Source organism: Melanotaenia boesemani, chromosome 15 (genome assembly GCF_017639745.1).
Source record: "Melanotaenia boesemani isolate fMelBoe1 chromosome 15, fMelBoe1.pri, whole genome shotgun sequence".
NCBI lineage: Eukaryota > Metazoa > Chordata > Actinopteri > Atheriniformes > Melanotaeniidae > Melanotaenia > Melanotaenia boesemani.
In genome coordinates, this window is record NC_055696.1 from 3127000 (window position 1) to 3271178 (window position 144179).

Sequence of the window (144179 nt, forward strand, 5' to 3'; positions counted from 1 at the left end):
TTTAACATTTTGTTTAAAGCGAATGATGAGACCAGGCCATGAAGTTTCAAGTTGTTCTGCAGTTTGCTCCAGAAAGCTCCTTTTCCCATCACAGTCTCTAATGAAGACTGTAAGGTCCTCAGAGAAAAGCTGAGAGCTAGGAAGGAAGCAGGCTAAGAACAGCTTTGGAAATAAAAATAAACCAATGTCTTAGCCTTTATATTCAACAAAGCCTGGCAGTGCATAACAACAGCAAACATTTAAGATCTAAGGTATACAGACAGAGCTTGACAAAAAGCTCTGGGAACACATAAGGAGTCATTTGAGAGAAGAAGAAGACTTTACTTGCAGTCAACAAGCTGTTTTCAGTCTTGGCCAATCAATGAATCAGGTTTTCTTCTTCTTTCTTCTTGGCTAGTGGCTGTTTTGGGCAATATCGCTACCCCTCAAGCAGTTTGGTCTGCTCTAGTAGGAAAGTAAACTAAACCAAATGAGGGTGCAAATTTTTGGGAATTCACCACCCAATTGAACCGAGTCCCCTGTACTGTCCTGGGTAATTATCCACCCTCAGTTTCCCAGGGCATCCTAAAGCTTCAATAAAGACAACTGAACAGCTTTTTTGTTTGTTTTTTGTTTTTTGTTCTTGAAGACATTTCACCTGTCATCTGAAAGACCTCTTCATAATTTTTCTACAGTTCTTCAGAACTGAAGAAGCGTTTCATCAGGTCATATTAAGCTTGAGCTGTGGCTGGAGTCTCTGTGTGGAGTATTGCATGCTCTTCTCATACAGGATAACATGTATTTTTAAAATTTTTAATAAGAGAAAGTTTGAGCATTTAGTGTTTAAATAGATTAGTGTTTTGTTTCTCTGTGTTGGACTAGAGACTCACCCGGGATGTGTCCTGCCTCTTGCCAAGCAGCAGCTAGAATAAGCTCCAGTTCTTTTGCAGCCCTGCATTGAAATAATCAGGTATAACTGATGGGTAGCTGGATGGGTTCAACCAGTTCAGTCATATTTAAGATGATCCAGATTATTGAGATTATCTGGAAAATGTTTAAATTGTGATTTTTTTGGCTGCTTGTCTACTTGCTTTGGGTTCCAACTTATTTTTTAGGCTTTTGACAACATTTAATAGCCCAACCCAGCATTTTAGCAGGTGAGAGGCAGGCACACCCTGGACAGGTCACCAGTCCATCGCAGGGCCAACACAGAGACAAACCACCATTCAGACTCACTCCTAGGGAGAATTTAGAGTGACCGGTTAACCTAACATGCATGTCCTTGAACAGTGGACGGGGAGAACATGTAAACTCCACACAGAAAGGCCACCGCCCCCCCAGGTTTGAGGCTTTCTCTTCTCCCCAGCTGAGGCTCGAACCAGCGACTTTCTTGCTGTGAGTGCAGACCACCACACCACCGTGCAGCCTGTATTCAACAATGTAATCTTTAATTGATGTTTTTTTACTGAGTGAATGCGGAATTATGCCAGTGTTACTTAAAAAAAGACTAGAAGCTGAATTGTTTGAATTACCAAGACACCCCCAGAATATTGTATGTTACACTTAGTCTGTTTTGACTATAAAAAGTTAAGGATTGCTATAAATTAGCTAAGTTACAACAGCTAGTGCCTGATCATATGAATGTGCCAGTTTGCAATTTTCACAAACAATTTACCATTATACTATGTGTTATTACTTATTACTACAAAGCTAAAATATACTAGATAAATATACTAGATAAAGTATATCTATAATAAGCATTTCAAATGTGGTTAGTTAGATTAATTTCTTATGTTAGTCACATAAGCCTAGCTAGCATTAATGGCAGACATGTTCACATGGTAAAACTACTAGTCTACTAACATTAATATACTCAGTTCAATGGAAAGATCTTCAGAGAAAATGCCAATGAATTATCACTAAATGAAGCTTTTTAAAGGAATTCAATGAAGAAGAATGTCCCCTGAAACCAAGCATAGAAATAGCATAAAATCAGGATTTTGCTGTTAGTTTGTTAGAACAGCACTACTAAACCCAGTCAGTTAAAGCTGGTTCAATGTTGGCTCTTGTCTTATCTCTTACTTGTCTTAACTCTTGTATTTTCAAATGGGCGCTATTTTTATATGTCCAGTGCTGGTGTGTGACGTGGTGCCGTAAAGCAAAGCACAAGTTTCATGTGATGCCCCAGGCTGGAAAAAAAAGCATTAGCCTTGGGACACTGCAGGGCAATGACTCCAGAAAAATGCACACTGAATGTCACTGTGCCATCAACAGAGTCATAAGTACAGAGTTTCAAGGTGGGGAAACATATGTAGTATGCAGGGCTGCTGTTGTCCTGCAGGTTTTAGATGTTCCCTGCAGCTACACACCTGAAACAGATTAATGGCTCATTAACATGATTAACATGCAGAACTTGACAACAAGGCGTTGAGGAGATCCATTTAATTTGAATCAGGTGTACACCAGCTTTGGATTGCCTTCTGCTTTAATGAGAAGCCTCTTGAGATGAAGTACAAATGACACGGGAAAAAATGTCTTCAAATTTGTTCAGAACACTAACTGAATAAATGTCGGGCAAATTCACATTGACCCTGTTTGGTACGCTTTAAATGAACCTTGGTCCGCTTCCACAAGTAGTACAGTTAGTTTGGAGAAGTGTAAGCGCTCATTCGCACTCTGCTGACCAGACAGATAAACTTTGGTTTGCTTGAAAACCAAGGGTCTTGATGTACTTGCATGTGAGCCCTGGTGCGGTTCACTTGCAGTGTGAACACAAACTATTCAGTAAACCAAAGAGAGGAATTTATGTAGATGCATCTTAGTGCAGTATCTCGGACTTGCTGCCTGTCCTGCTGCTTATACTGGGTAGCATCCAAAGATTGAGTACATTTGCTGTTACTCCATTGTTTACTTGTGGCGAATGAGCCGGCAGAAGGGGAAAGATTTTTGTTTTTAATCCTGATCAGTTGATGAGCTGGATTTTCTTCCACCAGATTTTTTTTTACTCTTGGTCAATGGTCATTTTGGGCTATAGAGCAGTTGTTGTAACTGTGTGAAAAACCAAAGAAAATGATGGTAGGAAATTTTTCATCATTCTCTACCCCAATCAAACACAGTCCCCTGGACTACTTTGGTGTGAATGCACCTCCTAGCTCATTCGTATTTAGATAGACAGCTAGCGTTTTAGCATTAGCTAAAAATGCTGAACACAATCTCGTTTTGCCTGTGGAGTATTTTTCTCCTTTATGTACTTTCAAATGCCAATTCCACTGATGCGTACATGTGCCATGGAATAAAATACAAATTAACTAACTTAAACATCTCTGTTTTTACACCAAAAATATGTACCAAAAAATAAGATTTATTTTGTCACAAATAAATGATTATTAGTTACATTTATTTATGTGGGTGTTTACAGAACACAAGGATCACATAATATATTTCTTATATTCACAAGACACAACACTTTATTCATGGATGCCTGATTTCTTGTATTCTTAGGGTTTATTGTATACTGTATCATTTTCCCATTGGTTTCTGTTAGTTTTATCATACATATTTGTAGACTGTTGAGTCTCCGTTGACATATTTACTTTATCCACATAATTGATGGACTTCCTTCGGTATAATCTTTAATCATCAAAGTATAACAGGTACAGTAAATATTCAAACAAACCAAGAAGGTTAGACAATTCAAAGCTTAGCTTTTCTTTGTTTATAAAATAAAAATGTGTACATTGTATTTTATATATCTTTATAAAGTGCTTAATAGGCATAGATAGTTATAGTATGTATCATATATTGACAAATTAGTTATTTTGTTTGTTGTTGATGGAGGGGCATTCCTTCAGCAATGTGAAAACTGTTATTTACATGATGTATACAAGTCCTAGCTTAGTGCACCCACTTCCTAACCTGAGATGGAAATGGATGAATGGTACTTTTGGGATCACGACAGTGAGCAAGTAACACCAGCATCTTCAGAGTGGTCACAGTTGTGCACATTCCAGGGTATATGGGAGCACGCCTGCAGGGAGGCCTCTGCGCCGTTACATTTCAGATTGTCCAGCAGGATTGTTCCCGTGCCAGGTCCGAAGAAAGCTTTTGGCCACGCCGCCGTTGCCTCTCCACAGCCCACTAAACGACACACAACCCGGGCGTCAGGGAGGTCCCAGGCATCATCACACACGGTGCCCCATCCAGAATTTAAGTACATCTCCACTCGACCCTCACACTGGTGCTTGCCGTCCATCAGTCTCAACATTCCTGAAAAAGTAAAAACCAAAACAGTATTATAAATTTAAATTATTATAAATTCAGAGACATAACTGCTCTTGAGACCCAGTTTGGAGGAAAATTACATAGATTGATTGAGTTAGCTGAGATATATGTGACCCACCTTCAGAAGGGGTGGTGGTGGTGGTGGTGGGTGTTTTTTCTGTTACTCTGAAGTCACGTCCATTTGGGAAGAAGAAAAGCTGGGGGTCAAAAGCTGCAAGAATAAAAGAAAAGAAGAGAAAACAGTGATACTTATACGTTCTGGGCATATACAGGAAACATAAACGCTTTAACAAGGCGCTCTATGCTAATTACTCCACTGATCAATATAGGAAGCCCGTTTGCCTCTGGAGTTCTTTTAAGGATATAGTACAAAGTCTCACTTAGATTAAATAATTGCAATGAAAGAATTGGTTTTTGTAACGGTTTTGCAGCATATATTCATCAGGCATATGAAGGCAAAATTATTTGACAACTGATTAAATACTGTTAATCACATTTTGCAGTGATTTAAAACCAAGGATTTGCTGTAGCCCTGAAGAAGGGAAGTTTGGCCTACAGGCATGTAGTGAGGCTGATTTGCCTTGACTCATCCACTTTATTTTTTATGCTTTCTGGGTTGTCTCCTCCTCAGATAACTACAGTCATGCATTGCAACAGGACAGCTCAGCAGGGTAGACACAAATGACTGGAAACATGGGCAGTATGAGCTTTGAGTGGAATCTATTACTAAAGTTAGGTGTTAAAAAGAAAATAGAACCAGACATTCCCTATGTTCAATACAGTATATTTAGCATGTTATGAATGTGGGGCTAATTTAGTGCTAAATAATGCCAAGTCAAGTCTTACGTGCGCAGATAACGCCGGCATCCTCATGATGGCCGCAGTTGTGCTGACCCCAGCCCAGATGAAAGCACTGGGACAACTCCGTTTCATAGCCACTGCATTCCACGTTGTCCAGCAGGATGGGGCCTGAACCATAACCAAAGTAGGCCTGGGTCTTTGCTGCGATAGCCGGACCACATCCAAGTTGTCTACAGACCACATTAGCATTGGGCATGTCCCAGTCATCATCACACACAGTCCCCCAGACAGTTTTATAGAGGACCTCTACACGACCCTGGCAGCTGCTGTTACCGTTCATCACACGGAGTGTTGGCGTGCCTGTATGTGAATATACAGACAGGTACATGATTGCACTGTTTGCATAAAATGCCTTTTCTTACTAAGACAAATAGGCTACATGTGTTGTATGTATGTTAAGGAAACTGAAACCAGTTAAAAGTGAAACCTTCTTACCTTTTGTCTGGGTAGTTGTGGTAACAGTTGTTGTACTGGGTGACTCTGTGGCAGGAATATTTTCTGTTGCTGGAAGAAAGATTTTAAAAGATTACATAAAGGATTTTTTTTTTAAAGATAGAAAACAAGATTTTTTTTTCTGTCTTTTCTTGTTTTTGCTGAGAAAGATTCCCAAAGGAGAAAAGTGCTCCAGAAACAACCACTCATGCTCACACTCATTCCCAGAGAGAATTTAGAGTGACCAATTAACCTAAACATATATGTGTATATATATATATATATATATATATATATATATATATATATATATATATATATATATATATATAAATAATGTCTGTGATTTTATTATTATTATCAGTTTACCATGCCTTTGTGATTGAGTTTGTCCGTTGTCACCATGTTTTGTGAAACGGGTCTAATAAATTTAAAACCAAGGAGAGAAATGCCTCCCTCTTTTGGTCATTTGGCAGAAACACATGTGTAATTTCATCTGGGAGATTACAGCACAGCACATGGTACATGTGTTGCAAAGGAGCAAAAATCTGCTGGCGCTTGTTTTCGCACAGACAAATACAATCTGTAGCTCGTCGAATGTTTTCACCTTTGGTGTCCATTGTTCCCCAGAAACCTTTCTGGACTTCTGTTACCACAGGCTTTACTGTAGGGGATCCTAAAGAGGTAATAAATTGGAAATCAAATAGTTTAATATACAAAATCCTTACTCTAATACAATATATATATAAAAGTATAAAGCTTCCCAAACTACTGTTAAAAAGGAGCAACATTACTGACAATACTAGCAAATGTAACCAAAACTAACTGTCATGTTAATGTACAATGAAAGTGTGAGCAGCATACCGGTGCAGGTAACCCCAGCATCTTCGTGGTGGCCACAGTTGTGTTTGCCCCAGCCCAGGCTTTTACATTTACTCAGCTCCTGCTCAGTACCATGGCAGTTTACATTGTCCAGCAGAATCAGGCCAGTTCCGTAGCCAAAGTAGGAGTTAGTGTGTGCTGAGATGGCACTGCCACAGCCTAATTGTTGGCACACCACCATGGCATTGTTGAGGAACCAGTCATCATCACACACCGTTCCCCAGTTTCCCTTGTAATAGATCTCAACTCGACCCTGGCAAGAGTTCTTCCCATTCACCAAACGGATGGTTCCATCTCCTAAACCGGGGGGGAAGGGGGGATATGTAAGGACTGATGCTGAAGGCAGAAGAAATGAAGTAACGCTAACATAGAGATAGAAGAAAGGAGTAATATGATACACAGTGAAAGCTGGACAAGGTTGGGGCTCATATGTTAAATAAACATCTCTTATTGCACCAAGCACAGAAGTTGTCACCTTATGCACTTTCCCAGACAAAAACACAGACACAATCTCATGTGTCCCTTAGGTATAAGAGTCATGAATCTGCATGACCTCTACACAGGGTTTCATGATAATCACCAGAGGACTAGACTGATTCGTCATTTGGTCATTTGTTGTCCAAGTTTAGGTTCATCTCCAGTATCTCACGATCCTTTTGGGAATAAATGGAAAAAAGAACCAGGGCAACTACAACAAAGCAAACAGAAAGGATGGTCTGGAATCCCAGAGGCGTTTGGGGCATATTTACAGCTCCCATGAAGGCATCCAAAGATTCTCTTCACTGAACTAACCTCTTATTGATGATGTGAAAACATTTTAAAACTCAAATGTTAATTTATGGCTTTCATTTCAGAAATTCAATGATTTTATGTGGATTTGTGCTTTGTAGAAACCAGACATCCTTCGTTATTTAATAAAAACCTGCCTTTGCATTATGTGTTAACATCTGGCATCACATCATAGATCATAAAAAACCTGTAATATCAGACACACAAAGAACTGTCCTGGATTTCCACTCCAGCCGACATGCCACATATTTTCAGGGGTATGGTGCTTATTTGGCTAGATAAAGTACAACATCTGCCATCAATGCTTTATGGAAATCTAAATGGTGGAATAATCCTCTTTTTTAAAGTTTAAATTTCACCAGATGTGCTCACTGATGGTTATTATTGTAGTTGTCAACTAGGTGCTGGTGTGGTTTGTTTCTTAGACTCAGATCCACATGTTGTAGAAACAGACTGAACAAAACATTTTTTAAAACATTTTTCTGTCTAACTGATGAATGAAATAAAATATTGAGGTGGGAGAAGCCTCAGTATTAGGGCACTTACGTGTACCAGAGAGGACTTGTGATGGTGTGGTTTGTTCCTCGAAACCTCTCAGCCCCACCACATTAGGTTCTAAAGTCCAATTAATAGAAAAAACAGCTATTTCAATCACTTTGCTCTTATTTTCTCATCAGAATTATCCTTAAAAAGTGATTAAAAGCCTTACCTCTGCAAGTAACACCCACATCCTCATAGTGGTAACAGTTGTGGACACCCCAGCCCAGACTACGGCACTGGCTGAGGTCTGTTTCACTTCCCTTGCAGTCCACATTATCCAGCATGATGAGGCCCGTGCCCTGTCCGAACTGAGAGCTGCTGCCTACAGCCACAGCCACTCCGCATCCCAGCTGCCAACACACCACATTGGCATCCACCATGTCCCAGTCGTCGTCACACACCGTGCCCCACGAGTCGTTGTAGTGCACCTCCACTCTGCCCTCACACCTGTTACGACCATTCACCAGTCGAACTTGGGAGAGATAAGCAGTGCATATCTGTCAAGATTTTGTTGGCAGAGTTAAATTAACACTGTCCTGCTTTGACTCAAATGAGGACAAGTTGTTAGTTAAGATTTTGCTACCTAAAAAAAAATCTGACTCATAATTTCCTAATTTGCTGAAGCCATTTTGAGAAACAAGACAAAATGGCATAGGTCTAATGCAATGTGAGTTCATAAAAAGAAAATGATCTTTTTACAGTCAGTCTAATCTTACTCAGTTAAGAAATCCAATAAGCCACATGATTCCATGAGGTGGATGCAGGAAAGTGGGACGTTATGCAGGAAATAAGTAGGGATTAGGGAAATGGAGAACTGGGAAAGATATCTTGTTGTTGTTTTTTTTTTTTAAAAAAAGGTTTTTGTTCCTGTACTCTCTACCAGCCAGACACAGATTAATTTCCATGGTGTAATTTGAAAGGCAAATGTTGTCAACTGAGCTTGATTCTTTGAGACGGGTAAGATTGTGAATATGGAGGTAATTTCACACTTACCTTGGTACTGCGTCCTCATTGGGTTTTGCATATCATTGGCTGAGACAGCTTGAAGTTGGAAAAGAGAAGGCGAGAGAACGGTCAAATTATTTGCTGACAGGCAGTTCTTGGCCTTCCATGGTTACAGTACTCTATATCTACTATATCTATTTTCCTGTAACACTAGACAGACTAAACCCACAACAGGAGGTCTGTTCAGAACCAACTGCAACAGAAATATCTTAGCCCGATGCTTTAACTGGGATTTTTAGTTATGTTAGCAACATGAGAAAGCAACTACTATTGTTGGAAATAATTGGCTAAGAACATTTTCTAGTGGAACCATAAGTTTTTCATTTGTGATAAGATGTGTCAAAAGTTATCAACAGATTGCAATTAAATTTAGAACATGCCATAGTAACTGTAAATAAAATTAGCATGTGTGGCACTGGAATCTGAAAAGTGAAGCCAATGCTGAAGGACCTTAAAAGCTGCATTCTTTTTAATTGGCAGCAAGGGGCAGCACGAATTGTGTCAGTCACTAAATTATTTTACTATGGTCCCATTTTGTAGTGTATGCTCGAAGGCGCCACCATAGCCATTTGCATGGTTTCCACAGCTCTGAATATATGTTAAAAACTAAAAATAAAGATAAACAGAATGCCACTTTCAAGGCTTCAAAACATTTATCCCCAAAACAGTGGGTCATGTCCCAATGGCCAATTTTACATAGTTTATGATACACAAATTCATGTTTCTCAAACTCCTTCTAGAGAAATTATAATAAAGTCCTGTCCTGTAGTGCCTGTGCCAAATAGCAGCAAAACAGATGACATGCTCTACTTCTTCAGTTGTGCATTGTTTTGCGTTGTGAACCTTTTGGCATATACAAGCATGCTAACATTTTAACTGAGATAGTAAAGATTATAATCTTTATATCACTTTTGTACCAAAGTACACATTTACTGAGCAACTAGCATGACTTTAAGTCATATTATTTTTTAGGGTAAAAAAAATTTATTGAACCTGCACACATGGAACTGCGGCACTTTAACTTTGATGCTAGCTTGTTGAATCAGTGGAGAGATATTTTCATGCAAAACACAAAAGATCCATGTGCATTTCTGAGGTATGAACACTTGATGCAACGTGTTCCAGGGAGTCACATTGAAAGATGGAAAACATCCTGATGACTAAAGAGTAATATCTCACATTTCAACAACTTACAATGACACCACAGCGACCTTTTTTCTTAACCATTGCTCACAATGTAGGTCAATTCACAGGCTTCTCCTATTCATTTGTGACACTGAAGCATGAACAGTATAAATATGAAATGCTACAGGGGCTGTAAATACATCTGTTTTAATGTCACATGCAGATTATACTTTGTCCTATATGCTATATTTGGTGGGAAATGTAGTTTTCATAGGAAATTTAGAAAGCAAATTTTAATTAACTTGAAAGGTACTTACTAGATACATCTCGTTTGTTTATCTTCATGTCTCCTGTAATTGTAAAAAAAAAAAAAAAAAAAAAAGTCACATTCGGACATCTGTTGACTCTACCAAGAGACAAACCCAATAAGCTGCTGTCAGCACATTTAAATGAACTGCTCTCTATGCATGTGTTGATCGAGAGAGTGGAATTGATTCTGGCTCTCTTCAAAACAACTGCAGGGCTTTAAGCCAGATACAGCAGAGGAACACAGGACAGACAGTAAACATGGACACAAAAGCTCCCATCTACAGGGAGTTTGCTTGCAGGTACACCTGGTCCTAAAGCATTATTAACACCTCAAACATGTAATTCAGCACAGACATACAAGAAATCATCTCAGGTGTCGAATTCTGCTTCAGTTTCTGGCCCTTTATTTTTGGGGCCAAGTTTTTGAATATGCAGAATCTCAAAGTGACTACAGTCAGACAAAATGCTAAAGGCTGTTTTTTTAAAAGCCCAAATAGTTTTATATTTAAGAGTTTGAAGAGTCATTGGAGCTTATTTTATCTTCATGAATTAAATTGTATTAAATTTATAATCTGGGTAAAGCATAATAATTTTTTTCTACATATTTTCACAAATGTACAAAACATAACAGTATTGAAATTATATTCTTTGAAAAGCTGATTTATTTCCAGATAGTTGACAAAATATTAAATATTCAGTTTTTAAGGCCTATTTCATTTAGAACTGTTGTTTAAAAAAATGCAACAAGATGTCTGTACCCAGCAAATTCAATATATATAAAACTAAAAGCAGAGATTGAAACTGTATTTGACAGTGTGATATTTGCATTGTCGTTAGTGAGCTTGTCAGAATTTAGTTAAAAACAGATACCCTGTCTTCACATGCAGACATCTTTGCATATATTCACTTAGCTGTAGCGCAGTGACCGTGAGCTGCTGTCCTCCATAGACAAACTTAACAAGGTCCTTCTCCGCTGCCACACTCACCGAGCCGCAACAGCACGCTCACCACCACCAAGACGAGGGACCCCAGCAGGGACACCAGGAGCCAGACAGCCGGGTTCCAACACCTGCACTCGCTCTCCACCACACGCTGGCCTCGCATGGCTGCCTGACTGACCATCCGCCTGCAACACACACACATTCACACACTCTCAGTCACTCTTATAAGGCTTCCCACGTCCTCAACTGTGTAGTAGACACTTTTCTACTACTAAACAAGCAATCACTGTTTTTGTCCTGGGTCAGTGTAGCCTAATTATAGTATTGGATTGTTTTCTCTGACAGAGCCTGCAGCTGTTGTTATTGTGCTGTAGTGGGATATTGATGGTAGTCTGAGGTCAGGACGCGGTGGAAATGAGTAGCTCAAAGAGAAATCGTTTCTAAAGAGCAAATAATGCACATCAGTCTCTATTAGCTTGAAAGAGCTGTGAGGAGGTTCTTATGGCTGACAGTTTTCTAAATTTAAACCACTGTCTCCAACAATAAACTTGGCAATAAAATGCCAGGACCTGGGTGTCACTGATGGATGGAGTGATTGAGTTTGGTTTGTGAGCAACATCAGCAGCTGGAGATGGTTTGAGTTACAGGCAGAGGCTGGCACCTGTGTCACTGTTTTCAAGGGGGATTTTCCCTCAGACAGAATATTGGGATTCACCGACGATCACTCAGTAATCACAATTAGATAGTAACATGGCCAGACACTAAATACCCCACATTCTTTAGAACTTCAAGAAGATGCTCTAAGATAGGGTGCAGTCTGAGGATGCAATAGAGAAAGTAAAATTTTCACTGTCAAAAGACGTCAAAAGTGTCATTTCTTAAATTCTTGGGACTTTGTTAGCATTTATTTTAGTATAACTTATATAGCTTTATGTGCTACATTAGTTAGGTATTACAGCATTTACATTTTTAGTTTGCAGAGTTGATTCTTAATTTTAAAAAAAATCTGTAGATCTATCAAAATAAGACATGTTTGACAAATGTTGTTAGGCTCATGTTTGCATTTTAGAATTGGCAGTGTGCGGCTCAGACCTGGTTATTTGTCTTTTCGTTCATGCAGAATTTCCCCCTGACCTTACACAGGAATGTGTATTAGGGGATGATGAGGGGAGAATTTGATATTGGCCCCTCGAGATAGTGGACATTCCGGGCTCACGGGGCACAAAAAGACATTTCTGCTTTCTGTGGTCCCCATCGTCAGGCATAAACGCTGCTTCCTGCAATCTGTCACTAGAACCCTCCAAAACGCTTAGGTACCTGATGACACTGCAGGGGCGCCTCTCATCTCTTTGGAGAGCAGAAGGCAAAAGGAAGAAGGAGGGTGGTGGGGGGCATGTTAAGATTGTAAGCCTTGGTACTGTATACATACAACCATCTTCGGCTTGTGGGGGCAAACTGGATGCAACCTTTGTGAGCCAAGTGGTGACAACAAAACACTAAACAGCTGTTAAAAAAAACGCACTGAACAGTGACTTTCATTTAGCTCCAGTCTGTCTGTATCGTCTCAAATAGAGAGAAGCAGAAGGCTAGAGGCCCACAGAGAAGTCGTTGTATGTTCAATTGGGAGGTGGGGATTTTAACACCAGCACTGTGCTCAAGAACCACGGCTGCCTCATTTGCAGACTGTACCAACAAACCACTCGAAACTCTGGGACAAATGGCTCAGTTATGAGGGATGAAAAATAATCTAGTCCCCAATGTTATGTTTTTCAATACTCCATTCATAGTAGAATGTAGCGCAGATCCGCTGGGGAATAATGTTGCCTTTTGTGTCGGCTCTGCTTCCCCTCCCTTCTCACTTCCCTGTGCTGAGAATTAGCTGAAAGATCTCAGCCCCACAAAAATACCCTCTAATATCTGAGATAAACCAGAGAATAACATCAGCCTGTTAAACACAGTGTTGTTTAAACAGAGAATGAATGCATTTGTCAGCAAGGAATATTATCATGCTCTTAATATGCCCTAAAATCTTTTTTGTTTTAGTAACAAAAGTAAAAGAAGAAAGTTGTCTGGGAAATCTGATTCAGTAATAGAGAGAAATTTAGATCATTATACACACGATTTAAACGTGTTCAAAACAGTGAGATCTTAATTCTTACAACACTGTGGAACATGAATGTCTAAGGTACATGTGTCACCTTGGGCCAAAGATGATTACAATTCACATTGTAATTAAAAACAAATAAAAAAAAAAGTGCTAAGAACTCCATTAGTGACAAAAAGGGGGAGGGGGGCAAATGGGTAAACGTAAAGATATTAGCATCCACTGATTTAGCATGGAGTTATGTTTGTTCATGTTGAAAAGTATAATAACCAAATGATGTAATTAAATAAAGCAAGAGCTAAGTATTCACAGAAAATAAATACATACCTGTTGTAAAAGTATTTTTCTTGACCCACAATTTTAAAAATGAATAAAAATAAGACAGGTTTCCTCCCCCCAAAAAACCTAAAAGAATGTCATCAAAGCTCAAATAGGAAGCAGCTTAATTCCACAAGTCACACAGAAAATAAAGAAACTGTGCAGAAATGGAGCCAGAAAACTCCGAGTATCTAGCACAACGTGTATTAGGTCTTTCATCTCCTCAACCCTGCTTGACTATAAATACCTGGCCTCAGTGACAGACATTACGTAAAACAATAAATACCACAACATTGTATGTTAATATTCTGACGCTTATACTGTCTATGTTTAAAAGAAGCAGGAGGGGCATAAGAAAAAAGACAAAGACAATGAAAGCTAACCCTTTACTGGTACCCCTGCATCTCCAGTTTCAGGTGGCGCTCTCAGAAGGTGCGGTCCTGATCATCCCTGCACACACTCGCTGAGAGAGACGAGGCTGTGGCTTAAGTTCTGTGTGCTCGTGTGTGTGTTTGTGTATAGGACTCTCCCACAGAAAGGTGCTCTGAAGAAGAAGACTGTGATTATGAGGCGATGGGTTCCACAAAAATCTGATGACTGACATATAACTGGCTGAAATGTTTGTTTGCCAGAAAAATGGAGTATGCTTTATTTGTAAACTGCAACAGGGTTTATAAAAAGAATCTTTCAAGGCTGCAAAAACTACACCAGGTTTGCTCAGCTGCGCTGTCACGTCTGCTTAGTTATCATGTGTTTCCCATACCAATCCAATCCAGCTTTTTTTATAAAGCACTTTAAAACAACAAAGTTGTACACAGCTTTGGGCTTAGAAATTATTTAAATAAACAGCATAAAAACAATAAATGGACTAGCAGCAGTAACACACAATAAAACAATAATGAAGAATAAATGAGACAAAAAAAAAAATTTAAAAACATTTAAAAAGTCGACCACTCAAGCTGTGTTAAAAGCCAATGAAAAAAGGTACATCTTAAATAGGATTTAAAAGCAGATGCAGGGGCAGTGCATTCCAAAGTTTGGGGCCAACAACTGAAAAGGAGCGGTCCCCTCTGGATTTCAACTTAGATTTAGGGGCAACTAACAAGGAGTGATCTGCCAACCTGAGAGAACGTGCAGGAGTGTAGGGCTGGAGCAGGTCGGAGAGATACTGTGAGGCGAGGCCATGTTGACATTTAAAAACAAATAAAAGAATTTTATAATCAATATGAAATGAAACAGGTGACAAGTGCAAATCCTATAGAACCGGTGTAATATGACTGTTTTCTGGTGCCGGTTAGGGGGCCGGGCTGCAGGATTTTGGACGAGTTGCAGTCAGGCAAGAGTTGACTGACTGAGTCCGACATAAAGTACATAAATAAGTTAAAATCTTACTTATCATTCCAATATATTCCAGACATATGCCATATTCTACTCTTTTAGGAAAAGCCCATGGCCTCACTGAATCTGTCAAAAGAGTCATAAGTTTCCAAACACTAATCCATTCTGAGCTATGGATAAAAGTGCAGCCTTGTTAATAGCCATTGTCAGAATTTTTAAGGACGAATTCAGAATTATTTCTTGTGGTGTCACATAAATCAATGACATAGCCAAACTGTAGGGATTCTGTTACACTAAGTTCATTAAATGGACCTCTAGGACTACTGAGAAAACGTGTCACCACACTCTGTTAGAATTTTGCCCTGAAAACCTTTATTTTTTGTCTTCACACTTTTGTGCATTAGGGAAAAAACAGTAACTTTTAAACATAAGTAATATTGCAAGAAGGTGACTAACAAGTTAATTAGTAGTACACTGAGCTAATAGCATTAGCTAGGCATGTCATTTCAGTCATTTTCAAATAAAGTTTATAAACTGCTTTAAGCTCATTTTTTATTTTCTTAATGTTATCTATATACACTTTCAGTTTCATCATTTATTTCAAAAAGTTTTCCAGTGACATGATCAATATTCACTGACCATTTAGATACTGTCTCTACAAGGGAAACGTCAGTATGTTCCATTCAGCTATTTGTTGTTATGTTAGCATCTTGTGTTTTGCATAACTTGAAAATGTAGCTTATACATTAATAGCTTCAGCAGCTGAATAAAGGGTTTCACAAAATTTTCAGCAGTTTAGTGCAGATATTTATCCTTGCTTGCCTTTTATAGTGGCTTTACAGTGGCAATCTTGCAGATAGATGGTATATTGCCATAGATAAGTAGCTATTAGCTAGCTAGGTGAAGTAAGAAAATAAGTCACCTTGTAAAAAGATATGTTGGAGAACTTGTTTCTACATCTTTTCACAGTTTAACTAAGATTTTCAGACAGATAGACAGAGTAAAGATAATTAGTTGGAATTTCACTCCAGCATGTCAATGCATGATGGAGTAGCCCCTCTATGGTGGCCCTACAAACCAGGACAAATATATTTCTGGTATTTAAAGCAAAAAAAATAAAAAGACCAAATTATTATGAATGAAATACTTTTATGGTCAAATTTGAGTTATTAAAACAAAAAAACTTGACATTTCATTTACATGGAACTGGCATTTTAGGAGCCTAAAAAAATTGACTTTTAAACCAGGTCCCAAAGTTTTTACCATAAAATGATGCAATATGTCTAAACTGTATTAACTATAATACACATGGTGTTTCAGGGTTAAATCATATATCCTTAGTCAAAAATAAAAAAGATAATTAGTCAGCCATTGTGTCTCTAATCAGTTTTCATCCATGTACATCCTAGACACACCATATGCCATATTATTTGTTAAATGTCAAGAATGAAAGAACAGCCTTTAAGCCTTATTCATTTGAACAACAAAACAAAAGATTTGAGATGGTTTTACTACATTGTTTGAAAGTGTTAACTGTATTCAACAAGGAGGAACAACATTATATGCGTATCACTAGTTTTACTTACTACACTGAGATATTATCTCTTATTGTTAAAACCTTTGGGATGATATTGTTTTTTGCCAACAAAACCCACGTATGCAGCAAACAATAATTTCTTATCCACAGGTGAGATCCCTCCTCTAGCATGGGTTGATAGGTGCACATGTAACTGAATGGTTCTGAACTTACTTTCCCGGCTACATGATGATAGGAAGATGGTTTACAGTGAATAGCCACAGGTCAAGCCTCACCCTGTTAATATATGGCTGTGACTGGAAGTTAAAAAATTTCCTTTGCTCTTCAGTTACTGTGAAAAGTTTCTTTTCATCAGTTACGTAATTGTATTATTTCCTCAACAATGGTGTATCCTGATTATATTGTTGATAATGAGTCATAGTTTTTGTGGGTTTGACTTTTGTTAGCTTCACAAGCAGACACACCGAGACCTAAAATAAAGCAAAAAAAAAAAAAAAAAAAAACCATATCTAGTAGCTTTTATTGTAACTCAGTTTTCTCTTTGAAGTTGAGACATTTATGGCAGATTCAAAGAAAAGGCCTGATGGAGAAAAAGGCTCAAGGAAGACTGTTCTTATCTCAGCTGAATTTCTAAACAGAGACACACAATGTGAGCAAATGGAACATTCTCAATAGGGAATTATGAAGTTACTCACAGGAAGCTATGCTATGATGTCAGCGTTTTGGTGAGGTGTATTTGGTCTTGGTGTATGTTTTATTCAGGTAGACTGGTGTAGACTTATTCAAGAAATTGAACATTCAAAGATTACTGGTAGAGTTTTCACAAATTTTTGTGTTATCAAATTTTTTTTTTATCTGCATATGAATATACTGAATATGAAGTTGGCAAATTTAGGACAGCATGACACCATGACACCTTTGTCATGGACAGTTACTTGAACTGGGTCATAAAGACAGAAAGCGTGTTTTGTCCCACAGGTAGAAATTCTGCTAGACTCCAACAGGGTAATACATAAGTAAAGATGAAAAATAAATGCCATTAGTTCAGGTTTTTCCCTAATATCTTCACTTGAAAATGAATGAATGAAGTCTTCTTTATGACTTAGTGGGTCAATAACAAGCACGATCTAACGTATTTAAAAGATTCCAGAAAACAGTTAATAAAAGGTAACAAAGGGTAATCAAAATACTGTCGGTGCATTACATAACCCTCAGGGTTTTATATTCATTAAGAAAAGATGGCAGTGCCACCTTATTCTTTGAGACTGTACATCCCACACAGACCATGCAAAGTGGTGCCAGTTCCTGACAGGAAGGGTCACAATGAAAATAAAGAAAATACAGTATCCTGGAAATAAAAGAGTGTAAGGCAGCACTATACCGGCCTCTGGTCATTTGTCTGAGTGGAACTATTCACAGACGTTTACTTGATCTGTTCTTTCTGTTCAAATTACAGACACTAACATATCACATAAATTCACGGGTGGTGTGAAGAAAAGATAACTACACAAAGTATGAATCAGCTGGTAAAACTACATAAAAATGTTCTTATTGTGTAAAGATCTTAATGCTGCTCTTATGAAAAGTGCTTTATAAATAAAGTTTGATATGATGTGATTTGATATGATAATATAAATCATCTAATTGGGATGATGGTGAAATTTGTCTTAAATTTCCAGACTGTTGGTGGTTTTACAGAAACTAATAAAACATATAAAATATTTCATTGAATGACTTTAAATCCACACTGAGAGCACTTGAGAAAGCCTCTTTAACTTGTACCTGTTTTTCTTAATTTGTAATTAATTTTAACTGTTAATTGTTGTAATTGATACTTTTTTGCTGCCTTTTGTCCAGGACTCTCTTCCAAAAGAGGTTTTAATCTTAATGGGATTTTCCTGGCTAAATAAAGGTTAATAAATAAATAAGTAAAACTTCGCCACAACACATAAATAGGGGCTATTAGGATTAGATGGTACTGAAACGTATCTAAAAAATACAGATGTGTGGCGAAGTTTAAATTCATATAAAGATATAAACATGGAAATGTGAACATCTTTAGATCAGAGCAACAGAAACACGACTGATACAAGAAGTGTGTACAGAAGTGTGTGTGCAGAGGTGTTTTCAGGTGTAATACTCAGCCTGCAAAAGAATGTCCCAGCAGATGCAATGGCGGAATTATTGCAGTAGATTCTCTCTTGCTCTCTCTCTCTCTCTCTCTCTCTCTCTCTCTCTCTCTCTCTTGGTTTTGGTTTTTCCCAACAGTCTGCCACACGTGAGCAGATAGAGATGGGAATGAGAGAGAGAGCGGTCCGATGACACCCTGATAATTTTGACTGGTATGCCATGACACTCTCTTTGTGTCTATGCCTGCATCTTTCACCCTCACAACTAACACAAACCACTTAGGGATGCTCAGCTGCCGCACGTGCATCAGTGATCAAAGAAATACAGCAAAAATACAGAGTAGTATTCCGATGATACAAATGCCACCCAGTAGCTTATGGCCAGCTAATGATGGATTCTGGCAACATGATATTGAAAAGGTATGTACATACCTTTGAGGATTTATATATTTCAGTATCTTTTCTTTCAACAAATTATGAACTCAGGAAGCATTTCTTTTTTATTTTTTACCCTGTCCTGTCCAGCATCCTAACATACAGAACGGTGGTCTGTGTGCCATACTTTGCTTGACAGATTTGCTCTACCAAGGGAGACATGTTATATACATGGCTGCCCATGATATTTTTATTGTAATCTTATTTTCTTTAGTCTTTTTATGTCAGTGCCGGGGAGATAGAGGAAAGGGGGGGACAGGATTAAAATGTGTAAATAACAGTTGTCTAGGCTGCCTAAAACACACCACAAAAAAAAAATAAATAAATAAAATAAACTACACAGTACTACATGGTACATAAAGAAAATAGAATAATGATGATATGAAAAAGTACAGCAGTCATCAAACGTACCTGCAGGAAAAAGTACCTACACTCACACATCAGCAACATCTAGTCAGAAGCAGATGGAGAGAAGAGCACGTTTGTGAGCATGCACGTGGGAACGTGTGTGTGTGACCATGCAACAAGGAAGAAAAGTGTGCTTGCAAGGAAGCCGTGATCACGCCACACCCCGATCAGAGGGGGACTGGGGGAGCCCGAGGCCCCAAAGGCCCAGCAGGTCCACGGAGCACCAAGCCAAGACAGCCAAAGCAGACAGAGCAGCGGCCCACTCAGACAAGAGCAGAGGGGCCCCCAGACTGGAGCCCCCCAGCTCGACAGGGCAGGGGCACCGGGCAGTGCAGGCCGCACAGACCCCCCCCCCCCCCCCCCCCCCCCCCCCCTCCAAAGATAAAAGCATTTCAGGAAGCATTTCAAAGTCCTGTGGACATATTAACAGTGGATTCCTGTTGATTATATCTTTCTAACTGTTGGTTGGTGGCAATGGCAAAATAGTAATAATATTGTTATGCATGCATGATTTCTTTTAAGCCAAGCTTGCGTTGATTGAGGTGTTTTCTAATTCCTTATACTTTGCTTGCACTTGAGCTGTCGCACGTTGATGCTGTAACTAGCACTGTTGCAAACAGCAATTTACTAATTTGCACCAGCTAGGGCCTTTCTGTGTGGAATTAGTCTCTCACTTAGAAACAACTGGTAGATTCAATCCTACCACAGCTTTTTATAATAACCACAGATTGGTAGAACTAGCCCTTAGACACATATTCAGTTACCAAAAATCCTCTTCTTTCACTAATTTTAGTCGTTGAAAAAGTAATTTTAGTTGAAAAAGCAAAAAAGATATGTGTGAGAAGTTAAATAAAAATATTACAGAGAAAGGTATCAGTTGATACTGTAATTCACATGAAGTTCAGATTTTATAAGTTGGCTGTTTTCACATAAAAAATTGTAAATTCTCCCAATATAATAGCCTAAAAGTTTACTTTTATCAGCAGTTTTTGCTTTTGCCACAGATGATCAAGAATAAAAAAATGACAAAATGCTTTTTTTAAAAATATAGAAATTGAAAGACCCTGCTCAATTTCTTCCACATTGTGAAGTGTCCACTCATGTTCGAACATATCAGAATGTCCCGTCTTGCTATTCTTTTTGAATATTGACGTATCATTGCTGGCTATGCACTCGAAAACAGATATGTATTACTAAGGGTCATTCATTCTATGAGGATGTAAACAAACTATGCAGCATTTGCACCACGTAGCCACTAGTCGTCATCCATGTCCCATAAATTGGTTCGACTGTGGACCATGAATTGGAATCTATCATTGGATTGCATTCATGGACTGTCGGTGATTCTGGGTTTGTTACTGGAACTACAGCAGCCAAATAATTAATTAAATAAAGAAAGAAAAATCCTATTTAAAGTTAGTCAACTGCAGCGGCAATTATGACAAACTGTGATGCATAAAACAATCTCTTAAAGCTAAACACCCATAAACTGTCATGATTCTGGAACAGTCTCTGGTAAATGTACTCCGCTTCTGCCCCATGATGCGAACAAATGTATATGTATTTACACTGAAAATTAGTATAACATTTTTTATTTTAATTTAAGTGGTAACGATATTTATTAAAATCGACCAATAAAATTTTAAAGGTTACAGAAGTTTTTTAAATGATGCCAGAAGGGCGGAGCACACCTGAAGGCGGCACCGCTTGGGCCAGCAGGATAACGCTGGACAGGGACCGTGTGTGACACTGTGCCAGATAAACAAACCTCTTCTTGCATGACTCTGGACCTTTAACAACTAACGTTGCCAACTTCTGTGGTTTTACACAGCTTGTTTAATGCCAACTAAAAGTTCCGTGTCTGGAAGAAGATAGCCACAGTGATGAAAATTTAAAATATAATAGAGTCTGCTAAGAGGTGAGTTTTATATAAGTTGTAGCTCAAAAACTTAAAGGTAAGCTAACAGTAGCTAACAACACGAACTAGCTTCTTTCAGGGGTTTGTACCAGCCACAATATAACAGGAATTCCATGTCATTTCATATAGTAAAATTTCATTACCACCTATTTGACCATGTGAAAATATTTGGTAAAGCGGTGTTAAGCTAGTTAATTAGCTTGTATCAGCGAAGTCTCAATCCTCTCTGTAATATGAAACGTAACCCAGCGTCCATATGGACACCGCTAATTTCAGTTAGTCATGCGTAAAACCATTTAATGAAACCGAAGCTAAAGAGACTGTGTTGTAAAGTGGACGTTAACTTGTTGCATTCTCGTGTGGCTGGTAGACTCCTCCTAGAAATACGCTCATAAAGCGGATGTCATCAAAATTAATTACGTCATAGTTTAGGGTTTGATTGCAGTTTACTAGTTTACTACATTTTTTCTGTAGTGTTTGGGGGGTGTACATTTTGCATGCTTTTCTTCAGCTCTTTCTATAATATTTTGAACAGGAACATTGGATATGTGCTTGATCTGTGCTGTTTTGATATTTCTTTTCTTAACACTACATTAATCTGTACCATTTTCCCCGTTTCCCTCACATCCTACACTGTCTCATTTCATCTCTCCAGTGGTAATACTTGCATGCTGCATGCCTCCTAACCACCAAACCAAAATCCCCCCCTGCATTTCCTCTCTGTCATGATGCATGAGCCCTCTGTAGAAAAGAATACTTTGCATGTTGTGCTGTCAATGAGGCACCATGAGGGAAGACAGGGATAACCCTCTGGCACTGTCGTCTAAGAGATCATGCCAGGACCAGACGGAGTATGGACGAGAGCTAGGGAGGCTGCATGCTGTTCTGGAAGTGGAGAGGAACCGAACGCTGTGGGCCTGTGGGCAGCTCCGTGTGGAGCTTAGGCACCTACGAGAAGAAGCCGAGAAGGAACATAAGAGGGCTTTGAGGGAGGTGGCAGCCAGAAAATGGTGCCAAAAGGACAGAAACAGATGCAGACATCTTCTGGCAAAAACAGTGAATGTAAAAGACAGAGGGAAATGTGACAAGGTCGAGTCCACGGAGGAAAGGAGTTTTAGTCTTTACAGCAGACAAACAACTTTGGAGCAGTTGCTGCTGACGCTGTATGAGAAGATAAATGATGAGCATGCAGCTTATAAACTGCATCATAGGCAGGAATTTGAGTTAGAAAAGGCCATCTTCCTCTGCCACCTGCTAGAGACCCATGGAAGACTACTGCAAGGGAATCAGAGTGTAGGACCCAGCAGCCATGTAGCTAAAACCCTGCAAAGGAAACAGACTCAGGTAAACAGTAACCTCTGTCTGAGTGCACCTGTCCTAACTTTGCCCAAAAAGAAATCCAAACAAGATCACAGGGAGCATTCTTCAGGCAGTGACTTGTCATCTGCTGCTCTATGCATCACCGCTGCAGTAGGGGACACCTGTCAGAGCAAGACTCTGAAGATTTGTCAGCCTCACAACAGTCTTCATGTGGATCAGGAGAACCAGTGGTCCGCCTTGGCTGAGTCCACTGGGTCAGATGATTCATCGCCCTCCAAATGCATGCAAAGAAACATGGAGGTGAGCAGTTTCATATTTTATCATTCAGAAGGTGAGAATATAACATATCGCTGCTGTCGGGAGCAAACCTCCTATGTCCAAACCTGTTATTTTTCAAGAAATGAATAAAACTAGGGTTTTTGTATAATTGGACACAATGTCATCAAACTTGGTGTTGTGTTTTACATCATATGTTTGGTTAAATATTTGTGAAACTACAGACAGACATAAAGGATGACTAATAGTACTAATTTATGAAGAAAGAAAATCCTGAATTTTGGACATAGGAGGTTTTTGCCAACAGCAATGATATCTAGTATGTTGGAAGTCGCTTTGGTGTATCGCTCATCTGTAGTTTTCTTCCACACTCTTGGAAAACTGATTATTTTGGATCAGTACAATAATTTACATTTTCCATTTTCAAAACTACACTGAGCAAAGAAATCCAGACCAGATTAACACAGCTGTGTGGTATATCACACCACAGGGTTCATTTTGTCTTTTCAATTTAACTTAAAGGGTTTTATTCTTTACCATTGTATTTATTCAGCAATCAAAAAAAAAAAAACACATAATGAACACGTGGCCTAGGTGAGATCAACAGGTGACAGCCACTGACACACAGTCATGATCTTTTTATCATTCATTGTATAAGAAATGAACGAAACAAATGTTTTTATCAGAACACAACACTTGTTTCTTTTCATATCTGAAAAATGTGTCGGATGAATTTAGCTGTATTCTTTACTAGATTGCAGGCCTCTTGTCCTTCAAGCGGGTCTTGGCTGTTATTTCCTCTTGTGTGTTCTTGACATAGTATGAAACAGTTGAGAGGACTGTGTATCTTCCTACCACATAAGCCATGTTTGCATATTTTTCCTCATTCTTGTACATGGGTTTTTTGAGGTTGTCTTGAAGTATTTAGTCCTGGAACTTTAGTATTAGATCCTTTTGATTTTTGTGAATGGGGTTAGTTGCAGATGCTCCATCATTTCAGGAACTTTGGACTTATTGGGCTGGATCAGTGGGTTCTTTGTCTTGGTCCTTGAGCAGTTTTGCGGCATTTCCCCTCAGTGGAAGACCTCTGCTGTTGGGGAAATGTGCTTGCTATGGAGGGGTTATCATAAGGTAAGGTGTACTATGCATCAAACTTACATCCACATTAATGACATTATTTAAGGTTTCACAGCAGAATATTTTGTTGTATCCGATTTGGAGTATTCTCAAAGTACTCTATAATTTCATTTAGATATTTATACTAAACATAATGCTAAAATGTTTAAAAGTCCATTGTTTAAACTAAAGCAGTACACAAGCACCTTTTTAAAATTTGAATTCAACAGGGTGCAGTGCTGTGAAGAAAAAAAGGCATACAGCCAGCGATGTAGGGACTGCTGTTGGAGCGCAATTCAACCTTTGATTAATTATTCATTTTCCTCTTTTCAAACTTGATCCAAAATTTACAATCCACTGACCCACTTCTGCCACTCTAACAAGAAGCATAAAAACATCCACCAGGCCAATTTCTGCTTTCGATATTCTTGGTGGTGATTCTGATCTGACTCCCAGTAGGTAGAGTCAGGGGGGTTCCAGTAGAGATTTTCCGAGCCATCCCCCAAGTTTTCCAAAAACCTCTTTCTAAAAAAGGAAAAAGATCACTGGTTCTTCTTTTTGATGAGCTCCATGACTTTTCGATGATCCTCAAAGCTCACCATGCGTCCTTTCCATGAAAAGCATATCACAGCCGGATAGGCCAGAGCAAAGCGGACAACTGTCTCATGGAGCTTCTTCCTGACAACAAAAAAATTTTACCTCTTCTCCACCATCTCCTTGGTCACGTCAGGGAAGAACAAAATGTTTTTTCTTTGCCACCTTGTCTCCCTCTTGTCCCGGTATCGTTCCCTACCTTTCAACACTGCTCCAGATAGCTGTGGAAGCACATGATGATTAGACATCGGCCGTAGGGACCGGTCCGCTCGCTGGCGCTCGTTTTCAGACAGATATATCCCTAGTACCTCGCAGATGATCCGTCTCACATATTTCCTCGGCACCCTGCTCTCCAGTTTCTCCTTTAGGCAAACCAGGCAAAGGTTGAGACGCTTGTCTCTATGAGCAGCATCTTGCACGGTTCTCTGCAGCTTTTCACGTTTGGGTGACTCTCTTGCTTCTTTTGACAGTCGTATGTTCTCCACTTCCAAGTCCATGATCATTTCATAAAGAAATAAATTTATAAATAGCTACATCAATCTTCCTTTTTTTATTTTAGATGACTTAACTGATAAAACATTTGACTGCACTCTTTAAGAATGTCACTAACTTGAGCCATTTCTTGCATGGCTTTTTGGAAAGCTGCTTGTTAGCTGGGTTGCCATATTAGCGTAGCTAACACTGTGTTTAGCAGACTGTGGTTTAGAGCACGATGCTGTCTTCATGGCCTAATCATATGATTTAAAGTGGACCAAGTTTGAGTAAATAACTTTGTTGTTTATGTATTAATGTGTAAAAAAAAATAAATTAGAGTAACATGTCAGATCCACAGATTAATCTCTTTGCATCAATGTGATAATTTTGACAGCCCTTATTAAAACTTAAAGATTGAAGTGACTGAGGTGAACATGGATGCAGACGTTATATTTTGTCGGTTGTTGTACTGCCAGCAGCAGTATTGCCAATCAGGCTCTTAATTACAAACAATACAAAGAGCAGAAACAGAGTAGAAAGTGTGCACGTCAAGGCTGGTTTCAGGCTATGGGCTACTAAACCTATGTTCTTTTGAGCAAACCCTAATAAATAATTAAATAGTCTGCTGCTGTGAAAAGAAGTATTGCGGCAAAACAAATGCTTTAGTGTCAGACGGGGAGTATATAGTAAAAACAAAGCACAATCTCTTTGATTTTTAATGCTTCACATATCAATGCATAATAAAATCATCATCATGAAATCATAAGATCTTTTCCAGGTCTTAAAAATGAGGAAAATGTAGCTTCAGATAAACCAAACACAAATTATTTCACACATTATTAAAAAAAAAAATTAAGCCAAAATACAGAAAAAGAACAAAGATTGTTACCAGGAGACAAGGAGGGCCTCTTCCATTTAAAAGGAACATGGCAGCTCTGCATAAGTTTGCAAAGTTGCATCTAAACAAGCAACAATACTTCGGAAACAATGTTCTTTAAATATGTGAGACCACACTGAAGATGTTTGGCCAAAATGCAGAGTGCTATGTTTGGAAACCCAAACACAGTGTTTCAGCGCCAACACTTCATACCAGCTACCGAGCATGGTGGTGGAAGGGTGATGGGTTGGGCTTGTTTTGCAGCCACATGATCTGGCAACCTTGCACTCATTAAATGGATCATAAATCTCCTCTGTAAACCAAAGTCAAATGTGAGGCCAGTGTTAGATCATGCTACAGAACACTTGTCCCACAGCAGCAAATACATAACAGAATGGCTGAAAAAGAAAGAAATCAAAGTGTTGTAAGGGCCCACTCAAAAGCCTGAGTAAACCAGACATAAGTCTGTGTTATTATTGTGTCACATCACAGAAACATATATAGCATGTAGAGCGTGGTAAAAGCTTAGGTTTTTAGGATTAGAGGTGATTTCTCTATTAGCAGAGGTGGTACCACCCATGAAATGCCGTTATTACATAGCAAATTCAGTTTAAACCGCTTTAAAAAATCAGTTTTTCTTTATAAAACATTAACCCAAAAGATATATGGCTTGAAGTTTAATTTAACTTAGTTTGCTGCTCCTTATATACCAGATAAGAAACTGCCCTTGTAAATGGGGTCTCTAAACAGCTTCATTTAAGGATTTATTAAGCAGCTGTGCTCCTTCATTTTAATTTAGTGGAGTAACTAAAAGAGCATCTGATCTTTTTGCAATGGACTGAAGCATTAAACGTCATCCTAACTTCTATGGTGTGACTTTATCTTTTGTAGTAACAGACCTACTTCTTTACAAGCATTTCTTTTTATTATCCATTTTCTGAGGCTAAAATACTCAATATGAGCTCCATCACCCTGTCAGGCATTTGATTTGTTGCTCTAGTAAACGGCTGCAGTAAAATATTAGAGTTGCTCTGATGGGGCACACTTGTTCCTTTGCCTGCCGTCTGCAGCCTCCCTCTGTTGCAGTGTCTACTGCCTCTTGAACAATCAGTAGGCAGCCAACATCATTCCAGCGTCATCTCCATGGAAACGGGCTCCAGCAGCTCTAATGATTGGATCTCCTCTCAAAGCCTGCCTTTTTGTGATAGGATGAGGGGAGCAGTTTTCCCTGCCCCCCTCCTCACAGGGAAAGTCGCCGTCTTACACACATTTTTCCCTTCATCCTCGTTCTTCACCTTTATGGCGTTGCAAGTGAGATGGGATTATGCAGCCCTGCCGAGTCGAGTTGCATCTGGATGAAATGCTTTTTGACACGGCTGCAGTGATGAGAGACTCACAGCTGAGGAGTCATCATGCCTCCCACATCTCAGCCTCGTTGAGAGAATGGAGACTGGAGAGGAGACCTGTTAGTTAGACCCATCTCTATTATTTATTTATTTATTTTCCCCATCTTTTTTTGTTTCTGTTTTCATTTGGGCCTACAAGCTGTTTAAACGTTACGCAGGGTAAGAAGTCTGCCCGTGTGTCTCCCTTTTTTTTGGTTTATGACGAACCCTGTCGTTTGGCAGGGCGGCGAGGAAGAGACGGGCTGTGTTAGTGCAATGAGCAGGACTGAGCGTCACACTGTGTTAAATACTAATAACAATATGCGTAAGAATGCTATGGCGTGATGACATTCATTGAACTGCCTTCACAAGCTGAGGCTGAATTTCTGTTCTGTCCCTGTGGATCGGATTGTCCTCATTTTAGAGAAACGTCACTGCGCAGTGAGAGTGAAGGTACCTTACTGCTTCTTGTTCGTCTGTAATGGCTTTAATTCAAGCATCAACAGCCTGCACTATTAATGCTTTTTAAAAATGTTCAGCTACAATTTTTTGAGACTGTTTGGTAACTGATAACCATGGCAGTAACAGTACTTTTCTGTGCTTTAGACACTTTATTCTAGGTGTAGAAACAGCACTGGTGCTTATGAACTGTTGGAGAGAAAGAGGACCGCATCCTTCCTGTGTTTTTGTTATCCGGCAACAGCTGATCTGTGTCATTTTCCTCCACCAAATGGGAGCTTCTTATGTCTTGGTCTTGGCAGGGCTCCTCGTTTGGTCATATAGATCCACTTTGCTCTGTGTGACTTTGACAGAGAGTGATGTATGACCTGTGCACCCGGTCTGAGCAGCCCAAATCTGCACCGGCACACACAGAGATGGAGAGCCGTGACAAGGGGGAAGCTCTTGGGCAACAACAGCAGGAACTGAGGGGGTCGGGGGAGCCTGACAAAAAGCAACATGGGCTCTCGGACAAAGATGTCCCAGCTACTACCAAATTCACCACGTCATTGTTAGGAAAGAGGCACCACTCTCTTTACGCTAACCTAACTGGGTTTGAAGTCGAAGGGATCCGAAAGGTAAGTCTCGATTTTTTATTTTATTTTATTTATTTTATTTTTTTTTAAGTCTTTTAGCATCGTTGCTAATGGTTGAGGGCAGGAAGGTTTTTGGTCCTGCAGGCGGGACATCTTTAAATCCCACTAACATCAAACTGAAAATATTATAATGATGAAAGTTTGATGAAATTTAACTCATGACCAGGAAAGTTTTCGTATTTTTTAAAAATCTTAACATATAACACATAAACCGGTATGCTTTGAAGTAGATGGAGCAAAAGAACTAACTTACTAGATGGTGGATGTAATTGTGGAAAAATTGCTATTGGATGTTGCATAGAGTTATTTTAAGCCCTGTTTACACCATGGCACCGACACAGTAAAATTGTTGACAGTTGATTTTTGGCCGCTCGTTTACACGTGGACGAAACCGCTAAGGTTTGAGTCTGGGATCTAGAGTTAAATTTTCTTGAAAAGCAAGGCTAATCTTGTCTCTGTAAACGTGAAATGCAATTATTATTTTTTATATGTGTGAATTGAAAACACATGAAAAGAGACGAGAAAATCATCTGTTTGATTTTTATATTGAATATGATTTTTATTTTAAATATACTGAACAATATGTTGCTTGGAAAGAAAATCCAGTTAATGGTGATCAGCATTTGTGGGCTGCAAAGCTTTCCAAGAAACAGCCTTTCTGTTTCCTTTGATTGGTTCTTTGAATCTTTATCATCTATACAAGATCCTAATCCGAGTGCAATGTTGCCAGCTATGTTTACCACCTCACCACTTTAGTACCCAGTCAGCACAACCCCCTCCCCAATGAGCTTTCGACACACAACCTGGGAGATCTGTGGCCACAGTTGTTGAGAACAAGCATTAAATGATGCATTAGAAAGAATTATTTGCCCATTTAACAATTAAGTTGTGTTTGTCAGCAGGAGGCTGTCATTTTCAGATCACTTGTCTATTTTATTTTTTAATTAGCAGTTTTACACATAATTGATTGCAGATGTTTGTGTGTGCGTTTGCATGGTACTATACATTATTATAATTGAATTTCCCTTTGGGATTAATAAAGTATTTTTCATTCATTTCATTCATTCATAATACATAAGAACATGAGCAGATAATGCAACGTGGACACTGAGAAAGAGTGGGTGTTTCTCAAAGTGAAGGATGCTTCCTCAGAAGGGGAAGTCCTTTATAGGCACATCCTTCTCAGGCTTTTAAAGAGCCCTACCTTTTATTTGGACAACACATCATAGAGCAGCTTTAACAAGTGTTTAAACACCACAGCATCGCTCACACTATTAACTTCACCCACCACATAACAGCGGAAAAGTTGTCATGGCTTTATATGGATTTACATGGCTATTTGTATACGACTGTCTTTTGGTAGAAAACTGTGTCGCTAACAACTTTCTAACTAACTAACAAGCTTTCTGTCTGCAGCATCTAGGATGCACACAAAGGATTGTGGGTGTGTTGAGAACAGCAGTGATACACAGAACAAAGAAGTATGTTTGACATTGAAACAGTCCTCTGGTGAGGTTTTGGTGATGTGACAAGACGGCAGCTGTTAAGGATCTGTCCTTCACTTTTGACATATGGGCCCAGTCACATAATTATTTTAAAACTTAAAAACTGTCTTTCTGATTTCTTTCTTCCTGTGAAGGAATATCTTTAATTAAAGAAAGGAACCTATATGTACTGTAGTACCGTTATAAGTCCTTATTCAGGTTATTATTACATCTGATCATCTTTTTGCATTGAATATGTGTGGTGCCAGTTTGGAAAATACTTTTTCTTTGAAGACAAATTTATAAATCAGTTGTCAGTGTCAGTCCTTCCTCCTCACGAAATAAAATCACACGACTTCACTGAAGGCTAAAGTTTACTCGATACAGCCCTAATACTGTGATGATTATTTGCACTGTTATTGAATCATTTGACCTTTGCTAACTACATTTTGATTTCTGCTGCTGCCTAAATTGACATTGGGAACAAAAGGCTATCTAGGCTCCTCTTGGTTGGAATGTTGTTATTTTGACTGTGCGATAGAACAATAATGACATGTTTACGCTTTTCTTTGTTTATGTATGTTGTGGTAAAAAGTTTAAATATAGTTATTCTTGCAATGATAAATAACCCACATGCAGGCGTACATGTCACTCAGTTTATTGTCAGTTGGATTCAAAGCCAGTAAATATAGCTTTTACCTCGTCAACATGTCTTTTCTCTGCTGTGGGCAAAATGACATAACTGATGCTCAGCAAAAAATCGGGAGAGTGCTGCTACTGTTCCAGCAGTTCTTGAACTACTGCAGCTGTATTAAAGGCCTTTTTTTGTTTTTGTTTTTTTTTTGTAAGGCAAGGAAAGGCAAATTTATTTGTATAGCACATTTCACGTACAAGACAAACATAAAAAACATTACAGCAGGCTGCAGGAAGCAATAAAAACAAATAAAAATAGAAGAAATTAAATAAAAACAGTAGAAACATGCCAAAACAAAATGGATAAAATGCAAGAAAAAAAGTTCCATTGTAGGGAATTTAACAGTTTTGATGAGAGGCAGCAAATAGAAAAGTTTTTAACCCTGTTGTAAAACTGCTGAGTCAGCAGACCTGCAGTTTTCTGGGAGTTTGTTCCACATATGAGGAGCATAAAAGCTGAACGCTACCTCTCCACGTTTAGTTCTGACTCTGGGAACAGAAAGTAGACCTGACCCTGATGACCTGAGGGATCTGGTTGCTTTATAATGAACCAGAAGATCCTGAATGGATTTTGGTCCTAAACCATTCAGGTCTTTGTAAACTAACAACAGGATTTTGAAGTCAGTTCTTTGACAGACAGGAAGCCAGTATAAAGATCTGAGGACTGGAGTTCTAGGATCTACTTTCCTGGTCTTAGTGAGGACTGGAGTTCTAGGATCTACTTTCCTGGTCTTAGTGAGGACTGGAGTTCTAGGATCTACGTTCCTGGTCTTGGTGAGGACTGGAGTTCTAGGATCTACGTTCCTGGTCTTAGTGAGGACTGGAGTTCTAGGATCTACGTTCCTGGTCTTAGTGAGGACTGGAGTTCTAGGATGTACTTTACTGGTCTTGGTGAGGACTGGAGTTCTAGGATCTACGTTCCTGGTCTTAGTGAGGACTGGAGTTCTAGGATCTACGTTCCTGGTCTTAGTGAGGACTGGAGTTCTAGGATGTACTTTACTGGTCTTAGTGAAGACTGGAGCAGCAGCATTCTGGACTAACTGCAGGTGTCTGATTGACTTTTTAGGGAGACCTGTGAGGACAGCTTTACAGTAGTCCAGTCTAATAAAGATAAATGCATGAAACAGTTTTTCTAAATCCTGCTGAGTCATCAGTCCTTCAATTCTCGATATGTTCTTTAAGTGATAACAGGCCGACTTCAAAACTGTCTTATTATAACTGCTAGAATCCAGGACTGAGTCCAGGACTACTCCCAGATTTCTGGCTTCCTTGGCTCCAAAAACTATTATTTCAGTTTTGTCTTCATTTAACTGAAGGACTTTCTGGCACATCCAATCTTTAATTTGATCCATGCAGTTCATCAGAGTTTGGATCGGACTGTAGTCTCCTGGTGAGATGGTTATGTAGATTTGTGTGTCATCAGCATAACTGCGGTAACATGTTTTGTCGTTTTTAATAATCTGAGCGAGTGGCAGCATGTAGATGTTGAACAGCAGTGGCCCCAGGATGGAACCTTGGGGAACTCCACAGGTAATTTTGGTTCAGTCAGATTTATGGTTACCTATAGACACAAAGTATACCCCATCTTTTAAATAGGGCTCTAACCTATTATTTGCAGTGCCAGAAAGTCCAACCCAGTTTTTCAGCCGGTCTAGTGAGATGTTCTGGTTGACCTGTCAAATGCAGCACTGATATCTGAAATGTTTCCGCAATCTGTGCTCAGGCAGATGTCATTAAAGACCTTAACTAGAGCAGCAGGTAGGACTCTTATTACTAGGTAACCAATGTGTGTGTGGGTTTAATCTGTTGTGTCCATTTTGACTCAACATTGCAGGCCTATTTGTGTGTGAAGTGGTGTTCACGTCGGGTTTCAGGTTAACTAACTTTATTATGTATTGGAAATAAATTGCATCAGCGAGTGTTAAAGCCACTTTTCAGTAAGCTCTCTTTGGGTTGCACTGTTTTTTTTTTTGTTTGTTTTTTTTTCAGCTATGCTACATTAACAGGGCAAGTCCTGCACGTCACCACACACACAGTTTTACTAAAATCTTACAAGGTTCACTTTAGTCCATCAACTGAGCTGCATATGTGAATAGACAAGCATCTACTTGTTGAGTATGATGTTGATTGAAGGGATGAAAATGATTCTCTTTTTTCCATCAGTCAAAAACCCAGTAACGTTCATTAATATCCTGCTTTGAGTGAGTGACGTGTTTAATCAGCATTCAGTCCTGTGTCACATCACACTGCTTTAGCTGCAGGTTTTTTTGAGCTTCAGCCCCATTCAGCATTAACAGGAACACAACATCTAGGTGCACACTCATTTTCATTGGAACTGCTGCTAACAGGGACATTTCTCATTACAGAAAAACAGGTCTACAGACCATAATACCTCACAAGGAAGCTTTGACACTGACAGCAACAAAAAATAAGTAACTATAGGTAACTGAAATCATGTGAACCTGGATTCAGCACGTGAAGGAGCAATCAGCAATCTGATGCACATTTCAGAGCTTGGCCCTCTCCATGAACTGTTTGCTTAACAGAACTTTTATCAAATGGAAAGAGATTAAGACTATGTCCACATGGCACCGAAGCCAGTTCATGGGTGAAAACAGTGGCGGAAACTGGGAGAAGAGCTTCAACATCCTCACGACACCGCTGTAGTACATACTACAGGCTGTGGGGGGTGCTAAAGAGTAACACCACAAAGCTGTCCGCACAGTACCGCAGACGGTGGAGGACTCAAACCGATCCACCTTGGTACCTGGCTTTAGACATGGTCGGTTTCATGGAGGCTAATCCCTGGCTTCGTGGGGATGAAAGGATGGTTTGCTAAAATACTTTTGCAGTTTTGTTGCAGTCCGGCGTCGTGGGGATGGCCCCTAAGTAGAGAAGACAAATAACAGAGAGGACAAAACAGAGTATGGATGGGACACCAAAAGGACTTATTACACTTATCAAATAATCAACAAATTATGCAATTGTAGACAGATTTTTTTATACAAAGTCACAAAGACAGATGATATGTGAGCATTGAATAGAGCATGGGGACAGGATGAAAGAGTGCTGTCTAAGATCAGAGGAAGAGACAACAGATTAAAGGTGCATATTAATCTGTGGTATGAGACCTGTAGTTATGCTCCCTGTTAATATCCCTCCTAAAGTGAATAAATCACCCCTATGCAAAGCCACCCTGTTTAGGAAACACAGATATCAGGCCATGGTAAGAGACGGCTGCTAACTCCAAGTTCTCCGGTACAGGACTGATGCCCGCAGTCTAGTCCAAATGAAAAAAAACTATATTATATCTCAAAATGTTAGACTTACCAGGAACTGTAGCCCAACACAGCAAGTGGATTACGGTGGATTTTCACCCCTTCATATTGTTGAAGCTCCAGGCCTGCTAGTTTTGAATACATGGTACCCTCCAGAGTAATAGTTCTAATAACAGAATTTAATCAGCTTGCTTTACTGTGTTTACCCATATTTTTTTTTAAAAAAAAAGAAAAAGGTTTTTGGTGCTGTTGGTAGGGCTCATTTTATCTTTATTCATGTGGTTGTTGTGGTTATTTTAAGGTATTTTATTAGCCAGACTGAGATTAAAATGGATGCAGGATGTAGGTGGCACAGATTGTCATGCCTCAGGCAATTGTAGCTGTAGACCATAAATAAAGATTACATAATGTCAGATTAATGTGTGTGTTAAAACTTTTATATAATAGTTTTAAAGCAGAGATACTCACCTGATGTTGGACATGATGCAGGAAGAAAACATGTTGTTTCACTTAAGGACGGACTCAAAATTCCTTCATTCATGTGGCAAAATTTACATGCATCTATTCATACATGTAAGCGGGTTTTACTGGCCAGCCTTGTTATACCTTGTGAATAATTGATAGGGGAGTGCGAGACTAATCTCCTGAGTGCTAGTCCCTCGCTGTACACCAGCTGAAACATCGCTGTGTCTGGCCGCTGTCTGGCCGCAATGAGAAGGGAAAAAAAATGTTAAACAATGTTCTGCTGTCGCTTCACTTACGGTGTGGATCCCCTGGACTGGGTGTCACTTCCACAACATGCACTGTTAGTGGGATGTACCAAATATATGCTCGATTAAACCGTTAGACATTCACTCCAGTCACTGTTAAAGCACAGCAGTGGAACAAAGACCGGAAGGTTGAAAGAAAAAGGAAAACCACAACACCAATATTCATGCAGTTTTATATATTCTCTGTGGAAATGCAGCATCATCAAAGTAATGATGTTTACATTTACAAGCATATTTTGCACTTGGCTGGATCAAGAACACACATCCATCTTTAAACTGCAGTAAGCAACTGGAGACTTTTAAAGTGGTTATGTAATTATAACCGGACTTTCACAATATGTATTTAAATCATGGCGCAGAGAACAGGCTGCAGCTTGCAATTATCTGTAACCATGTTTAATTTTATGTAAATCCAAAAAGGTTGAAAATGTCAATGGAAAAAAAATGTTTTTTTTTTTTTTTTAATTAACCTTTATTTAAAAAAATTAATAAATAAAAGGTCACACTCATTAGTGGCAGACTTGTTATGAAAATGGAATTAAATTAAATGGAAAAAAATGTTATTTATCCCAGAGGGAAATTACAAATGTGTCGTTATAGCAATTAAAAGAAAAAGATGTCCTTGGAAAGCATAGGAACTTCCAATAGGACGCTGATCAGAGACCTGGGTCCCTTCTGGATTTGTTGAAAGAACCAGCAACCCGAGTGACGACGTAGAGTCCCTTTAAGTCTTGAGATCATTGGAAATGTTGGGGTATAAGAAGTTATTGTCCATCAGTCCTTTGTTCTTTGTTTATGGATATTACACCCCAAAAATGAAATTGGGGTTCCCATTAAACTTCTTATTAATCAAAAACTAAGTATGAAGAAATTTCTATACAACAAAAAAGGTGCTTGACTTTCTTTTTTTCTACATTTATTAACCTTTTTCCAAATTTGGTGTTGTGCAGCTGCTACTTCCTGTATGACATGCTAAGATTAAACTGACGATCACATTGTTCCCCTTCACAAGTGAAAATGTTATCGTCTGGAGGATAAAAGGGAAGCTGGTTTTGTTGGCCCACTGGATGTCAGGAAAGATCACACAGGAGTTCCTGTACCAGATATGCATTTTGTGGCTGTGACTTGTGTGGGTTTGTTATGGGGCATTGTGTTGGTGTTTGGATAAACCAGCATGGTTGTGTGTTTTGACCTTCTGATGTCCTGTCCTACAAGGTCTATGTGTCTGTGTTTAGTGACAGATCTTCTAGCTGGAAAGTTGATCTGTGGAAGTTTCCTTGGTGGATTAAACCCCACATTGCCCCAATATGCTTATTGGTCTCTGAAAGTGGAGAAAAAGAACCGCATACTGTATATAGTGTGTTTTTTTAAATATATTCTTTAATAAAGCAATGCTGTTGCTGTCACAGCAAAGCCTTTGAGATTTTGCTATTTGACCTCAGAGATTAGAGATGTTAAATTATCAATCTCAATGCCTTTTTATTTCAGTTCTTTTGATTGTTGCCTGTAAAAGAGCTGCTACTGTAGCAGATTTAATGTTCTGTTCAGCAATCTGTCAGGAGGTGGTGTGAAGGACAGTAAAATCAATAACTTAAACATTTCCAACAAAGATATAAAATGTCGAAGTTGTTTGCAGCTGACAACGATGGAGAAATGGGAATTTTTTCAGCTGGAAACCCCCAGGGGAATTTTTTATTTGAGCTCTTTATCAGTTAGCTCAGAGTGATGAGATGCTGGCTGTGGAAAGCTGCAGCGATGACAGTGATGGAGGAAGAAGAATTTAAATTTTTTTTGAGGGGGGACTTCAAGATTACCGCTGAGGTCCCTTTGGGGCTGATTGGAGGCTTTTTGCAATCACATCTATGCACTTCCATTTCTGGCTGAGTGCACTGCATCTTGTGGGGGTCAGGGCAATCTGGAGAATGAATCTAGCTGAATGATGTACCCATTTTTTGTTATTTGTTCCCTTTGACTGGTTGCATTAAATAGCCTGTTAACGAAGACAATTTAACATCAGTCACATCAAAGAAAGGAACTACACAGGTGTTGAATTTAGGACACTTCTCAGCTTGTCATTTAATGTAAAAATGGTAAATACACTATTAAGCCAAGAGCTGTTTATTTGCAGAATATGACCCATTCACACATTTATTTCCTTAATGTGATGACCAATGTGGTTTTAAATATTTAAGTAGACCCTGTAAAGCCACTCCTGCAAATCTCCACAAACTCAATTGGTGCTGGTGTGATAGCAGGGGGTCGACGGGCTCTTATGCATATGCAATTTTCCTTGACAAGATGAAGGGTTATTTCCTTTTGAAGCTCACTGTGTGCCTGTGGAGGGTCGGGGAGAAACAAATCATCTCCGCCACATTGTGTCCCCGCCTCTCTCCTATCTATTTTCTGCTGACACTGCACTTAATGAAATAATTTGGTGACCCTTCTGTTCATCCTTTCCCTGTTTAAAAGGCCAGACGTTCTCTGCATGTCTAACACTATTAAGCCCTTGCATGCTCAAGGGATTCTGACATTTTTATCTATAGACCGTGAGATGATGAGGCGGCCATGTCTGTGTGGATTTTGATTACTGTTGTGTTGTGTAGGTTTTGTAGGAAGAAGCCCAAGATAACCATAAGCCAGACCAAACCCAGGATATTAGATGCACTATAAACTACAGATGTTTGAGAGTTCATCATGACATTTGTCATAATTTGTCATAAATAAATGATAAAGTTCATACAGTGTAAATATTTACATCTGATATCATCCATATGTTTGATGTAAAAGAGGGAAATTTAATTTTTACACAACCTCCATCAGATGACTTTTGTTTGAGGGGTTTTAGTAGTCGATTGCTGAAGGCCTGGGGTGGGGGCAGTTATGGGGTGTCTTGTGTTGGTCCTTTGTTCTTGCCATATGAGAAACCCCCTAATCTGTCACCATCAGGTACCCCCGGGAGATGAGTTGTGATGAATATAGGACGGGATTGAAGAGGACACTTGAGAGCTTCCTCATGACTTATATATGAGCACAAGGAGGGAGCTGCTTTTATAAACAAGCCACAAACAAGTTTGTAATTCTTTTTTTTTCCCAGAAAGGATCTCAGGTTTGTTAAACTTTTTTTTTCCTTAGCATGACAAAGTTTTACAGGGATTGTCTTTTTGGGCTTTTTATTTTTACCTTTTGAACAGGCTGCAGCCTATTGTAGTATGACAGTAGGGCTTGGAAAGAGTGGTTTAGTAATATATAAATTTAGAATCAGCCATACTTAAAAACATTATGAACTTACTTTTTTGTGACATATTTGTATACAGACGAGCAGCGTTTTTATTTGCTATTGCAAATGAAAATGGTTATTAAGTTAAAAATGAGTGATGGGTGATGTTCAGGAAACCTTCAGAAACCACTGATGCTGCACGGGAGACTTAAGTCCTGTTTCCACTAATGAGTCCGGATTGGTACCAAGTGGCAACATGTGGCAGGTCCCCCCTCATCCACTAGGGGCTTGCTCCCAAACAGAGTCAGTCTCCATATACTCCTGTGTTAAAAAGTCCAACTTCACAGCAGAAATAAACATGTTTAAAGCCTGGTACAAAAAAAACATTTTAGGATTAACAGGTCCTTCATGACACAGCCCAAAACTGGGAAAGGTGCCAGATTAAATCCGACTTGTCTCCTCCTTTTTAGGACCCTTCCGTTAGGGTCCCAATCTTAAGTCCTATTTCCACCAACATGTCCAGCTCAGGATGGGACAGTTGGATGCAGTTTGGTTTAGTAAACCCTGATCTTTGTTGCGTTTCCACAGCCAACTGTACCTTTACCTGGCAACACATTCTTTATATCATTACAAAGAAAAACACAATACAGAAACAAAAGACAAGAATGGTGGGCATCCAGCAGTTTGTGTTCTTCCTTGTTGACATGTGGTTTTAAACAACAGAACACTCAGAATATAGTTAAACCTGCCACATTGTTCTTAGTGCTGAATCGCACAGGAAGAGATAAGTCTTTCAACCTGTTAACCAATTAGTGTGTCAAGCTCCACCGTTGTGGGTTGGATCGGAAAGTAGGACGAGTCAGATCAGACTTTCTTTCACTCCTCTTACTGCCTGTGGAAAAGCGAAAAAAAGAAATGCAGACTGAGCCATCATGTACCAACCAGGACCTGTTCATGGAAACAGGGCTTTACTTAGCTGACCCAAAAAGGTGGAGCATGATACACTGGAGTCCGTTGATTGGTCTAAAAAACCGTCCCTTCCTGTGCGACTCGGCACTAAGAACAAAGCAGCAGCAGAGCCAAGTTTAAACATGCAGAGTTTTTTTTCCCCCAAGAAGAACGAACACAAACTGGTGGAAGTCCTCTCTTCTCATCTTTTGTTTGTGTCGCGTTCTTCTTGTTTATAATTAGCTCCACTATGAGATCAGGCTATTTTTCAGCTAACGCATCTATCACTATCTGGCTTATACTCCACATCCCAGGCTAGGGTACGGTTCGATGTGGAAACACAACAGAGATCAAACCATCCCGTCCTGAGCCGGACACCTCAGTTGAAATGGGGTTTAAGATAAAGAATAACTTATTTCCTAACTTTACCACTTTACTGAAAATGTTTAGTCCGTTAGCATCGGGAGAAAAGACTGCCACCACCACCTTTTTAAGACAATTTTTACCCTCTTTGCTGTTAAATAAAACGGTGTTCAGTAAGTTATTGCTTCAGCTACTTGCTATTTTTTCAGTTTGCTGTGTAAAAATAGTTTTAATTATTGCTGGGAGCACAGAAAGCATCCTGGATAAATGAAGGAATTTCCAGATTTATCAGCCTGACTCTTTCATGCCACAGCATGAATCTCCGTAGCAGATAAATAGTTATAGAAGAAGCATAACCTGACTAACTGCAGCTTCTCCCACAGAAGTGTAGGGAACGTATGTAGGGAAGTTCTTTATTCTCAAGAAAGAAAATTTTTCTGTCTCCTAAAAAGCAAACTGCCGGAGTCATGGTTATAAAAATAACTACCACATTGCAGCAGTTCCCTTTAAGGTCTTGTTGCTCTGTTACTGCTCTTTTTATACATGCAGGCAGTAAATGTAGCCCTGCTGTATGTTATTATTTTGTCTTCTAAACTTCATCAGCTGTTTCTGTGGGAAAGTCAGGAGAGCTGATACAGTCGATGTAATATCAGAGCGGATTGCTTTACACTGGAAGCATGGCTAATGTACAAACTGTATGCATGTCTGTGATGTTACACAATTACAGCTTTTTCACTCCTGCTTCTGTTATCATGTCCAACAAAGAAACACATGGAGATGCATGAGTGTGTGTTTGCCTGTGTGTGTGTCTTTGTCTTGTTTTCAGTCTCCTCCGAGGCTTTCAGTGGGGGATTTCTATCTGTCAGCTTAAAAACGCTGATGTTGGCGTTTCTATGTAACCCAGACATTTCCATACGCCTTACAAAAGCTCGCCGTGGATCCCAGACAAAAGAACAATCTGCTCATGCGACCTTATGAATATGTAAACATAAATCTCTGAAATTTTAATTATCTCATCCAATTTTTGTTGCTCAGCTCTCCAAGTCTCCTCCTGAGCCCTTTCTTTGCTCAGATAGCCTTCTATATTTAGTCGTAACGTTTCCAGCATTTATTAAAATAGAAGAATGTAGAAATTTATTGAACGTAAAGGAGGACATGTTTTATCTTCAGGTAGTCTGAGAAACATGAGGACTATTGGATAATAAGCCCTGTGAGAGCAGTTTTTTGTTTTAGCTTGCTTACATCGACTTTAAGATTTAATCTCTTATTTCTCTCTATAAATCTGTCTGCTGTCCACATAATCTGAATTTATGTTTTCTGCCTAAACTTTTTATATTTTTTTACACAAGCTGTTGTATAAAATCTGGGAAAATTCCTGTATGTTTCTTGTACTTTAAAGCTTCAAAGGAATCACCAGGAAATAAAAAGCAAATGTTCCAGAAAATTTAGAAGGACTACTCAAAGAGTAGCTAACCCATATAATCAGAAGGCAATTTAGACTGTTTTTAAAATAAAGCCCCATCTTTATTTTCATTTTTTTTTATCAGTCATAAGAGCAAATGGAGAAATTCTAAAAAAAAAAAAAGTGAGGGGGGGGGGGGGGTATTATTATCATTATTATTATTATTACTAATATTAATTATTATTATTATTACTATTATTAGTATCACAGCTGATGTAACTGCATGACATGGTTGTGGTGGTTTGGCTTGTTAAAATTAAAGTGAAATGTCAAAGCAAAAGAGACCAAATGAAGGTGTAAAAATGTTCTAACACCCCACGGATTAACCTAGAGTGAATGCAGGACTCCCCTCAGTTAGTACTTGTATTCACAGTTATAGCAGACAGATGAAGGACATCGTCTGCCCAGACCATGTCTCAAGCCTTCCTGACAGACGTTTGTGGAGAGACCCCAGCCCGCCTGCTACTGAGTCGCATCTGCCTTGCTCGCCTGAGCCAGGTCAATGTGAAAACAGCACTGCTGTGATGGAGGAGAACTGGATGAATGCTAATATGTATACTGGCCTTGGGTAGACCTCACCACCTGCAGCCTTTTTCTCTGCCAAAGCAGGAAACAAGAGCTGGAAGAAGCCTGATTACCTCATGCCTCAGGAAAAGCCCCCAGTGTATTACAGTATTACTCCCAAGGAACAATTAATTGACATGGACTGACTCCAAGTTCATTAGAATGAGAATAGAGGCAGGGGAAGATGAGTTCACTCTGGCCTTCCTCTAAGGATGATTGATTGTGCTTTAGCTTCACCGTCCTGTGAGGAAGACTGGGGTGCATGGACTGTATGACTCCCCCGACTGATGGTAAAATAAGTCTCAAGGATTTACAGGTTGATCTCTGAGCTGACTAATCTTACCTTTTACAGCAAGTTAGCAGTGTGTGGTGCAGGGTGTTGGTAGCCTGACACAGATGGTTTCATGTTTTAATCAATGACATCTCCCCGGCTGACACGAGGGAAACTAATTGAGGTTGTAGCAGTTTCTGCTGAGATAACTGTCAGTGTTAATTCAGGGGCATTCGCTGGTTTTATACCTTAATGTTAGAGATGAGCTGCTGTGTGATCAACTTTAGAAGACAAAACATTTTAAACCGCTCTTTAGATTTAGCTTTTAAAGCAAGAAGTAATGGCTTCATTTAGAAAGCTGACCTGGATTAATAACGCTCCTTTAAGCTCAGCGATCTTCCGTTGATCTGGTGGATTTACAGTTTGATTCACTTTTATTTAAGAGATAAAATAAAAGTTTTGATGTTGTCAGCAGGGGCAGAAGCAGCCTCCACAGAGAGCAAGTAGATGAAGAAGTGCATGAAACACCTCTTTAAAAGTCCTTTGCTGCATTATCTCACCAGATTATGCTTTTTTTTATGCAAGCAGATGCCTCATTTTTAACAAACTGATCATAATGTGAATGTATTTTTCCTGAAATGTGACACACACTCTGTTCTTTTTTTTTTTTTTGTAATCTGAGTTATACCCCTAAATACCTTTTACATTTTGCATTTAGTTATGATGTAATCATTCAAAATTTAATACACAGAGTTTGGGAATTTGCATATCTTATCCTGAACATTACAGCGACTCAGCATGGTTATATAAGCATCGTGTCCTGAAAAATGCATCATCTGCACAGCAAATGCTTTGATAATAAAGTGCTGCTTTTAGGATTTTTTGAAAAGCTACTGTGTAGTTTCTCAATGTGCCCCTTTGCCTCATCAAACAAGAAGGTAAAAAGAGATTCTTACCCTGTGGCGCCACATATTTGTTAGATTTATTTTTGCTTTTAAAGATGCTCCTGATTAAATGGTTGAGTGTAGAGCCTGGACTGATTGCTTGTTTGTATTGTATGGCACTTCATCTCTGATGCATTAGTTTCTGCAGCATCAGGAGAAAACTATAAACTAGAGCAGGGCTACTCAGTTTGGTCCTACGAGGGCCGCAATCCAGCAGGTTTTCCTTGTATTCCTGCACCAACACACCTGAGTCAAATTAATGAGTCATTGTGTAGAACCTGATTGGCTGTTAGAGCCACCTAATTTGACTCAGGTGTGTTGGTGCAGGAATACATGGAAAACCTGCTGGATTGCGGCCCTCGTAGGACCGAATTGAGTAGCCCTGAACTAGAGTTTTGTTTTTATTTTATTCCAGATAGTTCTCTGTTACTGTGTTAACATTTTGTTTTAATAAGATTTTAAAATGGAAGGGTTTTTCGTTTTGTCTTGTTTGCTAGTACCTGCAGCAGAAGGATGATCCATTCATAAAGAAGCATAATACAACACAGACATGATGTGAGGCTGATGTCACCTGATTACCACGGCGCGTAGTTAAGGGAGCCCGTCAAATGACTGTTGCTGAAAAATCTTATCAAAATATGTGTTTTTAAAAAGAAAATTATACAAAAAGAGAAAACACAGGATATGACATTATTTATTTTTATTTATTTAAGGATATTTAGTTGAGCTACTTTTTATTTCCTCACATATTGCCATGGAAACGGGAAGCATGAGTATCCACATGTTGAAAACTACAGGCACAAGTGAAACAACACAGAATACTGAGGCAATAACAGGGTTGGCACAATTCTAACAAGTCTGAATGTCAGAATTTGGTTTGACCCTTTTGTTCTCCAACACGACCTGAACCGTCTTCGACAAACTTTCCTGTAATCTTTTTAAGTGGTCCTCAGAAATAGTTCACCCGGCTTTTTTAAGAATAATCCAAAGCTCTTCTTTAGATGTCGTTTCCCTTTGAATGTCAAGACGATCCCACTGCTTCAGTTATGTTGAGGTCTGTCTCTGGGGAGAATTCTTGACTCCATGAGACCTGCTGCCACCGATTTTCAGTCCAGTTTTGTGTTATTTGGCATCAGCCTTTGCTTCCTGTTTTTCTTTCCCTGGGAGAAACATTGTCTTTTATTATGTAAGCTGAGTCTGAAGAAAGGATCCCAATTTAAAGAGTTTACTTGCTGACTTTGTGTCTAAGTTGATTACGTATGTTGTCCATGAGGCATCGTTTTTTTGCCAGTGGTGACAAATGTTTATTAAATCATTGCTTTGACTGCAAGCTGTCACACTTACTTTAGATAGCACTGGAAATGTTCTCAAATATATATTCTCTTTTTAGCTACAGCAGGCAATCCGTCACAGTGTGATTTTGCATTTATAGCCTAATTTTTCCTTTGCTGTCAAAGTTCTTCAAAACATTTTAGGTTAATAATTAAGTTCTCACCAGATTTTATGTAAACAATTCAATTTTTTTTCAATGTCTTTTTTTTAAAAAGCCTTCTTCTAAATAGTATTTTATAGACTCTTTTTTCCAGTTTTCTGTAGCACTCTGAGATTCCCTGTAATATGAAGTGCAATACATTTAAAATGTATTATTATTATTATTATTATTATTATTATTATTATTATTATTATTATTATTATTATTATTATTATCAAAATATTGTCTGCATGGGTTCACTCTGAAAATATGTAGTCATTCTAACTGTGTGGGCTTTATCCGGCACTTCAGGCTCAGTTATGCCATTGGCAAGTGACTTGTGGGCCACATGTGGTGGTGATGTAGCTGAGTTTCAGCAGCGACACTCATCGGTGTCAACGCTGTAAGTCAAGGCAAAATATGGGCCAAGCCAAAACTTCAGAGGTGGGCCACATTTCAAAGAAAACATTTTTTGCTTTCTGGGAAGCTGTTCAGACAGGATGTCCAGTGCTGCTGTTTTAGTAAACCGTTCTCAGTGTTAAAGCACAGCAGCACTGAAGACACTACAGGGAGGCACCAGAGAGTCCATCATCTGCAGTTACCAGGACAACATTATCAAAATGACAGTAACATGACCTTCATGCTGCACAATGTCATGAGGATGTTTGATGTAGCTGTTAATGTGCTTCTGTAAAGGTGTCTGTTTTTTGTTTGTGTTGATACCTTAATATAGACTAGATGCACATCACATCAGGTCTCCTGCTGATTTATATGTGAATAAATCTTGTTTCTGCTTTATTTGTCTCCTGTCTCTGCGGCCATTGCATTCATGTATGGCTGGTGCTTCGTCAGCCTGATCCTCTGAGCCTCGGGGCCCGTTTAAGAACCCCTGACACCGAAGCAGAGTGGCCACCCTTCCATTTAAATGAACAGCCAACCAAGTGGCTACTAAACACCTCATTACAGTCTTCATTCCCATATTGATGATCTGCCACACTGACTGCTGCTCTGCTCAGCTGTCTCTTCCCTTAAGGCTCCCAAAATAACAAACTCATTGAACAGACATGTGGTTTCAAATGTCTTTGGGAATTAGTTGAATGCCTATTTCTCATTTTTCATTTCTAACTGTTTAATTTGTACTACAAGTTAGTTCCTGTGTGGCGCAGCTATCACTGGATAAACCTGAAAGCTGAAGAGAGATTCCCAGTTTCACTTAAAAACATGTTTTAGCCTCATGGTGATCATGAATGAGTTGTTTTTTATACAAACTGAACAAACCAAACATTATTGAAAATGACCTAAGGCTCTGTAGAGCTATAACAAATCAGAGATCACAGTAAACTGAGGCCATTGTTGAATACACAGAGCATCTAGGAGGAATAAAGACATTAGAGCTTTAGTCTATCTCGTAACACAGAGTGAGAAAAAGCTTTCCTTCCCATTATGCTGACGTGATGTATTGTTATAGGTGTTCAGTGGCATTTGTGGACTGAATAAGCGGGTCTAATGAAAAGCCTGTTCACTGGGCTGTCATCTGTCTGCCACCGTTAGGCAGCACAATGTAAACAATGAGAACATTTTCTGTTTCAGTCATTTAATAAGCACTTCTACTAAAATGGAAATCAATTCCTCTTACTAAAAACAGAAAGTGATACTCTTTTGTAATTGGTGTAAAGATAGAAACATCTTTCTTTGCTTGTTTTTACAGAATGGTACAGATTATGGTTTCCTGTTGCGTCAGAACTCAGAACTGTTGCGAGCCCTCGACGAGCTGGAGAAGACCTGCACCACACTGAGGGAGGAGAATGGCCTGCTGGTGAGACTAAAAATAACACTGTGTAGCCTTGATGGAAGCCTTTGTAGAAAGTAGGCCAGGTGCCGCAACAAAAAGATGTTACTGCTTGCTCAGTTTCTGGTTTCCCAGGCAGTTATTCACCTTAAAAGTTGCCAGATTGTTTTTGCCTTTACCGTACGTGTAGATGATTTCAGACAAGTTATCTACTGAATCCCTCTTCAGATTGTTAAAAATAACAATCCTGAATAACTTTTGTTTGGTATTTCTGTGTTAACGTTTGCCGCAGGCACTGTCTGATGATATTTGTTTTCCATGTGTTTAGCGGAAGAGCAGTGCTCCAGAGACTGAGGAGAAGGTCAGGAGATTGAGGAGAAAGAACACCGAGCTGGCTGTTCTCGCTAAGAGGCTGGAAGAGAGGGCTCGGAAACTACAGGAGGCCAACCTCAAAGTGGTATAATTCCCTTCCTCAACAGTGTGCTTGTCCCCACTCTGACAACAATGCTGCAAATGATTTCTTTTCATGCACCACTGCCCAAACCATCCCATCGTCACAATGGCTGATCACAAGTAGGGATGGGGCATCAAAACTTGCAGTGAATGGCATCCTTGTTAAAATATACCTACAGCTTTCAGAACTATTAAATATGTCACCATAAAACCATTATTTGTATTCCTGTAGATAATATAGCAACATTACGTTATTTAAATTTTCCTATTTTAAAAAAATTACATCACTCAAACTGTTTTAGGTGTTAGATTTAATTTATAAATCCATGCTCATTTTTTGGTTAAAAAAAAAAAATGATGTCACTTTCTGTCTGAAGCTCCGGTTTAGTTCCTGTGTTTTTACAAAAGCTCTGCGCTGATTGGTTGGTTGATCTGACTAAAACAAGACATTATTTATCATGGGTGAACCCATATCCGTAAACAAGAACAGGTCCCACTACAAACTCCTGTAAAAGCTGCTGTTATGCACAGTGAGGTATGTTGTCATGTTTTGGGATTACACATTGTGGAGTTGTTTGTCTCATAGTTATTTATTTTTCCCAAACTTACCACCAGTTAAAACATTAAAACCCATGAGCCGATAAAAGATCATAGTCAGTCGTTGTTATTGACTTTACCTGATCTCTAATTGTTCCTCAGCCAGTGATGGCATCATCTGTGTTAGCTGCTCAGTGTGCTGATACTTCAGGGGTTTCCTGTAGTTTTGGAGACTTTACATCCATCCATCCATCTTCTGCCGCTTATCCAGAGTTGGGTCGCCCAGGCAGGGAAACCCAGACTGCCCTCTCCCCGGCCACATTCACCAGCTCATCCGGGGGGATCCCGAGGCGTTCCCAGGCCAGCCGAGAGATGTAGTCCATCCAGGGTGTCCTAGGTCTTCCGCGGGGCCTCTTTCCGGTGGGACGTACCCGGAACGCCTCACCAGGAGGCATCCTGACCAGATGCCCGAGCCACCTCATCTGGCTCCTCTCGATGTGGAGGAGCAGCAGCTCTACTCTGAGCCCCTCTCGGATCTCCATCCTAATCTCTAAGGGAGAGCCCGGCCACCCTGCGGAGAAAACTCATTTCGGCCGCTTGTACTCACGATCTTGTTCTTTCGGTCACTACCCACAGCTCGTGACCATAGCTGAGGGTAGGAACGTAGATCGACCGGTAAATCGAGAGCTTTGCCTTTTGGCTCAGCTCCTTCTTCACCACGACAGACCGGTGCAGAGTCCGCATCACTGCAGACGCTGCACCGCCTGTTGATCTCCCACTCCATCCTTCCCTCACTCATCAACAAGACCCCGAGATACGTGAACTCCTCCACTTGGGGCAGGACCTCATTGCCGACCCGGAGAAGGCACTTCACCCTTTTCCGGCTGATGACCATGGTCTCGGATTTGGGGGAGCTGATTCTCATCCCAGCCGCTTCACACTCGGCTGCGAATCGCTCCAGTGAGAGCTGAAGATCCGATGAAGCGGCTGGAGACTTTACAGTTAAACAATAAAACCAGTCAACAGGACTGAAGTTTCTTATATAGAAGAGTAATTGCTGGGTCTTTTTTTTGTGGTACTTGGAGTTGTACAAAGTGGCTCTGTTGAGGAAATGATGGATAGTAAAGGCTTTTTACAACATGATCTAACAAAGCAACCAAAGACAAGCCCTCCACCCAAAGAGTTACAGGCTGTTCACTTTCTATGTTTTTGGGCTTTGTAACCATACACTCCTTTTACATATGGCCATAAAGCACACGGATTTAAAGGGAAAATCATAAAACAATCAGTTTATTTCAAGCCTGAGATGCTAGAAAAACAGATGGACTTATTTTACAGTAACACTTTCCAAATATGATCTTTAAAGCTTCATAGCAAACCAAGGGAAAAACACTTGCTTTGGGGAATTGATGTGTGCTGTAATTTGATGAAGAACTAAGAGAAAAAAATGCCGTGAAGACATAATGAAATGTGCTTTTTTTTTTATACCATGAGGGACATGGAAAGCTCTAAAATAAACACCTGCAGCCAAACACGTACACAGCAATAGATTTAGCTGAATATGCATTGTTCTTTGAGTTTTTAACTGATTCAGAATTTAGTTTTTTCCCTCAGAAGATCCTCGAACAACCATTTTTCACATTTCAACACAAAAATAATTTTTTAAACTAGACAATTAATTGTTATTTTTTGGGCTGATGTCTAGTCTATTTACAAATGATGTTCACGTCATAATAAAGACAAACTAAACAAAGAATGTTATGGCGTCTTTCAGAAGTGCATCATTTGTGATTCTGTCCACCAGGCTGAGGGAACCAAAGGAGAAACTTTACACTTTGTCTTCAGCTCTTGCTGCTCCTCATATAGTCATAATATACCTACAGCAACAAAAATCCTGGATGTAGGTAGCACATAGTAGTTATTCATGGCTGGCCTCCAAGCAGAACTACTGTCCTCACTCTGACAGCACTAGTAGAACAGTGAAGAGCGCCTACGCAATTCCTGGATACCACAATGTTTTGGATTGTTCTGTAGAAGTAAAGTAATTTGTCCTGCAGTAACCTCCTAAGTTTCCCTTCATGTATTCAAGACCTGAATTTCTTGCTGCTGATCAATCTGTTTTTCCTTCACCAGGTGAATTGCCCATCACTGATGAGACCTGGGTCAGTGGAACAGTATAAAAGAGCATTTGCCCGTCAGCGAGCTCGTGATCTAGCCCAGCATGCTGATACACTGCTGTCTAAGGACAAGGAGATTGCTGCCCTGCAGCAGGAGTGCAGAGAGCTGGAGGCACGGCTGGGCACCACTAAGGTAATTAAAACACAATCCTCAATAACCAAAGTGAGTTCATTCAGCCTAGACTGAACCAGAGTCAGGGCTGAAGTTTTTAACCCAGTGCTCCATGTTGACGCCACTCGTCATCTCTGCAGCAGGATCATTGTGCCACAAGCTCGCTCTCTGCTGGACAGCACGGGCACTGCTCATCCCAAACTCTTAAGCCCGTATTACAAAGGCTGCGTCACTGCTGATGTCGAGATAGATGACACTGCAGGAATAGGCTGTCTTTATCACCGCCTGTTTTTAATTACCAGTGACTCGAGAGCTGTTCTCCTGAATGTGAACATCTGTTGACTTTATTCATAAAGGGTTTACAGGGTTTAGCTGCACATTGATGTTAGAATCTCTCATGTACTTTGTAGTTTCTAACATCATGTATGATTTTACTTTAAGTTATTAAATGTTAAATTTGACATTTACATAGTTTAAATTCTTTGTTATTTATTAAGTACTATGTTTAAGTGTTTTGAAATCACCTTCAAATTCCTTCAAATCATCTTTAAATTCCTGACTTAAGCAGCTTTTGATCATAATGAACATTATTACACTTGTGTTCTTTGAATCTGTTTAGCATTTTGGTTAGAAACTGAAATGTTTGATGAAAGAGTTTGAATTAAATTTTTAAAAATAGCTGAAATGACTGTCATGTTTCTCTGCAGGGATCTCCTGGGCAGTCTGGCAGAGCGGAGTTTGAGAGCCTCCTCCGAGAGTCTCAGAAGGAGGTGCTGCGGCTCCAGAGGCAGCTGTCGGTCACTTCATCCACACAGCAGCGTGACCACAGCCTCGACCACGGTGGTTCAGAGAAATGTGGAGAAAACGCCAAAGAGAAGGGGCAAGAGAAGGTAAAGCCATTTAAGAACAAAATTAGACTCCTCGCTGACCTCTGTTGGTCTTACAGAGCTTTCATAGAGGTGGTGAGCTTCATATTTGCACACTAAATCAGTAATGAAAAACTCTTTTGGAGTTTAGTATGTTGAGTTAAAAAACATCTCGTTTATTTACATCATTTGTGGTGTTGGTGCTGCAACATGTTTGGGATTAAACATTTATTAGTGATGTTTAATGCAGCTCTGTGAGTTTTTTCAAACCTAGTTTATGTTTACGTTGGCATAGATGCCGTTTTAGTGTTATGTAATGGCTTGTCGTTGGACTCGATACTAATCTTCCACAAGCCGTAATGAGGCGATTCCCTGTCTTTAACTTGGGCCTGATCAAAGCTACCAAAGTCATACTCTCTGATCCGCTCTGCATTTAATGCTGATCTTCCCGGCATTCAGTGCTTTCATACTCAGCTTTCTTTTCTTTTACATGTCAGTCTCCTGAGAGTAGGAACAAAACACGTTTGCCAAATGTCTGAATTAGTTTGCATATTGCCATCTTTATGTAATATCTCATGTATCCAAAACAGTTTAAATCTGCTATAACAGCCTAATTTCTTGGCATCCTTTAGACAGATGCATCTAAAAGCACAGCTTCTGGACATAAAATTCAGTTCACACAGCATATCTCATGCATAGACACTGTTTTTTGATAAATTCTCCGCTGACAGTGAGAAAGAGTAAATTCTCTGCCTGTGAAGCTCAAATGAAAATGCCGATTGTGGTAATCTCTCATCTGCGGGACGCACACACGCACTCCCAGTGCCACGCGCACACCCAGAAAGGGGCCATGTTGTGTGAACTCTAATCCCCTCTAACAACAGAATGGTACAGTCCAGTAATCCGCTCTCTGTTGCTGTAGCAGCGGTGAGAGGGTTTTGGGTGGTAGGTAAGACTACAGCCACAGTAAAGACTTTCCTATCTCGCCCTGCTCTGGATAACTAGCAGGCCAAGGGGAAGCCTTGACGTTGCCACAGATCACACGAAAGGGGTAGGTCATCTTCTGAGTTTTGTTGTCTTTGGTTGTAAGTCTCAGTTTGTTGTCGCTGTCTTTGGGTAACTTCATCAGTGTGTGTGTTTGTTGTGAAATGGAAACCGTGCAGGGCTAAAAAATTGAAGAAATAATCAGTGTCATGATGAATCAGGAGTGTGAGAGAGGTGGCTCAAGGTGGAGGGTGCTGCATTTATGTTTGACATAAAAATCACCAGCTTAGTCTTGAAGATTATTAATATGTTACATGCACCATCATCTCAGCAGTACAGTATAACATGCAGCTAAAGGGAGTTTTCTTTTAAGTCACATAACCGTTGTTTTTAATACTAATTTGAGGGAATCCTGTTGTAAATCCCACACTTGTCTGTGTAAATTGCAAATTGTATTGGACAATTTAGAAAGACAGGACAAGCATGAGGCCTAGTCAAGGGCACCCTGTCAGAAACCCGGTTTTGTAACTGTCATATTTTGGAGCTTCCAGATGCAGAATTTAGGCAGACCGAATTAGTGACAACGTGGTGGAGCATTTGATTGGTGGGCATCGATATGTTCTGCATTAAAAAGAAAATCAACGGCCAGGCCAATCCATTAAGGTGCTTTTAAAAGAAGTGATCCAGTTACCCGTTTCAGTAGTCTGCAGGGATTACACCAATGTGCTTATGGCGTTCAGGGCCTGCTGAATGGGATCTGACACTGCTTTAGTACGCATAGGCCCAGGGTGTACTAGATCCTTTAGTGTACATGGACCACATCAGCGGGGAAATGAGCACAACTGCACTTCATTGTCTGAAGCCGTGAAGGTGAGCTGCTGGAGGGTTGACATTAGGATAGACTTCAGGCATGATAACAGTTTTCATCACATCTTTTCTAACTTCATTATTAGTATAACTTTCAATTTACTACTGTTATATTTATATTCACATCTGTGTGCATGCACTGTTAATTTCCAGTGCCGTGCACATAATGACATAACTTCTACTCTGACTGTGGAAGTGCATTACTGTTCATGATATATTGATCCAGTGGATTCTTTCCAGGGTTTTTAAACAGTGGTCAGCAATTTAACTCATTTTTAACTGAAATCATTTCAATCATAATGAAACTATTTCTGTATGTTCTGCATCTATCACTCAATTTATAATTTACTAACATTTCAGTTGAACCAAAGTAAAAAAATCTGGTTGAATTCTGTAGTTTTTTTTTATTTTTATTATTAATGACAAGCTCACAACCTGCAAGTACAACTAAAATATGATCAGGCAGAACTCAGTTTTATCCTTAAAGAAATAATTTACCAAAGGATGCTCAGTAAACATATTTAAGACCAATTTATATTCAGCTGCAGAGCATATCATGTGTTTATTGAATATTTATTCACATTGTGAAATGACAGAATCCTCTTAGATTGAATCCCAGATACTTTCCTTAAATCTCAGACTCTAGATGGAAATGTTTTTAAAAATGTTTATTTTTTAGAAAAAACGGTTTAAACTCAGAATTTTTTACTGGAAGAGACTGAACTCTGATATAATTAAGACGTGATCAGCTGCTCAGACGAGTCTGTTCCAGTTTTCAGAAGCAAACTGATTCTGCTGAGATGCAGCCGCAGGATGTTTTTAGTTTATGATTCATCCAACGGCCAGTTTTTATTTCTGCTCGTCATTATCTAACACGGACGTTACCTGTATCACCAGAAACTGTACATTTTCACTTACAGCAGAAGAAAAAGTTTTTTCTTTTCTTCTTAGTTTCACCTTCTTAGTTATTGTTATATTGGCAGATATTACAAGACTTTAAAACATTATGTTTTCTGAAGTAACACCAGTTCTGAAGTAATTGGTACAAACAGTTTCTTCTCGCGTTCATGTTTGAAGACGATCTCTGTCTGTGATGTAGCTGATCTTTGATGATTGGTGGGGAGAACCAGTGATGGGATGACTGCAGACCAGTACCGGTCTCAACAAAAAAGAAATAACTTTTTTCTGTATCCAGTTGTTGAATTTCTCCCCATTTATAGAGCTTTGTGTTTAGTCTTTGCCCTCGATTGATGCATCTTTCCTTGTTTGAGTGAATGTGATGCTTTGAAGGAGGATTCTTGTCATTCACCGCAAAAGAAGTGCTGTTTTTTTCTTTTGATCTTTTAAAATGAGATTCACTGATACTTAATTAAGAGAAGATATGTCAGAGAAGTGTCCAAATGTTCATAGGAAAACATTAAACCTAGACTGTGTCCAAGCAAAATCTCTTTAAACTGCACATATTGTTGGGTCTTAGTAGATTCTGTGAGGTTAGTGTGTTAGCACATAAAGCTCTGAAATGATTTATTATAGCTTAAGCTTGACTCCGATGCTCTCTTTGACAACCCCTTATTCCTCACAGCATTGTATAAATGAGACATTATGTAATATTCCTCTGAGTCCAATCGTATAAACCATGTCAGAATTATATCATATGCTGCCTGAACCCTGATTAGATCTGCTGTGAACTCATCATTTTCAGCTCTTACATTCTCTTTAGAAAACTTTTTGAGTGGTATAAAATATTGACATGAATGTTTCTATAAAGTGCAGCTCATTAAAATGTCTCCACTTCTTATACAGAATTTAACCCTGAAGTTCAGGTATTCTTTTTACTAAGAAGTTAAGGTTTTGAAAGTGTAGCAGGTGTTTCTCCCACTTCAGCTGCCAGAGTGTAGCAGTGAAATCCACACACTTAAGCCAGCCCACTCAATGTGTACAGTATGAAGCGCTTCAAGCTAATTACGAATCACTTTAGGGTTGACTGGTTTAACTGTGTCTGACCAAATACAAAGTTGGGAATTTTGCCAGGACAGGGCTATCACCTGGCATGCCTGCACCTGTGACGTGACGGGATCTGTAACGATCACCAAAAGGACAACACAGGGCAGAAAATCAGCAGCGAGCTGGGGGAAAAAAACACTTTAATTTCTGTGCAGTGTTCTTGTCAAGGAGCCAAAGGAATTACTGTAGTGCCTCCTGCTAGCCTTTCGTCACCACCTTTAATACCATCTGGTCGGGTGTCCAAAAGATAAACCAGGGATAGCCTCACTTAACTTTGCAAACATGTCAATGATTTGATGCCGAAGAGTCACAATAAGTTATCATCATGAAATGGTAAAACCCTCCTAACAGATGGAAGCTGATGCATGTCAGACATGCAATGTTAGCATTCAACATGCAGCGCCTGTCACCATTTTCACCGCAACTACGTTGATTGATATGCTGCTGTGTGAAGGGACAACTCTCATATTAGACAAACAAAGACCCCCTTCAGCAGATAGTTCATGCTGTTACAGAAAATTAATTTCCCCATGTGGTATTCTGACAATCCCCAGAGAAATCAGCCAGGAGAAGCTGCTCCTGATGCTTAAAGAGACCTGTCTGTATGAAACAAAGGAGAGTGTAAAGGATAGATCCCCTTGCTGCACATGGCAGAGCGCCTTTGATCTTATTATTAGGTCATGGCCTTGGCTGCACTAGCACAGTTTTACTCCAAGTATTAGTAGGTTTGCTCTAAAAGTAGACACTGATTCCTGATTCTTAACCTTTACCCAGTATCACTCTGCCCCCCTACCTGCATATCAGGTTGCAAGATCATGTAGTTTATGGAGATGGATTTGTGACAGTAATTGATTAAGACAGTTACTTACATCCAACCTAATTAGAGAAGACAAACTCCTTGTTAATGTTTCTTAGTCAGGTTGAGACTTGAGGGACCCCGCCCACCCAGGATTATTCTTTGGTTGCAGATGAACCAGTTGGTAGGAGGTATCCTGCAGGTTTTTGTTGCTTTTGGATCCTTTTGATTTAAATCAAGTGTGTTGGAGCAGGGAGAAAACAAAAACCTGCAGGATGGCAGCCCTTAACGAGTTTGACACCCCTGTCTTAATATATTCAATACTTTACAAATATCAGTAATACATACATAAACATCTTTGAACCTATAACTGATCCTCGAGGTACCCCACAGGTAATATTTCTGAGTCTAGACTTAAACTGATATATTTCTACAAATTTTAGCCTGTTATTAAACAGCTCATTAACTAGTCCAAAGCTATACCTGAGAAGTCATACTTCTCCATTCTTTCTAATCAATATGTAATCATTTTTCAGGTCCTTTTTGTTTCAATATTTTCAGTTATTTCTTATCCCGAATCAGTCAGGCTGTCGATCTTGTATTTGTACTGTAAATCCATATCGATGATCTGTCAGCAGCTGATGTTTCTTAACAAAACTGTCAAGTTCTTTTAGTACTTACAGTACTTTAGTACTGTTTAGTTTAAAGTGCTGATATTGTCCTATAATTAGTGAAGTCGGGTTTATGTCCTGATTTGTAAATGGGAACGTTTGCTAGTTTCATCAGGTTGAAAATGTACATTAGTTGCTTTACGATCAATCACACTCTTCACTGTTACTATGGCGATATCATCCCAGTCAGTACTGGTTTTGTTCTTAAAGCCACTGATAGTGTCATACATTTTTTTTTCTTCCACTGCTTATAAAAACAGAGCTGTTGTTTCTGCAGCATCTGTTCCTGCCCCGTCGGTCTTATGGCCTTGTCCAGATTTAGTCCATAAATGACAAAGAATTAATTGAATCCATCGACTGTTTCCTCCTGTACTGAAATTAAAAAACATGGGATCAGACGAGGAGGCTTTAATAACTTCTTGTGGAAAATTTCTCCATCTGAATTATTCTTCCTGCCCCTGTTAGGTTGTAGAAGAGACCCCGTGTGTGGTGTTAGATGAAGCTCCATCCAGGTGTAAGAAGACTCCCGCAGAGGAGGAGGAGTCGTGGCTGCGAGTGACGCCCCAACCGGGCCTTAGCCCGACCGCCTCCCGTCAGGAGGAGCACACAGAGGAGCAGCGCCTACAGTTTCTGGTGAGAACATCTGGTGTCAGATGCCGAAGTTTTTTCCACTGCACATTCATGGCAACAGGTTTTTTATTCTTCAGAAATGTAAATAACAGAAATGAAGCAAAAAAAAAAAGAAAGAAAAAAAGTTGCATGCGATCCGTCTTTTTGCATGATCTTACTGACAAACACCAGTGATAAGATGCTGCATCATTTTCTCAACATTATCAGAAATGGTCTCTGAATTGCTGGTTATTAATGGGGTAGCAACACAGTAAGTTTAATGATTTAAACCACTGTGGTTTTCAAATTGGTCCATTTCTCCAGGCAGTCATCTGCAGTCACCACTCAGCAGCAGCGGCTGCACATTGCGCCAACTCACAGGGATCAAGCTTTGCAATCCACTTTGCATTTAATGTAAAGCTTGAGTATGAGTTCAGTAACCGAGCTGAGCGCCACTGATGGAAAAACTACAGTCAGATTTGTTATGCAATGCTGGGATGATCTTGTTCCTTGGAAACAGACAAGCAGCTCATTGCTCTCACTTTAACTCATTGCAAGCTGTTGCAACTTATGCTGCTTTTACCCTTCAGTTCTGATGTGATGATTAAAAAATGAGAGTAAAGACAGCCATGTATAGAAAAGCTGATAGTTTAACTCCTTAAATGTAGAGTCTGAAAAGTTAAAAATTTTAGTGGACAGAAGAAAAAAAAAATCATTTTCAAGCAAAGTCTTCATGTAATATATCAACAGTTTAACTCACACAAACCAAAAAGAATTAACCGTATATAGAGTTGTGATTACAAGTTAAAGCAACGATGGCACAGTAGCAGTCAGGCAAGCCGCATGCTGCCTACAGTCTGTTTTTTAATGGCTGATTCTTATTCATCACTGTCATGTCTAACTGTCTGCAGCAGGCACATCAGTCTGGGTGTGCGGTTTTCTGGCAGCCTTTAAGAAGTGAATCACAGCTTTCAGTTTAACTCCAAGTTTGACTAAAAAACAAGGTGATGCTTTGATATGTGGGAAGGATTTTTAGTTTGTCTTTCATAAAACCTGATTTAGAAACAGCTCAGTAGATGATTTACATGTGTGTCTGAGGCAAGAAAAAGCTTATTTGTCCTCCTGAAACTGCTTAGAAAGTATAAAGATATTTTTTAATTTTGCTAGAAACACTGATTAGTTCACTTTGATCCAGACTCTAAAATTGTGAGATGGATAGTTGAAATATTTTAGCATCAGGTCCAGATTATTGTCATTTTATGGCCCTCGTTGCCTGATACCTGATGTCATAAGTGAATATTTGCTAAATTAACTACAGCAGCAGAGCCCTCGGGTTTGTATTTTGTGCTGTGCTTATTGGCAGGTAATAACTTGTTCATATATAAAGTTAATACGGTCAAAATTGAAGCAAAGTGAGTCTCAGTTCTGTTTTTATGACTGTGGGTGTTTTTCCTGAGAAACAGGAGAATAACTTGCAAGCTCATGGAGCCTGTTTGACCCATTTACCATTTGCATTCCTGCATTAATTAGGCTACAAAAGGCCGACTGGCTGACAAACAGGAGGCTAAGTACATGTATAAATAGAATTTAAAATGTTAGAAAAAAAATTGGCATCAACAGAGCAGGTTACAGAGATTTCATGTCCTTTCTACTTTTAACACACATGTAAAGAAACATCCTAAAATTTGCTCTTAACATCTTATTTACTTGAGTTTCTAGCTTCATCATGTGGATCTTTGTATTTGGGTAATTATCATTTGTGTCAGTGACAGCTTTAAGTTTTTTACGACTGAGTCCTGAGCTTGGCAAACTGGAAAATTCTTCCATTCTTCTTGGCAGATTTCTCATCAGGTGTGAGAGTGCTGGCAGTTCCAGGTTTTTTAGGTTCTGGTTTAACTCCAGAACTTTGACAGATTTTTGTCAAAGCTGCTGCTGAGCTTGTTCAGGTGATTTGTTGAAAGCCTATAAGGCTGTAGCTCAGGACGATTTTTGTCTGTTTTTCTGCGTTCATCTTTCCTCCTGTCCTGACTGGCCTCCCGGCCCATGTTAGACCATCTGTAAACATCTGTTACCCTTGTTTTTGTCATGCATTGTCAGCCTTGTCGGATCCTGTCAGTGGTCAGACTGTGACAGGGTCCTTGATGGGATTCAGCATGTTGAAAATTCAGTCTGTCAGTCAGAGACGTTATTCTGAGTGTTTATAATAAACTTATTACAGAGACTTAAATGTTTTTACTGCATTTAACAACTGATGAAAGCAGAATTGTACAAGACCATTCAAATGATTATTTAGTTTAGAATAAAATGCAAGTATTTGAGTCACATAAATGTATTAAAACATTCTTAAAAGAGTGAGGTAGTAATGAATGAAGTTTATGGATACATGAGTTTGTTTACATTTTTTACTGTACAAACTTTCTTCGTTGACCAATTCCTTCTTCACCCGAAGGTTATGTCTTCTTGCACAGGCGTAAATTGCACATCTTAGTTGCATGTGAATGTTGTCCTTGTGCTCTGACACTGGTGATGTTGTCACGGTGCAGTGGAGGTGAGGACCCAGAGGCAGGAGGCAATGATTTAATCCACACATCCAGAATGACAGGATCTCACTAAGGAAACTGAAAACCAAGGGGTGTAAATACACTGAGGGACTAATCAGGAACAGGTGAAGTGAATCATCTAAATCAAACCAGGTGAACTAATGACAGGAAGCAAAACAGAACCAGCAAGGGAAGGAACCACAAAAACAAACTAGGAACCCAGAATACACGATCATGACAGATGAAAGGTGACCCGAAGGGTGTCTTTTGTCACAGTTGGTTCTTAATTTTGTTTTGGTGTGTCACGACTCTTCAGAAAATGTTCACACGTCACCATGTTTGAACGTAAGATGGAAATGAGGGTTTATGTCGTCCATGCTGATGACAACTGAGACCGTGAACTCCGTCAGACATTGGTGGACTGGTGGAGCTGACTGATGGAGCATGGCACCACAAGTTATTCTACTTTAAAGTTCTCCACAAAGGAATCCATAATGACCATTGGGCTCTTGATTAGTTGTCTGTTGGTGGTTATCCCTCAAAACTATTACTTTTATCAATTAAAAACATTTAGAATAGCTCAAGTTTTCATGGTGGTAAAATTTAGGAGCTACAGTGTCATTAAAATGCAATAAGACAGAATAAAGCAATAAAGTAATAAAACATTCTAAACGTAGTTAAATAACATTCCAGTTAACACAAAATAAAACAAATGGGTTAAAGCAGGCATGTCAAACTGGTCCAGCAAAGGGCCGTGTGGCTGCAGGTTTTTGTTCCAGCCAGCCAAGAGCACACAGTTTGACCAATCAGCTGTCTGAAGACTGAGATCAGTTGATTGAATCAGTCAAATCTGGTGTGCTGCTGCTTGGTTGGAACAAAAACCTGCAGCCACACGGCCCTTTGCTGGACCAGTTTGACATATGTGGGTTAAATCAAGGTTTCAACCTTTATTTGTATTGAAAGCTAAAGAGAGTTTTTTAAGTTTCTAAGGTCTTAACATTTCTTATATGAATAGATAAGTTGTTCCATGATTAGGAGCAGCCACTGTGTCGGCACGATCGCCGCTATTTCTGTAACTGGATCTTAAAACTTCTGAAAGCATGCGATTAGTCGGCTTCAGTCTTCAAGCTGGAGTATCATGAGACAATAGACAACCATTTAGAGCCTTAAAATCTTTAAATAAAATCTTAAAATCAGTTCTGTAACACACAGGAGGTCAATGGATTCATGTCGGCTGGTGGTATATGTTCAAGCTTTTTTGCTTCTGGCTGCATTTTACACTGTCTGGCTTGCAGCACAGTATCAGTCTAATAGTCTAACTAATCATCTAATAGTATCAGTAGTGAGAATTGATGCAGATAAATGTCACATTTCTGATGATGTCCAGTGGTGAAGTTATGAAGGCATGTGGAAAAAAAACTGAAGAAGTTCTGAAACTTCTTGTATGCATTGTCTGTGCAGTCCTTTGGATTAAAGAGAACAGGTCAATCCAAAGCCAGAAAAAACTGCAAGCTGCAATGCCTGAGCGACTCTGGAAGAAATGCTTTTATAAAGTGATTAGAAGTTTAACTTTCCATTCAGGAAATGACGATACAGCAGGACATCCTCACATTATTCTGACCTTCAAAGCTCCAACTGATGCACAATCAACTAAATCAGACCACAGATTGCGGTTTAATTATCTTTATTGTCTTGCCATGTCATCACTGGTTACAGTAGACTATCTCTTCCAGTCAGCTGCTGGTGGTCAGCAATTAGCTTGTCTGCCCTGTATCTTCCCTCCACACAGTCACCGTGGTAATGCTTTATGCAGGTCCTGTGGTCGTGCTGAAATAAGCTGATTTCTCCTTTGCTGCTTCTGCATGTAAGCTGCATTTAGAATAATTAGAGGATGCTAAGCTTTGTAATACCTCAGCACTGCTGTGTCACAGGTCAGTATGGAAGCTATAGTCAATGTATTCTATGTTGCAAAGTGCAAATAGAAAATAATAATTGTCACTATATGCATAATGATTTTGACAGTATCCTCAAAAAGAAGGAGAGTCAAAATTAATATCCATCTCTGTTTATTCAGGAACGTGAGCTGAGCAAGAAGAGAAAAGAATGTGAAAACCTTGAGCATGAAGTAAAGAAGCGACAGAAGAGATGCCTGGATTTGGTAAGCGATCCGATTGCTCCACTATTTTGTGAAATTCTAGGATCTGAAGTGAATCCAGACATTGGCTCATGTGTTTGTAACAGGAGAGCCAGCTTGAGGATGAGCGAGGCAAAAATGAGCAACTAAAGGAGGAGGCAGATCTCCTCAGGAGGAAGGCACAGCTGCTCGACCAGGTTGGTGTCTCATTTTCATCCTTTTTTGCCATCATAGTGGTCAGTCTTGATCATAGCGAATGATGCAGTCATCTGTCTGCTGCTGTTTCTCAGACTCGGGCTGAGAATGAGGAGCTGAGGGAAGATCTCTCTGAAGTGACCGCTCAACACAATTCAGTTCTCGAGGAGAACCAGAGACTCCGTGCCAAACTGGAGAACCTAGAGCAGGTCCTAAAGGTACTGCTGGAGGCTTTGTTTTATTTAAATCCCTGCCATGCCGCTTTCTCTGACAGATTGTTCTCTTTCTGGACAGCATATGCGAGAGGTCGCCGAGCGAAGGCAGCAGCTGGAATTGGAACATGAGCAGGCACTGGCTATCCTTAAGTTCAAACAGGATGAAATCAAACGGTTACAGCGGGTAAGAAACACAGGTTAACATGTTTTACAGTTATTTTAGATCAATCTAGACCATGATGAAAGCCAATGGGGTGCTTCATCCAGCAGGAGGCAGCCTTAGAGCACCAATAAAGTTGTTCCTGCAGAGCTTACTGTGATCTCAATTACATTTTTATGAGCAAGCAATTAAAATTAAAATGATTTATTTTAATATCTTTTAAATCATTAGGCTCAGTTATTCGCCAAGAGGGAGCATGAAGGAGTGGTTCAGATGCTGGAGGTGAGTTTTTATAACCCCACTGTAACTCCACAGAGTAGAAAAGCAAGCAAACTGTTTTTATGTCACACTGCTTTTATTTTCAGCCTGCAAATCAGCGGCGTGCTCACAGGAATGTCTCAGAGAAATAAAAAGAAAGCTGATGGGTTTTTGTGCAGCCACACTAAAACGTGAAGCCAAAAACAGAGAAATGTGGGATAAAATAAACTGTGATCAATTATAGAAAATATGTTAATGCAAAAGCAGTATAAATATTATTCTGCCCTTGCTCTTACTGGGCGAAAGTAAACCATTGCTACTGCTTTTTCTTTTATTGCTCCATTTTGTACCAGCAGGCTCTTCGTTCTTACCTAAACACCTGGCAGAGAAGCTGTTGCTGAAAATGCTTGTATATCTGAGGCACTAGTAGGTCTGGAAAAACGTTTGAACAGATGGCTTCTGTGCTGCTTTCTGATGTTCCAGTCAGTGTGACTCTTAACACACTTTGAGCTCAAAATGAATCCACACAGCTGACAGTTGAAATCCCCATCTGTCTGATTGGCTACTGATTTGACCAACCAAAGAAATAAAAGATCAAAAACACTGAAAAGCCTGCAGCAAAAATGCAAAACTGTCTTTGTTCCCACATTACAATGTGTATATATATCTATAAGTATGCCTGTCAACAGTGTCATCAGTTATTTCCCACGAGTTTGTTCCCTAAAGAAGTGTGTATTTTATTTTAGGAGTTGACTCAACTTGTGTTGCGGAGGGAGCTGGTAGAGTATAGCTGCTCCTTTTTTAAAAACGGCTCATTTCCTTCCTCTTGGCTTCATTTCACTCACTTTCTGTCTCATTTTAAACCCAAAGCATCACAGGAGAAAGTCTCTTCCCCCCTGAGAGCCCGGGCTTTGTTGCCAGGTCTACACACAGCCTCAGTCTGTTAGCAACACATTTTAGAAATGTGTGTGCAAACATACATATATATATATATGTATATATGTATGTATATGAAAGGTGCATGTTGGCTGCTGAGGGCCAAGAGACATTCTAGTGATCCTGGTGACTCTGGATTCAGACTGCTGTTATTCTGCTTTGTTAATATTAATATATTTTGTTTTTCCTAAAGTCTTTATTTCACAAGCATGTTTTTGTTTGTCTTTTGTGTTTATCTTTTTGCTAACCAGAGTACACTGGACTGCATGCAGGTACTTCCTGACCTCGTACTTTAGCTTCAAGTCACCCAAACCACCTGTAGCTCATGTAAACCCAGCTGCTTAAACATGTATATACACTACTCACAAAAAGTTGGATATCTTGTATTTTTGGGTGTAATTTACAGAAAATGTAAAAAGTTGATATTATATCATTAATTTAGGATTTTTTAACAGAATCGTGTGATGGTAATTCCTTCAACTCAAATAATTTACTGAAACAAAACCTAACATTGGTGGGTATACCTCAACATAAAACGTCAGTTTATCATTAACTTGTCGTGTTTTAGGCTTCATCTTGGTTTGAACTGGATGATGAGGAGGACTATTTAGATACAAGCTGTCTCTGAACCAGAACATTTACTGGCATATTTATGGTTCCAACACTTCTCTTGTGTTTGTGGTTAATCACCTTGTTAGAGAACAGGATGTTATAAAATAAGGACTTCAACATACAAAAGTTCTAAGTGTGCATTTAGAAGTTTAGAGAGGGTCAAAGTAAGTTCACCTATGAAAATTACAATGGATTTTAGGTTCATTCTGACATAATGCAAAAAGTCAAATTAGCTGTCTGTGAGTAGTGTGTATTACACTGTGAAGCGACAGGCCCTGCAGTTTGTTAAAATAGTGTTAACGTTCGTGTTACCATGGTGTGTGTAAATCAGGTCATTCATCTGAAGCCAAAAAAACGGATCTGGCCCACAGTTATCACCCCCCCCACCCCCCCCACCCCCTTTTTTTTTTTAACAGCTATTATTAATTTTTTACATTAATTACATCCCAACAGAGCTCGTCTGCAGCACACAACATACAGCTGTCTGTCTACCTAGAGCTGCCATTTTAAATAGTTTTCATCTGAGGCTTATCAGTGAATTCTATCAGCGTTTTAAATAACGATTGACTGCATGAATTATGAAGGAGCGAGCTGACAGGAAATGTTGTTCAGACAGTTTCGTGCTGAGGCTTTTGTCAGACCAGCCTGCCAGGAAACTCCCACCGCAGCCGAAAGATAAATCAGCTACATATAGAAACTAGTAGAGCTGCTACAAACCTGTGCAGAGTTCGGGCAAATAACTCTGTTTTAGTGGTTTTGATAAAATGAGTGTAAGACATTAGCAAGACTCTCAGAAGGCTTTAAAAATAGCTGATAAACATATTAACACCCACCTACCCAACGCTCTGTTGACCTCTCCTTTTCTTTCTGATTCTGATTGCCTTTTCTTTACAGCTTATAACAAATGTTTGACTGATAGTTTATCAAGTCTGACTTACTGTCTGTCTTACTGAAACACTTTGTTAAGCATTGATTTGTGTTTGCTGTGTTGTCTGTTTTAATTTATATTAATCTACTAAAACTGTCACAGGTTTGTAAGAGGCAATGCCCAAGTTGACGCTATAAAATATAAAAGTTTTCTGCATGGCAGTTTTTCAATATTAGATCCCTGACTAATTAAAGAAAAAATCTGCCTTAAAAACACTGCATTCATATGTTTAACTAAAGCAAAACTAAAGAACCACATCACACAGCTACCATTCAAATTTCTTCTTTATGTCTAATTGTGTTTGAAAGGTGGATTTTTCCGCTCAGTCATTCTTCGGTTGTTTTTCTGAATGTTTGCTCTCCATGTTTGATTCGCCACGCTTGTAGTCAAAGGTACGAGAGCTGGAGGAGAAATGCCGCAGCCAGAGTGAACAGTTCGGCTTGCTGTCCCAAGAGTTGGAGAAGTTTCGAATGCAGGCCTCGAAAGTGGACCTGGCGAGCTCCAGCCTCCTCAACAATCCCAGCCTCTCTGTTCTGACCAACGGGGTGGGCCTGACTACAGAACGCGGTGAGCTGCTGGGAGTTTGTACAGATTCCTCACTGCAATCAGAAAAGTCTCTTTTTTTTCTTAAGAGATAATAACTTAAGTTATTTAATAAAGAATTGAAATCAATCTGTATTGGTTCAAGATAATCCCACCAAACCATCTTTTTAAACTCTTTATACACTGGTAAAACACCAGCTAGCATCAGGATTATGGGTGCAACGTGACAGTGTTCGTTTAGCTTTCACAGAGTTTTCCTCAGCTTCAGTTTAAATCAGCATTGATGGGAACACAACAACCGGTTCATACGCAAAATCTTTTACTGAGTATGTTGTATTCAAGGCACCAGTTGCTCATATTTTCTTGGACAGAAAATCAGATTTAAAAAGCATAATGTTTCACATCGAGGCTCTGACACACACAGCAACAACTCTTGACTAAAACAGATGTGGTTGATAGATTTTTAAACCGACTATAAGAACACTGGCAGCTCACACTCAGTCCTGCTGTGAGGGGCTCATGTCTGTGGTCCATTAAAAAACAAAAATCTAATCTACTTATCTCAGAAATTCATGATTGTGGTCCAACGCATCCTTTAGCCATTCCTTCATGCTGTGGTAGTTAAAGGGTTGCTCTCTGGGAGGTAGTGGCATTGGGAAAAAAGAAGAAAAAATATGTTTAAACAAGTGTTTTAAAGAAGTTACTTTTGTGTACAACAGCATAATTAAGCCCTGATAGAGCACAAAATGAGCACTCCAACATATAAATGCCTCTAAAAACAAGAGATTTAATTTTTTTAAATCCAGATGCTTCCTTCAAAATCTTAGTCATTTTCATGATTGACTCTTTGTATGTCCTTTTAGGAATAAAGAGACATAAGATTACGCTGAACATTATATTGATAACGGTTTATCTCTTTTGCATATCAATAATGTGACCTCACCATAATCTCCTTTTCATCTGTTTGCTGTGTGTTTATAAAAGGTTATATTTATAGAATTTCCGTTAATCCAAGCTGCTTTTAATGTAACAACAATGCAGATCTACTCCACATCTTTCAGCTCGGTCTGTCCCTCAGATAAACACCCAACCTGTTTCTCCTACATGTGTTTTAGACTGCACTGGTGGCACATTGGATATGGTGTCTCTGGGGGAAATAGCCTTCTGGAGTCTTGAGGGAGGTGACACTCTCTCCTGTCCGGAGGGTAATGACCCGCTCGGTACGCTCTCTCCGTCTCTGTTAGTCATGATATGTGTCACCAAAAGCACGGCATGTTCTGACCCTCATCTCACCTGCACCGTCATTGTAACAGTCCAACGCTGTAACAGAGCTTGTCTGTAATTCTCACCATCAAACTTCATCCTGCTCGTGAGATGAAGTGTGAAATGCGTGTGAAGCGTGGAACCAGTTAAGCCCCTTAACATTGCTGGTATGATGGTGTGACACACGTTGACACGAGGTAGAGTGACCTTTGACCTCAGACAGATGGACTCAGGATTTTTTCCCCCTCCACTGTTTTAATCAGCCATGTTCAACCTTGAGCCACCTGCATGTCGACCAGTGATTTCATCCACCCAGCAGGTCACAGACAACCAGGTCAACAGGCAAGAGGACTCGGATGTTCACCAAGGGCATAGATTATCCTCTTCTTTTCTCTCCTCATAGATGTGGCCACTGCACTGCGCATGGGGGCTACGCCCCATGCTGCAGCACTGTCCAGAGTGGAGCGCTCGCCTGTCACCAAGCATCGAGAGCTGCCCACCATCAGCGTCAGCAAGTCGGCCTCCTCATCTATCAAGTCAGAGACCACACACCTCACCCCCAAGTCAGACACCCACCTCAGTCCGCACAAATCCAGCCCAACACATGAGGTAACTTTTAAACATACTGGAGGGAGCTTTTGATATTCAGTGATGTGGATTTCAATTCCTCTGAAGATTATTTGCAATTTATAATCAGGATTATAAATGATCTGTCATGATCTTAAAAAAAAAAAAACTTTACATTTGCCAAAGTGTTGGCTGTCTTTCCATTTTTCCATCAAAGTGGGTTCAGGCTTTTAGACGGGGGTTGGCAACACACAGCTGTAAAGAACAGAGGTGTGACTGGGACTTTTGCTAGCTTCACACCAGCTGCACGGTGTGTGTGTGTGTGTGAGATGTGCATGCATTGCTGAACTTGTTTCTGTCGTGGTGCTGCAACATTAAAGCCTTTTGTAATAAATACACACTTTAGTCTGCCTATGGTTGTATCAGGAATATTGAGCTCTGGTCCTGCAGGTTTTAGATGTTTCCCTGTTAAAACACAACTAACTCAAAAAACCAGGCCATTGTGAAGAACTTGACAACCAGGTGTTGGATCTACTACATTTAAAGTAGGTGTGTATAAAGCAGGGAATCATATAGTCACCCTTTAGGGCCGGGGTTTGGCCTCCCTGGCTTATATGATTTAAAAAGTGAAGACTGGGAAGTTCAGCAGCTCTTAGCAGATAGAAGTCATTATTCTTGTTCAAAGAGGGAGCGAAGCAGTGAAAACCCAACAATAAAATTATATCCCACATTGTTTTCTAGTGTAACAGACCCACTCAAAAAGCTAATTTTAATATTGTGCAATTGTTAAAATGAAAAGAAAATAATGATCATAATAAGTAAAATTGTTTTTCACTGTCTGTTTCATAGTCTCCACACTGAAACTACTGTGAATGTATTGTTTCTATGTGGTCAGTATGATTACCAATTATTTTTTAGCTAAGTGTTTTGGCTGAGACCTTCAGTTTTCTTGAGGATGTATGATAAATTGGCACCTCACACACTCTGCACCTGAGGTGCTGTTAACAAGAAAACTGAAATTAAAATCAAGACATGCAACACATAAACCTTGTAACAGGTGCGTAGAAGGTGAAATAGATTGCATTACAGTCATTACTTTATCTCAAATATTAATGGAAGCTTTCTAGACCAGTGGTGGGAAAACATGGCCGTTGTCTGAAAGTTTTCCATGGTCTCCCTGCTCCAACACACCTGATTCAAATGAATGAGTCACCAGACAGAACTTGATTGTCTGTTGGATCCATTTAATTTGAATCAGGTGTGTTAGAGCAGGGACACATGGAAAATATGCAGGAATGTGGTCCTTGAGAACCAAGGTTCCCAACTACTGTTCTAGACTGTAATAATATCAGGTTCAAGATCCTTTCCTGCAGATCTTTTTCCTCACTATTCCTACACAGAAACACAGATCACTTCAAGATTACCAAGTAAGCCATGCACTGTTGCATTGTTTGTAAGGATTTAGTGGATTTAAAAAGCCCTCTTTAACCTTCCTGTCATCTCATGGAAGAACAGACTGCTGCTAATTCTTCCTGCACTTTCTCTGCATGCACACTTAAGATAAATATTTAAGATTGGCTGCTTTCATCCTTATATTTTTCAAAGACTATGTGTCTGGTCTTGCATGACAGAAAGGTTGGTGGTCTTTTCATCCAGTCAGTCGTCTACCCCACAGTTTGACAAAGCTCATATTTAGTGAGTTAATCCACTAGGCAGCGTGGATTATGAAGGTTCTACAATAGTAGTTGTAGGTGATTATCTTTAAAAAAGGTTTTCCCAGGGAACTATAAATACACCACCTCTCTTATTCTGCTGTGTGCAGCTGTTAAAAGCTCCACATCAGGTATCAACTCAAGGTTATTAGAGACTCATTCATTGTGCTCACAATGTAATATGAACCTCTGTATTTGTGAACAGTGATTTATGATGAGTACTGACGTGTTTTGTATTTTTACCATTCAAAAAAATAAAAGTCCACAAAATAAAGAGAAATAACATCCACCATGTCTGTAGCAGTTTCAGCATAAACTAGGGGGGATTTATATGTACTTAGTGTCCTTCTTTTCAGTCCTGTGATACGATGAAATTGACTTTCTTTTGGTTAATTAATTCTGCTTTACTTACATTAATATTTTTAATGTTTTAATGTTCACTGTGTCCCTGCTGCCCTCAGGTGGACACTGCCAGTGAGGTGGAGGAGTTGGACATCGATGTGGCCCCAGCACCATACACAACCAGCAGGGGAGCAGCCAAGCTTCAGGTTTTCATTGCGAGATACAGGTCAGCTTTTAATGCCAAAGTTGACTTAACATCAGTTTAACTGGGGAAAAAAATGATTTATTTCATGTTTAATTGAAACAGCTATAATCCTTATGATGGCCCCAATGACAACCCTGAAGTGGAGCTACCGCTCACTGCTGGAGAATACATCTATGTATACGGGGACATGGATGACGATGGCTTTTATGAAGGTAAATCTGGTCTATTTTTTAACTTTCTGTTGAAAGTTTTCTGTTTTGTATGATGTTCTGTTCTTTGTTTTGGCTCCTGTCAGGTGAGCTTATGGATGGACGAAGAGGGCTGGTCCCTTCCAACTTTGTGGAACGTGTATCGGACGACGATGTAATGAACACGCATCATCCAGAGACTGGGGACATGTCACATAACTCCCTGCTTGACAGCAGCCTGCACAGTGCCAGCCACCAGCATCACCTCCACGTGGGCGTTAGCGCCTCAGAAAGGACAGAGGCTTCTGCTGCCTCTGGCCCTGCCTCAGTCCTCTCAGATTCAGCGTCGGCCTTGTCTGTCCCAGCCCCCCTCACCAACGGCCTGGACTTGGATTTGGAGGAGGTGGGAGTGGACGTTGTGCCTTACCCACGTAAACTCACCCTCATCAAACAGCTTGCCAAGAGTATCATCATTGGCTGGGACCCTCCGTTGGTGCCGGCTGGGTGGGGCAATGTGTGGAGCTATAATGTGTATGTGGACCAGGAGCTGCGGCTGAACGTCCCCTTCGGTGCCCAGACCAAAGCGGTGCTGGAGCGGCTAGACATAAACCTCAAAGCCTACCGTGTGTCGGTGCAAAGCCTGACAGAGAAGGGCCTCTCAGACCAGCTACGCTGCAGCATGCTGGTCGGTCTGGATGTTTGCGTGGCGCCCACACAGCTGCGTGTGGAGAGGGTTACCGCCACCTCTGCCAACCTGACCTGGCTGCCCAGCAACAGTAACTATGTGCACATTGTGTCCTTGAACGATGAGGAGTGTGAGCTGGTGAAGGCTGGCTGCTACTCGCTGTGCCTAAATAACCTCTTGCCCAGCCTGCAGTACACAGTGAAAGTGGAGGCACGGCCTCACCGCACGCCGTGGGAGCTACCTGTGGAGCGGCGTGAACACAGAAGCGCTACGATCACCTTCACCACGCTGATGGCAGGTCAGGATTTAGATTTTTATCCACATGTTTTCTTAGTGTTGGTCTCCATTCAACTTTAATCCTGTCAGACATTTATATTGAGTAGGTTCAGAACATGTAAGCCTCAGTCTGGCTCAAATGTTTGATCCAGATTAAGTGTTTTCACAGCCTTTTGAGCCTCTTTTATTTATCTGTTTATTTATTTTCATTCAAAATAATAATTCCAGTCTGAACCAATAAGTCAAATGCAGACACGAGTGAGGACAACTAGATCTCTGGGTGACTTTTGCTCTTACTATAGCATAGAGCTTTCATCATTAATTAAAGTGATAAAAGAACAAATTCAGATGCTAACCAAGACTTTGTGTGGATATGATTGCAAGCAGTTCCATGAAAGTTTTAACTTTTATCATATATGCACATTTGGCTGTGGTGTTGGCGCTGATAGCTCTGCACACAGCGGGGATTATTGAGGTGGTTCCAGGGCCTGTTTTTACATTTTACTGCTATTTTTGTCCTCTATCTTGAAATTAAACACAGTTAACGAACCAGAGTTAGAGCATCTTCTGCTCTCCTGCTGATTTTATCTTTCATGAGGGATGCTTTTATGAGTCTCTATGAATTATATTTCTTTTTATTAAAAAGCCAAAGCATGATGGCCCATAAAGGAATGTATTGTTGTTAAAGAAAGGAACGTTTACAGATGCCAGTCTCTACCACATAATATTCCTGCTGATGACTTGATATAGACTGGTGATGTTTAAGTACATTTTTGTGTGTTTTAATACCCATAAGATTTGAAGTATAAAAGTGTGTAGAAGAAGTTCAAGATTGTGTTTTTGCTGAATCACTGATGCTCATCTTTGTTGATTTTAATTTGTTGTCACATGTGGAACCACATTTGCATTCTGCTCCTTTCAGCTTTACAGTATTTGTATTGATTTGAGGTAAATTTCTCTAAATAATCACTCAAACATTCAAATTTGCTTAAGTTCCATGCCCACTGTCTGGAAATTCAGGTATATGGTTTCTAAGTTTCTAATCTTCTTATAGACCAGTAGTAGAGTTTGTAGAACTATGTGTCTAGTTTGTTGATTGTTTATTATGTCAACACTTGATTTTCAGTTTGAGTTAGTTTAGCAATATGTTTTTCTGTATTTTGTCTGTGGTGTCATGCCTTCAATTGTTGCAGGCCCCCCTGATGCTCCTCTGGACGTCCAGCTGGAGCAGGGTCCCTCTCCAGGAATTGCTCTCATCAGCTGGCTGCCAGTCACCATAGATGCTGCTGGGACCTCAAACGGAGTCCGTGTCACTGGATATACGATATATGTTGACAAGAAAAAGGCAAGGAGTCTTTTAAGGAGGACAGATTCACATGTTTATGGACTTAATTGAAATTTGTGTTTAGTTTGATGTTTTTGACATGTGGATTTTGTCTGCTATCCAAGGTGCTGGAGGTCTCTTCCCCAACAGCAGGCAGCGCCCTGCTGGGTCCCTCTCAAATCCAGTCCCTCCAGGCAGCTCAAGAGCTCACTGTCCGCACCATGTCTGCTCACGGGGAGTCCTGTGACTCTCTGCCTGTAAATGTGCCCTCCAAGCTGGCTGCCATCTTGGCAGGCCCAGTTATCATCCCCCCAGTTGTGCCACCCCTGCCCTGCAGCCCAGTAGCTCCTAACTCGCCATCGTCCTATGGAAACTCTGCTGCCAAAATCTCTTTGCCATCAGACACCCACATCCCTGGCTGCACATTAGAGGTTGCTGCCAGTTCACCTCATGCTTTTCACTCAGAAGATCTTCTGTCGTCTTCTTCGTTTGTGAATGCCTGGGCCAACCCCTCCTCTGCTGCTGCCTTAGCTATATGTGAGGCCACATTACCAGTAGCCTCCACCATTACTCCAGCGGTAATCATCATTCTATTTTTGTGTTAGACACTACATCTCATTTATTCTTGGAGATCAAATGATTTTAAAGTATGAGATGTCCCTCTGCAGGGGAACATGCATGAGAGGAAAAGAATTAAGACTGATGCATAGTCTTTTTTTTGCACACTTTACAGAGGCAACTGTGATATTTCAGACCAGTGCACTTGATCCCTGCAGTTTGTATCAGCTCTTAGTCTCAGAGTCAAAACTCAGTCAAATCTGTGAACACAGATCTGACACACAGATTTTTTTATTCACTCAGTGCTTTAATAAGAACAGTGCAAAAATAAACTGCTAACTGGTAATCATCCATGACTTTAACAGGGTGGGATAAAATAAAAAGACTTAAGTTGTTACATATCGCTGGCTAACTAATATTATTGACGAATTTTAAAAAAATGCTCCAGAGCAAGAAGCACAATGAACTTATTTTTAGTGACTGCCTTTTTCATCATCAGGTTATTGAGGCCTACTCCAACAACACAGCACCTCAGTCACCTCCAATAGCAGCACCAGCACCTGCAGAAGCACCAATCACAGCACCTGCACCAGTGTTGGAGCAGCGCAGAGACACCGACAGCCCTGGAACAATACGTCCTTTCCCATCCATCACAGAGTTCATCGAGGATCCTGGTGCCGAGCTTGGGACCCCTGAGCGCATCGCTACCCCACCCAAAGCTCCAATTGCAGACCTCCTAAACCCTCAGAGTATTAATGTCCACCGACCTCCCTGCACCTCACCCCTGGAGTCAGAGGTGGAGGAGGAGCAGGAGAATACCCGCTTGGTGTCCATTGAGGAGTTCTTGAGACAGGACCAAGAACCGGCTTACAGCAGGAAGCAGCAGGTCAGCCCTCATTGACTCACACATCAATGATTTCTTAATGTTAAAAATAAATAGTGTTGTACTCCACATGCTCCCATGACCAACAGGTGACTTACAGTGTGTGCTGTTGCTAACTGGGTAGGCGCACCAATTTACATAAAACATGTGGGCAGGTGTGTCAAAATAAATCTGAGGGTAAAAAAATATGTTTATATTTATGATTAGGAATATTTGTGAGGTTGAGGAATGTCAGCTGTTTAGGGAAAAAAATAATCTTATTATGTCAAGTCATCTGTGATTTCTGGTGAAATTAAACAAATTGGAACAAAAACTTTATGTTGGCATAGATGGAAGTCAGTAAGTCTTAGAAAACTAATCGCTCATCAGATTTTCTGCCAGCTCGCGATACACATTGTATTTTATTGCTCATGAACTTGCTAACTTCACCAGTGTGATTGCTCTTATTCATCATCAACAAACTATAGCACACATTAAGTTTTCTATGCTCATGGTTCCCTGACGTCCATTAAAACTGTCTCCTTTGATTGACCCAGCGTTTCCTGATCTCTGATGCACAGGTGCAGAAATCACTCTTGCTTCAGATTTTACATCATTATGTGCAGCTGTTGTTAGTGGTTGTTGTTTTTATGATTTTTGGTATGACAAAAATCTTACAGGTGTGCAGCAATTTACATTTACAAATCATTCTGATTTGCACATGTGCAGATTTTCTTGATGACTTCACATTATGTAATATGTATGTAGCTGTTTTTCTCCACATTTAATGCAGTAACTGCCATAAAAATGTGAGTGTTCCATTGTCACATTTTTACCCATTTTGCTCCATTTATACATCAGTAGTCCTCAGTCCTTAAATCTTGCAGAGGTGGAGAAAAAGGTGCAAATCTTTTAGAAATTCCCATTAAATTATGCTTCTTTTTAAAACAAAATTCTGTACAATTAAAGCTGTTCAAAACATGTTAACATAATAAAAAGCATTTTATAATACAGGCCTCCAATGACACTTTTACTCTAAGGTTAGTTTTATGGTGCTGACGGCACAAGAAGGAACAATAACATTTGTATTTGTAATATTTTAAATGTTTATTTTGAGCTGGCACGTTTCTTGTACTGAACAGATTTATAAGAATTTTATCTTGATAAATTCACAATAAATGTGTTGATGTATCATTTCACAGAGTTATGGCAAAGGCCTTGTGGAGCCTCCTAGTGACTACCATGCAGACAACAGCCGCTCAGACCTGTCTGACATCCTGGAGGAAGAGGAGGAAGACCTTTACTCTGACCACCTTGGAGAAGTACAGGGCAGGGGATACACAGCTGGAGCTACCAGGGTAAAGAAATTTGTATGCAGCCCCAGTACATGACTATTTATAGCACTGCAGCTTCTGCTTTTTTGAAAAGGATATGCACCTTTTAGTTTGTCTTAACTTCTCATTTTCTTTTTTTATTCTTTATTGTGTTTGTGATTCTTTTTTTCTGCTTTTTCCTCCTTTTTCTCTTTGCATGTCCGGATCTTATCTTATCACCTGTGTTTTCCTGCACGTCCTTTGTTTACTCTGAACAATATGATAATTCATCCCACCTTCATCGATGCACTCTTGTTTGCTTTGAAATGTGGACTTGCAGTCAAGCAGGTTGGAGACACCAGATAGTGATGAGGAAGTCCTGGAGAGAATCCTAAAGTTGCCTCCTCAGGTCCACCAAAGCAAACAGCTGTTCAGCATCGCAGAGGTGACAGAAGAGGAAGACAGCAGTCAAGAAGAGCATTTAGCCCACCGCAGCAAGCCTCGTCCAGCGCCCAGCCACCTTCACTCCAGAGACTCTGAGCGCCCCCTTCACGCCCCCCAGCATCACCCACACCCACACATTCCCCCTCACCATCACCACTTTAACAGGGATCCTAGATCCCTAACCAAAGAGCCTTTACTTAGACATGAGCCCTTACAGGTCAAACCGAAGACACAGCACAGGGTGCACTACGCCGACACCGTGGACACCATTAGTTATCCTGAAGATGAAAATGCAGGTTTATTTGAGGGTCCTACCAGTCGGCGGGTCGCAGCCCGTTCTCAACACAAGCTGAGCCCCAATAGCAAAGTGCTGCTCCGAGGTCTAGGAGACCGCCTTAGGAGGGAGGCCATGCTCAGGAGTCAGATGGCTGTTGCAGCACTGGCCACCCCAAATCATGGCCTACCCAGACCAGTGCCAAGAACCTACCCAGTTAGCAAAACAGTACATTCTGTAAAGTCACCTGTTGGTCATGGGATGGAGATTGATGTGGAGTACGGGACTGACAACGAGGAGCATGTGGAGTACAACCCCGGGGAGGTGGTGGTGGAGCAAATGAACTCTGAGTGGTGGGTGGAAGGGGCCCAAATGGAGCACAGCAGACCTCCTCACCGTCGAGGGCAGAAAGCTGAACCAATGGTAAAAATTATTGCAGGTCTTCTGCCATGGATGTGTTGTCCCAACCCCCCTCCTCTCCCTTGTAGTTGTGCGGATTTACCCCTCTGAGTTATTTGGTGAATAGCACACAACTCCAGCTCTGAGTAGACTGAAACTTCTATTTCCATCATCCTCACTGCACGGGACAGAGGGAGGTCAGGCTGCACACTTTGCAGGATCTTTGGCTGCTATGAAAGTGAGCAAGGCTGAATCTCCCTGCTCCCCCTCTGACTGCACCAATTCCTGATGCTTTCAAATTCTCCTGCTCATCACAAAGCACCCAGCTTTTGTCCTAAACTAGTCCGCAATGTCTTGTCCTAGTTGATGCGCTTTAATGTTTCTAATACTGCAGTATCACAGGGAAAACCCTGAAGTATGTAGAATTTTGATATTTTGATCTCTACTGCACCTAGAACAGATTTAAACATCAAACATAGATTGTTTTTTTTTTTGTTTGTTTTTTTTTTTAAAGGAAGCATTATATTCACTATATTTATCATTTTTATGATTATATGTTTCTGTTTTTTGAACAGGAACCCTGCCAAATCCCTCCAGCTGTGGCGGGTCCATCATGGACAGGCCAGGCAGAACTTTCTGGTATACCAGGGAGCTCACAAGCCAGACAACCTAAAGGTCAGAGGCTTCCTCCTCCTTCTTCTTCGTTTCCATTTCTCGTCATTCTCCCTCTCAAAACTAAAGCTGCAGGGGAAATGTGTGCGATCAGATGCTGACATACTTGTGGTTTCTGTTGAAAAGCCTCCCCCTCCCCTCTCACTTGAAGGTAGTCAGATTAGCACCCTATGCATTAAGGGAGGGGTGGGGGTGGCGGTCAGGGCGAAGGAGGTGCTGTAGCTGCAGTGGAGAAGTGGGAGAGAGCCTGCTAAGCTGAGAACCGGCTTAACTCAAAGTGGCTTGTCATGACCGGAGGAAGTGACAGACATTAAAATAGTAACCTTAGTTAGCTAGCAAAGAAACAGCCTGCATTACAGTACAACCCCTTTTCTTCCTCTTCCCTTATTTCCTTAGCTGTCTTCTTTTTTGATGCCACAAACTTTTCTGTTTTATCTCTGGATTTACAGTTGACAACACAGATAAATATATAAGAGCATGTGTGCAAATAGAGGAAGGGAGCAGGGAGAAGTTTGTCCTATCCATTAGAGAATCAGTGAGGATGTGAAAGTGTGCGAGTTGTCTGCCCGTGACTCTTGTCACAGATGGGCTGATTCTCCCTAATGAGATAGAGAATACATCTCTTGACTTGAGCTTAAAGCCTCACTACAGCTCTTCAAATGTATCTCACTGTCATGTTCGTGGCCCCACTAATGTCAAACTTCATCTATGCATGGTGCTGGACTCTCTGCTTTTCATCATCTGTAAACTGAAGTTTATTAAAAGCACTTCTTAAAATGTTCTTTTTTTAAGTTGTTTAGTGGCCATGATGTGAAGAAGCGTTCCCAGATTTAGTTTTGAGTGTAGGTCAAATGCTGTTTCCTCTGTTGCACGGCTGCAGATCATGAACGTGTGCACGTTTGTCAAACAGCTCATGCGGCTTAGGATCAGTGGTTTAGCTTGATTACCTCTTTTAAGGACAGGTGCTGGGTGAACAGTGCTCATAGCAGCGCTGCAGGTGGTGGGCGGTGGGGGAGGTGCAAGCAGGCAACCCTGCAGAATTCATTACATGCTGAGCATGGCTTCTCTGCAAACTCTGTTGTGCAAGAATAATGATAGTTGTAATTCTAGTAAAAGTTAATTGTGTTAAATGATATAAACTGTTGCTGAATTGTATATCGGCAACAGTTAAAATAGAATTTAAATTGAGTTAGTTTGTGATAATCTCTGTAATCTTGGTCACTTAAAGCATTTATTATAACAGTTATTAGTGTCCATGGTTTGGAGATGAGGGGTGAAACATGTTGTTGTGACTGTGTGTATGTTTGCAGGTGAATCACCAAAGATAAAAGGAGAAAGTGACATTCGCATTTTTGTGGCCCTCTTTCCGTATGATCCGGCCAGCATGTCACCCAATCCTGACGCTGCTGAGGAGGAGCTGCCCTTCAGTGAAGGACAGATCATCAAAGTGAGTGTTGAGCCTAACGTCAGGGTTCCTACACAGTTTTAGTTAGGAATTTGTGTGTTCAGGGTCTGGATTTGAAAGGAAGAGGTGCATGGAAAATATGTAGATATTCAGACTGTTGCATTCATTCTGTTCATAGAGAATTTGCTCACGTGGGTGCCGTTTGTTCTTCCTACCTTTTTTTTTTCTTTTTTTATGGTCCCTGAGCTAAATGAGCCAGAAAAGCTAGATGAGCGTTGAATGTATTTTTACCACTGCAGCCTGCACCAACGCTCAAGTCTCCCCCAGAAGTTCGGCAGTGGTTAAGAGGCCAGCAGGACACCCAAGTTGTCCAAAAAATCTGTGGGGGAAAAATAGCTTACTGTGGACAAAAGTACTGATACGAGAGACTGCTGTGTTTAGAAAAAATACAAAAAAACTAGATGTTTACGGCTGGTTGAACAGCCAGCTGAAATACAGAGGTTACAGCTCCTCGTTGTAGCTGTCCCAGATTCAAATCCCAGCCCAGGACCCCGTGCTGCATGTCAGCCTGCTTGTTTTTTGATCTCCTTTCTTGTTAAATAAAGGCCTCTAGACCTTGCTTCCTTGTTTGTTTGAAGACTGCAATTTTTGAGTTGACCAAGCGCAAACAGACACTACGCGTGATTTAGGTAATAGAACAAGTTGCTCATTAATTTTACGATTTGCACCTCAGTGCTTTAATCAACGCAGGCCATTGGCTATGCATTAGCAACTTGTCAGTCACGAGCTAGCCCAGTCCTAGAACATACCTAAATGTGATCGGGTTGTACAAAATTATCATCTTGTTGCATCTAAAATCACTGACCATTAGTTCATTAGGAAAATGAATAACAACTCAAAAGAGGAGTCTTTTTGTCATGGACCACAGAAAGGGAGAAGTCTAAACTAAAGGCATTTTTGTATTGGCCTGATTTTTCAGACCTGGAGGCATTATCAATCTTCTGTCTTCTTTAGTTTTGGGGTGGGCTCATACCAAAGTGCTGATTTTCTGTTCTTATTTACAGAAAAGCCTAACCGAAATATATAATATTAGTTAACAATTAAGTTTTAAACTTATTAATTAAAGATGCACTTGTACTTGAATTTAAAAATGTAAAATGAAATCTAGAAAAATATGAAACAGAACTATTACGTGTTACACAGGGTTCACTCTGCCTCTCCCCAGGTTTACGGAGATAAAGATCCAGATGGTTTCTATCGAGGGGAGTCGGGGGGTCGTCTTGGCTACGTACCGTGCAACATGGTGTCTGAGATCCAGGTGGAAGATGAGGAGACCCGGCAACAGCTGCTGCAGCAGGGCTTTTTGTCCACAGCGGCGTCCATGGAGAAGATCGGTAAGTGTCAAAGGTTTTGTTTGTGTATGATGCTGTCAAAGTATTGTGTAAACTGTATGCTTTATCCATAAAGTCATTGCTTTTCATGTTTAAGTGGTAAGTGAAAATAGCAGCACAAGTGCTTCAGAATACAAAGTAAACGGAAAACTGTCTTTTATTTTTCAGTATTTGCTGGTCAAACGAGCACATTGCTGCCTCTATTGGAGGATTAACAGAAAAAAGGCTCATCTGTTGATGAGAATTGTAGAAATACAAGCTCCCTCTTTTCTGATTGTTTGCTCTTTAGTCAAGCGTTTAATACAACAAAAGATGGCATTATTTTAAATGTTTATAGTTTTTTATATGTTGTTTCTATAAAGGAAATCATAACCATGACTGTGCTTTTCATGCAGGTGTTTGAAAAGTTTAATTTGTACAAGTGTTGGTCTGTGGTGAATGGTTGCAGGCCAACCAGCAGACTAAAGCTAACACTGCTTCTGTTTCCTGCTTTCTACGCAGAGCGGTACTTTCATGTAGTTTAACCCTTTCACTTCCACTTGTTGTCACTGCTGTGTCTGCTGCTCACTGATTGTCATCTTTTTGAAATTGCTTCTGGCTGGCTTTTCATTGTCGAGTTTGTCTGGTCTGCTTCTCTCAAGAATTACATCTGTTTTTGTTTGTTTTGTTTTTCTTTTTGGTTTCATTTCTTTTATTTTTTGGTCTCTAAAACTTCATTAAGGCACTCGCACACATGCACAGCTTCCACGTCGCCCTGTTCCACCGCCGAAACCGAGACGATCCAAGAAAGGTGTGTCTCGCTGCAGATTGCGGCTTCCCACCTCTCCTTTCTTCTCATCTCTGGTTTGCTTCTCTTTCTGTCTCTTACACATTAGATTCAGCTCTTTGAGTTTCTGCTTCTCTCCCAGTAGCTGCTGGGGGGATTTTTAAAGCCCAACAAGTAATGAAATCACAGCATTAAATGCAAATATTACAACAAGTATGTTTGACGTTTTTTTTATATACCTAAAACCTTGTGATTGTTAGAACTTTCCACAGGTTAACTTTTTCAGATTTCTAATTCATGCCAGTGACACGACACCTGTGCAACAGCTTCATATTGTACAAGCCACATACAAACATCCTGACTCAGTCCTGTCATCGCATATTCATGTAATACATTGCAGATAAAGCGGCAGGATGTGGCAACACGCTGCTGATCAGTTGATGAACTCAGTCTTACTTTGACACTATCCTGCTCCTCTGTCACAAATGAATTACATGACCATCAAAAGCTCACTTGTTGAAACATCCGTCCTCTCTGATCTCCACCTGTGACTTTATGTACCTCCAGTGTCATGACTCTTAACTTGGATTATTCTTACAGTACGTTTACATGCACCATTAAATTGAGAAATTTCTCTCCTTTGTCCCGGAATAGAATAGATTTATTAGCTGGTTTTTTTTTATATTTAATACTTTGTTAAAAGACTTTGCAAGAAAATGTTCAAGACATTCTGCTGCTTTTAACTTTATAGTCATCATACATGTAAATATAATCAAAGTAATTGCACAGAGATTGTCTTAAGGTTACCTGAGCAGGATTTTTATTAGAGCAAAGTAACATTCACAAAACTCACTAAGTGACCTTAAGTCAACATGTAGAATGGATGGCTTATGCAGTTATTCTTTATTGGTACCTGCTGCGGCTTCTTTGTACTGGATAGAAATTAGGAGCCTGTGCAGATCTCGTAAGCTGGTTGGGAGCCTAGTTAAATGTATGCATGCACAAAGTATTTCATCCTGGGTTATCTGGGTCTGTTAGTCTGGGTTCTTTTTAGTGCAATTTTAGTAACATTAACTTGTTTACATGTATTTTAAAAGTGCGGTTTTGATCGGAGTGACATGTAGACGTACTGTCAGAGAAGTCCTCATATGGTACTGTGGTGTTGGTTGCTTATGCTCTCCCCCCTCACCTCATCTCTTCCAGTGGAGTCTGCATCACTCTGGGAGGAGAGCGTAGACTCCTCCAGTCAAGGTTTGTCGTTAGCCTTTTGATGCTCTCTTTGTTGCATCTGCATGATGACCGTTTTAGTTTGCATGAGAAGACCGCATGCATTCACCTGCAGTTTTATTTGTTCTATTTTGTTTACACCTCTTTTTTTTGTAGACATGAGTATTCTGTTTGATGAAAAGTTCATGCATCCTCATCTAAAAGTAAGCATGCTTAAAAAGAAAAGGCTGGAAATGATTACGAAAAGAGAAAACAAGCTACTGGTTAACTCTCAGTTCTAAATGCCAACCAGACCTTCTTCCTAACTCCTTTTCATTTTGCAGAATTAGCATCATTAAATCATCTAATAATTTCTATTTGTCCCCATTTTTGCTTGCAGTGTGGCAGAGTTTGCTCCTCTCTTTATCCCCAGCAAATGTTTGCTCTGACTTTTGCAGCAGCACCATGGCTCAGGCTGCTGTGACCTCGTTCATGGAAATAAAAATGCTAACGCCGACTACTAATCTCCTGTTGTCTCATTTAGATTTTTGATGTGTGACTGCAGTGATGTGACTTTCCCTCAGCTTAGCATGATGCTGAGTGAGTCTGACATGCAGACACACAGAGCTGCATGTTCATAGACTGGCAGAACCTATGCAACTCGAACTTTGAGGAGAGACCTGAGTAAACTGTTTGCACATCTCCGTTTGACCCACAGATCCCAGTGAGACCGTTGGCCCTGCAGCTGTGGGCAAACCAGCCTCAGGAGCTTGCAAGATGGTTGCCATTTTTGATTATGATCCAAGAGAGAGCTCCCCCAACACGGATATAGAGGTCAGACTTACATGCAAGTTTTTCTTTCCCACAATATGTTTAGTAATGGTTCTTTAAACGTTAGAATTATTTGTTCTGACACAGGCTGAGCTGACTTTCAGTGCGGGAGACGTCATACATGTGTTTGGTGACATGGACGAAGACGGTTTCTTCTACGTAAGTGTCAAAAGGATTGTTTTACACTCGGATTTTGCTTCCTGTAAACTCTTGGACTTTGTATAAAAAACTATTAAATCAAGTTTATTTTTTTTAAAAAAAGCCTAAAAGTCAGAAACAGTTTGTGAAACACCCTCATGAAGTTAACGTCATGATTCTGCAGCTTGGAGAACCACATTCAGCAGCAGAAGCCATAACTTTTTTTTTCTTTACGATTACAATTTTTTTCTCTTTTATGTCGTGTTAAAGAAATTTTTTGCCTCCATTTTTTCCCACATTGCAACAGTTCATTAAGGTTTGCAGACATTTATTAATGCATCAGATGCACCTGCCAGGCAGCACCTGGCTGCTACTTAACCTGCTAAGTAGTTTTTCACATGCTGCTTTCTGCATTTTGGCTTTGTTTTAGTTAATTAATGACATAATCTAATGTGTTGTGGTGTTGTCCCTATAAGGGTGTATTTAATTATAAGACCAGGTGAGAACCAGATGATTTTTTTATGTGTCCTGATACGTAAAACTTTCTAACTGAATGAAGGTTTGCTTTCTTTTTTACATGACAGTAAACACAAACTATTATATATTGCACATACGAGAAACTGAATGTATTAGAGTAGAAATTCACTTATGATAGCTTTGCAGTAGTATGAGTGACCTGTCGAGGATATTTGAGATCAACATTTGCTAACTGATACTTATAGCAAATATATAAATCTGGTGATTGGAGAGCATGTCTTTCGTCAAATGACACCCTTGTTGCGTCTTCTCAGGGAGACTTGAATGGACACAGAGGGTTGGTGCCCTCCAACTTCCTCCAGGCTTTTCCAGATAATCCTCCAGCAGAACCAGTCTGTCCCCAGCCTGCACCAGAACCCAAGAAAGAATCACTGGTGACTTAGCTTGTCTGTCTGTGTAGCATGCACATCTGTATATGGCCTACTTTTTGTTCCACTACCTGTCATTTTTATTTCTTTGAGTGCAGAAAAGTTCTGACTTTATGTTTTATCCTTTTATAAATGCATGGTTGTTGTGTTTAATCGTGTTCTGTCACATTTCTTCTGTCCCACTGTTTCCTGCATGGCCTTTTACAGAAGCAAAAACGATCTGTTCACTTTGAGACTTGATCGTAAGTGTTTTTGGAGGATCACCACTGTTAATTAACCCAGTCCACCCTCATTTAGCTGCACTCTAGTTCAATACAGCTCCTTTTCATAGGATCCTGCACCGACCCATAGTTTAACTTAGTTTAACTAAAAATTAAGTGGAAATCGCAGCTGTTATGGTGTTATCTCTTATGAATATTAGTCTTTCCCAGTGACAAGAAGATAGACATCACTTTTAAAGCTTCAGATATCATGATGTGTGCTGTATCTGAGTCAAACCAGACCTAAAGCCTGTATTTTCCTCCCCTAGGACACTTGGACATCTTCTACAGAGCCACAATATTCTGGCCCCTCAACACAAGAAGACCCTTTGCACCCCCAGACTGAACCTCCTCACGCTGACAGGACGGAGCACACAGACCTGCAACCACAACCTGAATCCACTACAAGCTCTACAACAGACCCAGACCCTCCTCCAGGTCCAGCTGCAGTGGCAATCTGCAGCCCTCCTCCAGCCCCCCTCCCTTCAGACAGCCCAGCACGGACAGACTGCTTAATTCAAACAAAGAAGAAAAAAGGCTTTTTCTCCAAAGGCAAGAAACTGTTAAAAAAACTGGGATCCAGCAAGAAAGAATGAGTCAGTACATTTTGACTTGTGTCAGGTTGAAAGCACTTTTTCTGTCTGTACTGTTAGTTTCATTTGGTAGTCGATGCTGTTAGCAGCTATCAGATCCAACAACTGATGCTTTATCCATCAGTAATTATACATTTGCCTTAGACTACTGCTGCACCAGTTGCTAAATAGTGAGTACTTTGAAACATCAAGGTTCAGCTTACAGAATCACAAGAGCACGTAGAAACGCATGCCTAAGTGAGCTAATGCACACACTCACACACACACACACACACACACACACATATATAAATATATGTGTGTGTGTGTATATAAATACTAAGTACTTCCTAATCAACTCATTAGGCTTAAAGCGCGCAATAATAATCTCCTAAAACATTCCATTAATTTAGATGCAGTTAAACAAGTCATCTCAACACAGTTAATATTAGCTTTAATGGTCATGTAATTGTGCCACCTTACTTAAAGCAAGTAAAAGCAGCAGTTTATCGCTTCCTCTGCGTGACTATTAAGAATTCACTATCCATCCTCAGTGGATGTATTATGAATATGTTTGCTTCCCTCGTGTGTTTCATGTCTTTAAGAGTATTTTTACAACACTTTATACAGAATATCTTCATTTATTTATAGTACCAGTCAAAACTTTGGCCACACTTTTCCATTACATTCAATGGGAAAGTATGTCCAAACTTTTGACTGGTACTGTATCTTATACTTTTGCTCTATTCGATAAACACACTGCATGAAGTGATGATGGGGCATAAGGTTAGTTAATTGTTAATTAAGTCAACAATTGAGTTGACTGTTAATTGAGGTTAACAGTCCTGTTTATTACAGTCAAATGAATGTTAATTTGTGTGTACGCGTGTGTGTGTGTCTGGGTGAATTTCCAAATTTGTGGGGTCCAAAGACCAGAAGCCAACTGTACTTCTTGGGTCTAGCAGTTTTGTGGGGACCCAACATGTTTAAATTCCTCTCTTCCTCTTTTTTGTTGTTGCTGTTGTTGGTTTGGTTTAAATGTTTGGGTTAAAATTATGTTTAAATTGGGATGTGGGACCTAGGTAACTGCATTTGTTAAGAGTTTGTTAAGAGTTTGTGTGTCTGAGTGTGTGTATATAAATATTTATATATATATATATATATAAATATGTATATGTATATATATATATATGTATATATATATTTATATATGTATGTATGTATATATATATGTGTGTATGTATATGTATATATATGTATGTATATATATATATGTATGTATGTATATATACATACATATATATACATATACATACATACATATATATATATATATATATATATATATATATGTGTGTGTGTGTGTGTGTGTGTGTGTGTGTGTGTGTGTGTGTGTGTGTGTGTGTGTGTATAGAGGATTTCCATAGCTGAAACTGATAACGAATTCCTTTCTTAGACAGCACATGAAATCATGATGGCTTAAATGTTTTCTTTGGCATGTGTGTGTATGAAAGGGGCCTGCAGCGTGCACATAAATGAGTTGTATTTGGGGCTGAACAGGCTGCTATGTCAGCCTAAAAGGCTGTATTTAATTAGTCTGATCTGAAATACTAAAACAAGAATTCACTGATAAGGTTATCAGTGAATTCTTATTGTTATACCAAAACCTGTTAAATATTTGAGGTTTTGGTTAAATGTTTTGGTTCAACAGTCATTTAACAAACTTTCTCTTGGTTTAGTGAGCTTCAAGTCAGATACAGTGCAGAAACTTGTGTCCCCATGTAACCTCCTTCAGTTCTATAAATGATGGAAGTAGGATGGTGTCAGTGTTCCTGGTACACAACAATCATACTTGGAAAAAACATGGAAAAAATTGAGAGAAATTTAAAAAAAAAAATGTCCATTTAAGTGTTTGCATTTCCATTTTAAAAAAGTGGCAGCATTAAAAATGTACAGTACTATTTCCTATCAGTACTTCCTGCCTGTGTTGTACTCATGAATCTGTTATCAAGACATCTATGACAGGAAACTTAAAGACCTACTAATTGATCTTTAAATGACTCAAATGGTTTGCAAGTAAAATGTCTTGAAAGTTTTGGTCATGATAAATCTAAAAATCATTACTGACTTTGATATTTTTGGATCAGTGACACTCAGCTCTCCCTTTCTTCATGCCATGTGTTTGTATCATCAAAGTTTAAATTTAAGATTAATTGCTTTAAAAAATCTGACTTTGACTAAATATTCAGATGAGATTGAAGCTATTTGATGCTAACACCCAGTCTGTCAGCATTAGGACTTCTTATGGTTTGAATGGTTATGTTGGTGTTTTTTTTGTTCTTCATTTTTTGTAATCGAAGACAGCTAACATGAGCGCCGCTTCCAGGAACTGAGTTTATACTGAGCAGTTTTCAGTCATTGCACTGGTGGTTTGTGTACTATGACAGACTCTGCAATAACTTAGTAACCTTATCTGTTATTTTGCCTCCATATCAGGAGTATAATGAAGATTAAATTGCAGTGTTACGACACGTTTTTATAAGCGCATGCAGTGTAGTGATTAGATTTTCTGTACACACATTTGCACCAAAACACTGTAAAGTGTTGGTTAATAGAAGGAATAATAGAAGAAATAAACCCATTTTGGATCATTTGTGGTAACTGACCAGATGATGTAGTAAAATTATTGGATGCAAATGTGTGGAGCAGACCTTAGTATTCAGTTTTAGTCATTTGTGACAGATGCAGTGATTGTTCACTCGTTCTGACTGGATTTTGTGGGTTTTTTTCTTAAATCTGTGCGACGCAGGGCTGTTGGGTAACTTCTCAGGTTTTCACTCATAGTTTCTTTTCTGCACTCAGCCACCTGTCGACTCTGGCTGTCAAAAAGCAGCAGAACATGCCAAAACGTTAGGTGCTTTGCTTGTTTCTATGGCTATGAGAGGCCGAGTTTTCCCCGCAGCGTGGTAGACTTTCAGTGGAAAAGTTGACAGGGTTTCTTTTTTTTTTTTTAAATTTATGTTATGAATGTTTAAATTTGTCAATGATGCATAAAGGGAGAACGGTGATGCCAAGCATAAAAGGGAAGGTGGATTTTCAGACACTTTAGATGTGACATAGCCGGGATAGAGGCAAGTCAGAGGCAGTACTGTATGTTTTTGTTTTATTTTACTTTTTTAAACAAGGAGTGGACACTCAAAAGTTGCCGAAATGTACAGCAAGTATTTGTAATGATCTTGTATTTGACGGCCTTTAATGCACAAGTAGTCCTCTACCTGTTGTGTAGCAACTTCGGAGGTTCCTCTATTGACTGAATAGGACCTAGGCCCATGTAGATAACTTTTAGCTCAGCTTATATTTAGCCTTACACAAAGACCTTCTTTAGTCTTAATATGTTGTTTACAGGATGTTTATGGATGCATGCATACCAATGTTATACCCATGTTCTGCCTTATTTATGTTGCTTTCATATTTAAGTTTTTCTAGGCAGACTGGTCTACAGTATTTGAGTTGTGGTTTGTTACTGCAGTGGAAGAGAAGCTGTAGGAGCTGAGTGTAAATACTGTAATGAACAGTGTTGAGACTTGTGGATTCATTTCATACAGTGCAGAAAACTTTTTTTTGTCTTTCCTTATCTGCATTCATTGTTTGAAACCAGTGTTAAGATGAACCTTTTTATATATTAATGTTTTTATTACCCCTTTTTTGGAAGCTCGTCTGTATATATTTTTGTTAATATTGTTTTACAGATTTTATTGTTTTTTTTTTCTTTGTTTGTTTTGCATGCCGATGGAGGCTTAGTATCTAAAAATGTAGTACGCAGGGGACTCCATGGTTTAAATTGTGATGGTTTCTTTCAATATGGATCTTTTTACAAGAATAAAGTATGTATATTTTCACAAAAAAATAGTGTCATGTATTTATTTGCTTCTGATAAAAAACAAAACAAAACAAGGAAGTAAGTCTTTTTTTTTATTTTATTGAATGTCATACAGATTATACATCATATACTGTTTACATTTTCCTCTTTCAGGACATATAAACAGGTGAATTTTAAAATGGTGAAAGAGTTAGCGAGCTCTGCTCAGTGCCACAATCTTCCCATGTGAACCAACTGCTGCAACACTCTGGGTAAACGTGTGGCTTAAAGAGACAAAGCAGCTTCCTCTTTTCTGACTTCCTGCGTGGGCGCCATGCCGAGGCCTCTCTTCTCTCCCTGAAGCCAACAGTACACTCATCCATAAAGTAGGAAACACTACACTGTGGCGAGGAGTTTAGTAGTGCTTTCTACTTTATGGATGACTGCACTGTACATCCATCGTTCCTCTTCGATCTTCTCCCACTTCTTGTTCCTGCAGCTGCACACGAGTCTGCAGCTGCACACATGCACCGTCCTCCACCCTCTTATGTTCACCACCCTCAAACCTCCCTGCTCAAACGTTCAAATGTAAAGCCAGAAAATGTGCACTTCCTGATTCATCTTGAAACATTTGTGCCACCAGACATTTAATTTGATCAAATGTAAATGAGGCCTGGTAATATTTTAACTTTGACAACAATGAGGGAAAAACACAAATACAAAAATCAACCAAAACACTTCACCCGTCTTTCTGCTTTAGTGCTGTTTTCGAGTCAAATATCAGAAGCACTCTACCAGAGGAAGCGCTATCTTGAGGAAGCCATTTTGTCAGAGATGAGTAAGCTTTTCTGTCTGAGTTACTTGGTGCATGAAAAAGTCTGTTAAAATAACTAAGAATTACTGCAAGCATCCATTATTGAGACAGAAATAGATCCAAAAGATTCATGAAATTTAAATGACGATATTACAGAGGCAGAACTTAAGATTTCTTTTTCAATTGTGTTTTTTCTTTTATCAAAAATACAAATAAAAAAATTAAGACCACTTAACAAAAATAAAAGAAAATGTAAGTAAAGCAAGTAAAATCTGTAATTATATATATATATATATATATAAAAAGAATTAAAAAGTAAAAAGTTAAAGTAATTTCTGAAAAACGTAATAGGCTTTTACCATCTTGCCACAAATAAGTCCAGTAAAAAATTCGCTATATTCTTCACCATACTTTACCTCAACCCTCTTTCCTTTTTGTCTGTCTCCTGAGCGATGATTGTCTCACAGGTGTCTTCTGTCTGTCCAAGAAGTGGATGAAGAAGAAGAAGTTGTCTCCTTTTGAACCCTACAGGACCACGTGATGCAACCACAGGAAGAGGTTTAACAGTCACAGCCGCTCTCTTTTCTGCTTCCGCCCTCTCGCTGCCTTCTGCAGACTCCTTTTTTAAAAAGCCAACAACAGCTCGAAAGATCTGATGATGACACAAAACTAGACGCTAGAACATCCCGCTTTTTTTTTTTTTTTTTTTTTAATTGGCTTCACACAAAAATATTGAAGGCCTCAGCTAAATTTTTCCATCCGTGTTCAGGCTTGTTGCTCTGCTGCAGACACGTAATGTGTAAAATTGTAATAAATGTTTGTAATAAACACAGCGAAGAAGGCATTGCTGTAAAGTGAAGCTCACATGTATTAGATTAGTGGTATAGGACATTTAAAGTGCCCTCAGTTCAGAATTCAGCAAAAAGCTAAGAACAGAGAGGTGCAGTTAGGTTTGGTGGAGCACTTCCTGTGAGAAGATGGTAACACTGATAATCTAACTCTCCTTTACTTGAAAAAGCTGCCTTCGCTAGAGTAGATTATCATCTCAATTACTATTAGATTAGTTAAGTACCAAACTATCATTATAAAACAGATTTAACTGCAGGTCTGATGCCCTCGTGTACCTAGAATTTATTTGTAAGAAGTAAAAGAAAAAGTCCACAGTTGTCACTAAATATATATATAATTTTAAAACAAGGGTATGGTATGGGGTGTTGATTTTTTTTTTTTTTTTTTTTTTTTTGGGGTGGGGGGGACTCATTTGCATGTTTGTCACCATGAGTACCATTACCTTTCTGTTGGTTTTCAAAAGTAAAAGGCAAAAGGTTTCAATTCCCCCATAAGTGTAAATGTCAAACTGTAACTGTGGTTTAAAGTCATGCAGACCCCCTGTTAGGAGTCTGTTTTGTTCCCCAGCTGGTCAACAGAAGTCTCACCAGGGGTGCCCTGAAATATGAACACACACTTATTTGCTCAACTATTTAGTAGTATTCAGCTTTCTAAGACAGCTCCTCAGTGCTTCTGCTTCACTACATTTTACAGAGATTATTGTGTCTGTCACTTAACCAAACAGAGGACTGTTTTCTTTTTCTCCTTCTTCTTTCTCAAAGCAACGACTTTTCTTTTTCTTCTTATTCTTTACTTTCTTATTCTCCTCTGGTAGTTTAAAAACTAATTTACGTTACCTCACAACACAGAGAGATTTGGCCATTTTCAGGTTAACAATGAACTGCATGTATTTTCTTTAATCTCACAAACAGCTGAAATTGATTGCTTATGTAATGAAATATATGTTATGAATTTACTGAAGATATTTCAGTGTAGCATTTTTAAATACGCTTTATATGACCTTATGACAGTTTGCAGGAAAAGGTGCTCATTGATGCATCATTTTTCTTCTAAATAGTATACAAAATATGTTTGGGGCAATTTTTTCCTTCCTTTTGCAGCATTTTTGGTTCTCTTGTTACACCTTTCCTTAACTGATAGGTATAAACATTATGGTTGTGTGGCTCCTAATTCATGACAGAAATATCTCAAGGCACTTGTATGAAGTCACAGTTGACAAAATTAAGTAGAACGCAAATGTTCCTTTTGTTCCTCTGACATTTACTCTAGTTGGGAGAAATTGAGCAACATCAACACTTTTAGGCCAGTGTGAGAAACAACCTCCCACACTAACTAAACGCTAAAGATATTAGAGAAAAGATTACGTAAAAGCCATCAAATGGGGACCACACTGAAATTTAATTGAGCTCAATTCTAAAAGAACTTTTCCCTTTATTTAAAAAACTATATCAGTGTTAAATTATTACCAGAATTTTATTTGCAGTTTAAATGATTAAATAAAAGGGCCACAGAATTAGAGAGAAAATTCAGAGAAAAACTGACTAAAACTGTCAGAGGATCCAGATACTGTTTTACAGTTTCCCTCTGGGTTTAATAAAGTATTTGTCATTCATTTAATTTTCATTTGATTTTATTTCATAGCAGTTAGCCAACTGAATTCAAGCTAGTTCAGTCTAGCTGCTGGCTTAACTTAAAGCTAATAGGTTTCTTCCTTAAATGTACAAACTCATTTTTATGCTCTAGCAACTTAAGAAATAAATTATTTTTTGCCCATTTGTAAGTTAATGAAAAATATACAACCAAGATATCCTGTTACAAGCTAACCAGCCTAGCATAGCAGTGTTTATCCAGCCTTTTACTCCAGTGAAATTCAAACTGTCAAATGATAGCCTAACCTGTTAATAGCAGAAGTTTAAAAGGTTTTATTTTAGGGTTAAAGGCTTTTTTTATTATTCTATAAAGGCTGTTTATTTTTTATTTTAAAATTTACAACGTATTATAAACTTTGTTGAAGTTCTTCAAACTGCAAAACCTTTGCATGTGCGTATGTGCTCTGCTGTTTGAGTTACTAACACACAGAGATTCTGGATGTGTACATACATGGGTCACTGAAGAAGCCTCAGACTCCAGTAAAACACACTGGTTACCACAAAGACAAGAAATACACACCATATGATCATTTTAACAGTCACACATTTAAGGCTTTAACCCTCCTGTCTTCTTGCTTCTTGTGAACCCTGCCCTCTTCAACTCACTGAGGCATCAAGATGACAAAATTTAGAAGCTTTCATGACCACTATCCTTTACTCATCTGCATATGAGCTAATTGGGAAGTGATCCCAACTCCTTGTGAGGAGTAACACAAATGCCATCCCAAGCCCATTCTGGCTCTCCTGATAGACCTTATCTGGACCGTCAGCCATTTCCCCTCCCTACACCCCTGCAAGACTACGGCCGGGTGTCGACACCACCACGGACCTGTTAGGCTCACACACAGCTCTGCACCAAAATAATTGACTTCTGCAGAGCATCAGAGGAAATGAGCTAAGAAAAAGCCATCTCATACCTTTGCTCATATCTCAGAGGAACACGTAGTACTTTAGCTTATTTGTAACTGTAGCATCTAAACTACAGCCTTTAATGTTAAACTGTTAATTCAAACTGAATGCAACTAAAATGCCTCCGAAGGTCTCTCATGGTGTTTGTTAACTCTCTAGAGTCTAGGTAAAGTTTTCTATTTTTGTTTGCTTATTTTTATCTTTTTACACACGTTATCTTTTTTTTTTCAAAAACTCACAAAACTTTAAATTTGCCTCAGCATTCATCATGTTAAAAATGTTACCGTTGTCTATGGGTAAATATTACTGCACTGGAGCAGATTTAACACAAAAAGGCGAACTGCTTGGTCCATTCAGCAAGGCTGCCGTCATTTGTAAACGGATTTGAAAGCTTTGAACATGATGAGCTGCTCTCGGTTCTGTAGCTGCTTTCTGGTCTCCCAAAGAGAGGAAGTTTTGTCAGACTTATGAAACACAAGCTCACCCCACACAAACTGTAGTTTGAGTGTGTGTCTAAGACTGCGTGGATAATGTCCATCCCCATGTAAAACACATCCCTTTACTTCCCTTTCTCCACTTTATTTTTGTTAAAGCACATTTCAAGAGTGAGCTTAAGAAATTTCCACCACCTTTATCTGGCAGAAGTTACTGAGGATAAACCTTTATACGATGCCTAGTTTTATGATCTACACATTCCCTTTAGCTCAGTGCTTTGAAATAGCCAAATAAGGGCAAAACACATGATGGCAAGAACCAAAGAGGCTCTGTGTGTGCGTGTATGTGCGTGTATGTGTGTATGTGTGTGTGTATGTGTGTGTGTGTGTAGTTTCTACAGCACCTAATGTGTGGAAGACGACACACTGGGCGGAGCTGAAAGCCTTCCTGGCAACGCCTGTGGTTGTCTAAGCTGAGTTTTCGGTTTTGTTTTTAGCTTGCAGCTCTCATGAAATGACTTCACCTACAAATACTTTGTGGAGGTGAGGACTTCAACTCACGCTGGAATCTTTTTACTGGTTTTGAAGTGGAAAAAAATGCATTTTTGGTGTTGAACATCAGAAAAGAGGTTAAAAGTCTACAAATGAATTAAGCTGAAGTCAAATTCTCATGCTCTCAGGGAGCGTAAAGGCCAACAAGGAGGTGTATAAACTGAAGCTTGTGGGGTTTTTTTTTTTCTTTTCATTTGGTTATCTGCCATCTACAATCAATAAGGACAGAGTGTCAGATTAAAAAGTATATCCTGCTTGTAATAGAAAGAAATACTGAATAAGATTCATATTTGACACACATCTTTTCCAGTTAATATACAGTAGATATGATGAAAGTTTGTCTAAACTTGTGTTAAAATCAATGATGAAATGGCAAGTTTAATTCAAAATGTTTCTAATGTGGATATTAGGCTTAGTCTTTCCAAGCAAGGATTACACATGGCTCACCACTTTGTGTCAAACTTGGTCAGAGAATCACGAAAAAGGTCCAATACATCTGAAAAGTATTGGCGTACCCAGAACCTGGAAACCCTCAGTAATAAGGCCCATGCCAAAGAAAAAGTAAAGGAAATAAAAAAAGCCAGGCACAGGCAAGCCTGAAGACTTCTGGCCAGTTGCTTAAACCAATTATCTTCTGATCCTGACTGTGGCCACGACATCGGATGCTTTGCGATTTGCTTATGAGAGCAGTGGAGGTCCAGATGACACCACGTTGACTCTGTTAGACTCAGTCTCAAAGCAAAAAGCACATCCCAAGGGATATGCTAGGGTTTTATTTGTTGATTTTAAAGCAGCTTTTAATTAGATGGATGTACATATTTTATAGAAAATGCTGGCAGATCATAATGCTGATACCAGCCTGATTCTTTGGATCATAGACTTAGACCGCCTTCAGAGGGTTTATGTTAATGACACTATGTCAAGAGAGCTTCCCACTGGCAGTCCACAAGGTAGCTCTTTCACTTTTCTCTCCTTTTACAAATGAATTTGCTCTTGATGAAAGTCATTTAAAACTAACTAAATATGCAGATGACATGGACTTAGTCGGCCTGTTGCAGAAAACGGGCTCCTCTGATGAAACTTCCCGTCTTACCCACATGAAGCATGGTGTCCAGCCAGCTGTAGATCACCGTGTCTAAAACAAAGGAGCTGCTAATCTGCACTAAACCAGATATGACAGTAGAATCAGTTTCACTTGGAGGCCAACTTCTTGAAATCAGGGAAACTTTTGGGACAATTTTTGACCACCAGCTGAGATTTTCTGAAGAGCATGTTTTCAAGAAATGTTCACAGACTCGGTTTTCTCAGATGTTCGTCTCAGTGTCAGTCCTCAGAGTTTAGAACTTGTGTATGTCTCACATATCCAGAGCGTTTTAACTTTCATCTCCCTGCTTGGTTTTGTCACTTAAGCTGAAAGTGCAAAACAAACTAAACAGGATTGTGGTGGTTACAGGCAAAGTTTTGGGAAAAAAGAGGAAAGCAAAGAGCGTCCTGGGAGATAGTCATCACCCTCAGAGATTTAGAGTTCCCCGCTTAAAGGTCCCTTCAGAATGTCCTTTATACCAAACGCCATCTTAACTCAACAAAGTCACCAAACCAGAGGCTGACTTGATCTGCTGCACTTTTTCTTTTTATTTTTCTTTTTATTTTTTTTTATCTTTTTAGTGTTTTAGATTTTTTTTCTGTTGTCTTTGTTTTTTTTTTGTTTTTCTTATATTGCACCTACGCAGCATCTGAGAGGTGCGTGTAGGTTGTGATGGTGAGCCGAAGAAAATTTTCCATTTTGGTGGACAATAAAGATCTATTCTATTCTATTCTATTCTATTCTATTCTATTCTATTCTAATCACAGGACCAGGGCCAGAAATTGCTTTGAGTTTGTATAATGTTCAACCCCTCAAGTGGTACTGCGTGAGAAACCATCATACCACCGTTATCTATACGGTCACATGTGCTGAGATGTACTTTGGAAAAACATTCTCAGCATTATGAGCTGCAGCCTGACACTCTATTACAAAAAGAGTAAGCCATATATATCAACTCTGCAGAAACAAAACTGAGTTGTCTGAGCACAAGTTAATCTAATGTGGACAGAAAGAGCTGACGGTCGGATTCATGTTTTAGCTGCTTCTCGGAAAAAATTCATCTTTCTTGTTCTTTGTTTCTTAGATGATAAAGACCATCCAGACTGCTATCAGAGAACAGTTCAAAAGGCAGCGTCAGTAATAGTGCAGGGGATACATCCGTGTCCATGGCATGGATGACTTCATATGTCGGACAATACTGTTGATGGAGAGAGCTAAGTTGGAATTTCAATGACACATATCCTGCCATCAGTGCAGTATCTTTACCTGCTAAGTCTGTGGCTAGTTCAGGTGTTTGTGTGCTAGACTGGCCTCCCTGTAGTCCAGATCAATGTCCCAATGAACTGACTATAATCAGACAACAAAAATAAACTATCAAGTATTTGAAATCCTAATTAGCAAGAATGGGTGCACATTCCTCCAAAAAACCCAATTAGTACCAAATGTTTAAAAAATGTAATTAGGAAGAAGAGTGATTTAACACAAACGTCAACATGCCTCTTTCCCAACGTTATCTGGGTGTGTTGCTAAAATTAAACTTTATATTTTCTAAATACTACAAAGTTTACTTTGTTTAATAAAAGTTCAAATTACAGATTTAAGTTTTTGTTGAAATTTTAGAAAACTTTTCAACTTTTCTGGAAAATTGGTTTTATAATTAATAAATGACCAAAAATCACAAAAGTAGAAACATTTTTACCCAGTAAAACTGGGAACACAAAAGTCGCTTCTTACAGAAAGAAAGTGAAGTCATGCTTCTTTAACATAGCACATGGCTCACATCTTCATCCCATATTTACTTCCCATGAGCCTTTGGGCTTCTCCAGAACAGAAAACTGAGAATTGTTCTCAGATTACAGAAACTGGGACACCTTCCTGGATATAATTCTATTCTTCAGTTTTGCACATTGTATTATTTCACTGAACTTTAAATCCCTGCTGTTATTGTTAGTGTTAAATCCAGTTTCTGCTGTGGCCTGGAGCGTATGACGTGTGCCTTTGAAACATGAGGCCAGGAGCAGCTACAGTCAAGTCAGACTTCAAATCAAGTTCTGCACAGTTAAAACTTGCAGGACTGCGGCCCTGAGGACCAGAGTTCTCCACCGCTGAACCAGAGTCTCCACTGATGACAGTTTGGTCCATGGCTCCCCCTACTGGCAGTGTTTGCTGCTGCAGGGGATTAGAGAGTAAAGGAATGAGTCTTTAGTCATGCTGAGAGGCTGCTGGGGTGCTTTGAGTTAATATGTTCACTTGGTTTATTGTGCAGGCACGCTGCAGAAAAACGTCTTCACAAACACAACGAAGGATGTTGTAGAAAAATTACCAAGAGTCTGAATGAGTAAAAGTAATTAGAAGTTTTATTACAGGAGAAGTATAAAATACAGGCAATACTTGCAATTGAGAGCTATCATCTTGACTCTGGAAGCCAAGCAGAGGACTCTGCTTTATTCAACCTGGTTCTAGCTGAAGGCCTCTAAACTGATAAAAAGGAGAAGAGAGACTAGAAGGCCCCGCTCTCCTACTGTCTCACCCAAACAGGCTGTTATTTCTAAACAACAGTTTCTATCTAGCAGGTGCCCACCAGTCTCAACTTTTCCCACATCACGGGTCTGGAAGGAAAGTGGTCAGCCTGACCTCACACAAGCCTGCATCATAACCCAACAGGAGAATAATAACTTCGATCTTCTATATAAGGAAAATACACATTATGAAATGTAATTGAGGGTAATAAATGAATAAATGTGTTATATGAATAAAAGAATGATTACACTTGTGATTATTATGAGTAAATATGATTGATTACCATATGCTTTAAAATTACTTCCACAATCCCCTCTTCTGATTAAAAGAAAGCCACGTATTTCTGTTAATCACAAACTAGCATCTAATGAAAAAGGCATGAAAATCACAACAAAAGGAATCAAGATGGGCCTGCCGTTAGTTTTATAATAGCAGACCTAGTTAAGTCAACTTTATTTATAAGCACATTCAAAAACAACATATGTTGACCAAAGTGCTGTACAACTAAGAGTGATAAAATAGAAATAAGAATTAAAAATAAAAAGGGGGACTAAACAATAAAACCGATATGAAAGTATAAGACTATAAAAAGACAAGCATGGAACAAATAATCAGCAAAAGAAATAAAAATAAAAAGGATTTCTGTTTGCAGTCCAGAAACATTAAACTTAAACTTAAACTTAAACTTACTAATAATCCCACAAAATAAACAGAAAAGGACAAAAAACAAACAAAAAAAAAGTAATATTTTTTTTATTTGAGCTTCATTATCATGACAGCATGTTTCCTTATGGTTTGTATTAAGAAAAAAAACTTGCAGATTCCCAACATGTGGTTAGAGAATTACAAATCTCAAATTTTGTTGTGTGAAAATGTTTTCGTACCATCATGTGTGCAGTCAAAGTGGTAAAAGCAGCCCTGCATGTTGTCTTCCTGCCACTTCGCTGTGTCAACTAGCTGCTTCACGTTCTTCATAAGAAGTGACTTTTGAGATTGAGTGAATAATAAAATGGAAATCATGGATGTATGTAACACTTGTCAGTGTGTGTATCAAACGACAACTTAGCCATGCTCGCTAACTCGTTTTTAACTCGTGACTAAGCTGAACCAAAGAGCTGACTTGCAGTTTTCAAGAAAACTTCTCACCTTCACAAAATTTCATCTTAAATAGGAAATAAATACCTTAATTAACTCAAATAGCTTACATTAAATCTAGTCTCATGACTCATAAGATGTAGTTGGTGATTACCAAAATCAGTATTACCACAAAAATCCAAGTTACCACTGACTGATACCGAATCCCTACAGATGCATCATTCACATATATAACCAAAAATTAGGGAAAGAGCGTTATTTTCCATAACATCAGCATTTTCTGGAAGTCTTTACTGAGCTTTGTCAGTTGTGGGCCGTCAGTGATTGTAAATGCTGCGTCATACTGTGGGCTGACATTGCTGAAGCAGGCAGGGAAAGGAGCTATTAATGATAACATTTATGATGTAAATGTAAAATCACAGGAACAGAATCAACAGTCTATAAATTAAGAATCTGCTTAGAGTAAGATGGAGAATAATAGTCTTTTATGGTGCTTGAACTTTTCTCTGACCTCTCTGAATTTGCACCACGAAGATGCATTTAAAACCTCAAACAAACTTTTTCCACAGTGACTCATTTCTTATAAAAATGACCTTTATTGTTTTCCTCAATTATCCAAAGAAATAAGTTTTTTTATGTTTTGTAATTTGCGTTAATGGTATGAAGCATGACAAAAAGAACAAACATTTAACAGTTTGATAAGACATCACAGACACGGGGCTCTGACAAGGCATGAACGAGAAACAGCCAAGGTTACGACTTCACTGCTGTGTCTCTGGATTTGTAGATCACTCCTCTGCTTTTCAACTCCCTCACCACACCTTCAAAAAAAAGATAATCAAATAACCATCAGGAAACAGCAAAACAGTGACATTCTCAGTGTGTGAGTCTTGCTATATTTGGGGGTACCTGGAGGTAGTCTCCCTGTTACCGATACTGCGTATACACCTGGCTTGAAGGTGCCTGCAGAATAAAGCATAGACTAAATATATTTTCATACATATTTTCTGACTGATTTGAACACTCAAAAGAAGAGGAAACGTTGATGAACAATAGTAAATGTTTACTTAAGGATCGGTATATAATAAGGCAACTTTATTTTTACAGCACAATTCAGCAACAGGGTGATTCAAAGTGCTTTACAGACACTGAAACACCAGAAAATAAGAATCACAATTTAACATTTAAAACAAAAGAAAAAAGAAAAAGAACATGAGATATAACGTTTTCAAAATAATAAGCAGAGCCAACACATTATTTACATAACTAATCGGATGAAGCAGGCAAAGAGATCAAGCAAATACGTTTTTTTTTCTTTACTAGGACTGTTAGTAAAATGACTTGGAACTATTTATGCAGCAGCCAGAAGTGGTAGGTGAGATGTGTAGATGCTAAGACAAAGAACTTAAATGCATCTCCTTTATCACAGGAAACATCATACCATCATCTATAAAATGACATTATCCTCTATATAGGACATTATTCCATCCCACAATTCCTCCCAGCTCCAAAATTTAAAGAAGTGCTTGAGTGCTTTGTAGTACCAGTGAGTCATGTAAACAAACATGAAGGCGGAAGGTAAGTCTGGGCAGCACAGGTAAGCAGTGTGTAATGATTTCTGTTACTTTTCACTAACTTACTCTAATTACTCCGTCCGCCTACTATTTGTCTTTAACCACATTAAGTTTTCCAACGAGGAAAAGCGTTAAGGAAAAAACCTACAAGAAGTCATTTGAAATGGATAATATACAGTACAAATCCTTACCTATTCGCTGCCATTTAGCCACCCAGCTGTCTTCAGGACTCATCATGGCTATAACGCTGCGTGTATACAGACAATATTTATGTGACTTAAAACAAAAGAGGAGAGATACATATTCAACGTTGAGTTAAAACTCACCCATCAAACGAGGAGCTTGTGCATTCATAAACCATCTCTCTGTTGCCCTTAAACTGGAGGTACGACTCACAGTTATCACAGCCGTCATATTCAAACTGGTCAATGGTCTTGAGAAAACAAGAAAAGAAAGTAATCACAATCAAGTTATTTAAAATTTCTAATTTATAAATGAGACACGACGGCAGAAAAATACAGCGCAGCGATTGGCTACATGTTAGCAAAGAAGCTAACTTGGTTATTATTATTATTTTTGTTATTATTATTATAAACCGCAGTTTACCTTAACTAACGAACAAAGAAGACAAGCTCGCAGGTGGCGCAGGTCTTTTGGGACCGTTTCCAATGCCATTATGTTCAACTCCCAAACACAAAATTGCACTTTAATAGAATTCGTTCACCGTTTCTGATACTATCGTGTCGCAGCGGAATGACGTAGTTACAAGCAGGATCTTGCATAGGACCGAAACGAAGGCCGTCCTATGGTGCGCCTGAATAAAAATCTATCACTGTAATAAATTGATTAGTAAATCATGATTGCATAATTATTTCACTTGGTATAGAAATGTGTCATTACTATCCTCCTTTTTTGGGGTGCGGGGAGTTATGCATGCATGAATATCAGTAAAGTATTACTAAAGTAAAATAAATATTTCAATAAGCAAGTCAGGACAGTTTGGATAGTGAATGATAGAAGAGGTGAATGTATCATGAATGAAATCCTTATGACTATCATTTTAATCCCGAATTTAGTATTTTTAAGGTTTAGGCTGCATTCCTGCTAACAAGTTGACATTTTGAAAGTTTGGCTTCATTAAGGGTTGCTATTGATATTGTTAGTGATAATTCTTAAGTACTTTTCATTCTATCAAGCTTTCATTTGTGGTTGTGTAAAATTAAGTGGTATGTTTGTTGTATTTCCTTATTGTTATCTGATTATTACAATAAATATATGGATTGGGCAAAACAATTCAGGGATTTTATTCTCAGAAGTTTATTTGCCAGATTCCCCATGCATTATTTTTAAAATTCAAAAATAGATTACTACATTTAGTCAGTCACACATCTATATATATATATATATATATATATATATATATATATATATATATATATATATATATATATATATATATGTGTGTGTGTGTGTGTATGTATATATATATATATATATATATATATATATATATATAAAACAGCCATATTTCGCTGACAAACTTATTAATTTTATTAATTTATTTGTTTATTTGATGAGGACAATGCACATTAATGAACACTTTGTACATTTTCAGGACATTGTGTAAATATGCTAAATTTAGCTAGAAGCTACTTTCCATTTGTAGTCCTCAAACATTTAAAAACAACAACATGACAAACAATAATGAATAGCATTTACAATACATACACAATAATAGATGTACAACACATTATATATGTTAAACCTCACCTTTGTTGACACATTTGGTTGGTTTTGAGCCGTTTTTTAGCTCTTTTCTAAAAGCAATATAAGTGGAACTCTCTTGTACAGTTATTGGAAGATTATTCCACTTTATGCAACTCGTAACGGAAATAGTGTTTTGTTCTGTAGCCGGTCATCTAAGTGGCACCTCACAGCCCCCTCAAGAAGCAGATCTGATCCTGAGGTTATTATCCTTACGTCTTATACATTCCTCCAGGGGAGAAGGGGCTAGGCCATGAAGAGATTTATAGATGAGGCAAGCATATTTAAAACTTTTAAAATGGTCAAAACTTAAAAGATGGTATTTCTCTAAATTTTTGCAATGGTGAGTTGAATTTGGCTTTTTTTCAAACACCTTGATGGCTTTTTTATACAATTGCTCTAAAGGTTTTAGTATAGTGGTGCCTGCAAATTACCATATTATAAAACAATATTCAATATGAGACAGAATCATGCAATGAAGGTTTGATTTTGCAGCATCATTTGAGATAAGAGGTCTGATTTGTTTTGAAGGTTAAATTTTACAGTGATGACAAGATTTGAGTCCAAAATGGTTCCAAGGCACTTGTATTGTGATACCATTTTAAGCGTCTCTCCACCTATAGACACATTAAGGCTGTTCTGCTTTACTGGTCTTTTTATAAAAAAAACATTAAAATGTTTTATTTGTATTAAGCATAAGGCAGTTGTCATAAAGCCAATCTTGCACTTTCTTTAAACCATTGGTCAATTTGGATGAGATGATATCACTTGTAGAACCATGAGTGTAAATTACTGCATCATCTGCACACATTTGAATGTTAAGAGCCTGACATACATCAGGGAGGTCATTTATGTACAATGAAAATAATAACAGCCCAAAGATCAACCCATGTGGGACGCATACAGGACTACTGCGAAATGAAGATTTAACCCCGTCAACAGTTACACATTGTTTTCTATTTGAAAGGTAAGGCTGAAACCATTGAACAGCACCATCAGAAAAATTAAAGTTTGTCAATTTATTGAGTAGGACTTGGTGGTTGATGGTGTCAGATTCCCTCCTTAAGTGAAGATGCTTATACAACAAACACTTAACCTTTTTAGTAAACATACAGTTCGCTGATTAAGTTGAGTGGTGTGCACGAAATCCAAACTGCATTTGATGTAATGGTGTGAACCCTTTATCAAGGTATTTGACCAAATGATTTCCAACCCATTTTTCAACTACTTTGGAAATAACTGGGAGGATGCTAATTGGTCTATAATTGGCCTCTTGAGTTTTACAGCCAGATTTAAAAATGGGAGTCACTGAAGCAACTTTCCAAGGAATGTTTTATGATGAATTCATAAATTAACCAATAGGTGATGGGTCATATTAATACATTTGCATGTGATTTAACAAAATTTGTATAAATATTAAATACATCTTTGGCTTTGGAGCATTTAAGGCTCAGGTAACACCTCACATTAAGGGTCCCTTAATTAACATTAGTTAGTGCATTATTAAGCATTAATTAAATGTTAAATAATATGTTATTAACTAATATGAACATATTATTTCGCGTTAGTTTGCATATTACTTAATGCATTAATAAGCAGATAATTAACGTTTGCTACTCAACCTTACTTAATGCATTATTATGTGTTACAAAAGCTGAATTATGTAATTACTTGTCATTATGTATGCATTACTCAGCATTACTTATGATGTCAGTTAACATGTTAGTAAGCCCTTAAAAATTTCTCAAGTAATTGTTTACCAATGGGGTAGATTTTTAGTGAATAAGTATTAAGTAACAGCTAACTAATGACTCTACTAATCCTTCCCTATATGGTGCACATTACCTGGATCAGCACTAATAAACCATTATTAATGTCTTAAGTAATCATTTACTAATGTTGTGCTGTGTATGTCATCAGGTTGCCCTTACCTGATCCTCTCTGCCATTAAAGACTTAAAACTTAATAACTGCGGCACCCAGCGCCCGCTGGGCCTGCTCACCATCACCCTGGGCTGCCCCGTGCCCCTACCCTGTCCGGTCTGGGGGCCCCTCTGCTCTGGTCTGAGTGGGCCGCTGCTCTGTCTGCTTTGGCTGTCCTGGGCGTGGTGCTCTGTGGACCTGCTGGGCCTTTGGGGCCTCGGGCTCCCCCCGTCCCCCGCTGATGCTTCGGTGTGCATCGTGATCACGGCTTCCTTGCAAGCATACATTTCCTCCTTGTTACATGGCCACACACGCACATTCACACGTGCATGCTCACAAACGTGCATGCTCACGAAAGTGCTCGTCTCTCCATCCGCTTCTGACTAGATGTTGCTGATGCTTGTGTGTTGGTACGTTTCTCTGCAGGTATGTTTGATGACTACTGTACTTTTTTATATCATCATTATCCTATTTTTCTTTATGTATCATGTAGTACTGTGGTAGTTTATATAGTTTTTTGTGGTGTGTTTAGGCAGCCTAGACAACTGTTATTTCCACATTTTAATCCTGTCCTTTTCTCCCGCTTTTTCCCTCCGCCTCTATCTCCCTGTCAGGTTCGGCACTGACATATAAAGACTAAAGAAAATAAGATTACAATAAAAATAATAAAAAATATCAAGGGCAGCCATGTATATAACATGTCTCCCTTGGTAGAGCAAATCTGTCAAGCAAAATATGGCACACAGACCACCGTTCTGTATGTTAGGATGCTGGACAGGACAGGGTTAAAAAAAAAAAAAAACCTTAATAAATCTTCAGGAGTTGACGGATTAACTTCTAAGTTCTACATTTCCAGAAGAGTTAACCCCCTTCCCTCATTGTATGTTTAGGGAAAGCACTGATAATCATGCTCTTCCTCCCTCTCTCTGTCAAGGACTTATAACCTTAATACCAAAGCCCAAAAAAACCCTCTTCTTCTTGGTAACTGGCAACCTATTTGCCTCCTAAACAATGACTAAAAGAATGAAAACAGTCTTGGAACACGTTATTGATGAAAAATGGTTTTATAACTAACAGACATATATCTAATAATGTCAGACTCGTTCTTTACCTTACTGATTATGCTGATCTCTGTGTTGATAGTAGTCTTATTTTGTTCTTGGATTTTTGTAAAGCTTTTGATACCATCGAAGACAACTTCATGTTTTGAGCCTTAGAAAAATTTGGTTTCGGCCCTTATTTCTGTGCAACAGTTAAGACTATGTATGAAAATGCCAATTGCTCAAGTAAACTGTCCTCAGGCACCTCCCCTAGATATGATGTAAAATGCGGCGTCAGACAGGGCTGCCCAGTCTCCCCATACTTGTTCCTGCTATGCACTCAGTTACTCTCAGATTATATTAAAATAAACCACTTGAAAGGCATCATCATAGCTGATAAAGAAATGATAATTAGTCAGCTTGCTGACGATACAATTTTTTTTACAGGATGCCTCACAAGTCCCCGCAGCCGTCTCTATTATTAAATCATTTTCCAGAGCCTCTGGTCTCCACTTAAATGTCGACAAATGTGAGCTATTAGCTCTTAAAACTGTAGTGCTCCTTCCATCTGTAGCATCCCTGTGAAGGAATCTGTCACTTATTTCGGTATAAATATTAACAAAAATCAAGACATAAGATGCTCCTTGAACTTTGACCCTATCATTGAAAAAGTACAGAAGAGGTTTAATTCATGGATTCAAAGGGATCTATCAATCAGGGGCAGAGTAATATTAGCTAAAGCAGAAGGCATTTCTCGCTTGACCTGTGCAGCCTTGTCTTTCGAGGTAAACAATTCATAAAATGCTTCATAAATTTGTATGGAAAAATAAGATACACTACATTAGAAAGTCAATTTTGATTAACTCGTATGAACCCGGTGACCTAAACTTCCTTGATTTCTCAACCTTAAATGATATTTTTAAAATAAGTTGGATCAAACAATTCCTCAGAAACCCTTCCTCAATCTGGAACTTCATTCCTAACTACAGATTCTCTAAAGTTGGAGGCCTTAAATTCTTTTTACTTTGTAATTACAATATTAATAAAATGCCCCTTAAGATATCAAATTTTCATAAACAGATGCTTCTTTCTTGGTCCTTTATTTATAAACATAACTTCTCCCATCATCGTTATTTCATTTGGAACAATAAAGACATCTTATATAAACATAAATCCTTATTTATGGAAAATTGGTTTAAGCATAGAATCCTGTTAGTTAAACAGTTACTCAGTATAAAAAAAAGATATTGAATGGATTTTAATCAAACTAGAAAATCTGAGCTGAGCAACTACAATAAGAAGAAAACTCATTCATTGATGTTTTCTCTGAGTCTGCCTCAGAGTAAAAACAGGACGCATCACTGTCCTCTGATGAAAGCTCGTCACTGTCGTCACTATCCCGACTTCGCTCAGTGGCTTCCTCGATGGTGTAGTTTGTCTTTGAAGTTTGTATTGTTGTGATTTTTCACATCAGAAAACAAAGAAAGAAACAGTAGAACCACAGGTTAGGCATCTATTACACACTCCAAGCTAACAGTTACAAGCTACTACACAGGCTGGACATTTTGGGAAGAAAATCTGCACATCAACAGTCATGTTGTGGTTTTCAGAATTTCACTGGCTATTCAATATGCAAGTCACCAGGAAGATCTGCATGAAATCCAACCTTCAAACTCAAAAACATGACAGGTATTTTTTTTGTGCTTCAGCCTTTTGTTGGCTATTGGACCATAGCAGCAGGGTAAATGGTATCTTCTGAAGCTGTTGATAAAAGGTTTTATAGGCTACCTGCATTTATGATCAAGGTTATGTGGAAAACATGCATATCTGACAGAAACTTGGAAAGTTTTCAGCAGTGGACAAGGTGTCTGCATGGATGCAAGACTTGCTGTGGAACAACTATATTACCGGGCTACATTAACTAGACCCTTGCTCACATATCAGAGCTGTTGGAGTTTCATCTGCTCTTGGACCACAGTGAGGCTGAGTAAAATGGTAAATGGTCTGTATTTATATAGCCCTTTTCTGTACCTGGAATGATACTCAAAGCATTTTACATCATACATCACATTCACCCATTCACACACACATTCACACACTGATGGCGGGAGCTGCCATGCAAGGTGCTAACCACGTCCCATCAAGGGCAATTTGGGGTTCGGTGTCTTGCTCAGGGACACCTCGACATGAGCTCGACAGGCTGGGGATCGAATCGGCAACCCTCAGGCTACAAGATGACCGCTCTACCCACTGAGCCACATCGCCCCATAAGTGAATGACATAGATGTTAGTGTTTGCAGCTGGTCTGACAGACAGTCTACAGTTATGATTGTATCCTGAAACGTCGTGCTTTATTCAAATCTCTTGAACCTCAGCTTTCAAACAGTGTTTAAACCTTTAAAAACTTCAACAGAAATGGCGACTTTGACTCCTGCGACCGAGCTCACAAGTTTAATAATCACAGTTACAACCTCTCACTGGCGGAAAGATCTCCACATCAGGCTGATGTTGCGGTGTGCTAGGATGCTGCTCTGCTTCTGTTTGTAAGACTAAAAACAGAAGCCTGGCTAAAAAAAACAAAACAAACAAAAGTCAAAATGATATCAGAAAAATATGACAATAATATTATGCAATAATAATACACAGATTCACAAGCCAATGGTTGGCTTACAAGAGCCAAGAAGATCAATAACATTTGTCTATAGCAGCTCTGGCTTGCACAGAAAGTTTACACACACACACACACACACACACACACCATCAACACTGTGCATTATATGAGGCTACAACAAACAATTTGGTTGTTGTAAAAAAAAAAAAAAAGATTAAACATTAGTTATTTAATCCATAAAATCATACTTACATATCCTGACAGGGATCAATGCCTTCACAAAAAAGTCTTTATCCTCAGTGTTGATGGTCCAGAATAAAGATCTCCTTCCAAATCTACTTTGTCTGCTAACAACTGCTCCCTCACCTGCCCCACCTAGTATTTCCTCTGCACCATTAATTCCAGATGTGTAAAAAACAAAAGGAACTATTCTAAGACTCATCCAATCGAAGTTAAACTAAGATAAAAACTACTAATGTGCTAAAACAAATAAACTATGCTATACTTGCTGAATAACTGTAATAAAAACTACTGAAAGCCAATGGTAAAAATAAAATACTCTAGAAAATTGTCAAAGAGATTGAGAGGTGGAGAGAGAGAATACTTGGGTCTGTACTCTAGTCTGTACTCTGCCAAAAATCCCTACTCTCCCACGACTTCTTGGAGCCACCGTGTGTTTATATCACTACTGGTCACAGCATGTAGCGTAACTGGATGATACGATGATCATGAAGGGGTCTTGGCTTTAGACAAGCTCTAGCTATTGTAGTTTTTATTTTAAGGCAGTTAAACAGGATTATGCTGTAAAAGAACAACCAGGTGAACACCTGACTAGAGTTCAGTACCAACTTATTTATGACGAAACAAACATATTTCATTTGAAGCTCCCACATCATTGCTTTGATTTCCAACCTGTTATATTCATCCATTAAAACCAATTTAATTGTGACTCAAATGTTGTGAAGAAATTAACTTCAAAAAGGATTTTTTTAAAAACTATTATTACTATTTATTTTAATTGGGACACCACAGCCATTTTGTCTTTGCTACAGTGATGTTCTGGAACAATGATTCCTGGTATACCGTATTCACTTATTTAGCTCCTTTCATACTAATACAATGAGGAGCAAACTGGCCATACTGGCTAAGAAAGGATGAGTTTGTAGAACATGTACTGAAAACACATTAAGGTCAGAATGTTTTTCTTACATTGATCCGGTCATAATGGAAGAATGATGAATCGTGGGGCACCCCGTCCACTTCGGCCGTCTCCATGTTTGTGTTTGGTTGTTTATGATAATTCACCAGCCTCCCCAGTGAGCCATCCTCACTGGAAGCGTCGATGCTGCAGGAATCACAAACAGCTCGTTGGAAATGTTCACAAAAATGATGCTTCAGAAAAACAAGACATAACATCTGAACATGTGATAAAAATGTAGATACTGACCAATAATCAGCTTCTTTGTGAGTGAAAATATACATGTGCTCATTCATTTTTGTTCCAAAGTTCCCAGAGGCTCCCTATTTAAATAACTTTCCTCTGTATTCCAGAATGAATGAGCCTTTTGAAATGGAACCTTTAGCAAACACTCCTCGGCCTTAAAAAGAAAAAATGCTGTTTAAATATTTTAAACAAGAACAAGACTAATTTCCTACCATATGTCAAGCAGTGTTATCTTCATAAATCAAACTAGCCAACTGAGCCTCTCCTGTCACAACACATAAAATCTGTCTCATCTTTCAACATCATGCAGAAAATGCAGCAATTAAACCTGCAGATCTGCAGGACTACAAACAACCTGCATGAGATCAGACGGCAAATAGAGGAAGACTTTCAGAAACAGTTCAAGGGGCGTATAGCAGGAAGTAAGGAGTATGTCAGGCCAGTGTCTCCATGACAACCTGGACCTGAACATCTCTAAAACCAAGGTGTTTGTTCTGCTCTGCTGCTGCACGTGTTGCACTGTGCTTCTGATTTGCAGATGCATTACGAATATGGTTACAGCTTAGATGTTGGCAAACGTGCCGACTCCCACAGTGGTTCCTTCGGCACCTCTTTAACAACTCTGTGTACGTTTTTTATGACATAGCTCGTCTCTTTGATTCAGATTTGGATGATTTGGATTTCTTGGATATGTCCACATGATTCCAGCCGTAAGCACGTTGGTGCTGTTAGTGGTACATGATATACAGGTTACGCCTGCTGGACTGAGATATATCTGCAGGCATTCGGTCTTTTCTCTGAGAATCACCAGTACGTTCAGTAGATTTCCCTTTTCCTTCCTTTTTTCTTGCAGCTGTATTAATACAGAATATGGTACAGTATACAGCGATGACACCTAGCTAGACATCTAGACTTCTGTCTTCTGTTGTGTTGATAGTGTGTCATATAAAAAGCAACATGCCATTTGACCTTGAGGAACACTGCTGCCTTCTACTGACTGGTGCCATTCTGATCAGAATTCAAGATTTATCTTTGAAACTTATACCTCGGTTCTTATCCTGTCTTTGTAAACAAAAGTTTCCACAACAGTCCCCAGGACACAGCGATTACTTTAAATCTTCTGATGATAGTATATAGGCAAGCCAAGTTTATTTGTATAGCACATTTAATGTACAAGACAATTCAAAGTGCTTTAAATGAAACATTAAAAGCATTACAGCAGGGTGCAGGAAGCAATAACACGTGCAATAAAAACAAACTTTCTAACAAATAACATGAATTAAATAAACAATAGAAAGAAAAATAGATAAAATGAAACAAAGTTCCAGTGCGAGGAACTAACAGTTGTTTTTATAATAGGCAGCAAATAGTATATTTTTTAACCCTGATTTAAAACTGCTGAGTTTCAGAAGACCTGCACTTTTCTGGGAGTTTGTTCCACGTTTGAGGAGCATAAAAGTCAGTTTCAACATAAAAAAAAATCTGGCTCAATAAAAGGCATCATCGATTATCTCTCATGGGGAATAATAAGACGGAATTCTGTCAGTTGTACTGTGAGGAAAACGTCGGGCCTTTAACGGTGCGACAGTAACGGTGCGCCGCAGTTAACGGTTCCAACTGCGGCGATCCAGGTACGTTCAAGGTGGTCATTTGGTGCTTACCGTCAGATGTACAGAGTAAGAACAAAACAATTATATGCACCCTTCAATAAGATTAAAGCACGATTTTTAATTGATCTTGTTTTAATATTAATTCCCGAGCATTTGATTGTGGATCAGTTGTATATGCTAATGTTGAAGATAGCTAAGCTAGCTCGTTAACTGTAGAAGAAATCTGTATGTTCTGCGATTAGTATTCATAGTGATTGTTCAATGTCAGCATTTTATTTGACAATTTTAATATTCATAGTTGAATTTTTAAGAAAAATGTGGGCTACATCTACTTATTAGTTATATTTATGGACTTTGTCGAGCACTTTTTCCTCAAGTGTGAAACCAGGTTAGAGAGCGACTCTGTAGAGGAAGCGTTATTACAGCTAAGTTAGCATGATGCTACCAAAGTATGTGAAGCTGCACCTAAAACAGGACCTTTCTCTTAACAGCTGCAGAGACAAGCATGGATGGTTCTGAGAAATCACTCCCTGACACCATTAACCCCAATAATTTCCCTGCCAAACTGTGGCTGCTGGTAAACAACCCGACCATCAAAGCCATCGACTGGGACAGCCGCGGCGAGGCCATCGTCATCGATCAGAAGCTGTTTGAGAAACAGATCCTGTCCCCCAACAGCGTAAACTCAAACGAAACTTTCTTCAAAACCACTAATTTCTCAAGTTTCGTACGTCAGCTTAATCTGTACGGCTTTAGGAAAGGCGAGCTAGCTATGAGCGATGAAACAGCAGTATACAGTGGGACGTTTCATTATTTTTACAACCCAAACTTTCAGCGAGACCACCCAGAACTTGTCTCGAGCCTTAGGAGGCTCACTGTGGACAATAAAGCTAAGATTAAAGCTGGTCTGGAGGTCAACTGTCGGCTTCAGAATCATTACCAGAAATTACATGGAGGAGGTGATACCAAGGATCTAAAAAGAAGTACGTCAGCTTTCTCTATTTCATATGAATAAATATTTCAGTCAGAGCATCCTGCAGAAGTCACACAGAAGTGCTTTCTAACAGGTGATGTTATGCTGTGTTTGTTGCAGGAAGCACATCTCCTCTCAACCCCACACATCAGGATTCACCTCATCCATGTCATCCTAATAAATTCCACGTCACCAAAGTACACAGTGGAACCCCAGTCCCACCTCAACACCTGAGTAGGGGTCATGGTGCAGCCCTCTCTCCTAACATCTTTCCTGCAGCCAAAGGAATACCAGCGTCTTTAAGCCAGTACTACACTGTAGCAGCCACAACCTCCAATGTCATGCACATTCAGCAGGGTTTGCCTACCCATTCAAGCAATGGAAATCCAAATTTCACCAGTTTTAATTCTCCGACTACCCCGCATCAGCCTGGCTACTACCCCTCAGGTAAGAATGAGTTGTGGGTGGATTAGGTTAGAAACCAGCCTCGTAAGCAGAGCTGGAGTGGGACCAATTTTCTGCCTAGAAGTTTCATATCCAAGCCTAATCCGGTTCTTTTTGATTCAGAATGAAGTGAACAAGTTAAAAAGGCTTAACATCCTGAAACTTTTTAAGTGTTGTTTTACATCACTTTTTATCATTATCATTATCTTTTCTTTTTTTGCACCTTGAACAGCGCTTTCTGTGCATTTTCCCCATTTCAGAACATTTGTGTCACTACAACAGCAATTCCAAGCTGGAGTCCAACGGTATGGTGTCTACCACCTTTTAAAACTTGTGAAGCCTCTGTCCTCTATTGGAATCCAGTGTCACAAATGTATAGACTGAAATGTGTATATGTCAGGCAGATTGGTTGTCAAAGCAGCATTTCTTTTTAACTATAACACCAGCAGTAAAAGCTGCCTGTCTGGGTTGCTGCTTGGCCTCTCTGGCTCTGCTTCTGTACTGAAATGTCTTTACAGGAATCTGCTGTATGTCTTCATTTAATATTATTTGAGTGTTAAATGCAAATATGCAGGAAAAATGCTTAATTTGATGATTTAAAATTTATTCTGATTTATTTTGTTACTCTTGAAGTTTGCCGTTGCTGCCATCCAAACCTTGTGTCGCCACATATAGTAGGTCTTCAAAAAGGGTGGTTTTCTCCCCAAAGTTTTTACCAGGTTGGTACATAGCAGTGCTTTTGCTGTATTTATTTAATTTTTTTATATACAAGTGACTGGTCACTACAAATCATTTATATTAAGAATAAATGTATATTAAACATGTTCTATCTCTAAATAATTATTTTTGTCTATTTTAGGGAGGGTACCCTGTGAAGTTGTTTGAAGACAACCAGGAATTACAACGGGAGGAAAACCAGGAGGGGAAAAAACGTGACATTAACTTGGATGCAATTTTTCAGATTGCAGATGAGGTGATGCAAACGTCCTCTAATACCTGTCTGGTTAAAGTTGAGACCCCTGAGAAAAAGGTCCCAGTGTTTGGGATTGCCTCCAACTCTAGTAATGCAGCAGTGTTTGAAAACAGTGGAAGAAACACCAAACCTGTCCAAGTGTTGAGCAGTTGTCCTGTAACCACACAGTCACAGGAAGTGGAGTCAGTGACTTCAGAGCTATATGAGGTAAGCATCTACATCCAACACATCCTGAAGGGACTGAACATCTTTTTTTATTAAGGAGAGAAAGATTAAAAATCAAACCATATGTTAAAAAAATTTGGAAAGAATGGCTTATTGAGGTGTAGCATCTCATGTTGTGGGGTTTAATGAAAACGTGAGGTCTGGCAAACAGCATCATTTCTGCAGAACGCGTATTTCTATGTTTGAAAGTGTGCAACAGAACATTACATTATTTCCTGTGATCTTTCTCTGTGTCGTGGCAAGGTTACCACTGATCAAGTAAATGATGAAATCATAAGTGTTGAGATCAGTTACAACGGCAGTGACACCAGTCAGGATTAAACAGCACAGGAAGTACACCAGGTCAGTAGGAAAGAGATGACTGAACCTTTTACGGAGGATATTCAGAGTCAAGCTAGTGGAGGGAAAGTGTTTCCATGTTTTTTTTTTTGGCAAGCTCTCACCAATGACTTTATCTACCATCAGCCACATCTTTAATTTAAATCTGAGTCTGTGGATTTGTTGGCATGTTCTCACCATCTGATGTTAAGTTCTCACAGTAATTGATGCTGGAAAATTGATCGATTTGTTCTAATACAAATTTAATTTATTTTATTTTATTTTTTGCCAAAGTAGTAGAATATTGTACTTTTTCAATTGTACAGTTGTGTTTGTCTTTATATGCAAAGAGTTTAGATATTTAATAATTTAAAGTATTTTTTTTCTCTTGTACACTGAATTGTTTGTACATCTGTACATTTTAAAAAACATATAGTAGGCTTTATGTATTCTTTTTAAACAGTATTCTTTCATGTCTTTTGGTATTTAGTTTATTTTAACTCAAGCTTCTCCATTTTAATATGCATTTTTAAAATATGTAAAACAGAACAGTGCTGTGCATTGTAACAAGCTTGTGTAAAGTACATTTCTAAATATAAGCTTTTAAAATTGTGTTTAAAAAACAATTACCCAAATGTAGTTTTGCTTTGTTTCCTTTGAGGTGCTGTGCAGGTGATGGTGGTTTTTAACCCACCTTTTTATTTTTCACTGCATCTCCTCATGGTGTAACTCTTTTTAAAAACTTGTAAAAACCTGTATCTGTCATTTTGCTTAGAGAACTTGGACAAAGCACCGATATTATTAAAATGAACTAGAATTAGCAACTGATGGTTTATTTCTGTGTAATTCATGACAAACGTCCCGGGTGTTCTGTGGACACTAGGTGGCGCCATTCTCATATTTCTGATGAGTAGCTCCGCCCTCGACGTCTTCGCAACGCTGCCTTCAGGTACCACTCGGAAATTGCTTATTCACCAACAGATTAATTTTATAAACATTAAAAAAAATCTCCTTATACTTTTTATTGGCATTGGCACATAGACCATTTTTAATAATTATTTTTAGATTAGATGCAACTTTTTTTTAAATTGTAACTTTATTGTAACCGAGCGGATAATATAACAGTAACAACATGTAATAGTTGTATCATAAACTATTTACATAGTTTAACTTTATTTAATTTACTATATTTAATTTTTTAAATTATTTTTTTGTCAGTGAAGTATTGATAAAATCGTTATCTCCGTTGGCACCTGAAGGCAGCACGACAGCGAGCAGGTAGAGTGACAATGAGATCCCAGGGGAGCGACAGAGAGTCCGGGAAATAAACTTTTGGGACGATGTCATAACTGTACACTCTGTCTCTCCACACTATCAACTTTAAATGAAGACTGTGGACTCTGGACCACTGTTATTTCGCACTTTCTTGCAGCGTTTTTCCCCCTGTACTCGCTTATAATTTTGATAAACAATTCATCTCGGGATCTCAGGAGGATCGTCTCTAATTTTCCCACTGTGCAGCGGAGGCTCTGAAATCTGGAAAAAGCCAGTCTCTTTGGGTTTGGAATAAGTTTTAAATGAGGACCGACTGAAAAAACTGCATTGATACTAGTTTACAGAAGCCGCTAGTGTTTGGGACCTGGTTTAATTACAGAGTTATAAGTGAAGTGAGACGACGGTCCGTTTGCTTTGGTTAATAATTATATAGAATTTAAGAGTTTCTTCTAGGATATTTTTCGCAATTCCACGGTTGTTAAAAAAGGAAGAAAGAGAAAGAAAAATCTTGCACAACTTTTCGGCACCGCATTGATCCCGCAGCATGCCTGATATCTGCGGCGGCAACCTGTAGCCCAGGCTTTGAAGTTCAAGTCGTCGTTCCGCAGAGTTTTTGGTGGATTTATCCAGAACATGTGGCGCCCATGGGACGGACTCTGTTCTAACACTTTATAAGCTTGATTTTGGTCTCAAAAACGTGTTTAAAAGATACAGCGAGTGGCGTGCACTGTCATTAAACACATACACTGAGCAAGACCTGTCCAGGAAAGGAAGGATACAGCAGTTCAGGCTGAACGCAAACACACTGAAAATGGGGACATCAGTTGTCTGTCGGATGGAGAACAGACTTCTGGAAATCAGTGCACACTTTAGGTTCTAAGAACACGGATCGTCTTCATGGTGCATCGATGCAGGCAGAGCTCCACCACCCACACTAATGACACTGGATACAAGTTCATTAGAGCTCGTTGTATCATGGAAGATATCCGCTTTCTGGCTCCACATGCATTCCTACAACCTGCAGTTTGATTATTAACTGGTGCTGAATGGAAGTTTTAGGACGCTCAAGTCGGAGTTGCGATGGCAAGCGTCCAGATTTAAAAGTTTGGAATTTATCTGTTCAGCTGTAGTAATCGAAGCCAGAAAAAAGAGGTGAAACTTACACAAAGAACTTTAAATATTTTGAACGCTTTGTTTATCCGCGGTGCCTGCCTGCTTTGAAGTCCAACCATGTGCGGCCGAGCACCGCCGCTACAGCCGAGGCCATGACCGTCCCTCAGCGGAGCCTGTCCGGGCTCTGGGTGCTCATGGCGGCCCTGCAGCTGGTGCTGGGCCAGCAGGTCCTGGAGCACGAGCGGCCGGCCCTCCGAGCGGTCATCAAGGTGACACTGGTAAAGCACGAGCCGACGGGAAAGCCATTCATTTTGGAAGGAGAGTTCGTGGGAGGAAGTGCCGGCAAAGCGGAGGGAAAACTAATGCAGGTAAGGTGTCATTAAAAACTACATGGTGAGACCTGATCATGCTTCCCACTTATCCCCAAAAACAGTCCACCTTGGCACCTAAAGCAGATCAATTTAAGAGTTTCTGCTGGCGACCACATGAGTGGCACATTGTAAAGTGGGAATGACAGCTTTATCATGAACACACTTATCCTGATCGGATGAAAAATCCTGTAAATGGTTTCATGTCTTGGGGACCCTTCAAAAGTCAAAACTCATTGGTTAAGTGAGGTCCATGTAAAAGAAAGAAAGAAAAAAGACACGAGTTCGACTTAAAACACTCACCACTCCGTTACTGTGGAGTAATTTTTAGGCCCACTGCACCTGCATTCACCTCTGGTAATGATATCAGCACCTGTGTTAGTATCTAAGTGACTGTGTTGAGTTAATGTGAGCAGATCACCAAGTCACACTTTCCACTGAGTACACGATGACAGAAATTCTTAGTCCGTTTAACAATAGTAATAACTGTGTTGATAAGCTTGGTTTGTTTTGATTATATTTTGAGGTACTTCTGGAAAAACATGCTGACTGAAGTTTGCCAACATTTATAGGTGTATCTTGTTTAACATGACAACTTTGATTTGCCGTAACTATTTTTGGAATCTAAAACTCATGCTGTGCAGTTAATATCAAGGTGTGGTCAAAGACTTTTTAAGTACCAGTTGATCATGTTGAGACCCATGTAAGCTGCCCCCCCCCCCCCCCCCCCCCCCCTCCAACAAACACACACACACACACACAATTAAAAAAAAATGGCATTAGCCATTTAAATGTGAAATATGTGGTCCATTCAGTGCGCATATTTAGGATTCATGAGTGGATTAAGGCCTTAAAGCTCAGCTGTGTCAAGTTATTTACTGTCTCCTAAGAAACTGGACGACAGATATGAGGTACTGCAAGATCTTGTCTCTCCTCACTCACCAGGTGTCTGGAGAGTGTGTGAATAGTGAGCCCAGATGCCTCAGTTTGCCATAATTGATAAGGCTTTACATGGCTTGGTCATGGAGAAAGCCCGCATTAGACATGGTGAAAAGCTTCTGCTGTTTTCCTTCTGCTTTAAGCTGATCTGACTTTACTGTTTCTGTGTGGGATGTTGACAACATGTTACGGATGCATATCTCCACACGCTGCTGAGATCAAAGCCACTTCCAGTTCTCTGGGATTTCCAACTTTCTTTAAGTCTCTCCAATACAAAAAAACCTTGCGGTCTTTGAGTGATGGGGTTTGATAGAGGATAAATACAAGTTATGATCTAATATTTCCCAAAAGGTGTGAAAGAAGGTGTCACATTTAAGTTGATAATTCTTATTCAGCTGTCAGAATGATGGTTGCCTGATTCCCTCTTTTTTGCTTCAAAGTCACTCCCTCAGTACCCCTACTGTTTTGTTATGTTTTCTTGTTTGCATAAATCAGATCATTGACTGTGGTTCTGTCCAAGACAAGGAGGTTATGTAGTATTTGTGGCAGACCCTCTATTCCAAAGCTGTTCTCACAGTGCATAGAGGTGGTGTCATCCTGCAGGATGCTCTATGCTCTTTGTTGCAGTGTAGGCCTGTTCAAACAGGTCTCTTTTTTTTGCCTCTGCAGGCAGCTTTATGGTTCCACTTTATGCTGTTGTCTTCCACTGGATGAAGAGGATGAAGGCCAGGAAGTTCCATGGATAGATTGTGCAGTCTCTGTCCTAGTTTCTGCTCTCTTCCCTGTTTTAGCACATAAACAAAAGAGAAATTGATCAATACATGTTCATATAAATGTTAATTCCTGCAGAAATTCTTGGCTGGCATGCTCGAGAAGTTTTAACAGCTCTGAGCTACACCGATACCCATCAACAAACTTTAGATTATCTCCTGGTTGTAGTCAGTTTTCACTTGTAAAGTGAGGCAGTGTCCTCTTTTAATTGTCACATCCTGTGCTGATCATGCTGGCTAACATGAGTGGGACAAATTCCGACTGCTTGGGATAAAAGGAGTTCACAGTTTTCTTCAGTGTATCCAAATCATGAGACTTTACTTTGGTACGTATCTCCCTCTGATCTATTAAACTGTGATTTCCCTGGAAGTGTGCCCTGTCCTCTGAATGAACAAGTTCATTGGAACACTAGCTGGGGTCTGGCCAGCAGTATTTGGACAAATACAAGTACTGAGGAATTTTGACTCTCTCTCCCTTCCAAAATGAAGCTTAGTGATCAGTGGAGAAGTCTGAAGGCTTCTCAGATAATGCCAAACCTTGGGAGGATTGTTGCTGAACCTTCCTCAGGTCTCCATTGAGAAAAAGAGATGGAGTTTATAAATCCTCTTAACGTCCACAGAGCCCAATTATAGAACATCATTAAAGCTCCACCTATTTCCACTTAAAGCCATCTTGACTTTCTTTTCTTCCTTTTCAGCATTGTGTTTTTTGGGTCTTTGTTCTTTGAGTTGTTGTATTGACCTGCTAGAGCTCCCTAAGATACATCAGCTATAATTAAGGCCGGCCGTTGACCGAACACCAGTTAACTCTGCACCACTTCACATTCTTTTGTTTCCCCTCTCTGTGTCCCAAAAGGTACTGAAAGCCTCCTAGTCTCTCTCTTTTGCTCTCTCTCTCTGTCCACCACCCCGGAGCCCTCACCCATTCGAGGCTGCTATCTGAGCACACCCCTTTCCCTCAACCCTCAGCACAAGTCGTTTGGGAACAAGGGATGGGAGGGCGGAGGGGGTGCTGAGGGAAAACATCAAAGTGTGTCCAGTTCCGAACGTGAGCTGAGATGATTAAAAGCTGAGATTGTTTACACTGCACTTCCCATATGGGCCCTCTCCTCCCCCTCCCTGTAGATTTCCTGTCCATACTTCCTATCTCCCTGGATGAGATAACAGCAGGTCCAGGGCTCCTCAGAGCCCGTTGCTGCTCTACATTTGCAGGGGGTGTAGCCTTACATAGTTTAACTCCTGATGGTGGCATCACATGCATGCAGATCAAAATTATATAAATTCTTCCAGGGTTAAAAAATTTGTTTTAAAATGAAGTCTCTGTCATAATATTAGGGTCAAGTTGTTTACTTTTAATCTGGGACAAAGGACTTCACACTTTTACTTTGATTTCCACCAATTGTTTGCTTGTATCTGGATAAAACTTGAGGTGTTGACCCCCTACATTTAGCAAACAGATTCATCCTCGTGCATCTTGTTCTCATACGGTGACAGTAAAGAGGCTCGCTCTGATTTTTTTTTTTTTTTTTTTTTTTTGCAGGAGTTGATATTGACACCATATGAGACTTCAACCTAAACAGTAGAATCAGGTCCCCTGAATTCATCCCATCTGCCTCTTGGTAACACCAGCAGTTACAAGAAGTTATGAATAAATTCGCCAAAAGCTCCCAATTTCCCCCGCTTTGCCACTGTGCATGTTGAAAAGATTCTTTTCTTTTTTCTGTGATTAGCTGCTGTTTATGTGGAAAGGGTGCAGCCTCTAACATGAGAAACACACTCAATATTATACAGGGATTATTTATAGCCCATTATTTTATCTACTTAGAAAGATCTTCTGTCAAGATGTAATTGTCCTGCTTTTTCTTCCATATACTCATCAGTTCTGCTGGCCCGCCATCGCTTTGCTACCACCTCCTTCCTCCAGTGAGACTGCAGCTCTTATGTTGCCTCTGGCTCCTGCCTTGAATAGACCCCTACGTGTGTCCAGGCAATCAGACAAACTGTGGACTAATGGTTTCTCCTGAGCAGGGATCTGACAAAGCTAAGGGCCTGCAACACAGGAAACAGGGGCTACTGCAGTCCTGTCCACCCTCTTCCACACTAGATGGTTGTTTAGATGGATTCTAGGGCACGGGAAAGGGGGGAGAGGCAGGTAGGGGAAACATGGCAGATCTCTTCATCCTGCAGGCTCCCTTCTTTTTTAGTCATTAGACCAGGTCTGGAATTTTTGAATGTTATACAACACATTCTTCTCTCCCTTTCATAGCTCTCCTCATGCAAATAACCAGGAAAGGTCTCTGTTTCTTTGGTGAACACCATCACACACTTCTAAAAAAAAAAAAAAAAAAATCTAAATTTTTCCTTCAATTACATAATTTTTTTATTCATTTTTTATACACCAATGTAAAGTGTGCAGACACAGACTGTGTGACTACAGATCAGCTAATTACTTCACTACAGGATAAAGAAGAAACAAACTTTTACCAAGGCTCCACATCAGTTGCAGTGGAGAAAGATAAGTCACCGCCGTTCATTCTCCTTCGACGGCAGTGTACCTGACAGGGCCAGGCGGGCCAAGGGTGCTTTCAGGGTCAGCAGCATTCAATTATGTACCATGTCCAGGGTTAAACAGCGGAGAATACCTCAGAATTTTTGCGTTCTCAGTGAGAAACGTAACGTGAACGACCTTTCTGAATGTGTCCTGACAGCTCAGGTCAGCTGCAGCACCTGTCTCTTTCCAGTTGAAACCGATCCACTGGGAGTACAGAGGCCTGCTGATCCATAGCGGGTGTGGAGGCCAAGCTGTCCCCTCCCCCGAGGATCAAGGCCAGATTTACAGAAATTTACAAAGAACCATGTTGCAACAGATGACAATTGTACCACACAGCAGAGGAATTCAATTCAAATAGCACATTTAAAAACAACTTGAGTTGACTACCGTGCTTCACAATAACAACTGCAATCACAGATACAAATGATTACAAACAAGAAAAACAAGCCAACATCTACTCCATTTAGCTAGTCTTGAAGGCCGGAGAGAAAAGGTGTGTTTTCAGTCCAGACTTAAGCTCTTGTAAAGACTGAGAAGACCTGACAGAGGGAGGCTGTTCCACAGTCTGGGCCCTGCCACAGACTGGCTTTAGGGACAGCCAACAGGAGCCGGTCAGCTGACCTCAGGGCTCAGTGCTCTTGAAAACAATCAACAATACTTTAAATTTCACATGAAAGCAGACAGGGAGCCAGTCTAAGGTGCTCAAAAAGTTGATGTGCTCAAGCCTCTTTGTTTGAATCAGTGGGCGGGCTGCAGCATTTTGTAAACTGTGTAGGCGCTGCAGAGAGTTCTGGTCCAACCCAACAAAGCATTACAAAAATCCAAGCACAAGGTTACAAATGCATGGACTGCTCTTTCAACATCAGCCTGAGGAAGATAGGATTTAATTTTGGCTAGAATCCTCAGCTAAAGGAAGCTGGCCTTGGTGATAGTGCTGATGTGTTTGTCAAATTTAAACAAAGGACCAACCGCCACCCCCAAGTTCTTCACAAGAGGACGGCAACAGGAGGACAGAGGACCAATCACATTGTCATGTGCACGCAGGGGGGTCCGACAAATAAATCTAAGTTTTATTTTATATTTTTATTTATTTATGTGCTACTGGTGGGAAAAGTTTGGCAGTGTCAGTTTTATTTCCTCCCCTAAGTGAAAAGTTGTCAGTGCTGTGATGGGCTGATTGCTAGTCAGACACATTTAATTAGTTCATCATTCCAAAGTGTGAGCACTTCAGGAAGGAATCTAGGAAGGGATATAAGAGTCATCATATTCACCCTATGGTTAGGCTATATAAAACTAAGAGAAATTGCATGAAAAACAAAAATATCTCTGCAGGCTTCAGCATGTTAAATGCTAAAGTTCATAATAGTACAATTAGAAGTGTTGCAATAGAAAGCCTCCTCTTTATAAAAATTATGGTGTCATGGTTCAGGTTCACAAAGCTGCATCTGAGTTCTGGAACAATGTCCTTTGGACAAAACAAAACCAACACAGAGATGTTTGGTAATCATGCACGGCACTACATTTGTGAGATACCTTGAAGTCAGCATTGCAGAGTTGACTGTGACCTCCTCCTTCTCTGTATTCTAGAGTTAAATTTGAGGCCATCTGACAGCTAAAGCTTGGCACAAGCTTGGACCCAAACTGGGTCATGTAACAGGACAATGATCCCAACCACACCAGCAAATCTAAAAAAAAAAGAATAAAAGGTGTTGCAATGGTCCAGTCAAAGTCCAGACCTGATTAAAATGCTGCAGCGGGACTTGAAGAGAGAAACAGATGCTTCAAAGCTCAGTGATCTAAAGCTACGTTGTAGAGAAGAGTGGACCTAAGTTCGGTTTAGTTTTGTTTAGAACTGAAAGAGGGCTTATTTTCTATTGTCACATGAATGTATCTGCCCGAGGGTTGCATCATTATTACAATTATGGGCTTTTTAATTTTTTTTTATTTTTTATTATTGTGTCCAAAAAGCCATGCCAGGGCTGCATAAGCCTGCAGGATAAAACAAGTTCATACAGGCTTGATAAGCTTATGCAGCCTCATAAAAAGCAATGAAGGTGAGAAATAAAGAGAAATTTAATAATATTTTTTAACCATCACTTTCTATTAATTACTGTCAGAAAATGTACAGTGTAAGCAGATAATAAACACTAGCAGCCCAGTCAAGATGTCCACATTTATATACAAAGCAAGATGATAATTGTTTACAAATACATCATGTTTTGCTTTTTTTTTTTTTTTTTTTTGGAGCAGAAATTGCACTCAGGATATTGCAGGATATTAGTGATTGTGTACATTTGCTGAAGGTTGATTTTGGCATCTGCAGGGTCTGTTTGGATATTTAAGTCAGGCAGAGTTTATGCTGTGTTCATTTTTCGTCAACAACTGACAGAAGAAGCAGAATTTTCTGCTCCCGCTAACATCAAAGGCTCAGAAGCCTCTGCCTGTCTTGTTCCGAGCAGCGTGGCTTCAGATTCCCCCTCCTCTTCCTCACCTCCTCTCCTTTCTTAAGCAGCCCTCTCTTGTTTCTTGACAACTCTGCTAAAATGGTTGTAATTCATTGCATGTGCTTTAGTTTCAAGGACAAAAGTGGCTGCATGCACTCAAAAAGGCAGGAAGCGCTTAGTTTTGCTGAGAGGTTGGAGGAAAAGAGTCATCACCATGCCACAGATAAATGCTGTCTGACAAACTCCCTCCCTCTCTCTCTGGCTCCCTGTGGCTCCTTTAGTCACTCTCTCAGACATTTTTTTTAAAAATATGTCTTTGTGTTCACCGCTTTGGGAAATCCAGCCTATGATACCTCCTCAAAACAAAGTAATCTCATTTAAAGTTGTTTGTATGTCCTGTGACAGGCTGCAAACTGTTTGTGCAGCATGTTTATGAATGACGGGCGTGCATGTGCAGAGCAATATTGTTTAAAAAAAATGTTTGGTTGTTTTTTAAAAAAAAGCTGTCTGCAGGGAGCTGAAGCACATTTTATACTTTTCTGCTTGAACGCTTTGCTCAACGATCCGCGAGAAGAAGAGCTTTCACCTGTGTGATCGTCGGATATTTTGCGTGTGTGTGTGCAGGTATGAATGAGTCCTTGTGAGTGTCCAGACACTGTGAATGTGTGTGTGTGTGCGTGCATGCACACAGGAGGTGGAGCTCTCATACTGAGATCATTTACCAAACTCTATTAAGTGAGATCAAAGTGACTTAGATCTTTCAGTGCTGCATGACTACAAAAGCCACATTGTAACCCCAGATTAAGGGAGATAACGCTGCTCACAAAAAATGCTTTATGTCTCCGAGAGTCATATGGTCACTTCCAAACAGAAAACAGCATGTCCTGTTGTTGACCTTTTTTTCCCCCATAATGCTTCACTTTTAGTTTTGGGGAAACTCGTTATCCCACCAAGTTCATTCAGAGACTGAATGTATTCAATTAGCAAAGCTAATATTTAAGATAATTCTTTGATTTAAAAAACAGAAGAAGCAAGCAAGTTGGTTTGAGCCATGTTGAAGTTTTTGTCCTTTTGTCCACAGACCACCCATCACGCTTGCTGTTGCTGGTTCACACGTGGTGTCAGGTGGATCAGCCTCGGTGACAAATAGATTATGTTTCCAACTACTGCTTTATAGAGAAAAGCATCTTGTGTTGAACCTGTTGAATGGTTTCGTTTAAACCAGTAGAAGTGTTGGACAGGAAAAACAACAACATACAGGCTGATTTCAAAATATCAAAGAGATAAAATGACAGTCAAACTGGAAAGCGTGCACACCCCATTTCCTGTAAACCCTTTGAGTACGCTAAGTGAAAGAGTTATAAGGATTTATTGATTTTGGATATAGCTTTATTTCTTTACATAATAAGACCCCCCCCCCCCCCCCCCCCCAAAAAAAAAAATAAAGATACCAACAGTTAAAAAACGTAATAATGACAAGTTGTAAAATTCAAGACTGTAGGAATGAACAATATATTATTTAGAAGAGAAGAATTTACATCAGCAGAATAAAGCAAATACCACAAATTAAATGGTCAAAGGAGCCGTTAATAACATTTACCAAGTAAGAATAGAGCATTATGGCATGACATCACTCCAAACTGAAATGAAATGCCAGATCAAAAAGAAAAATATTTAACATTTAACTTACTGCTCTACTTTATGTTAAGTATTTTCAGTAATTTATAATGACTCTTATTGAATTGATGTGAAAATAAACCTGAGTCATCTCTATTATTTGATTTTGGTATGCAATGCTAAAAATGTTATCCCATTATTTTTTCAAGTTTTAATAATTTAACTATTGTTACCATATTATTAACTGTTATTGCAACCATTTGTTTAAAAAATTACAACAATCACAAACAATTTTTTTATTATTGTCCTAAAGAAATGAAAAAAATGCAAAGATTTTCCATTCATTTTTTTAATGCAAACATTAAATAGTTTATTTAAGAATATCAGGAAAGTTTGCCCTTCATTTCACACAGTTTTAGGAAGTACAGTATAAAAAGGGAAGCCACGCTGCTGTTTTTTTATTGCAAAAAGAAGATAGAAATAAAACCAAAACAAAACTTGATCTAAATAAAGCATAAAATTAAGTATAATCTCATTAGCAAAGAATAAAATCATTTAGATTCATTATTTAGCTTTATGAATGTGAAAAAACCTATTTGAGCCATTTCAACTAAAGTCGTATTTACACTTAAAGCAAAAGTAGCCCAAATCCAGCTTTTTGCCATATGTGACCTATATGGGATTTGTTATGACAGTGTACGTAGCAAAAATCCAATTTTTTCATTTTTCTTCTAAGTCTGACCCAGGCCAGTTTCATATGGGGTCCTGAATGGATACGTAGCTGACGGTTTTCAAAGCAGCCACAGTCTGAACAGTAATTTGTATGATTGAACTGAGATAGATGTCATAATTCTGCTCTTGGAAAGGAGGGATCCAAACACACAGCATCCTGTTCGCGACGTCACATCTTCATGCAGTTCTCTTCAGGGTTGTAGACTGACTGCACTGGAGTCTGATGGTGAGCACATGTAAATTATGATGAACAACCACACACACACACACACACACAAAAACAAACAAACAAACAAAAAAAGAAGGATCCCAGAAAAAAAAAATCTGTATCTAATGTTAAAGCAACACTACTGATTTTTTTTTTTTTGCAGATTTTTGCACTTTGGTGTCCCCCTAACGAAGGCTAATACAGTATCCATCTTGCATCCTGTCTCTTTTCTGAGCTCTCTCCAGCCAGTGAAAGTCAGTCCAATTTTGACTCGTGTCTTATCTCTTGTTCTGTCACTTTCTCTCTTATATTTCCTCACTACTGTCCATTTTGGGTTTCTTTGCTGAATCAGCCATGGTGCGCATTCTAATTGACCATTGGGTTGATATCCAGATGCTAGCCTGTCATGTGGTGCCATAAAGCAAAACACAGCTGTCATGTGACGCCCGGGGCTAAAAAAAAAGATGTGAAGTGCAGCTTCACAGCCTGAGACGCTGCAGGGCAATGACGACTCCAGGAATGTACAGAATGAATGTCAGTGTGCCATCAAAGCGAGTCAGAAGCACAGAGTTTTGCAATTATGCAGTTTTGCTTTAAGACCTGCAGTGTGAATGTAGCCGGATTGGTAGGGTGGTGCTTTAGTTACATAGTACTCTATTTAAAGTCTACATTATATTTTGCAGGTGTGATGCTAAAGAGCTGTTTATTCTTTTTTGTTGTTCTTTTGCCTTCAGGTGAGGTTACATCCTCTGAGGGTTGATTTACAATCACAAATTAGTACAACATGTATGTTTTTGACTGTGTGTTTCAATATTTTCATTCTTAAAATGCATTAGCATATAAACATAAACACTTGGACTCTTGGAATCACATTTTTCCAACACCAAAAAATCCACATTCATTAAATTCATGCTATTTTACAACAAGTTTAGAGAACACCAAAGAACAAACTAAACCAGCTTTAACAGTTTTTAGACACTTGAAGAAACCATTTTAATTCAACTTTTAACTCAAATTCAAATGAGTCTAAACAAATATGACCAAAAATGTACAGCTGTGTCATCAACGTTGAAATATTCATTAGCATCCATCAATCCATTACTGCTTATTGTAATACAGGGAATTGGGGAGGCTGGAAACTATCCCAGTGGCTGCTGGCAAGAGGCAGAGTACACCCTGGACAGATCGCCAGTCCAAGTGGAAGCATGCGTAATGAATACAACACTCAGGCATTTTAAATACCTCTACAAGAATGCAAGATAGATTTGCCATTAACAAGTAAAGCTATCATACCCCATCCCAGATTATTGACCTGCTCAAACGATACGTTCATGTGTCAATTCATAAATATCACTTAACAGTAGGTGGCCTAGTTCTGTGTAGGTAAAATTCAGTAAAATAATGACCATATTGGCTGTTAAAGTGTAATATAAAATGCTTCAGCAGCTCAGCTTTTACACTTTTATTTTACACAAATACCATCACACACTGCAAGTCATATACCTCCTGTGAAATTTCAGGACAGCATAGCGCCCAGGCCTTTGATGACAGCTGTCTGACGTTGATGTGAGTGATGGTTTCTCATTCAGTCACATGCCTTCCAGCATGATAGATGGCCCAGTCAGACTAAAGACTGCCTGTCTTTGCATTAGCCAAAGGGGTAGTATGTCTGACAGGATTAAAGTGACTGCTAATTTCTGGTCTGCAGGAAATTCCCCCCTCCCTTCAGGGAGTTCTAGTACAAATGGTTTGAGGAACCGCTTCCATTCTCAGTCTAAAAAGATCTGATAACGTTTTTTTTGTCTCAGAATTTGAATTTATCTAGACACCAGGTTAATACTTAGTCAACTCTTCTAACCCCCTGTTTCAGAATAGCTGTACTGTTCAAACTCACATGGTCCCTTGATCCTTTATAAGAACGCTACCTATTGGACATTTATAAGTATCACTCAGGTTGAATAACTGATTTGGAGCCAAACTGTGACCCTGTTGCATGCTCTAAAAACATCTAAACCCAAACTAGACTATGCTTCGATGATTGTTTAACAGCCCCCCAAGAGAGGACTACACATCTAGGAGACTTGTTCGAATTGGCCATGACCTCCTGACTAGCTGCCCCTAATTAGAGCCAATCCCTTGCAGTGCCTCCCTCTCTTGTCCAAAGTAAATACCTTGGCACCCAACAGGAATGTTGACAGACTTGGACAGTCATCGACTCCCCTCACGTGGATCAGCCAACACTAACAACGATCATCAGTCAGCAAAGGCAACATAAACAATATTGTTGATCTCATTTAAAGTATATATCCTTTATCTTCGTCCCGTGTTGGTTTTCCATCTGGTACACTTTCAGATTATTCTCTTTAAATGGCCTTGACCACAGAACAGGACTTTGCAGGGAAGTGATAGAGTCGATGGACTATCAGCTACAAGTGGGTTACATAACCTGTGTATATATATATTTACTCCAAGGCAGGCTTCCTGTCAGCTGCCCTTGGAGCACAGTTGTTGACTAGAGATCAAGTGGGTGGATCAAAAAGCAGTTTGTATTTGAAAGAACTCGGCCACGATGTTTCATTTAGGCCGTTCACCTGATAACCTCCTTTGTGGGAGCTGCTCCAAAGCATCTAAAAAGTATTACTGGACAGCTCACAGGGCCTTCTTTTTAGAGTCGTATGAAGTTATTTGGGCTCCTTTTCAACTTTGAGACGGTCTGTTTGTGACTCCAGCTGCCAGGCCTCATTCCCTCAAAGCCTGCTATTTAAACCCTGAGATTGCAGTGCGGGAGTGGAGCGGAGCATGGTGTCGCTCTTTGTTCTGGGCTCTAGGTTAAGGTTAGCACAGCATTACACCACAGCAGCCCTGCAGGCCAGCTCTGAAGACTAAAGCAGAGCCGCATGTGGTTTGGTGTTTGGTCTGCTCACTCTGAGATTAGCAGCAGGTTGGCAGAGGATTGGGTAATGACATGTCTACCGCTTTCCGAGTCCTTGGACAGTCTGAAGTGTCGGGGCTGCTTGAAAGTGAGACGCACACACCTACACAGAGACGTGTGGCCCCTCTTCTTCTAGAAGTCTGACCACGATGAATTGCCAGAATACAAACTGGCATGTGGTAACAAAAACATTACATTTATAATCTCTGGCAAATGAGATGTGACATGGCCAACCACTAATTGTCTCGCACAATGCTGCTGTCCCGTCACTGAGTCAAAACCATGTTTTCCAGTGTTAAGTCTTTGTGAATGTATGTAATAGTGGGGAAACAAAGCAGTAGGACATGAGGGGATGTGCTTAGTGACCATTGTCATGTTATTAGAAGTAACAGCTTGTAATGTAATAGGATAGCTTTGTTCAAATCAAGTACATACTGGAAATAAGAGTGTTACTGATCTCATTCTTAATGCAAACACTGATTCTAGAAATGCATCGACCTTGTTTTGGGAGATGAAACTTTTTCTAAGCATTTGAAAGCACTTTTTGTACTTTCCTGCACTTTATGAAGAAAGTTCTGTTGAATGGCCATCACTGCACTGTGTCCTTTATGAGTCAACAGCATGTTTACAAAGCTCCAGTCCAAATCTAAGCTCCAGGAGCAGAGCCAAGTGTTCCAGTGCAATGCCAGATCCATCTAAAAGCGAGAGAGAGAGGGTGGTAGGTTTGGGCTGTGCTGGGAAACAGGGGTGAGGAGTATCAGGGGGAGGCAGTGTGTCTACTGCAGTTCTCTGACCCACCTCCATGCTGCTGACTTCCACTGTTTGCCCACTCAGTTAACTATTACCAAAAGGCTGTGTACCTTGGCTGCAGCCCAACGCTCCTACACATACTGTGCACCATTATCAAAGAAGACCTGCCTTACAAGCCTTGGAGTCCTTCCAAAAAGGGCCACAGTTTGTGGTTCAAGACCCATCCTAGCTCTCCCCTCCCGTTTTGTCTACCCATCCCTCTCTCTGTCTGTGTTTCACCCCCCCTCTCTAACCTCCCCCTCCCACACTCCCTCCTTCTCCCTCATCCTCTTGCTTAAACATGCATATAGTAGTTAAACTGTTCTTAGCAGGTACCTCACCCACACTCACTTCTTTTATAATCCCTCATTTGTTTGCATTTATTTTCCTTGGTGTGGTTACAAAGTACAAAACAGTAGAAGAGTAAAAGTAAGCATTGGTGCTTTATGTTAACCACTTAAGTTGTGCTGCCGCTCTACTGAAATGTTGAACTTATCAAATAAGTGTTCATTCTATTGTTCTGAAGTTGAAAAACAATTCATGGTTCTGGCTTTATCTTAAAAAAATATTATTATTAAACACTTAACAGTAGATTTAACTATTACTTTACATTATTAAGTCCTGGCCAATATTACAAAGCTCAATTCTTAATAGGAATATGTAAGGAAATACCTGGCACCGAGTATCCACAGAAAATGGATTTTGATTCTTATCAGTTCCTGAGAGCACCCAAACGCAGGTCCTGGAAGGGACCTATCTCAACCCAGCAACTGCCCACTCTACGGGCTGCAGGATGTCTGTCTGTCAGGACTTGTGTACGTCATTACATCGGACCTGCTAACCTAAATAACTACTTTCCACACCCAGAAAATTTCCTTTTAGGAAATAGGGGTAGGGCTCAGTGGGTAGAGTGGTCGCCTTGTAGCCTGAGGGTTGCCTGTTCGATCCTCGGCCTGTCAAGCTCATGTCGAGGTGTCCCTGAGCAAGACACCGAACCCCAAGTTGCTCCTGATGGGTCGTGGTTGAGCGCCTTGCATGGCAGCTTCCGCCATCAGCGTGTGAATGTGATGTATGATGTAAAGCGCTTTGGGTATCGTTCCAGGTACAGTGAAGCGTAAATACAGACCATTTACCATTTTAAAATGACTGTTAGAATAAAGACTTTTTTTGTTTGTTTGTTTGTTTGTTTTTAAACATTAGGGTTTTTTTCTCCACCATTTTGGAAAGAAAACTGGAGATGAAATAAAAATCTAGTCATTTCCATGTTTTGAACCAGAAGTGTCTGAAGACAGATTACATAATTATATTTCTTTGTCACTTTAAACTAAATTACATAATAGAGTTTAATCTCACAGTTTGAGTTGTTTATTCATGCATGTAACTTTTTTAAGCATGTTTTGATGTTTTATTTTATTGCATGTTTTAGTACATTTGTGTACAGGAGATAAATATAAAATCATAGAGCCATGTTTGTGCAGTAACCAGAGTAAAGAGATCTCCTTACAAAAAGTCAGCTTTTCAGATGCCAGTGACTTGACTTGAATTTAATGGATCCTGTCATAAAATGATCCTATTGATGATTATCAGCATCTCTGTTACTCTCCCCACCCTCATGGTGCATCTGTTGTCTTATTTTTACTATTCATATTCTTACTGTAAATGAGCTCATCCTGGGACACGAGAGGGTTGCCGTCAAGGACGAGTAAATGAAACAGGCCTAGAAGTATAAAGAAAATCCTGATTTTGAGTCAATATTGCGAATGTTCTTATTACTGATTGTAGGCTTAAGAAAACATAACGCACTGTACGCAGTGATGGTTATTTTTAGTTTTAACAACCAGCTCTGGGTTTTTTTAAAATGTGCTTCAAATACTGTGGATGTTTTGGTGAGTTGTGACCAAGCAGAGCAGTTTCCTCCCTGTGCTCTAATAATGGGTACCTTCCACTGTTTGGTCATCTGGAGGTCATCAGAGGGGTCTCTGGAGCAGTTGGGGACTGAGTCTTGCTTTCAGAGGCCTATATGGCAAAAGGTTAAAATCTTCCCAGATGTTTGCAGACAGTTGTTGTAAGAAGATGGGATGCTAACAATCTAAATAACACACTTTTTAAACTCTCTGAGATGCATTGCTGCCATCAAATTCAAAATGAGCTCATATTTTTCTTTCTCAGTTGTAATATGATGTCTTGTTTATGTTTTATTGGGAATAAAAATATGGGTTTATTGAGGTTTGCTAATCATTGCATTCTGTTTTTATCTATATTTTACGGGCATCTCAAATATCTTTGGAATTCAGGAAATAGAAAAGTATAATTCAAAGTCCAGATGTTCCTGCTAATAAATGTTTTAGGGTTTAGGTTTTATCACATATGACACCACAATGTTCAAAAAAGAACAGCAACACCAACTTAAAATCAAAGCAAAACACAAGAATTTAGTTTGTTCTTTTGGCACAGTACAATATAAAAACAGATCCAGAATATGGCCATTCATAGACAGAAAACACTCGCAGGATAACTCACAATCATGAGTTTAACTTATCCAAAGATGAAAAAATAAAGTTCAGCCGCCATTCATCCCAGCTGCAATGGCCAGTCAATGCAAAAAAACAAAGGAAAAAAGCAGGACTGAACCTCAATTCAGATTTTCTATCAATCACTTATTGACTTAAAAGTCTACACATCACAGCAGTTGGCCTACTTTGATAGATTCACCATCTAATCTAATTACATTATCAAAGCTGTGAATTTCCTCCAATGAGGGGGTGAGATACATGGATCACAAGAAAACAATTTTATGTGGATATAATTAAATAATTGTGTCATTAGTGAAGCTTGTGAGAGCCAGAAAATCCTAAAGTTATTTTAAGATGAGGAGATATGCTCTTAATCGGATGTGAATTACGAGAAAGCCAGGGCGGGTTTTAATGTCTTTATCTGTAATAATTATGAGAATAAAGAGCGCTGATAATCTTCTTTTGTGGCCTTTTATGGTGAGTCAGACACACGAGGACTACAAATCAAGTTTTGTCTCCCTTTCTGTCAATTTCCATACAATTTACTATGTGTCTCAGTTTAATGTCCTGCCACACAGCATAATATATCCAGCCCTTTAAAGTACAAGTTTGTGTCTTTGATTTTTGTGCCATCGTGTCACAAGGGATTCATTACAACCAAGTTCCAAATGCTGTATTCTGCTGGGCACATGTGAGCCAGATGTCATCCACATTTAGAGATCAGAATTTAATGCATGTGTTATGCCCCCTGTTGGTTGATGCTGATATGTGGTTGCCATATTGTTCTTCTAATTTTAGCCTGCAGTGAGAATGTTTCTCTGTGACAGTACTGTACATTGATTTTACTCCTCAGACCACTTTTTCTTTTCATTTACTGAATACATAAGAGAAGCTGATGGCAGCCAGGTGAATATTGTGTGTCTGTTACAGCGTATTATGTGGCTTATTTGATCAGCTGTGTCATACGTAAACCAGGTGCTCACCCATGTAAGCTTGACTCGGCTGGCATTGAACAACAATAAACACTAAGTGTGGATGTTATTATGTGTATTAATTTCTGATTCTTTATGATTGATATGTGACCAGATGGAGCTTTTAATGGCACATGTGGCATTTACTGTATCTGATGATGTGATGTCTAGTACGTGTCCTTTGCCCACATTGTGCACTGATTTCTTGGTTGATCAGAGAGTTTCAGTGAGGAAACACACTAACCTGTGCTCATGCACATGCACATGCACATGCACTTCCTCTCCCCAGCAGGAAGTCCTGGCCTTTTTCACCCTGACTAAGTAGCACAGACAGTAGCTTCACATCTGAGCCTTATTTGAAAAGCTTTTAATGACCAATGAGCATCTCTTGCTCTGGCATCCTTATGCCTTCAAAACCACCGGAGGGATGATTACAGCCACAATAGCAGCACAGTGAGGTTTTAATCCTTAATTTAAAGGTGCAGTGTGTAACAAAATCAAAGGTCAGCGACAGAAGATTTTAACATATCTTTAAAAACTGTTGCTATTGATATCTAATCACCTCACTAAAAGAATGTGTTTTTAATTCTCTTTGAATGAGTGGTTTTTATCTGTTTGCTGGATCCACATGGAAGCTGCCATATCTATTCCACCATTTTACTACGGCAACCTCTGAGCTTTAAATTGACACTACAGTACTTGCGTTGTTAAACAGGTGCTAGAGCACCGTTTGGGATAAGTAATGCATTATAAGGCACTAAAAGTAGTTACCTGTAGTGGAGTCACCACTGGATCCACCTGCAGATGAAAACATTTTTGGTACCCGATGGCCACTGTTCATTTTTAACTATGCTTGGCACTTGAAGTCATTTATATGTGCATCTTTACCACTAGCTGATGGTAGTTCTTACACACTGTACCTTTACATGTGTTTCATAATTTACATTGAAGTTATGCAACTGTCTGCTGTTTACTTGTTGTGAGGCGCTCGGTCCAAATTCAGATGCTCATTTTGAGGGCCTTAGAAGTATAAGATTGTGAGAATTAGGAGCAGATTTTGATTCTCATGTTAGTAAATGCAACTGCTTTTTAATACAACATAAAGAACCAGTGTATATGTGGTGTGTGAAGGCTTGTCTGTGTTTAATATGCAAATGATTTGTTGTTGTTGTTTTGTGAAGCACTTTGTGTTGCTTTATAAATAAAATTTGATTTGAAATATGATTCTGCATGAGTGAGGGCAGCTGCTAGATGCTAACATACGCACACTGACAACCTTAAAGGTGTTAGTGTGCCCTTCTTCTGCGTCCTTTTTGTGGGTAATTTGGTCCGTTTTCAGGGCCCTTGCAGATGCGTACCCGTACGCAGCAAACGTGTAGTACCACCATAAACTGCAGGGGCAGTGTTACGCAGTATAGCGGATCTGCAACCTGCAAAAGGAAAAAAAGAAGAAGCCGGCATGTATTTCATGTCCTCACAGACCACCGACATCTTCTGCGGTGCCGCCCTCTATGCTTGTTTCTGAGAATGTACATCACACCTTTTTGCTGTTGTCTGAAACCATCAGAACTCTGAGGGGAAATCTGAACTCTGCACTGCCCTCTGGTGGATGTATTGGCTAACAACCATCCCAATGAAAAGGACGCATAAAAGGATGAGGGCAGTGACATTTGAAATTTACGCATGTAAAGGGAACATAGTTGGGCCTGGGTAAGCTGGTATGCTAATGTTCACCATTTCGCTTATTTGCATGCAAATATGCTAATTAGCACAGCATGCAATGTTCAGCTGAGGGATGTCATTAGTTGATAAGATATTTCTGGACCAAAGTGGTGGATCACCTGATTCATTACCTGATTCACCACTTTGCTAACCTTTAATTGATGCAAGCGGGGTAATAATAGGATCCTCCAATGGGCTTGAAGTGATTATGTGGTGGAGCTTAACGATAGGCTGCAATATGAATAAATTACAGCTCTTAAGTGTAAATGTTAGTTGTTGTTAGGAAATAATTAAGTACATATTTCTGTGGAATTACTTCTCTAAGGAGCCTTGAATAGTGGTTACTAGTGATTTCACTTGTAGATTTTACACACACCACCCACAGGCTAACAACAGGCACACACAGATATGTATTGCCCTGCTGTGGCTCCAGCCTCCATGGCAGGGAGGAGAGAGTACAGTACCCTTCGGAGAGTTTCTCTTCCACACATACGATGCCTTTGTATTCTCGCATAATGATTTCCTTTTGGGTCACCTCTCAGGCCTTTCAGGGCAGTGAAAGTGGATCTGTGGAAGGCCTCTCCATTACATAGCCCATCAGATAGGGAGCGCTAGATAAGTCCCCCCTGTATAATAAATGTCTCATATTTGATCTTCACAGGTGGGAGCGATCTCACAGCACTGTAGCCATGGTGCCTCTCCTGGGACAGCTTGCACAAACACCTGTTCTTCAGAGGGGGAGGGGGGAGGCACGTCTACATGTCTTTTCACATACACTGCGTCGTACAGACATAATTCAAAAACAGGAACAACGCCCTTTCTGGGGCTGTTTCTTATGACTACACTTTTGGTGCATGGGAAGGTGAAAAGGTTAACATACCCATGCTTAGTCAGCCCGAGTGACCTTTCAGGAAGCTTTATGGTGCGAATCGCAAATGAGCCCGCTTTCCATGCTTCACCTCCCTACAGTTCTGCCTCTTAGGTTCAAAGTTCAGACTCAGGGCCTTGGCAATCATTGACACAGTAAAACAAAACCATTTTCATGGAAGAACGGAAACGTGACGGAAAAAATCAAAAGGAAATATAAGAAGGATCGGCTTCTAAATAGGCAAGCGATCATAAATACAGAGGAAAGTAAATAGTGGAGGCAGAATGTCAGGCTGCCTTGTTAGCACGTATAGTGTTGCATGGCTGTGGTCTGACTTAGAGGCATTGGAGACATGGGAGGCCACCCTAGCTGTGAGTTATGTTTCCCTAGCTGCACAGCCATGCAGTACTTGTGCTCCCAGTCAGAGTGTGTCACTCATTTTCTCAATGTGACATTTCCAGGGAGATTATTGGCCACCCAAGGCAGGCGGGGGGAGAGCTTTCCAGTGGATGGCCCACTGAGGCCTCCTCTCTGAGTACCACCTATCTATTCAGTCTTCTGGTATGGTGGAAATTAGGAGTGCAGTGACCTGTTTTTTTGCTGTTCTTATTGCCCTGCTCATGCAGGGTAATAGCTCATGCTCCGTTATTTCACTTTCTATTCAACAGAAGTGCATCTTTAATGGACTTAATCACAGTGAAAGTGTTGGGAAAGGGGAATACTGGAAGTAGTGGAAGGACAGGCTGCTAAAGTTGTATGCTTCACTACACTGTGCGACTCCCAGATCAGCTGCTGCCATTTATTTTATTTCAAGTCTTACATTCCTTTGTCAGCCATACTTGAGATATGGCTTGACAACTTTGCATCCTGTTTTGTTTTACTGTGATTCAGATGGCTTATCTTGTGTAAACAGAAGATAGATTTTTAATGTCCGCCAGTTATTTTGAATCAAAGTTTGTTTTTTTTCCCAGCACTGAAAAATAGTCAGTTTGAAGAAAACATCCCCATTAAAAAACAACTGAATTTAAGTAGTAATTGTAGATATTCTGTAAATATCATGCAGTAAAGAAAGAAGGGAGTATACAGTCTCATCATTTACTCATACAGACTGGAGTCTAAGGTTACCTGAGAAGATGACCCCAGACCTGCGTTGTTTTTGCCAATGTTTGTATCCAGTATCAATGGAAACAGGAATTCACCCTTTTATCTGCCTGTTTCCTCCACTATACAGATTCAGTCATTGTAACCTGCACGCTTGGCTTTGTCATCGTCTGCACGCTTCTTTAGTTCCTTATATTTTTAGATCTCTTATCTGATATTGTCATGGCAATGCAGAATAAACAAACCATTTGGATACCTGGAGGCCTTTTTGGTTGAAACCTTGTTCCAGGTCCTTTGATCAGAAAAGCCTTTTATTCTAGCAAGAAGCTTGAGAAGGCAGACGTGGGGCCGGAGCCACAATGAAGGGAACAGAAGTGTGCAAGGATGCGAGGAGAAAGGTGAAGATTCTCAGCCAACTCTGAGGTGTAGTACAACTGTACTCAGTGGACAGTATCTTCAAATGGCTTTGTCAGATTACACATGAGGCTGATGTCTACCAGAGAAACATGGGGCAAAAATACACCGAGCATCATGGAACAAAACTGACCACTTGTTAAACCGTTCCCCTGTATGTTTGTTCAGATAAAATGGTCTCTGAATGGATTAAATGGTTTTAAAAACAGTATGTGTTATCTACCATGTGGCTTGCCTGATTCCCCTTATAGAAGAGAATAAGTCATGTAAGTATAAACAAATGAATGAGCAGTTTCACTTTCCTTGGCTGTGCAGAGAGCCATTAAAAGGTGAAGAGTGATTTCTCCAACAGAAGAAGAGACATGAAACGTGGTTTTGAGCCCTGCTGGAACCAAGCTTGGCTGGAGCAGAGACCTCTCTCTGGCTTGCTAAGTTTTTTATCTTCACAGTCAGGATTTATTCCTGCTGTCGGTTCTCAGAACCGGTTCCGAACTGGAACAAAAAAGCATTTACTGCTGTCTGCAATCAGCTACAAATAGCTTAAAATGAGAGCTCTAATTTTGCACAATGAATTTAAAGCAATTTTATGAGACATAGGCACCTTCTGACATGTGATTTCCTCCTGTGATTTTATGACATCATCCTTATTTTATGTTTTACAACCTCTTGTACATTTTGTATAAAAATTGTTTTGAACAACATTTTTAAATACCTCTATGTGTCCTCTGTTTTGGCCAGGATTCTTGCAAAGGAGATCTTTGAGCTCAATTAGATTTAATCCCAGTTAAATAAGGTTTTAATGATAACAAGAGCATCTCAGTTAAACTTGTTTTTATATACCATTTAAAAAACGAAGCCTTAATGTCAATGTGATCTTGTTTCCTGTGAGGTGGGTTTTTTTTTAGTGTTGATCAAGTGTTTTTCTGATGGTTTATCAATTCTGTAATTCTGCTCATGAAGCCCCTAAAGTAGACTAAAATAAATGGTATCAGCAAATCAGACCAAATTGTTCTAAATTTTAATTTATTTAGAATTAGTAGTTAGTATAATTTATTATCTATCTGCAGCTGTTATCAGTCCTGCACATCAGTCCATTCCTCTTTATCTGGGATGCTGCTGCTGTCTTCTTACATAAATTTCTTGCTTCCACACTAATTTCTATTCAAAGGGTCAAGACTTTGACTCAGCCATTTAAAAACATACAGACTTTATTCCTCTTTAACAATCCTTTGGAAGCAGTTACATCTGTTTTGTTCTACTTGTTTGGGGATTTGAAATGGTTTGATTTATTTTTAAAGTAGTTCTTACTGTAAAACCTTTTTAAAAATGTTTGAAAGCGTGTTTTTGCCTTTGTAAAATTTTAACTGTTCTGCTGCTGTCTTGGCCAGGTTGCGCTTGGAAAAGAGATTTTAATATGAGGTTCTTCCTGATTAAACAAAGTTAAATTAAAAAAAAGTGAAGAGCTCCAATCTGGTGTTAAATCATGTCACAGCACTTTAAAATCTCCTTATAGTTTTTTTTTTTTATTGATCTCCCTTTAAGCGTAGACTGATGGAAATCTGCTTTCAGACCTTTTGGACCTGTATGCAGCCTTTGATACAGTGAAGCATAACATATTGTTATCAAAGTTCAGCTTTGACTTGATTAGAATCATACCTGAATATGAGGAGTTTTTCTCTTCATTTAAGGAATTGTTCCTTTTCTAGTGCTGTTCACACTTGTGAACTGCCTCAAGGATGCATTTGTGTCCAAATCGTTTCCCTCTGCATGTGTTGCTTGTGGGCTCTATTTTCAGGGAACATAATATTCCTTTCCATTGTTATGCGGACAACATCCAGGTCTTTTTGCCCATCAAAATAGACAACGGGAGGTCCTCTGAAGCGGTCTAATGTGACTTTAAGTCTGGCTGAAGTTTGGAAGATCCAGTCCATGTGATAGTTTTGAACCTTTGGCTCTTTTTGACAACTTTAAAGTTTGATGAACGCTGGCTGGCTTTTTCTACCCCTCATGAAGGAGTTATTCATCCACTCATCACCTCTCAATTGAACCACCATAATGCATTGCATACTGGTTTGCCTAAGTCGTGTTTGTGCCATTTATAAGCTGTTCAAAATGCTGCAGCTTGAAAAAGCACGAACACATAACTCCAGACTTAGCATCCCTTCATTGGCTCCCTGTCTGTTTCCGGATTGATTTTAAGGTTTTACTACAGACTCTAAAAGTTTTAAAAGGATCAGCTCCATCTTATTTAACAGATCATTTTGACATCCACACCCATGTAAAAGCGCTGCGGTTGGCCAGCCAGTTTCTCTTAGAAGATCCGGATTAAAACACAGAGGTGATCGAGCTTTTGTGGTGGCTGCCTCAAACCTGGGGAACACTTCACCCTTTCATACACAGACTAGAGATATATTTATACCTCTGCTTAAATTTAATTAACTGTTAAGCATTTTGTTAAACTTTTGTTATTATTAAATGTGCTACATAAATAAGCTCGGCCTTAATACTGACCTGTGGTCTACAGCTACTAGAAAATTACTATGCCCTGGAAATAATTTAATCTGTGGATTTTGATGACACTTGGTACAAAAGAACATTATTGTTTCTGACTATCACAAGTAATGTAAAGTAACATCTGTCAGAGGTTAAATCTGCTCTGATTTCTCTTTTACCCCAAAAAGTTTCTCTTCTTTTGTCACTGCCTCTCTGTTGTGCAGTGAACCCCATCAGAGCCAATGTTGGATGATCAGTTATGGTGGAAATAAGCAGCTCAGCGTCAGAAAGCAAGCAGAGTGACAGTGTATCACAAAATCAAGCCCTAAGCCTCTCTTAATAAGTGGAACTTACCATCATTGTAAAGCAGTAGTGTTTGTCACAAGATGTAACAAGAACCCCAACAGGACGTTACTTTGCATACATAAAGATGTGCACGTTCAATCCTTGAAAATCCAAGACGGTTTTTGCTATTTTTGGTCTTTTATGTAAAAAATGCATGTAAACTCTTATAAGCACAGTCAACATACAGACATTATTTTTCTCAGGATTGCCTCAGTTGTCAGATTATGAAGCCAAAATGAACGCTTCAATATATGTAGCACCATAAAGACCAACTGAAAAAATAAAACAGAATTTTTACTAACAGTGCTTCGTAGAAATAACACACAGATCAACGGTTGCCAATCTGCACATCATTTGCTTAAGTCTCGACTTTCATTGCAAAAAAAGTCTAATATAAAAAAAATAAATATTTCAAGTTAACACTCATTCTGTCAGGATTTTTTTCTTTTTGTTATTTATAGTTATTTATGCTACATGTTATCATGGATTACTTAATGTGGATGTACCACATAAGATAACTCAGAATAAACATTGCATTTTGTGGCTGTATTTTAAACCTCCAGGATGGGATGCCTGGAAGATTTCTGCAGATCTCCTAAAGGGTAAACTATCTATCACAGTTTACCTCAGTAAGTTACACACTTCCGTTCCTAAGAAATGGTTGACAGTATAAGCGATAGCACACGGGAGCAGCAGTGACCTAACAGAGTTGCTTAATATGGTTGAGGTGATCAGAAAAGGGTGTATACATGGCAGCATCATATTTAGAGGAACGTCTTCATGGAAGTGAAATCATAATATTGCCGTGCACGTGGACATAGCCACTGAGATTGACTTTCTATCAAAAAATGGCTGACAGAGGCACTGTGAGATGGGGATGAGGTAGGTGTGTGGCTGTGTGCCTGCAGCTCTGTTTACGTGTGCCATAATGTAGGTTTTTGTTTACAGTTCGTGCATGTGAAGTTGTGCATGAGCGCTGTATGGTGAGGTCACTGCTCATTGGCCTGTTTAAGGGGGTATGGTTGGGGAGCAGTGATGCTTACTAGACGGGAGAAGTGTGGGAACCAACTGTCCAGTGCTCAGTGGATGGGGGCGGGGGTAAAAGATGAGATAAATGTTCTGGAACTCAACAATCAGCATGTTGATGTCTTCACTGGGTGGCCTAGTTCTAGGGGGGCTGCAGGGCACAGCAGGTTGCTGGGTCTCAGGGCACTATAGGAGAACAGCACCATCTCATTGGATGACGGTTGAGCTGTGCTAAAAATAACACAAAATCAGTGTTAGGGTTTGTAAATACTGAAGCCAGTCTCATCGCCGGACTCCCCTCCATCCACACGTACGGTAGTGCTGCATGTATGTGCGCAAACTGTGAGAGAAAGAGGCAAAATCAGCTAAGAAGCAGGATAAATAAACAACTTCTTAGTGTTTGGAGATTTTAAATAGCATCAGATACATCTAACGAACCTCTATTTACGCCCTCATTAACATGTCTGCTGGTCTGTGCTCTTAACTCTGCTAAAATGACTGATGTCGCAAAGTCCTGCCTTTATTGTGGGTTGGCCCGTGCAATGTTGGCATAACATTAAAGATTAAAGTCTTGGTTCTGTGATTTCCAGCTTTGGCACTGTTACTATTGCTAACAAATAATGATTAGACTTGGCCTTTCTCTAGAAATAGTCATCACTGTGGTGAGTCCTTACTGTAACGCTGTTGAGGCACCATCTTTTGTTTTTCTAGACAAGACAAAACATACATCCCTCTTCCAGGTTTCTGATCAAATATCAAAATTTCTCCCAGCACATTTGACTCATTGGGGCCGTGTAACCATCCTCGCCACACTCCTTGGAGCTGAAACCTACCACCACCACTCAAACCCCGTCATTGGAAGGCCAGCTGTTCCCTGCCCTCTGCTGGCCTGAGCGAGCCTCGGTTAGATGTTCAATGTTCAGTAACCCCCCCCCCGACACCCTTCTCTTCCCCCTAACTCACACACACTTGCCAAAAAAAAAAAAACCAACCCACATTCACACACACACACACACTGGCAGCCCAGGCTCGTGTGAAAGCATGGAATGCCATCACCAGCAGGCGTCAGGTTACGTGGGCACAGCACCAAGCTATGTCCCCGCTGCTATCGAAAGATTTGGTAAGAAACGTTTGTGCTGCATGCTACAAGGGCGCCCTCATCACACACACACACACACTCTGCTAGTACTGCTGGTCATCACAGCACAATTCTGTAAAAGTTAACCATATGACAGAAATAGAGGGCAGCAGTCTTTAATGTTAGAGGCTCCTCAGGAAAACACAGGGCTGCTGGTGGGACTCGTTGGAATAAATGAAGGCTTGTGTGGCCAGCTCATATGTTACCGTAAGCAGGAAATGTTTGACTGTTTTGAAGCTGTGGCTAATGAAACAGTGTGGAAGAATGTCACTGTGGGTAGCATCCTCTATAAAATACATTATAATTACAGCTGAACTTGACTGTGTTGTTTTGGCTTTGTTAGCAACTTTTTTTTTGTTTGTTTATTGATGAATTTGCTGAACAGATTCATGGACATGTTGATCATTTCAAACAGTTTGCTCATTTAGTTACAGCAGTATTCAGGGGGATTTTAGAGGACTGAGGTGAAAAGCAGTTTTAGAAGTAGAGTAGGACTTTGCTGAATAAATATGACTTATGGAATATATTGCCTTTCTATGACAAACTTTTGACTTGTTAAACCACACTGGCATGCCTTTCTGGGTGGAAATCAGATTCCAGGATAGAAATTTTAATAAAGATAAACAAATACAACAAATCTGAACTTTTCATGCCCGGCTGGATGGACTGTTTCTTATTGGCTGCTTAGGTGTTTGTGCAAGCTCTTCGAAATGGCACAGCAGTGAAATTATTCTGTCTGAAAGCATCTGTTGTACTATGTGAACAAAGGTTTAGATTAAAGGCTGGCTTACTAACAAACTAAAACTGAGATGGTAATCATGGTGAATATTATGTTCCACCCTGTGTGTGCTCAGGATGAGGGATTTCAGCGACCAGAAGACGCTATGTTATTGGTTTCTCCTTGGCATTTATTTCCTATGAATTAGCTTACATTAATGCTAATGCGTTAAAAGAATGATTTAGCTTATATTACATCAATGTTGTTTTTAAATTGGAATAATGTGGATTGTAAAATGGATTTATTGTAATTGGATTATAATTTGAATAGATTATTATTATTATTATTATTATTATTATGACCATATCAACCTTCCGCTTGCCGCCTCAGCCAAGCAGGGGATAACACCTCTGTTCCTTAGTTGATTTTTTCTCCAGATGCTTCCGTTTCCTCCCACAGTGTGAAGACATTCACATCAGGCTAAATCTAAATGGAACAAAGTCATGAGTGTGATCTTGCAGTGCTGCCTTGTCCCCGTATCAGTCCTGTGATGGACTAGTAAAATATTCATGGTGTCCTCAAAGGGAGCCTTGATGGCATCGTGATTATGATGCAACTAACTGATTAAATAAATTGAAATTTATTATATTAGTAGTTGTCATCATTGTTTTGTACCATATTAGGAAAACACAGTGCAGTGTCATTGTTGAATATTGCTGTTAACAAGCATTTTTCTGCACCTGTACATGCTGGGTAGTTGTAGAATCTGCACAAAAGCAGAACTTCTTTTAACTTGAATGTAGCCCAAGTCAACATGTTGTTATGTGATTCATTACAGGAAATAAGTCTGTGGGGCAGTCTATTAAGTGGTAATAGACAGAGGTATTTTTTGAACATCAGTGTAGCTGGCCCGATATAATGCATTTTAAAAAGTAAATTTGATAAAGTGACATTGATCCGGGCCTTAAGGACATCAGGATTGTTGGCTAGACAAGTTAATATAAGATCACCATCAGCTCTGTTTTGCTGTTCTAATTTGTTTTAATTACATAATACCTGAAAATGAAATAACATCTGGAAGCCCGATAACAGGCTGTTGCAGACAGATGACATTTTTTGAGAACGGGGGAGATTCGATTTATTTCTGCAGGTGGTCAGCATACTCTGTGTAGCCCAAGGAAACTAAAGCACGTTATCTTTTGCATCAGCCATCAGCTACTATCAGTTCTCAAGACTCATCCATGACCGGCTGCACACATACAGAACTGTGTCCACAACAGGCTTTCACTCTTTATGAGCTTTATCTTTTCGATTGAGAATTAGCTTCTTTTGTTTTTTTAGATTCCTGTTTTATTTGCTCTAGCTGTTTCCCTGTCCCTTTATTTCTCTTTGTCAGAGGCGGGTTAGCTTTAATGAGTGAACTCTATTGTTACTTCGGGCAGCCGTCTGCTTGCAGCTGTGGATGAAACTATCTAGTGTATTTGGCATGGCGCCCATCTTTAGCCTCAATTCTTTACAGGAAGAGGAGAAGGGGTGGGAAGGAGGCCAGTGTATTGTACGCGGTAGAGTGCGACTGATGGACAGCAGACAGATTGCCGTGTCTCCGGGAAAACAAGAGTTCTCTCCTAATCTGCTTAGATAGGAATCCATGGCAACCCAATGCTGGTGGAGAAGGACAGAGACTTAGAGGAGATGAGAGACCGGCTAGCAGGACTCAAAGTGAAAGTAACTCTTGTGTTTCTTTTTTTTCAGCTCAGTTCTTTTCAACAGCTCCTTCATTTTCATCTCCAGTGTTTTTCTTGTTTCCATAGCGTATAATCTGCTTGTACGGCTTTCATGCTGGAGTATGTGACAACATCAAATAGCAACGTAAACTCTGCCTTTACCTGTGGGTTCCTCTGTCCCCCCTCATATCATCATCATGGCCCATCAGATGGTGCTGACAGACAAAACACTGTTATCATTTTATCCCTATGGGTTTCCCAGTAAATTTTAAACTTTATAAATCCTCTCAGCTAATTCTCATAAGACACAACTCTCAGCCAGACAGAGGTGATGTGGTAGAGAAGGGAACACGTAATGTCTCTGTAGGGGTGTAACTCCTAGTACTATGAGGTGTGCAGGCAATAATTATTTTGGAATTAATGTGTTCTTTTGCTGCTATAATATCATGTAATCGCTTGCATCACTGTTCTTAAGAATAACTTCATGTGGACAAAAAGGCAGATTAGGGAGGAGTGTGTGTATATGAGGTGTGTGTTGGCAGTGATCTAAAATTCCAGTATCTGAGGAGCTTTATATTTGTTGTAAAACAGAGTACAGAGTTCGTCCAGACCAAAATAAACTAAACACCTGCACAAGTCATTGTTGACTCATTGGTATTTATCACCATTTATATTGTGTAATTTTGTACTTAATGTCCATGAAATGCTTGAAGGGTCCCGTGTCTTATTTGCTGCAGCCTTTCGATACGTTAGAGTGTGTGTACAGGACACAAACACAAACACAAAGATATAATCCTGTGAACATTTTTTTCGTGGTTTGTGTACAGTTTTCATACTGTCCTGATCCACAACATGGCAGAGTTACTGTAAGTTGGCTGGGTGGAAAGAAAGGATGGCGGATAAAAGAGGACAGATTACATATTCAGCCAACCCATTTAGAGGAAGCGAAGCCTAGAAGATGCCTGTTGAAGTGCACTGAAGAACCCCAGATTACTCACAGGTGCAGCTGCAAACCCTCAGTCTCTCGCCCCCTTGTACCTTAATGCTTCCTTTCTTCCTGTCGCTCCATTTCAGATGCTTGTGTTTCTTCACTTTCAGCTCGGTGTTTCATATCTTAAGCCTTCATCGCTCTGGTCCCGGCGCGTTTCAGCACGTACAGCCTTTGTCTCTTATCGACAACCTGCACAGCTTATCAGTCCCCCTTTTATGCACAGGATTTTTCTTTTCTCTTTGTCTGCTGTTGGCAGGCTTTTAATTCTTCTGCAGTTGTTCACGAACAAGTTCTTCATAGGCAAGTCCTGCTCCAAGGTCAGTGATGTTTTCTTCTCACTGACAGGTGGAAACAGAAGGGGGCCCAGTGAAGCTGGTGATGTCATGAGGTATTCGTAGTAAATGAACAGATAAGAAAAAAAAAAGTCATTTTTGCATGACTGCAGAGAAACATGCTTTGCTTTGCAATGCAGAATGCATTGTTTGCTCTTTAGAAATATGCCCAAGATAAAATTTATCAGTTCCTTTTTTCTTTAATTTGCTTTTATGGCATACTTATGTTGTGGTTAGTTCAGCCCTCAAAATGCCTTTCCATTCCTCTTGTCAAAGCCTGCTGCTTACTGTACATCACCCCACAGTACACAGCTGTGGCTTGGATAAGTTATGCAGTGTTAAAGATGACCTTGATGTACTACAGCTGTAAGACTTTTTTTTAAGTTCCAAAATATGACACTCTATCTGCAACAATCTTGAACCAAACAGTATTTTAACGCCCTTCCACGGAGCATTTCAAAGCGGGACTGATGCAACTTCCTTATGCATCAGCATACTACCTGTAAGGTAGGTAGTTGGCAATGGATTTGTTTAGTGGGAGGGAGA

At 39.5% G+C, this 144179-nt stretch overlaps 5 protein-coding genes across 7 annotated transcripts in view; 3 read left to right on the top strand and 2 right to left on the bottom strand.

Moving 5' to 3' along the window:
* Positions 1 to 3732: 3732 nt before the first annotated feature.
* Positions 3733 to 8800, bottom strand: LOC121654549 (scavenger receptor cysteine-rich domain-containing group B protein). Its single transcript, XM_042008747.1, has 9 exons — positions 8758 to 8800; positions 7934 to 8236; positions 7771 to 7839; positions 6418 to 6732; positions 6161 to 6229; positions 5557 to 5625; positions 5107 to 5421; positions 4379 to 4471; positions 3733 to 4245 (listed from the first exon to the last, which is right to left on the bottom strand). Exons 1-9 carry the CDS (start codon positions 8786 to 8788, stop codon positions 3929 to 3931), a joined length of 1581 nt encoding a protein of 526 aa, XP_041864681.1. The 5' UTR covers positions 8789 to 8800; the 3' UTR covers positions 3733 to 3928.
* A 12372-nt stretch (positions 8801 to 21172) lies between these two features.
* On the top strand, positions 21173 to 83117 carry LOC121654022 (RIMS-binding protein 2). Of its 2 annotated transcripts, XM_042007859.1 has the most exons (33): positions 21173 to 21331; positions 21987 to 22951; positions 28186 to 28449; positions 45641 to 45748; positions 46050 to 46178; positions 48845 to 49021; positions 49708 to 49890; positions 55654 to 55821; positions 60412 to 60495; positions 60579 to 60668; positions 60762 to 60884; positions 60961 to 61065; positions 61273 to 61323; positions 62046 to 62078; positions 64162 to 64342; positions 65434 to 65538; positions 65985 to 66190; positions 68322 to 68428; positions 68510 to 68619; positions 68703 to 69578; positions 70750 to 70901; positions 71006 to 71458; positions 71938 to 72324; positions 73503 to 73658; positions 75306 to 75405; positions 76713 to 76849; positions 78033 to 78201; positions 78920 to 78988; positions 80168 to 80215; positions 80889 to 81004; positions 81089 to 81160; positions 81931 to 82050; positions 82574 to 83117. In XM_042007859.1, the coding sequence occupies exons 2-33, from the start codon at positions 22118 to 22120 to the stop codon at positions 82898 to 82900; spliced, it is 6240 nt and encodes a 2079-aa protein (XP_041863793.1). In that variant the 5' UTR covers positions 21173 to 21331; positions 21987 to 22117; the 3' UTR covers positions 82901 to 83117. The 2 variants fall into 2 exon arrangements, with proteins under 2 accessions (XP_041863793.1, XP_041863794.1); XM_042007860.1 differs by lacking the exon at positions 65434 to 65538.
* A 14097-nt stretch (positions 83118 to 97214) lies between these two features.
* On the bottom strand, positions 97215 to 98998 carry supt4h1 (SPT4 homolog, DSIF elongation factor subunit). The gene is made up of 5 exons (XM_042007861.1): positions 98822 to 98998; positions 98542 to 98648; positions 98407 to 98462; positions 97551 to 97604; positions 97215 to 97462 (listed from the first exon to the last, which is right to left on the bottom strand). Exons 1-5 carry the CDS (start codon positions 98888 to 98890, stop codon positions 97395 to 97397), a joined length of 354 nt encoding a protein of 117 aa, XP_041863795.1. The 5' UTR covers positions 98891 to 98998; the 3' UTR covers positions 97215 to 97394.
* Positions 98999 to 108513: 9515 nt separating this feature from the next.
* hsf5 (heat shock transcription factor family member 5) lies at positions 108514 to 112360 on the top strand. 2 transcript variants are annotated; one of them, XM_042008532.1, is made up of 6 exons: positions 108514 to 108672; positions 109098 to 109589; positions 109700 to 110026; positions 110657 to 110742; positions 110883 to 111203; positions 111465 to 112360. In XM_042008532.1, exons 2-6 carry the CDS (start codon positions 109112 to 109114, stop codon positions 111540 to 111542), a joined length of 1290 nt encoding a protein of 429 aa, XP_041864466.1. In that variant the 5' UTR covers positions 108514 to 108672; positions 109098 to 109111; the 3' UTR covers positions 111543 to 112360. The 2 variants fall into 2 exon arrangements, with proteins under 2 accessions (XP_041864466.1, XP_041864467.1); XM_042008533.1 differs by having other exon boundaries at positions 108514 to 108627.
* Positions 112361 to 112834: 474 nt separating this feature from the next.
* LOC121654895 (E3 ubiquitin-protein ligase RNF43) overlaps positions 112835 to 144179 on the top strand; it is an 89696-nt gene continuing 58351 nt past the window's right edge. The window contains exon 1 of the mRNA XM_042009251.1: positions 112835 to 114295. Coding sequence (XP_041865185.1) covers positions 114080 to 114295 — 216 coding nt within the window. The 5' untranslated portion in view covers positions 112835 to 114079. The remainder of the gene's footprint in view (positions 114296 to 144179) is intronic.

What these genes read in the sequence shown, in the direction of transcription:
- LOC121654549 (XM_042008747.1), bottom strand. Translation starts at nt 8,788, where the DNA reads ATGCAAAACCCAATGAGGACGCAGTACCAAG. An exon ending in AATGAGGACGCAGTACCAAG is followed by an intron (nt 8,237 to 8,757) that starts GTAAGTGTGAAA and finishes ATCTCTCCCAAG; the next exon opens with TTCGACTGGTGAATGGTCGT. An exon ending in ACAAGTCCTCTCTGGTACAC is followed by an intron (nt 6,733 to 7,770) that starts GTAAGTGCCCTA and finishes CCCCCGGTTTAG; the next exon opens with GAGATGGAACCATCCGTTTG.
- LOC121654022 (XM_042007859.1), top strand. Translation starts at nt 22,118, where the DNA reads ATGAGGGAAGACAGGGATAACCCTCTGGCACTGTCGTCTAAGAGATCA. An exon ending in ACCTAGAGCAGGTCCTAAAG is followed by an intron (nt 60,885 to 60,960) that starts GTACTGCTGGAG and finishes CTTTCTGGACAG; the next exon opens with CATATGCGAGAGGTCGCCGA. An exon ending in GGGCCTGACTACAGAACGCG is followed by an intron (nt 64,343 to 65,433) that starts GTGAGCTGCTGG and finishes CATGTGTTTTAG; the next exon opens with ACTGCACTGGTGGCACATTG.
- supt4h1 (XM_042007861.1), bottom strand. Translation starts at nt 98,890, where the DNA reads ATGGCATTGGAAACGGTCCCAAAAGACCTGCGCCACCTGCGAGCTTGT. An exon ending in ACAAGCTCCTCGTTTGATGG is followed by an intron (nt 98,463 to 98,541) that starts GTGAGTTTTAAC and finishes GTATACACGCAG; the next exon opens with CGTTATAGCCATGATGAGTC. An exon ending in AACAGGGAGACTACCTCCAG is followed by an intron (nt 97,463 to 97,550) that starts GTACCCCCAAAT and finishes TTTTTTTTGAAG; the next exon opens with GTGTGGTGAGGGAGTTGAAA.
- hsf5 (XM_042008532.1), top strand. Translation starts at nt 109,112, where the DNA reads ATGGATGGTTCTGAGAAATCACTCCCTGACACCATTAACCCCAATAAT. An exon ending in TACCAAGGATCTAAAAAGAA is followed by an intron (nt 109,590 to 109,699) that starts GTACGTCAGCTT and finishes TGTTTGTTGCAG; the next exon opens with GAAGCACATCTCCTCTCAAC. An exon ending in CTCCCCAAAGTTTTTACCAG is followed by an intron (nt 110,743 to 110,882) that starts GTTGGTACATAG and finishes TGTCTATTTTAG; the next exon opens with GGAGGGTACCCTGTGAAGTT.